General features: G+C 33.0%; 2 protein-coding genes and 1 long non-coding RNA gene across 3 annotated transcripts; all 3 read right to left on the bottom strand.

Annotated features, from left to right (window-relative positions):
* Positions 1-8,673: 8,673 nt before the first annotated feature.
* LOC126736081 (ATP-dependent RNA helicase Ddx1) lies at positions 8,674-53,955 on the bottom strand. Its single transcript, XM_050440290.1, has 11 exons — positions 53,817-53,955; positions 45,906-45,957; positions 43,787-43,968; positions 23,600-23,822; positions 23,329-23,539; positions 23,128-23,275; positions 22,899-23,072; positions 14,777-15,435; positions 14,542-14,721; positions 9,047-9,148; positions 8,674-8,979 (listed from the first exon to the last, which is right to left on the bottom strand). The coding sequence occupies exons 1-11, from the start codon at positions 53,830-53,832 to the stop codon at positions 8,734-8,736; spliced, it is 2,193 nt and encodes a 730-aa protein (XP_050296247.1). The 5' UTR covers positions 53,833-53,955; the 3' UTR covers positions 8,674-8,733.
* On the bottom strand, positions 36,508-39,891 carry LOC126736092 (uncharacterized). The gene is made up of 3 exons (XR_007660608.1): positions 37,093-39,891; positions 36,899-37,034; positions 36,508-36,647 (listed from the first exon to the last, which is right to left on the bottom strand). It is a non-coding gene; the product is annotated as an uncharacterized LOC126736092 (long non-coding RNA).
* A 40,427-nt stretch (positions 53,956-94,382) lies between the features above and the next one.
* On the bottom strand, positions 94,383-108,520 carry LOC126736363 (uncharacterized). Its single transcript, XM_050440681.1, has 4 exons — positions 108,289-108,520; positions 108,078-108,234; positions 96,377-96,519; positions 94,383-94,569 (listed from the first exon to the last, which is right to left on the bottom strand). The coding sequence occupies exons 1-4, from the start codon at positions 108,427-108,429 to the stop codon at positions 94,477-94,479; spliced, it is 534 nt and encodes a 177-aa protein (XP_050296638.1). The 5' UTR covers positions 108,430-108,520; the 3' UTR covers positions 94,383-94,476.
* Positions 108,521-114,749: the final 6,229 nt, after the last annotated feature.

Genomic DNA, 114,749 nt, shown 5'->3' with positions numbered 1-114,749 from the left:
TCCATGCAGTTTCTAGGCGGTAGTTTCGCTTTCTACCACCATCTATACAGTGCATCGTAAAAGTTATGTCTAAATTCATTTAAAATTCAGAGGTGTGTTCGAAAAAAAAAAGCTCGGACCCGTCAATTTTTATTTCAAGTTGCGCATTTTTGTACGTGAAGTTTGTATATACAGGGTTGCTCAAAAATAAATTACGACCATCAACTTAATTTTTTCAAATGAAAGTACCTTTTTTTATTTCATTTTTGAATTTCGGGTGGAATTCTACGTATGTTTCATGCATCATGTCCTATATCTAAAGTCAACAGTTATCGAAAAAAAGACGATTCATGTAACAAATAAAAAAAGAACAAAAATTAAGTTAAATGGTCAAAATGTTTGCCATTCACGGCTTGACAATATTCAAGGCGATCAATAAAGTCTCGTTGCACATTTTCAATCATTTTCGGAGTTATGGCGCGCACTTCTCTGCGAATTCTCTGTTTCAAGTCGTCTAGATTATTTGGCCTATTAACAAATACCTTCGACTTGAGGTATCCCCACAAAAAAAAGTCCATTGGTGTTAGGTCAGGCGACCTAGCAGGCCATTCGATGGGTCCTTTCCTTCCTATCCACCGATTGAGAAAGGTTTCATCCAAAAATGTACGCATAGTGCGGAGGAGCGCCATCTTGTTGGAAAATTAGTTCTTCGTCAAGATAGTCTGAGTCCAATGGATTTGGAAATAAAGCTAGTAATGCTGGAACTAATTCAAATTGGAGAAAATCGAGATACACTTGTCCCGTTAAAGTCTGTTCAAAGAAAAAGAGACCTATTACTCTTCCGCGCACTATTCCACAACACACATTTAGTTTTTGAGGGTACTGGGTGTTTACCTCCATCATCCAATGCGGATTTTCTGTTGCCCAATATCGACAATTTTGTCTGTTCACACTACCATTCAAACAGAACGTGGCTTCATCAGAAAAAATAATATTTGTTACTAAATTATTATTTAGATTGCACATGTTTTGTAAGCGTTCACAAAACACTTCACACTTGCTCGTACACTTCACACTTGACAATATCTGTTTGGCGCACAACTGTCATACAGTTTCTATGAAAATACACGGTCACCAGCCAACAATAAAAGAACACGAATGAATGGAATTTTGCTCTTAATAAAAATTCTCAGAGATAAGGTGACTCGTAAGGTGAAATTTTGGTCATCTTTTTTTCGATAACTGTTGACTTTAGGTATAGGACATGATGCATGAAACATACGTAGAATTCCACGCGAAATTCAAAAATGAAATAAAAAAAGGTGCTTTCATTTGAAAAAATTGTTGATGGTCGTAATTTATTTTTGAGCAACTCTGTATATACAAACTTTTTTTTTCGAACACACCCCTGAATTTTAAATGAATTTAGACATAACTTTTGGGATGCACTGTATGTTTTCAGTGTTCTCTCGATCCAACTCGTTTAACCAATCAAATTTGAAAGAAAGTGTAATCTAATCTGGCGTCAAATTTGAATTCAATTTAACGCGGGAAATTCGAATTCTAAGACGTCCGCGTCGAACTTGAAAAAACTACTAAATGTCACAGCAAATGGATACTCCACTCGATCAACACAGATTAGTGTTACCAATACTAATTGTTTCTAACACTTTCATATTTTTTAAATTACAAAAAATATAGAGAATTTGCACAAAAAAAACAAACTTTCCTTACACAAATCTGTTTTAACCAAGCGCACAAGAACACTGGTCGACTGTGCAATTTGATGTAGTTTCCTAAAAAAGTCAAACATGTATAGAATGAAAACTGTAAATTTAACTTTTGGAACCAAAAAAATTTAAAAAACCTTTCAACCACCTAAGGTTTGACACTTTTTCTATTTCAGAAAATGGCCATAGGTAATATTGATATGTATATGTCCTTGGCAAAAAAAAATCCTTTTTTGAAATCCTTTTTTGGAATTTTGATTATATGCCGCAGTCCTCATGCCCCGAAACATAACCGACCAACAAAACCCCATAAGCAACACCACACAAACGTCCAAATTATAAACAAACTTTGTTATTTGTACATTATATATGTTCCTCAAATTTAGAATAAGAATAACAACTACGACTGCTGTTACCTTAAATAAGCTTATATTCGGCAGATGATTTTAAATCATTAATAAAGCCTATACAATATAAATAATGTACAGTGAAAGCTCCCATCAGCGGACACTCACGGTTCCCTAACTTTTGTCCGCTTATGGGAGGTGTCCGTTTAAAAGAGAGTATGTGAGTATAGAGTATAAATAACGGGGTATATAATCAGGAGGAAATGAGGTAATACATAATCATGAGGAAAATGAAACAAAAACTCGCCACATTTTTAAAGTATGTATTTATGGTATATATCTATATGAAGAGCCAGGGGAAATAAGGATGAAAGTCCATGAAACATAAAATCGAAATATCGATAAAATTAAGTTTGAAACCATTCTATATTTAGCGTAAAAACTATTCAATGAATAAATATGTAGTTTTGGGTAGTTCAACGGCGTTACTACCCGAAAAGAAAAATTGTAAGGCTCTAGAACAATAAAAAACAAAAAATTCTAGCAGAGATCGCAAAAAACTTAGAAAGAAAGATGAGGGTCCAGTGACTTTCATCGATATTTCCTCTTATTATCAAGAACTTATACGGTTTTTCAATAAAAGCTCAATTTTACAAAATAAATCTTTATTGTTTGGTGACAAAATGGAGGCTACGAAATAACATAGAAATTCTCAATTGTGTGGTAGGCTGCAAATGTACTCCTGTGTCGATTCTCCACAAAATCTTGCAAGCTTAGTTAGATCTTTGAACTTAGCACCTGATAAAGGAAGTAGATCTGAAACAAGACAAACTGGATAAGGTAAAATCTCATCGGAAAATGCATACAAATTTATACCTTCGTAAGAAATTCCAGGTAATTCAAACTCCCCCCTATTGTTTGGCACCAATGGTTTTCCGAGGATATCAGCTGACTGCCACTCACCGTTGAATGTTGTCCGGAAATACATAAGCCTTGGATTTTCCTTTGAAAATTTTATTTCCCTAATAACTCTAGTTGTAAAATGTATTTAGAAGCACTTCCCATTGCCTGAAAAAGTGTTGTTGAACATTTTCAGTTTTAAAGGGCGATGGTTTATTCCAACTTGACTCGAAAGCCTCTATCCAGTCTTGCGGTATTTCTGCTCTATGCTTTTGATTCACTGCGGCGAAGTCCTTGTCGCACTCCATATATGAATGGCGTCGAATCGGAAATGTCATTTGAATAAAGTCCAAACGTTTCTGGAAATGTATAACATAATGCAAGTATCTAAACATAGTCCAGTTTTTATTTTGTCCTGGGCATGAGTCACAGAAAATGTTTAGTTTCCTCGTTTGCTGATTTAGATGATTGTACAGAATATGATGCAATAACGAACAAACATCCGAGCTTTCATTTTTGCGTATTACTTCTGGATAAGTATAGAAAATAGCTTGATTATCCGATAAAATGTGAATAATAAATGTGTAAATTGACAATCGACGGCAATAATACACGTCATTTGTGGAAATGTTTGGAACTGGCAAGTTCTTGGCATAATCGATGCATATTGATTCCATTGTCTTTCTACTCTCATTCTTCGCAGCTGTTTTCCTTTTGTAAAAGGTATCTGCTTTCCTCAAATGAATATCTTTATCCAGTTGCAGTTTCTTCAGTTCTCTGAGAATTTCAGCAGTACTTTTTTCCGTCTTTGAGAGTTTTGATTGAAGATTTTGTATTTTGACGTTTATCTCGTCACAGAAAGAACAGGTATCTAAACGAGGGTACCCAAAACTAATGTTAAAGTTCTTGTTAAAAAATTTCTCGATAGCCGTCGTAAGACAATTTCATATCATGATGTTTTTGTTTAAATAGTTTATGCATTTTTGCAACATTTAAGTCCTCCGATAGATACGTTTTCTTGGACTTACTTAAGCTGTAATGGCTGCTACGGGAATACTGCTATTTGAAAGACGAGATGTGCTGCTTTACACACGCAATTGTTTCCTTGGACAGAGCATGCCTTCTATTTCTGTGCTTACCTCTGTTGTCAACTGGAGAAACACCTGTCATTTTTAATGACCTTTGAATTGTTTGGACACGCCGCTTTATTCCGTGAATTGACAGGAACGCTTTGAAGCATATCTGAACGTCAGAAGTGACACCGTCTTGCCCCAAGACTCTAACTCTATATTTGTATGATGACTGATTAAACTTAGTGACTTCATTTTGCGGTTTACGGGGTCGTCGTCGCTGAATGGGCACTACGGATATTAATCCGGCAAGATACGAGTTCTGCTCATTGTATGATGATAAAGAATTATTGAATTCACGCAAAATTATACGACGCGTTTCTTCGTTTACAACAGAAAAACATTTCAAATTCTTACACTTACAATCACTGCCAGTCTCATTAGGTTTTAAGCGAAGTTTCTTTGTAGAATCACAAATACGTCCATCTTTCCTTCGTTTTTTCGTCAGAGTGCTAGGCAAACTATTCTCCATAACATCAAAAATGCACGTGTTTACAATATTTATCAGTTATCACTCACAACGACACAGTCGCACTGATTTAAAAGTGATATTTTTATAATATGAAGTAATATTTTTAAAGGCGCCATTCAATCCATATGGGACTCTCAGCGTTTTTTCCGCTGACGCATGGACTTTTATCGTTCTTTCCTAGTACATCTTATTTTATTCCGATTATAACTTTGGACTGTCATCTTTGTTTCTTCTTATACTGTAACCCGACAAAATAGAGGCTATAAGCATCGTTTTGCTTGCTTGCTTGCAAATGCTTCAATACATGGTACAAGAATTAAAAAAAAAAAAAACATTATTCTTTAGCTTTTTGAAAAAAGTTTAAAATGTTTGTCTGACGAAATTTCACCATCTTTTGCTGAAGGAGACAATTTTCGTAATAACTTTCTAAATTTTTTAAATGTTGAAAAGCAGTGAAATCATCTTTAGCAAATTTTTTCAATATAGAAATATGATTTAGAGCTTCCCCATATGAATTTATAGTTTTTGAACCTCTTAGTGCGTCCACTAGTTCCACTTCTTCTTCTGCGTCGTTTGGACTACCATATTCAAGTTGGCCTGGCCGTTCTACATCCAAATTCGAAAAGTTGTCAATGGCATTTTCTTCTGTTGTTATGTTATTGTCTAAGGCCAGGAAATCATCTACTTTCTGGGGGTCTGCTACTCCTAAATGTTTGGCATGTCGCAGTAACTGAGCAAGTGTCGCTAAGGGCAGATCGTCTTCAGCATCGCAATAATTTTGCTCAGCAAATTCTGAGCTACATCCACTATTTCTGAATCCAGCTTTGCCAAAACAGTTCTTAATTGTAGAGGAATTTACTTTATCCCATGCTGTTTTTATAAAATACAAAGCTCCTAACACATTAATAGACTTTGTAAGCTCAGATAAGCTTTGGACATCATCAATTCTTGTTAAAATATGTTTTAAAATCAAATGCCGATAATAAATTTTAAAGTTCTGTATAATACCTTGATCCAAGGGCTGACAAACTGTGTTTGGCGGTAAAAATATAATTTTCACATTTTTCATTTTCAGATCACGAGGATGAGAGCATGCATTGTCTAAAAATAAAAGAACTTGCGTTTTTTGGATTCCCATTTTCCGGTCAAATTCCAGTAACCACTCAGACATGATTTCTCGGGTCATCCATGCCTTTTTGTTGGATTTCCAAGTCGCTGGTAGATACTTAATAACAACGCTTTTTAAAGCACTGGGACGAGCCGCTTTCCCGATCATAATCAAATCGCATTTTTCACCGGCCATATTTGCACAGAATAAAATGGTTAGACAACTTTCCACCCACACGCATGTTTCTCCTTTAGGGGACAGAGTTTTGTCGGGAAATGCGCGAAAAAAAAGTCCACTTTCATCTGCGTTGTACACGTCTTCTGGTTTGTAGCCAAGCAACATGGACAGAAGTTTCTCCAAAAATTGTGACACATCAACTTGATTTACTGCAGCAGCTTCGCCAGATATGCATTTGAAACTCACACTATGTCTCTTGCGCCACTTTTGCAGCCACTCGTCGGACGCATTGAAATTATTATAGCCCAAAGTAATGGAGATTTCTTTAGCTTTCATTTTTACTAACGGCCCTGAGATTGGAATGTTCTGACTTCTAGCTTTCACAAACCACTTAAAACATGTTTTGTCTATAGCAAAACCTTCTTTTTTAAAAAAATCCTTCTTTTGATTTATATTAGTTCCTGATTGCCATTTACTCCTGATATCTTCCTAATTTTTGGCAATTTCAGCTGCTTGCGTTTTCCCAATATTAAACCTCTTTGCCAAATGACGATCTGAAACACTTTCTCTGTCTAATACGTTAACTTCCATCTTTTCCTTTAACGAGAGCATCCTTTTTTTTGGTGCCATTTTACAGTTACAATAATAAAATATCTCAATCAACTACGAATTTGCCTGAACTGAAGATAAACCACAAGATTACATACTGGCTAGCCAACGAAATGCGTAAATGGGGAATCACCTAATATAAATCAGGGAATTACCGAATTTTATGTATGTAGACATGTGCATTGCAATAAGCGGAACTAAAAATCGTCCGGGTATTAGAGTTTCGCGTCCGCTTATGGGAGATTTTTTGATCACATACAGAAAAATCTAGTGTCCGCGTCCGTTTATAAGAGCGTCCGCTTATCGGAATGCATATAACATTGAAAATGATATGCTGAAATTCGGTTCCAGGAACTTTGTCCGGTTAAAAGAGATGTCCGCTTATAGGAGCTGTCCGCAAGGAGAGCTTTCACTGTATATAGTACATTGGTTCTTTGCGATATGCTTTAGACACTATTTCTAAAATTAGGCAGAAATTTGACAAAATGTTAATAAAAATAATATCAATTTAATATTAAGATAAATACGCCAATTAGTTAATCCCATATAATAGGTTGTAATAAACTTAAAAGTAATATCTCACTATATTCACAGTTATTTTTCGAAAAAATCTCCATAAAGCCAAAAAAAATTATTCGAGAAAATTTAAAATATTCTTAATTAATTAATAAAAAATTAGAAAAGACTAAGTTTCAATTTATAAACATCTTTCCTAAGCATTTTTTTTAATTAGATAAGTCTCCAATCATTCCCTCTAAAACATCGGAGCTTTTCTTTTCAGCTTTGCTGTATTTCTTGGTTCTCATCTTGAAGCTGTCTATTAGGAAAGAGCTCTGTAATAGCATCAGATTGATCGTTAGTGGGTTGCGACATGATGGCCTCCTACCAGCAACAGTTGATAGTGTTGATAGAAGAGAGGCTGACGGAGTATCGCACGAGCCACACTTCCATGCTCTTTTTATATATATGTGATTAATTCCTGTTATCTCACTTATTCTATGGCATTTTACTTATTCTATTGCATGGCCCTCCCCTATATCCAAGTTGTAAGGAATTTTGGTTAACAAACAACCTGCCAGATAGCACTGGGTTTCTAAGGACTTCACCGGAAAGATATATAGCAAAAAAAAATGTTAAATTAAGTTCATTTAAAAACTCATTTTAATAAAATGTAAGAAACCGCAACTCCAAAGGTACATATATCGTACTGAACCGAAATTTAAAAAAAAAACGACTACCTTATAATTTTATTCTTATTTAGAATAAAATTATAACTGCGAATAAATTAAATATAAATAATATATTGATAAAAATAAGTTGCTTGGCTTTTTGTTTCCGCAAGTTAGCTAAAATAAAAATCACGACATTTATCGCATTCTCTTCATCTTAGATAAAATAATAACAAATTTTTAAAGAGATATAGCAGAGCAACCAGGAAGATCTAACATCTGTTAAATGTCTAAGATGTATAATTTTTTATGGAAAAAACATTATTGGCGTAAATATTAGGTTTTAGTTTTAGCAGAACCTTAAGAAAATTTCTTAAGGTCTTAAAAAAGAGAATCTGGCTCTTGATCGGGTTATGCATAACTACGTCCGATTGTTAATAATAGTTGAGCAGTGAAATAAAAAATTAAATATCAAAAAAAAATATAAAGCAATAACAATTAATTATGTAAATAGAGAAATGGACTTACCTTTAAGTACTATTTCGAGAGCACAAATAATACAATAATCATTTATGAAACTGTAGTTTGTGCCTGATACCTTTGACATGCAGTGTCTGGCAATTATTAAGCTAAACACGGCAACGTCTAAAATTTCTGTTCGTATTTCTTTCATACGCACAGATAGGATTACCAGACTGTACCAGGGATATTAGCATAATAAAAAGATATGATCTTAAAAAGATATGCTAATATCTTGATAGATATACCCATATCTTCAAAAGAATTCATAAAAAAAATACATTTATGGGACTGAGACCACGATGAAGTGCGAATATCGATTTTGAAGATTTGGCAACATCGATCAAAGGTAAGAATAAAATTTTGCGTTTAAAAGCTGATACATAACCATACATTTTTCTAACGCCAAACTTGTGGATATTACGACGATAATTCACTAAATATAATGAATAAGGCCATTGAGCGCCTTGTGAAAATCAGTAAAAATTCATTTTCAAGACGATTTTAATATGCTATTAAACAAACAATCCGAATGTTGATACATTATTTTTTAATACAATAACAATTACACTGTTTAGATGTATTTCTTAATCTCAAGCCACCCTAGCCATTTTAGTGAGATGCCGTTTCAAATACAAAATTTGTGCCTGACTTTCCAATTGCGTCAGATCCTTAACTATGGGTGCCATTTGCGAGGTGTGATTTTGGTAACTCGAACCACTATTTTGACGTTTTTGCCCATACACCACTTTACCATCAAACTCGTCATGAGGAACTTTTAAGTCTGCATCAATTTGTTGAATAGTTACGTTTAAGTGTTCTTCAATATCTGCCAAATACTAAAAAAAATATCATGTTTAATCGGGCGAGCGGTAAAAGTGAGAAGGTAAAAGCCTGGTTACTTACCTGTGGTTCATTGTACCAGATGCAACAGCCTCCTTGGGTTGTTAGGTTTGTATTCCAGCAGTTTTTTCCACGACTTTTACACCATTCTCCATGGTACCACACCTAAAACAAAATCGAATCATCAAATTAAAAACTTAATTTAATAAAAAATAGGTTTGTCTATGTGATGATATTTTATATGACTTAGCCATTCCTATCTGAAATACCAAAAAAACCATATCGTAAGCATCAGCTGGACGCATGCCAATAATTCTGAAACGCACCTACATTAAAATTAAGTAAAATTACTTGAAGTAAAATTAAGAGTTCATTAATTTTTTCAATAATCCATTTTAAAACTAAGCTTTAGTTTTTTTCCATATAGTTGTAGACAAATTAGATATAAGAACATTTATTACAGTCGAAATCCAAATATCGAATAACATTTTAAAATTATGTTAAAAAAGTTCAAAAAAGTCCTATGGTTGGCACTCGAATCACAAAACAATGTTATCTTCTTTTTTTTCCCTAACGATTAGCATCTGCGTTAAAAAAGTAGTTATTTCTTGCACCATTCCACTGGACATAGACATTGTTGCTCAAATAGGACTTAAAATGGAATAACCTTAAACCATGTGGTATCGCCCTACAAATGGTGATAATTTTTTCTTTTCCTTTTTTATTTTGAAGATTCAAAAGAAGTCTTGTGCTACAATTTTTAGACTTTCTTTTCCAATCATTTAATTGAAGAGGTAATAAAATAAATTTATTTACTTTTTTATGTTTCAGATAATCTAAACAAATTTGACCCTCTACTTAAAGTAACTTAATAATAATTCTAAATATTTATACCCCTCCCTTTTTTAACTTTCTCAGTTTCAATGATTTTTGATAGTATTTCCTGGATAAGGTCACTGAATTTTAGGTCCTAGTTCAGCAACGTCTATAGACTCCCATTTTGGTAATACTCACTTAATTATTAGTACTTATAAACTTAGTCAAATATATCACAACTCATGAATTTCTATACTATGTAACTTCTAGAGCAAACATATAGTTTGTAATTGTATTTGTGAGCGGACGAAGACTGAAAATTATCAAAATATTTTAAATGAAAGCATTTTATTGCACTCTTGATATTTTAATACATTTTATAATAATATACAGGATCTGAAAAATGATTTTTAATATTGTTTCCTTTTATATTCATAAAAAAAATCCTAACGTTTGTTATAGGTGTCTTAGATTTTGAAGTAAGGTTAAAAGAGTTGTAAGAAAAAAACTATACACGAATATAAAGATGTAAATAATATATCGAAAAATGGATCTGGATGCATAGAAACTGCGTACCAATTTTCAGAATAATGTCTACAGGGGAATCGAAAAAAAAAAGTTATTTACTTACAATTTACCATCTTGTAATTCAAAACATAAGACGTTTAGAACATAAGTTTCACACACTTTTTTGCTTGATTTTTGAAAGACCGCATGATTTCTCGAAAATCTCGAACGAGCATATAGCATACCAGCATAAAAAAATTTATAATATATTTTACATAATAAACATTTTCCGACTGCACAACGTTAAAAATCAGCTCAAAATCTATAAGTATAACTTTAAAATTAAAAATTAGATATTTTTGATACTTTGGTCCACACAATCCACGTGTGGATTTCTTCGTGCGACGTCACATATAATAAATAAATTAACCAGATTGACATCCACTTCCGGTATAACCGTAAATGTAAAAACAATCAAAAATTTAGTTGTGTGCCTTCAATAATTGTAACTTTGTGAAATGTTAAACATTTGCAAACCTGTAATAAAGTGGATGTTTTGATCAAGCGACTTAGCCACAAACCTCTTGTGTATTTGTTGCGACTTCTTGGAAAATAAACTACTATTTTTACTCCAAACAAATAGAGATGGGTGGTGTTCGTATGATTCTTAACAATAATACGAATCTCATTTACTTGTCGAGTCATATGAATCGTAAAAACCTTTTGATATTTTTTTAAAGATGAAAATTGACTTATACAATGTGCCCAAGATAACAAGGGCCAGTTCAGGGATCTCGGTAACCATGAGAGATAGGAAGTAGGTTAAATGGAAAGAATTTAGCAGCTTTGGGTGCGCAATAACATGGCGCTTTGAAATCTAAAAAAATTTCTGCTGAGTTGTAGTTTAATCATGTTTAGGCCTTTTAAAAGCCTTTTAATTATTAAATATTTTCGATGCCTTACAAGAAAGTGGGCTTTAAAAACAAAATGGTAGTCATAGAGATGCTTGAGGTTTGACATTGGCTTTGAATTATTTCAGTGTACACTTTATTTAGTAGAGTACATTTTATTTAGTAAAGTACACTTTATTTAGTAAAAATGTTTTCGAATGAAGAAAAATTCGATATGCTTGCTTGTTACATTTTAAGTTATCGAAATTGTTATAACGCGGAGCAGATTTATTTCAATAAAGACATCCCGAAAGACAGCAGCGAAACAGAAGAACCTTCAGTAAGTTAAAACGCAATCTGAAAGAATACGGTGCGTTTTGAAAAACCTGTGCATTCCCGACAAAAACAAAGTAACGAAGACAAAGTGACGAATATATTATTAGCTGTGACCGAAAACCCTGGTTACAACTTCAATAGAGTGGACTGTATTGGATTTAAAAAATCCAATACAGTCCACTCTATCTCGTCTCCCGCTGTCGCGGTGGTGCCGTATGTTCTTTTATTCTCTCGCAGAATAGTTCGACCAAACCCTGCTATTTCAACACGGAAAATTGAAAATAACGTAGGCGTGACCAAATCCACGGCTCAATTCATTTTCAAAAATTACAAGTTTCATCCGAATAAATACAGGCTTTGTCAAGGACTTAGACCAGGTGATGCAGAGGGGCGTCGGACATTTTTTAAGTGGTACACGAGAAAATGTCAAGATAATGAAGATTTTCCTAACCAGATCATCTGGTCTGATGAGAACATGGTAACGAAAAATGGTATTTTCAATAGAAGAAATCAGCATTATTGGGCCACAGAAAATCCTCGTTTGGTGAAAGAAGTACGACACCAGGAGGTGCGTTTTGGATTCAATATGTGGGCTGGTATTGTGAGAAGCAGTTATGAGCTTTACCTTGCACTACTGCAAAATGATTTAGACAAAGCTTTATATAATTTGCCTCTTGCGAAACCATTGGTTTCAACAAGATGGAGCACCTGCCCATAATGCCATAGTACTTAGGGAATATCTATCAACTAGATTTTCAAGAAGACATCAGCACATATTCCAGAACACCATCACCAGCACGTTCCCCCGACATTAGTCCCTTAGATTTCTTTCTTTGGGGGTATGTTAAAAATTACGTTTACAAGAACAATTTTGAAACCAAAGAACTTTGAGAATTGGTGTTCGAGACTTTGTAGAGTATAACACCAAGGATGCTCAATAATGTATTGGAATCCATGATAAGAAGATGCTATTTATGCTTAGGAAATGAAGGACATCTTTTTGAACATCTACTACCGACGTAGATTTTTTGTTTTGTACTTTTTCACTAGTTTTTTATTGGTTATTTATTGTTATTATTTGTACTCATGTTATGTATTATTATTGTTTGTTAATGTCGTTGAATTGATTTATTAGCCAGCATTAAATTAGTTGTATTGAGTAGAGCTTAGATTGTTTTTTTTTTCCAATAATATTATTATTCTAAATATTTTAGGAACGAAAACATGAAAAAGCATGTGTCTATAATGACCATTTTTTTTCCACAACATACTTTCTTCTGAGGCATCGAAGATATTTCATATTGCTTGAAAATATTTAGTAATGCTTAAAAAAGGTCTAAAACATGATTGAACCGAAACTTGTGATACACCGTTTAATTCGGAATTTAAAGCCCTTTTAATATCTGATTTTGAAAAACCAGGTTCATGATTGAAAAAAAAGAGTTGATGATGGTGGCCCGAAGACGAAACGTCGGATCTAAAATTTAATATCGGCACTTTAAAGAGGAAGAAAAGTGGCTATGAGAAAGTGTCATTTATTTTCAAAAATCTTTTGTAATAAGCTCAGCAGATGATTTTGTAGATTTTAAAGCGGCATATTATTGAGCACCCAAAGCCGCTAAATTCTTTCCATTTAACCAACTTTCAAACTCTCATGGTTACGGAGATCCCTGTACTGACCCTCCTTATCTTGGGCACGTTGTATATACCGGACGACACAGGAAAAATAAAACATTTAATAACTTTTTTTCTTTTCAACACAAACTAGAATGGTTATAAGAGTATCTTTTGATGCATTCCTTTGTTTTCTGTCACTTCCGGTTTAAACGGAAGTTCTAGATATTGTGTTTAAAATATTTAATTTAAATATTCTCCAATAATGTACGTTTTGATAACTTCTGCCCAAACATTGATTCCGAACCATTCTTGAAACTGCCTAAGCCGAACAAGTCTTTGATTTTCTTAAGTTCAATATTTTTTATTCTGTCGATTAAACTTAAAGCATTATTTGAAAATCGGGACCTTTCAGTATCATGACAAAATAAATTAAATAAAGTTATTATTTTCATTTGCTATTTGTTTAAAAGCCAAGCGCAGATATTTAGTCTTCTTTCAATAAGATGTTAATAAAGGTTTTACTTTAAAAATCGATACCTGTGTTTTTTATTACTCTTCGTACAAACTTTCTACTGGCATTTAATTCCATTCCCAGTTCTCTTACGGAAACTGTGGGGTTTATATTAACGTAAAGTAAAACATCAATTTCAGCAATTTATTTACAAGAAAGTTGTTTCATCGGCGCTGTTCTCAATTTCGCGATTCTTTAAAGTACGATATCCAAAATACATAGGCGTGGGAATATAACGTCCCAAGTAGCGAGGTACATATAATTCCCGAGTTTTGCGCAAATTTCTTCCACATTCCCCGTACCTAATATAAATTAAAAAGATCTTGAAAAGGATAAATTCTAAATATCCCCGTATATGGTACGTAAACTAATACCTATGTATAATATCACGTTTTAAAATGAAGTAAAAAATTACCATATGAAAATATTATTGATTAAGAAAAGAATTATTTCTCAAATATTATAACAATTTAAATTAAAATTGAAAATTATAGCTATAAAACTTTGAAAGCACTCGACCTTGCCGATATATCGGCTTACTTCAACAATACTTACTGCTGTATTGTTTTATTTTAGAGATAAATTAGTGTTTTTTTAATGGTATTTACTATTTTCTTCCATATATTTTCTTTAGGGTAATTTTTGAATTCGTCAGATAATTTTTTAGAAATACTCAAACTCGAACTTTGTTCTGAATGTATTGTATCATAAAATATTTAGCTTTTTAGTAAGATACGGTCTTCAAATACGGTTCTTCAGATACGGGTCTTTACCTATACGGTCGTTCAAGCTTTCAATATACTTGTAGTAAATTGATTACTTTAATAAAAAAATAAATAATAGAGCTGACAATCTTTTTGACATTAAATTAAATTGTTTACCTTTTCTGGCACTGTTGAAACCAAACTAATAGCCAACCCCATCCTTTCGGCTCTTCCTACTCTACCAATTCTGTGAACATAGTTGGATTTCTCATCTGGTAAAGTAACGTTAATCATAAATGGTAAACCTGTTATGTCTATCCCTCTAGCAGCAACATCGGTGCAAATTAAAAATTTTACCTATAAAAAACACTGAGTAAATTATGATACAAATAAAGTTATCTTTAATTCCCACCTCATTTCTCTTAAACGTATCTAAATTGCTCTTTCTCTCATTCGGTTTGCGGTCTCCATGCAAACAAACACACGAATAATGTCTCCTGTCGATTTGCTTCATATATTTCTCCAGATTGTCGCAGTCCAATTTAGTACGGCAAAATATGATTGCTCTATCCATCTCGTGCACATCTATGGCACGAATCACGTATTCCCCTTTAAGAATTTTTACCGCTTCACTCAGGGTTTCCGGACTGTTATTCCCTGGTCTTACATTATCTTGCTGATGCACTCCATCGGTCAAAATGTGACGTTTTAAATTCTGCCAAGTCCTATCGTTTTGTGGATCAACATTAACCACAACATGATGCACGGTTTCCGGAACCGCATCTTCCCCTTTTAAATCTACCCAAGTGGGGAAATGCATGAGTTTTTCAGCCAATTTTTTCACCTCGAAGGCGTGTAAAGTAGCACTACAAACAATCATTTGCAATCTTTTTCCATCAGCTGTAACTTTAGGCATCTGTCTGTGTAGTCTTTCGATTAAATCGGTGTATCCTTGTTTTAATAAGCCGTCAGCCTCATCTAATACAAAGAATCGGCAATTGGATAATGACAAATAACCTCCCTGAATTAAATCTTCTAAACGGCCAGGGGTACCGACAATAATATCAGCTCCTGAAAAAGACCATAAAATTAATATAAAAAAATTGATAAAAACAATAGCAAGTATTTTTTATGGAACACAATATATTTTTAATTCTCGTTAACAAGCAAAAATTTGGTATAAGAACAAGTTTGAAACAAGTGAAGAAATCAAGAATAGAAGTTAATATTTGAAAAACCTATATTAACTGAAGTATTTCAAAACTAATTCAAAAATAAATCAGAGACATTTAGTGGAAGTTTAGTTTTTTCGAATAACGCTCAGACCCTGGGCGGGGATGCACCTCCCCTAAAACCTTAAATGGAAAGGGAGGTCGAGGGATACCATATTTTAAAGGACGTTTTTCCCTTCATAATGGTGGAACATTCATGTACTTTAATTCAGTAGTTTTGGAGTTTTATTGATTTAAAGCTTGAAATAAAACTAATACATCATCATTAGTGGAGATCAATACATTTGGCAGGAAAGTAGTTAAAAGATGAAGAATGAACTGACCAGTCAGGTAAGTAAATGAAATGAAATGACCATCATGACTCACCATGCAGTAATAAAGATTTTTCTCAAAACATTGCCGCACATTTTGCAATATTTGAGGAGTAATTTGAAGGCACTCATTCACAATTCTTTGCCGCAAATGTTCTAACAAGTGGCTGAGCAGTATATATTTTGCTTTTTAAGTGTCCCCACAAAAATAAATGTGATAAATTTGGCGATCTTGTGGGCCATCCCTCTCCAACACGTAATGTGTAATGTGGTGGGGCACCATCCTGTTCTTACATCAACCTATTCGCAATGTACCGCTGATCATTCTGATTTTCAATTATGGCAGTTAATGCAGGATCTCTCACGTCTTCCAGTAATTTCAAATACATTTCATTGATCAAATTTCCGGGTAAGAAAAAGGAACCAACTAAATGATCGCCAAAAATATTACCCCAAACATGTATTTTTTGCAGCTGCTATGTGTGTATCTCGTTATAAATTCTGGGATTAGAATCGGACTAATATTGCCAGTTACGACGATTTACTACGACGTTTATAAAAATTAGAATATTCGTCGGAAAAGCAAGTGTTGAATAGAAAATGTCCATCGTTTATAATTCGTTCACTTGTATCTTCACAAAATTGTATTCGCCGATCAAAATCGTCTTCATTAAGTTCTTGTCCAATATAAATTTTAAACGGATGAAAACTATGGGACTTTAGAATCCGTTTGATACTACGTCAACTAACACCACATACAGTATCCAATTTGCGGGTACTTAACATCTACATAAACTTACCCTAAAATTCTCACTTCTATTGCTTCATTTCTTATGGAATTCTCATAGTTGTGTTTTTTATTGACTGATCCAGTTTCCCCAAATTTAGCTATAAGTTTTAGAGCATATTTTCTATGCGCGTTAATGTTTTCATGCCGTTCATTAAATATTTGTGCTGTTCTATTCACGCACTGAGTATTTCCGAAAAATATTTCGATAATGTCAACCCTTTCTGCTGTGGAATATACCATGGTTAATTTATGTATAAAGTGTTAAAAGTTATTTTAGCAACAAAGTCCGGTCGAATCAATCACAAACTATGTACTAAATTCATATTTAAAAGAAGTACAAGATATTTCATTATCTTTGTTTAATAAACAACTTTTTTTGTCACAAAAAAGCTCCAATCACTATTTTCAATAACAAAATGACAATCCAACCATGGGCGTAGTGAAGCAAAGCAATTACTTATTAAGTAAATTTTTAACTTTTACTAAATTTGTTTCTGAAAGTAGTACAAAGTAATCTAATATACCTATTAGAGTCTACTTTAAGCTTTACATTAATGAATCTCCAAAAGTACTAAATTGAAGAATTTTTTTTTTGTCTCTGGGATACATTGGCTTTACAATCTAAGTGTTTTAGCCACGAAAGAATTTCGCCTATATAATAAATCGAACACACCCCAACGACCATGCCATAGCTGGAATTCGAACCCAAAACCTCACGACAGGCTACCAACCCGCCATTTACCATTTAAGACTTTAGGGGTGGTGTCACCCTCGCCCATGGTGCTGCACGTGTTAATGTGATTTTTCACCAAACTTGTGTCCCCCTCGAAAACAAAATCGACGGATCTGAGCGTTTTTCCCAAAAAAAACCGAACTGCTTCTGTTTGGTTTTCGATGCGCCACCCTGTATAACAAACATTATCTAATTCGAAAAATGAAATTTATTGGCCATACAGAAACCTCATTTTTGACGATTTACCTCACCATTTAACATAAACGTTGATTTATCGGAAAATACGAGGTTTTATATTTGTAACAGAACATTCCTGTCTAGTAGATGCATCATATTTGCAAAACTGAAGTCTTCTCTTCGGATCATCTTCGGTAAGTACCTGGAAGACACGTAGAAGAAGTAAACTAAAGACTAGCTAATTTCGAGTACCCTAGCTATCTGCCTGGTGACATTTTCTTCGAGAGAAAGAGAACATTAATTTTGACCTCTTCACTAAGCGCACTCCGACGATGATTTTTTTGTTTGTTTTAAATGCCCATTTTTTCTGTTCCAACTGTTTTTCGATCTTGCTTACGGTACTTTGCGATATGGGTGGTAAATCAAGATACTTCTCTTTGAATAAATGGATAACTTTATTTTGTGTTCTTGTCCTATCTCCGTAGCCAATCATCATTAAAATTTCAATCTTGTGTGTTTTAGTAAGTACGGCATTTTACAAACGGCGAACAGCAAACTGTGAAACAACTAGAAGTTTCATCGCACAAATATGATTCGAATGGAATATGCTAGTCCCTTACTTGTTTTTATAACTTATTTATTATCACAATGATATCTGTCATTCCAAGCATTTATTAAAAAAAGACTATTAAATTGAATTCATTTCTCGAATAAGATAATGTTTGTTGTAAAATTAAAAGACAAGGAGAAAAAAATTGAAATTTTCGAAAAGAAGATTTATTACATTTTCACAGTATGTTCTTCCTGTGAGCAATTTACATGATGCATCATGTAAATTGCCTCATGGGAAAAGAGGTGCAATGGAATGGGCGGCGAGATCACCAGATCTAACACTTTTTGACTTTTTCCTATGGGGTCACTTAAAAAGTGTGGTGTTAAAAACACAACCAGCTTTACTCGATGATCTTCGGCAACGGATTATTACAGAATGTGCATCTATTCCAAAAGAAGTGTTTCAAAATGTGAGAAATGAGTTTAAAAATAGATACTAGAATACTTTTATTTCGCCCAGAATGGAATGCATTCTGAGCATGTAATTAAATAAAATAACACTTCATAAAAACAGAGTTTATTTTATATAACTTCTACATTTCTTTAACCCTGTATAAGATTAAGGAAAAATTCTTATGCATGTGAATACTACTCCAAATGATCATTCAACTTTTGATTTAGTGAATTTATTTAAGTTATTAAGTAAGAGAGCTGTATATAGGTTATATTACCAAAAAATGTTATATACAGGTTGGGGAGTTGAGGATTACGCACATTCTACGCTGATATATCTAAAGCCTGCATCAGAAAAATATTTTAGAAATGCCTGAACTTTCGCATATTTTTCGAAATTTTATTGCTAGTAATACATTTATCATCAGCAAGGTCAAACGCTTACTAAGGTCGTAGTTCGTATTGAAAGACAACGAGGTAGCGGGCGACTAGCAGAGCGCACAAAATACATGCGTTCGCTTTGTCATATTTTGCATTTAAGCACCTCTCTATGCATTACGATCCATTCCCCAACCTGTATTCTATATATGTATGCATAGAATAAATTGATATATGTATGTATAGGATAATTTGATAATTTAATTTTTCAGCATTATATTAGTTAAAGTAAAACCTTTATATCATTGTATGTTAAAATTTATAAGCCAAACGATTAAATGTAAGTATTTTTTTAAAATAACAAACATAATTTAATTTTCTGTTCAAAAAATATTATAATATCTGGGACATTTCTCCAAGCGGATATAATTTTGTACCTAGGATATTTAAACATCAACTTTTTTTATTTATCTTATCCTATAATGGATGCTTTCGAGTCTTATGGTCTGCAACAGCCTATAAATAAGCCTATTAGAGTGACGGAGACCTCAAGCATCCTTACTATATATACTAAGTATCCTTACTTAAATATAGGATCATTTATTAATAATTCTGACATAGTAAAACAATGTGGAATGATAACTACAGACTAAACTAACAGTTCTTATCAAAATAAATTTAAGGTAACTTTTGAAGTCTAAAACAAATAGATAAAGATTTTTTAAAATATCATAATGCCGTTTTTACATTAATTGCATTAGACTCTACTAAAGTATAGAAAGAAAATGTAATCGCGAGTAATTGTTTAAAAATATTTCAAACAACTCGCGACGAAAGAAATTCACACTCTGTACTACGAAATTTTTTTATCTTCCTAATGAAGACTCTCAACTATTACAGTTTCACCTAAATATAATAGCACTATTTATCCCATAAATGATAATTTTTTCCAAAAATTCAATTAATTCATTTTACAGGCGATCCCAATTTTTTTTTCTACCTTTCAGGAAACTTTAATTCAAATAGACATTTTTTTTAATCATATAAAAATTCAATTACCTTCTGTCAGCCTTAACAAAATGGATACCAGAAAAGTCAGATGCAATCTAATCGTAATCAAGCAACTCAGCATTATTCTTCTAAAACAACAACTAAATTTTTGGTGAATACAAATCGCAATAACTCTTCAACAAATTATAATAAATGCTCTTTATGCAAAAATAAATATATAATTTATAGATGTTCACAATTTTAAAAAGATTCCTCGATAACGATTCTCTTTTGGAGATTGGTTGCGCTGTTCTCTTAATTGTTAACATTTTTTTATGATAGCTTTCAAGAAAAAATTACCTATAAAAATATATTTGCATTTACGTACAGTCAAGTCACTAAAATTGTTTTGCTCTAAAATGCGACGTTGCCTAGTTATTAACAATTTAAAGAAATTTTCACGAAAATCAATGTTTTACTTAAATATTAATATTTACCACCCACCTTGTTCATCTTTTTGAAAAATCTATGTAGAGTCCTCGGCTAAGTTCATTTTATCTTATGAAATTCGAAAATTTATTTATTTTTATACAGGGTGATCAAAATCGTTACTCAAATAATGATATTTTCAATTAAATTTTGCGCTATTTTTTTAAATAGAACACCCTATATCTAGTAACGCATTTTAATAGAGCATTATTTTATCTTCAATTTGATACCAACAAGTTTGCGTTTATCTCTAACCATTTTCTCAAAATTTGTTCTTAAAGGAAGGGTAAATTTAGTTTGTAGAGAACGAATAAGTAAGAACTTAGAAATATCGAAATCGTCCGTGGGAAAATATCCCAAGAAAAACAAATATGATCCCTATCATGCACAGCTACATCAACGCACAAAATAAAGCCGCAGATTTTTTTTTAAATGTGTGCCCTTCACTAATGAATGTAAGTTCCACAGAAATGATATTGTGAATCTCCATCGACTTTTTATGAATAATTTTCAACAATGATGGAGCATTAATGTTTGGGGGTGCAATATTACATGATTTTGTTATTGTTCCATCCTTTTTAAAAAATCGTTTAACAGGAAGTTTTTCTAATTTTCTTAAGAGAGAATTTTCCGCACTTCCCGACTTTGTAAGGCATCAGTTGAAGGGTGCACAAGCTCACATTTGTACTGATGTCATGGAACATATCACACATCACTTGGGTAATAGATGGATTGGAAGGCTAGGTTAGCTATTCAAATTAATTTTTGTATACATATTTATTAAACTTTATACTGGATAGGCCCCACTGAATGGCCTCCTATGTTACCGGAATTAACGCTTCTGAATTTCTTCTTATGGGGAAGTCTGTAAATCTAGTGAAGATATGGTGGATCGTATACAGGATTCTTTTAGACGCCTACTACGCTTCATGCAGTTAAACAAATTTTCGCACGCAAGGCTGATTCGTGTTTAGAGCAAAACGGTAAACATTTTGAGCAATTTTTGTGAAAGAACTTATTTATCATGTTTTTAATTAATGCTGTTAATGTTTTTGATGAATCCTTGTTGTAACTGAAATTAATGGGGGTGATATTAATTTTTCTTGTGGCATTTTCCAACGGACCTATTTGTAAGTCATTTTTTCTATTACTGTAATTTTCGGATTTTTTCCAACCGACTTGGTGAATGTCAATTTGATTTCTTCATTTAAAACTGTTTTTGTTCTAGTTTGTTTTTTGTACTCTACGCTTACAGTATACTTTAATAATTCTCAAGTAAAATTAAACGTTGTAATGCCTATGAAAAATAAGTGTCACTCTTCCTTTAAGAAGAAATTTTGAGAAAACGGTTAGAGATAAACGCAAACTTGTTGGTATCAAATTGAAGATAAAAGAATGCTCTATCAAAATGCGTTACTAGATATAGGGTGTTCCATTTAAAAAAATAGCGCAAAATTTAATTGAAAATATCATTATTTGAGTAACGATTTTGATTACCCTGTATAAAAATAAATAAATTTTGGAATTTCATAAGATAAAATGAACTTAGTCAAGGACTCTACATAGATTTTTCAAAAAGATAAACAACGTCGGTGGTAAACATTAATATTTAAGTGAAACATTGATTTTCGTGAAAATTTCTTTCAACTGTTAATAACTAGGCAACGTCGCATTTTAGGGTAAAACAATTTTAGGGTTAAAGAGAGAGTCAAATGAGCCTCCCATTTCAGGAAAAAAAAATATAGGTAGTTCCATTAAAAAAAAAAAAGTATGTATCACGCTTTTTTGGGACACCCTGTATCAACCAAACTATTTTAAAAAAGTAGTCCCTCTAACTCAATTAACATTCCCACTATTAAAGTTTTTTCTGTTTCAAGGTTTAGCCGCAATCGAGCACCGCGATATTAAATGGACATCATGTTGTCCCCAAGATGTTTGATGATGATATCAACACCCTGTATATCATCATCAAATGAATTTGAGGCATTTATAGTTTTGGTCATTTCAACCGAATTTGATAAACTATTAAAAAAAAAACAATTATTTTCAAAGAACCGCGACCAAACATGTCAGAGATTACAGAAAACATGTTTGATAACACTTTTGATAATTCGTTATTATCGTATTTCATTATTTTTTTATTCTCTATTAATTTTATCAACTTTAATTTTAGGGCCGGCATAATTAATTCTTATTAATTGTTTTGGGTTACCCTAAACTTTAATCAGGACAAATCAATTGTTTCATGCATATTAAATAATCTCTTTAAATGTTTATTATTGGGCTAATTAGACATGTAAACTCCATGCTCTACAAATTCAAGAACCAGTTTTATTTTTCTTGTATGTTTTAAAATTGTAATTTTTTAAAAGCTGTCTAATAACTATTTTGCATTTTTAATACTTATTAACTTGTTAACTGTAACTTACCTTGATTCTGTAAAACAGATATTTGTTCCTTGATATTAATACCTCCAATCACTAACAACTCCCGGATTGCTGGATTTTCCAAGTATTTCTTAAAGAGCTTGATCTGATTGCTTGTCTGCTCTGCTAACTCTCTTGAAGGTTCAATTATGACTGCTTGTGGAGCATTATTAGATACTGGAAATTATTTAGTTAATGGGAATTCCTAGCAAAAATCGATAATAAATATTACTTTTAACTACACCTTCACCGCTGGAGCAGCCTTGTGCATTGGTGTTCATGGCAACTGTGTCTTTCGCAGCAGATATTAAAGGCAAAAACTTATCTGGCAGACTATGTTTAAAAGGTTTCTCACCAAAATTAAAAGCCATTTCAGCATTCTATAAGTTACAATATATAAAGTAACCAAACAACTCGAAAATTATATGAATACCTTTAAAACTACTGCAGGAAAAATTGGTTCCTTAGGATTAACATTTGTAAATGCCACTCCAAAGTCAACTCCATTCTTCATAAACTTAATCTCTCCCTTATCAAAATCTACTAAGCAAGTTATCACGTCATTCTTCCCAAAAGCCTCTCCATAGTCAGTAAATTGTTTATTATGTGACTTTTTTCCTGTACCACCAAATCCCCATCCAAACCTGCGTAAAAATATTTATTTTTTAATTACATAGAGTCATTGATATAATGTTCATGCAGACCTGTCAGTTCCCAAATCCAACGAAGCTTTTAGTGTTGACCATCCAACTCTGCAGAGCCCCTCATCAGTAACAAGGGCTTCAAAGCCCCATTTACCAGAAGAGATTCCTCTGGTGCACCTAACACCATGCCATTCTTTCTGCTCACGACTTTGCACTCTTAAGCCATCTGGAGCCACTGCCAAAGCCGCGCCACGATCATGAGTTGACATTGTCCATGGCGGAGCTACAATATTATTAAGATTTAGAGCTTTTGCTTCGTCTACTTAACCTTAATTATGAAACGGATAGTTAAATAAAGTATAATTCATTTAGGTTTAAGGTAAATTGTATGTGCGTGGTAATACACATTGGTAGAATGCTAATTTTAACTTTTTGGAACTTTCCCATACTTATTGCGTTGACGCAGGCTTTGGTATTTCAAATACCATTTTTTGTGCTCTCGCCCAGCTTCGATGGAACGGGAAGAAGTGGTAGCCTTTTTCAAATGCTATCGGTAAGGTAAATAGTCCCATTTAAAATTGTTAGTAACTTTGTTGACTTAATTACGGTTTTTCCAAGTTGGTTGGATTTTGCCTTATAGTAATATAGAAGTCCAGACTTACCAGAGAGTTGAACTATAAAGGTTAGATAAGGTCTGTTCTCCCCACAATAAAATGCAAAACATCTTTAAACCAACGTATTATACATTTATGCATTTCGGCTATAAAACACACCAAGTGATGATGGCTAGTACAATAGCTATAAAAGTTTAGTTTCAAAGGTATCGAAGGTCTTGCTATCTATACAGGGTGAGTTTTTCAAAGCGCGGAGTAGTATTATGCATTGATGATATTATTTATCGATGACGTGCTCCTGGACTATTATTTGGTTAAGCATTCTTCACATTTTAAAAATATTTTGGACTATACAGAGTGCTCCGAAAAAGCAGGGCACTACAAAAGTTAATTTTTTTAAATGGAACACCCTGTATTGCAAAACATTTTTGAATTCTTTGCGTAATTACCAATCTTTTTTGATAATGGTTTAATATGCCAAAAATTAATAGTTTAGGAGATAAATCAAATTTTGTTAAAAATTTAGAATTTGCACGCGTCTCTTTAATATTAAAATTTAGCACCTAAATTTTGAATACAGACTTAATTTTTATCATCAGAAGTAAAATAAAGTTACTTTGATATGCGTGCTATGTAAAATTATTCATTTTGTTATACAGGGTGTTTTTTTTGAAAGGCCAAACTTGCCCAACTTTAAATATAAAAATCTCTCTTATTTTAAATGAAACACCCTGTATATTTTCATGTCATCTAATAGCTTACTTAAGAGCCTATAAATTTTATTAATAATGTCCTATCTCTATATCTAACAGTTTTTGAGATATCATGGATTTTTCTGTTTTTCTCCTGTAAAAACTGACAATGCCGACTTAAAGTTTTGAAGCACCTCGTATTTTTTATGTATCCATCAAGGCGCCGTGGAAACAAATGAAAAAAATCTCAATAACAAAAAGACAGTTACTAATTATTAATTATTCAAGAAATGAATTTATTGATATGATTTTTGTTTTGGGTGAAGCAAATAAAAATTGTCTGCTAGCTCAAAGGCTATATAGAGAAAAATATCCTCAACGGCGCACACCCGATTCCCGCAGTTTTCGCGTTGTTATGGACCGATTTATGACGACTGGTAGCGTGGATCTGCCAAAACGTAATGTTGCTAATAGGGTGGCAAATGAAGGTAAAGAACTTGAAATTCTTTTGCAAATTGAGGAGGATCCCCACATTGGTAGCCGTAGGTTAGCCTTACTTTCTGATGTTTCGCAGACAACGGTAAACCGGACAACACGGAAATATAAATACCACCCATATCACATTAAGTTGCATCAAGAACTTCACAATCAAGATTTTCAGCTACGTGTAACTTTTTGTGAATGGTTACTTCGCAAAATTGAAATTAATCCAAATTTTGTTAACTATATTATGTATTCCGACGAGGCGACATTTAAAAGCAATGGTGCTGTCAATAGGCATAATATGCACTATTATGCAACAGAGAACCCTCATTGGGTACGTGAGGTTCAGCACCAGAATCATTGGTCCCTTAATGTATGGTGCGGCATCCATAATAACCGTATAATTGGACCATATTTTTTTAATGAACCTTTGAATGGGCATTCATATCGAGTATTTTTACAGCAGCAATTGCCTGAATTATTAGAAGAAGTCAATCTCCAGGAACGGCAAAGTATGTGGTTTCAACAAGATGGTGCGCCTCCCCATTTTCATCGTGCAGTAAGGGAATATTTGGATCAAGAATATCCTCAAAGATGGATTGGTCGCGGAGGATTTGTTGCATGGCCGCCAAGGTCTTGCGATCTTACGCCGCTAGATTTCTTTCTGTGGGGTTATCTCAAAGATAAAGTCTATGCAACAAAACCAACTACAAGGGAGGATATGATTATTAGAATTAGGGATGCCTGTCAAACCGTAACACCAGGAATATTATACCATGTTCGACAAAATAAAATTAAAAGAATTAATATTTGTATCGAACAAGGAGGACATATCTTTGAACATTTGTTGAACAGAAATTAACTTTTATTATATAAAAATAAGTGAATTTAATAAAAAGAAACGTCCATAAATTTGTTTCATTTTATAAGAAAAAAATAACACGAAATGAAGAAATATAAGTATATTTCAAAAACTATTAGAGATAGGGATAGAATATTATTAATAAAATTTATAGGCTCTTAAGTAAGCTATTAGATGACATGAAAATATACAGGGTGTTTCATTTAAAATAAGAGAGATTTTTATATTTAAAGTTGGGCAAGTTTGGCCTTTCAAAAAAAACACCCTGTATAACAAAATGAATAATTTTACATAGCACGCATATCAAAGTAACTTTATTTTACTTCTGATGATAAAAATTAAGTCTGTATTCAAAATTTAGGTGCTAAATTTTAATATTAAAGAGATGCGTGCAAATTCTAAATTTTTAACAAAATTTGAATTATCTCCTAAACTATTAGTTTTTGGCATATTAAACCATTATCAAAAAAGATTGGTAATTACGCAAAGAATTCAAAAATGTTTTGCAATACAGGGTGTTCCATTTAAAAAAATTAACTTTTGTAGTGCCCTGCTTTTTCGGAGCATTCTGTATAGTCCAAAATATTTTTAAAATGTGAAGAATGCTTAACCAAATAATAGTCCAGGAGCACGTCATCGATAAATAATATCATCAATGCATAATACTACTCCGCGCTTTGAAAAACTCACCCTGTACAATCTCGAAATATAAGACAGGTACACTTATATTTATCGCAAACCAAAATTATATCATCAGTAATATGTGTGCATTTTCTTTAATAAGAGCGAGCACTGCAAATTATTTTATGTATTTAAGACGTCACGTAATAAATTTGTAAGAAATCAATCAAACGCTGTATCATCTCAACCTGCTCGTAAGAGCATAAACTTGGAGCCAATCAATATCTTTAAAAGTTTTTTTCTGGTCTTTAAAAGAATTGATTGTTTTGTCTTGTGTAATTTTTTTTATCACATTTTGATTACTTGCATACCTTGGAAACAATTAAACTCGTGTATTTACAGGGTAAGTGTGTTCCCGAGTTTCAGAGCTTTCGTATATAAATAAGTTTCGATATTTATTACAATATTTGGATAGTAAGTTCTTGGCTTTATCTCGCTCTCTAACCCTTCCTGAGGATACCTATAGTATAGCATACAATGATTTGATTAAAAGATATAAAAAATACCTCCGTTATTCTATTCAGTGGTATTTCATTATTTTTTACCTGCATTTATATAAAATTGATAGTAAAGTATTTCCTCCCTATGTAAAGAGTAGCTGTCAATGATTTTATCTAATAAATTTTCTTTCGAAAAGTTCACATTCCAGATATGGCTTTGGTAAATCTCAGCGGCTTTGTTTGGTTTGTAATGTAAGGGAATGTTCTACTTCACAGGAGCTGTGGCAATCGGAATAATACTTTATTGCACTTTTCCAAAAATCAATCCATCTTCAATTTAGGCGCAACTCAAAATATAGCTATCACTACTCTGGTTGATATTATTTCCATAGATACTACTTTAGCACAATCCATAACGTCCCCTTCCAACAGTTACTAGTAGTGAAGGATTCTAGGGGCAGGATTTTACCTATGAGGCCCTTGATTAATTCAGGAGCAGCTGCTTGTTTTATTTCTGACGAGAGTTTCCATCACCTTGGGTTGACTATCCAGAAACATATATATTTTGATTTGAAAATTTTGCTTGAAGTACTTCAAAGTGTGTCATAGATTGTATAATAAAACCTCATTTTTCGCCAGAACCAAGATTCCCGATAAAAGTGCGGAAATTTTCTCGGAATTGCCCCATGAGCTGTTAGACAGATCACAATTTGATGATTTTGAACTTGCTGATTTGAACCTGCTGCAATTTTGGAAACCCAGCTGCAGAGATTTGCTCATGGGTGCCGAAATATTTCCATTTATCGAAAAGTCAGGTAAAATGATAGCTCTGTTTACTATAGATCTTGGGAAATAACGCCTTTCAACAATTTATCAGGTTAGAAAGGTTCGGCTTACCTGCCAATTTACCGTCGATTGAGTCATTGGATGATAATTTAAAATAGACTTGGGAACCGGAAGCAAACTTTTGTAACGATTCAGGGTATATGATCTTGATTGCTTTCACCCAGCACAAAAACGGTTGCTATATGCCACATCATTGCGTAAGGGAGGAGGAGTATATCGTCTCACTAGACAACTTGCAGTCGTCAACCCCAGCGTAAAATCGATATTGTTGTGACGAATTCATAATTATTTACTTATTTTATTGGGTATTACGTCACCATTTGAATAAAAATCAATTAATAAAAAATTATCTCATACGCTCAATTATTGAAAAGAAGAAGAAAATAGACTTGTTCACGTATTTAGAAGAAATATGAACCTAAATCTTTAACCACATCCTTCGTTATATTATCGTTAAGTTCGTATTGTTATAAATCTTAAATACAATCATTTACTGAAGATATAATAGATTTTTTTATATACTCAGGAGCTTTTCTCTATCGAGCTCTGACCTCGTTTCTTCTGTTTAATATCCTACTTAACTTTTTTTTTCACTGAAATTGAAAATAACAAAAAACCTATTTATTGAATAAAAAATTTTATACATAATTTTAACCAACGTTTCGGTAGTTAAATTTACTACCGTTATGAAGGTAAACTAAATGAAATTAACTATATATTAATTTACTTATCTTTTTTTACTTCTTTGCTGCTTTTTATGACAACTTATCAAATATTTTTTTAATTTGACCTTTCTTAGACTTTAATAAACTATTTTAAAAGGTAACTAAAGAAAATACAAAGGTTACTTTTTTAAATTTAATTAAAGAGTATGATCCTAATATTATTTAATAATAGAAAACATGTTTTTAAATTATCAATTAATTTTAAGAATGTACGGTTCTACCTCTCTTTTTTTCAAGCGTGCGATCCCGGGCAACATAAAATAATGTCCTATGACCTAAATATACCGGGTGGCACAAGAAAAAGGGAACACTTAATAATGATTTTACTCTTCAAGGTAAAGAGATGAAATTTGTATATGGATGAAATTGTTACAAGAGCACCATTTGTCAGATTCAGTTGTTTTCCGTCATTTTCTGTTTAACCGAAAGTGACACTTTCTTATTTTTAATGGGACACTTGGTATATTACTACTTAGTTGGATAGAGAATTATATTCTGAGAACAATGATACTGCATTTGCTACTTTATGTTTTATACTCATAGAAATATTTTTTTTAGATTTTAAAATAGGGTACCATAAATGCGTTAAAAGTTTTATGAGTCGCTGAATTTTTTTTTTTTTGAAGTTATCCGAAAGATCCCAGATTGTTAACAGTTTATCTGATGTCGTAAGCCTAATTAAGGGATTTACGCAAGGATCCATTCTCGGACCGCTGATTTTTGTTATATACGAGGGCGGTTGAGATGTGATGGACAAATGATGTAGATGGCGCGCATGTATCTTTTGAAGCTCGTGACTCGAGTATGTGATAGCTGGGTTCTTTACAAACAGCGTGGCATAGTTTTAATCAGGAGCACATGTTTCACACGCGTGCTAACGATTATGAGTAAACATCAAGTTTCGATCGCTGTTGCGCAACATATTGTTATTCGTTTATTAGTGTGGAAAGTGGTTTAAAACACGAACATTTTTCTCGTTTATGCGAAATCAGTTCGGTAACGAGTGTCTGAGTAGGGCTGATGTGTTTAAATGGACCAAAGCATTCAAGAATGGCCGCAAAACCGTCGAGAATGAGTCACATGACCGTCGACCGCGAACCATCACACCAGACAACATTAAATGCCGTGCACAACTTCCTGCGCATCCAACATTCCATCAATGCTACATATTACTCTACTTCTCTGCATACTAACCTTCTGAAAACACACGTGAAACCCGCTTATTGCTCGAAACGGAGGTGCATTCCAACACGAAGTGCGATTCTTCTCAAGGATAACGCGCTCTCACGCTCGATACAATATCGAAATTGGGGTAGAAGGTACTGAAACACGACCTTTCAGTCCGGATTTGTCACCTAGCGTCTAACACATGTTTGAATCACTGAAAGAAACCCACGGAGGTCAAAAATTCAACACCGAAGACAAGGTAGAGGAATTTGTGCGCACATGGCTGTCTGAGTTGCCTAAGAAATCCATCCTCGTATATATGCGACATGGATACTATTATCACGACTGCTAGTATACTGATGATACTCAGCTTTATGCCAGTTTTTCAAAAGTAAATGCTAACGGTATTATTAATCAAGTGAACAGCTGTCTCCTCCATACGTCTCGTTTATTAGATCTTTTATAATCTTAGGGCGCGAGACCACTGCGAGTATAAACTTTCAGAGCTCGGTTGTCTCAATATTCAAGATCGCCAAACCCTACATTTCACTTGTTTTGTATACTGTCTGGTAAAAACCAGTTTGCCTGCCGATCTGAATAACAGACTCTCTTTTCGATATACCACACACAACCGGCCCACTAGATTTAGCAACTTATCTGGGACCCAAGTGTACAATAACTTAATTTGGAATAAGCTCAACCAGCTCTCTCACCAAATGCTTAAGAGAAAGCTAAAAGATGTTTGCTTGGCAAATATTTAGAATATTAATGATGAAATTCTACTACTGTTAATTTTACTTCTTTTTTCTTATACATATATTCTTTTCTTTTTTTACACATCTATATAGGCTTTTTTCCGCATTGTATACAGAGTATATTGATAATCTTGGATTTTTAAAGTATTGTAGTGGGATATTTGCACTGATATTATTTATACACTGAAACTAATAGTAGTAGTAGTAGTAAGGGTGGGGGAGCTAGAGCTCGGCAAGTAGGCCTGAGCAGTCCCTTTTCGCCAACCCCAGAATCACCCATCCCTACGCCTCCCCTCCACTCCCAATGCACGGTCTCCACTGAGTCGACTCGTCCTTTTAATAAAGGCTTGCACGTTGTGCCAGTCCAGATCTTTAAGATCTTCCCGCTGGAGTGTCGTTGCGCATCCTCCCGTTACCTTCCAATGCCTCTCGTTTGTTCGCTACTTCGAGTATAGCAAACACCTCCGCTTGGAAAACTGTGGTGTGTTTTCCTAGCGGGAAGGATTCCCCTGTGTTCGTTTCCATCCTGTACACTCCGGCTCCGACTGAATTGGTGCTTTTCATCCATGATCCATCTGTGTACCAGGCCTGGAAATCACTTGGCTTTTTAATTTGGTTCGCCGACCATTCTTTCCTTGTCGGGATTTCGACTTGAAACCCCTTCTTTAACCTTAGTTTGCCACTTTCTGTAGTGCATCTGGATATCAGTATGAGACTAATATATCTAATATTTATTTTATTGATTTGACTGAGAATATTGATAATAGTGATATGACTGCTCTCTTTACATAACACAAACGTTCAAATTATCTTATTCGATATAAATATCGCCCATATTTATCTTGATTTCTTTTTGTGGGGATATCTGAAATCGGTCGGATCGATTTACGGAACTGCATCATTCATGAATTACATTTTTAACATTTAATAAGATAATGCGATTGAATAAAATAATTAATCAATAAAATTAAATTAGATTTCTCTGGAACCTCAGCTCAGACTTAAAAAACAAAGCGCTACTGTAAGGAAAATTGAATGCCCTTTCCAAAGATGTATCACAACACACCCCTTCCTATTTAAAAAATAAGGGTGAATGTCGCCCCCGCTAAGAGGTTGAAGTTGAGGGGTTAAAAATTTAAACAAAAAATCGTTTTTCTAAAATCGAAAAGTGCAAGCGTTTTTGTTTTGTAAATCAAGAATCTCTAAAAATTAGCGCTAAAAGCATTAAACTATGTTATTGTTTAAAAATCTTTGACTTTGACACCTTTGACTTGACCTTTAAAATAAGCTTATCACTTGACCCCCATTCCACTGTAAGCCTTTGAGGGTGGTTGCAACCCTCATCAAGGGGTTGATGTTAAGGGGTTGAAAGTATTTAAAAAAAATGTCCCCTAAAATCAAAAATCAACGGTTCCGAACATTTTTTTACATTTTTTAAAAAAGGGCCGCAAACCTTGCTGGACTGTTTTTGATGGACCACCCTATAATTAAATTTGTGGCATAATATGATTATTTTTTGCACACTGACCCGATTTTCTAAACTCCAAAAATATAATTTAGGTTTTTTTGTGACTTGTAATCTTTCTTAGTTATATCATCAACCAGAAATGCGAAAAACTCAAATCTTAGTGTTGAGAACTTTAAAATCAAATTCGCCTAATCTCTTCCTCTTACTTCTACTAAAACCTACTTAGTGGTATAGTTATGCCCAAAAAACTGTATTCAGAAGAGTCAGTATGTTCCGTCGTTCCATAAATAATAATCCTTAAGCGTACGATCTCCTTTAATGTAAGCGCTCAGCGCGCCCTCTTTACTAATGTAGAACCTCTCTCTTTCACATTCAACTCCTTAATTGCAAAATAGTGTTTTTTTATTGAAAACCGAACCAGAATACGTGTGTGAACCCACATACACAACACAGTAAACTGTAGTTATTTTATATTTTTTCCTAAATTATACTTTTGAAGATTGATATAATCATCTCCATGACATCCAATATAAAATATCAAAATACAATGTGAAAATATCATGGAATATCCTATACAGTACATCCGTAAAGTAGCGGATAAATTCAATAAAAATTAAATGGACCCTTTCTGAAAAAATGCTTAAACCCGTCGATTTTAATATTGGGTTTAGGGTTTTTATACGTGTAAATTAAATATACAAGGTGACTCAAAAAAAAGGTGACGTCATCAATATGCTTTTTAAATGGAAACCATCATTTTTTAATGCAGAATCAGAAAGAACGCATTTTTTTAGAAAGGATGCGGTACAAATGAATGTAACCACTAAGCATTTTTAACCGAAAAATTATGATAAAATGTAAAATTAAAAAGAAATTCCTATCTAAATTAAATGTTGGTATTTTGGTTTTTTAATTGTTGTTGTTTTAAGTGTCAAAAAGTGAATGTATTTTGGTGCAACTATTTGAAGTATTTTTACATTTGCAAGTGGTTTTTATTCTTTTTGAGAGGTGAAAGCACTGTCATCCTGTGTTTTATTAGTAACTACACTTTATTACCTACTGTTATTGTATGAAATATCAGAAAATTAACCGAACGTGAAAGAATCGAAATCTTGTGCATGCAATATTAATAATGAAAAATAATGCAATATTACAAAGATAATAATAATACACTGTATACCAAAAAAAAAAAAAACAAAATTTTATGGAATAATAATAAGGCAATTTCAGCTTCCATTCTTTACACAAAGAATGGGCTATTGAAGCCTTGAATTGACAAGATTCTATAAATAACGGTATATACATTGGCACTGCTGATCAAATATTGGGACAAGAAAAGGCTATAGAAAATTTAATAATAATTTACGGAAATTACCACTATAAAAATTTATAAATAAAATAATAATCATAATTCTAAAGTACTTCTCAGGGACCAGAGAGAAGGTTTTGTTTCATATAGTTTTTAAAACACCACGCCGATCCAGTAAAATCATGTATTTTAAATTTGTTTATGGTTGATGCGATCAAATATGAATAGGACTTCTTAAAAAGTTGTTTTTTATGATTTGGCACTGTTAAAATGTACTGTAGTCGAATATTTAGATTATGAACATCCGTCCGAAATCTAATCTTTCTACGAATTCTAATCTAACAAGTAGGGCGGACTTTTAAACTATTTTATAAAATAAACGCAAAGAGTGCAAAACACATCTTTTAACCATGCTGGGTGGCTGAGCAATTCTTTTAGCTTATAAGAAACAGGTCGTCTTTATCGTAATCCATATATAAGACGTAGGTAAGCAAGATATTTGCATTTTTTCAATACTGTTTATATCAACGATATCCAAAAAAGAACCATATACCAAATCCGCAAAATTAAAATTTGATAGTATAAGAGCTTCACATAATAATGCTTTAGTCTTAGAAGTCAGTGAATGACGGTGTGCCTAAAATTAATTTTAGTTTTGAAAATGCTTTTTTTAAGCAGAGACTCACGTGTTCCTTAAATTTAAGTCGGTTATCTAAGACACCCTGGAAAGCTATGAGTTCAAGAAAACAATTATTAGCAATACAAGGTCTGGCACTTGTCTCGACAATATCTTTATTAACTTTGGGATGGATTTTTTTGTATCGAACGTTGTTGATGTTGGAATATCTGATCATCTTGGTCAGGAAATCCACCTACTCATCAGTGCCAATATCAATAGTAGGGTGAGTGTCTGTAACAGGATATGTCGACCATTAACGCGAAGAGGTATGTCTGTATTCTTTGACAGAGTCTCTTTGTGTGACTGGAATTTTGTGTCGGATATTGATGTGGATGTTGGTGAGTGTTTTAGGGAATTTATGAAAAATTTGGAGGGGCCTACATTCAGTTTTTTCCAGAAAAAACATATAAAATTAGATCTGATCAAACTTGCGGTATGGCCTGGTTTGATCCTGACCTAAGATCAATGCGGGAACATCTACATCTCTTAAGTGAGGTTTCTCGACAATATAATTCTCCAGCTGCTAACAGAGAACTTAAAAAATTCAGAATAATTTACAGATCAGCCATACAGCAAGCAAAGATCAAGGCTAACGATCACTTTATTAATTCATCTGAAAATACATCGAAAGGCAGTACTACTATATAATAGTAATACTCTGGCAGGTTATTAAATCTAATATGGGCATTTTTAAACCAAAGAAAACGTTAATTGTAACATAACTGCCGATGAATTTAAATTTTGTTTTTCAAATATTGCTCATAACACTGTCGCAAGTATTCCTATTTCACAGAGCAATCTGGTACAGGTTTTGCCATATCTGAATGCTTCAGGAAATTCATTCTCCTTCTCACCTGTATCTTTTATAGAGGTCAGTGATATAATAACAAATTTAAAAAATAAAGCAAGTCGCGATAACTTCGGCTTAAATGTTAAGCTTATAAAATCAATAAAAAATTTGATAATTTGTCCTCTGATCAAACTAATAAACCGATGTCTCCAAAATAACGCTTTTCCAGAAATTCTAAAATCAGTCAACGTAATACCTATTTTTAAAAAGAGGGACCGTAACAAACCGGAAAACTATCGGCCGATCTCAGTACTACCAATTTTTTCAAAGATTTTTGAGAACTGCATTGCTACGCAGTTAGTAAGGTTTTTTGAGGAAAATGATTCATTCACAACCTGCCAGTTTGGTTTCCGAAAAAACAGGAATACAGTTATGGCAATCCTGGACCTTGTTGCTTTTGTCATGGATTCTTTTAACAACCTATGTGAATGGGGTCATCAGCTCAAAATAATATTACCATAGGGGTTCCCCAAGGCTCAGTTTTGGGCCCCATACTTTTTTAAATTTATATAAATTACTTGCCTTTAATAGAACAGACCGGTAAGTTCACACTTTTTGCTGATGACACAACTGTAGCATGTGCAGCTGACTCGCTGGAGGGTGCGGAGCTGGGGATGGATGCTATACAGGATCAAGTGCAGGAGTCTTAGAACATTGAAAGGCTAGAAGTAGCATGCCGTGGAACTATGGGCAGGTTTGTTTGCTTGCAACATCTCTGATGCAATGATGCCAAATGTTCATAGAGAAATGGCAAAAATCACTTTATAATATCATAAAAATTTTCAATTGTTTCCGAAGGCTCAAAACAATACTACTGCTCCCCTTTAATAAAATATCAAGCATTTTTTTTAAATAAATTTGATAAGATACTCTATATCGAAGTCAATATACGTTAAATAAATAAAAATAAAGTACGAAGCAACGAGAAAACGGTAATGGCATCGCAACTCCGCTCGATCGCATTGTTGATCCCACCGACACAAGCACTCTCTACCAGTGACGTCGTCAACAAATATTTACCTGATAAATACAGTATTGCTTCAGCGGAAAGAGTTAAAACTACAAGAATGTTCAAATTGTGAAGGAGTTGCAGGTTTTTTATAGGTTATAAGATTTTTATTATTAGCCTGTACAATGGTTTTGAGACATTTAACAGTGACCTATATAATACCTAATACCAATTATTATATCATATCAATTTATACTAAAAAACAAAGCTTACCTAAGAATAAAGACTATAGATTAGATTAGATAGTTTATTAGTAGTAATATACAAACAAGTACTTTTACAAGTCAAATAATATACATATGTAGTATGTTGGGCTTTTTCGAAAATCATGTTATTATTTCTTAAGTATTTTAATAATGACTTGAGAAATCTAATTCAATTTCTTTGGCGCAAATTTGTTTGTTGCAATCTTTGAATTTTAATTTTTTGTTCTTTATTTTTTTCCATAATTTGGTGACAAGTGATTTAGCTTTTGAAACGGTGGAATCATCAGTGCTTAGGTCCTCAGGATATCATTTTGATTTTACCCTAGAATAATATACATAAAAATATAGTAATACCAAAATTGAAAAGAAAAAATTTAAAAAATGTATTATAATCCAATTGATCAATAAAATGTATGTTATTATAAAGAATCTTTGTAACATCATACATTTGATTAATTGCATTTAATTAAACAAATATAACACAATAAAATACTGTATCACTTTTAAATAAGATATATATAATAGGATGATACATGGCATAAAACTAGTAGTCTATTCTGAGTGTATTTTTACCTTTTCCTTGGCAGAGTCAGGGAATGTGTAGCAGTCAAACAAAAACGGCTTGGATGAGAAATAGTAATTGTTGACCTAGACCCCACGGTAACTATTAATCTCAGATGCAGTTATTGTTGATGATGAATGATCAGATCTGTAATTATACAAAATTTGGTGTATCAAGAATATTAATCTATTTTAGTTATCCATACTTGTCTATATTAGCTTCACTGTTTGTACTATATACCATTTTGGAAGCTAAAGAAGTTTTTGCACTCTTCAGGAAAACTACCCCTGCAGCTTTAAAGGGTAAATCACTTGGTAAATTAACTGAATTATCGGCTGCTGTGTTTTTAACTAGTGCATCAGAGATCCTGGTAAAAAAATAGTTTTACACACATACCTAATTTAATAAGTGTTAGGTATAAATAAAGCTTATATGAGTAACACTAATACTTTTTGTGACGATTTTTTTATACTAGAAAAATATATTTAAAAAAAAACTACCTTTGAGGTAGAGCTGATTTTTTTAATAAAGTCTGGCTACTGATAATATTATCTTCCTTATATGAATTGCTTATTTATGAAAGGGTATAAGTCACTACTTGACGAAAATCAAGATTACTATAAAATCTTATTTATAGCACGTATATCTACCGTTTAGTCTTGAAAGGATCTAAGTCTGTACTACCCGTAGCAAAAAAAAAGGCATCACAATATTATATTTATTTTTGAAAGGGTATGAGTCAGTGACTTAAATCATTTCATAAATTTACACGGACTGGCGGCAGTCGCGCCGCATCGGTATGCACGTGGCCATTACGAAAAGTTGTTTATTATTGTTTTGTTAGCCAACGTGTTCGGACTAAATATTTCAGTTTTTCTATTTGGTTTCTTTTTTAATATACTAAATAATATGAGTGATAGTGAGCATATTGAAAAAAAGAGAAAAAAGGGAGTTAAAAACACAGATGAATATAAAGCTGTGAGAATTAAGAAAAGTCGATTGCTGGGACAACCGTATAGAAACTATCGAGATAACATGGTTCCAGGAAAAGCTGTTGGCGAGCCATGCATGTAAGTTTAACAAAATTTTAAGTTTTTTAAGAAGTTTTTTAATGGGAATGAATTCTTGCAGGTGCAAGCTAAAATGTTTTGAAAAACTAACTCCAGCAGAACAAATTCACATAATGAATAAGTTTCGTTCTTTTTCAACCAAAAACGAACAAGATATTTACCTGCAAGGACTATTGGTGTCAAACAATATCAAGAACAGGCGGCCACGGAAAGAAGAAGCAAAACAAAGAAGTTCATCTTTTGAATATTTTGTATTGGTTAACACAGAGAGACGAAAGGTTTGCAAAAAAGCATTTTTAAGCTTGCATGGCATAAGTTCTAAGTTAGTACAACGGTTGCAACTTCTTTTGAATCTTGGAAAATCCCCGAGAGATTTAAGAGGCCTACAAAATAATCGAAAAACTGTTCCAGGTAATATTATTCAGATAGTCTGTGAACACATTTCAACATTTCCTGTTAAACATAGTCACTATGCATCCAAAGAATATCTATATCTGGATGCAAAGTTAAATGTCAAGAAGCTGCATAGCTTATTCAAAGAAAAGCATACAGAAATTGATGTGAAATATTCGACATATTACAAAATTTTTAAAGAGCATTTTGATTATAAATTTGGACGACCGCAAGTAGATACGTGTTGTCAATGCGAGGAACTTGAAATTAAATCCACAAGTTCCTCTTTAAATGAAACAGCGAAAAGAGCTGCTTTAGCTGAACTTATGGTGCACAAAAGACGTTCTAAAAAATTTAATACTAGCATACAAAATACAGAAAAAATGTGCAAAGAAAATGATAGAGTTCTCGGACTATGTTTTGATTATATGCAGAATATTTCGTTGCCGTCTATTCCCGTACAGGATATTTTTTACTTACGTCAGCTTTCTTTATTTCCTTTTGGTATTCACAATCTAAAAAATGGAAGTGCTCAGTTCGCTTTTGTCTTGCTCTTACTGACAGTGGAATGTTTGAAAAAGTTGTTCACAAATTTCCGATTCGCGGCCATTCATTTTTGCCGTGCGATCGTGACTTTGGTTTAGTCAAACGCAAACTAAATCGCATAGACAGGCTGTATACACCCATGGAAGTGTGTGAAGTAATTTGCAATGCTGCAAAGGGGCAAAAATTTACTGTCGAAATGGTCGATACTGATGATGTGTTAAATTTTAAAAACTGGTGGTCCAAGTACTATAAAAAAACTTGCTTTTCCTTGGAGAGCAGTGCTAGGTCTATTCCACGTTCAAAAAAAGAGTCATTCGCAGTTTCCACTTTTATGGAGTTTCGCTACAATCATGAAAGGAAAGGAACTGTTGAAGCCTTAAAGTATATTGATGGAGTACAAAAGAGTTCTTTTTTGTTAAAAATTCCTGATGCTGGAATTGTTCAACTGGCTAATGAAAGAGCTTATCCGGGGGAAAAAATTCCAATTAATATAAAAAAAATTAATGATATCAGGAAAGTAACTGGTTATATTCCTGAAAACTTTATGGACTTTTATGAGAAAATACTGGGCTGGCCAACCACTGATGCGGAAGCTGAGCATGAATAATAAAAGTTTTGTCTTATAGATCATTGAAATGTGATTTTTTGTTTCATCAAAAATGTTCAATATGTTTAGTTCTATATATTTGAGAATAAAGTTTATCAATGATGTTGTTTTTTATTATAAATTTAGTAATATAATTTACAAAACGAATGATTTTATTGAAGTTTTTAAATTAATTCGTGAAAGGATATAAGTCAGATCAACAATATTATAAATAAAACAATATTTGCTTTAAAAAAAAATTGTAAATAAGTAGAAATAGTACACATTATACGAATTGTAACTATGCCCCAAAAAAAATATATATATTTTTATTAAGTTAAAAATATAAACACTTTTTTTCGATTTTCTCAAAAAGTCATTTTTGTGACTTAGATCTCTTCACAAATAAGCGATTCATATAAGAAATCACTTCTAAGGATGTGATCTCTGAACAAACAAATATGTTCTTTTTAATTGTGTTGATTCCCATTAATGAAATCCATTGTTCCCTTTGGGCATATATTAGACAATCTATAATAAGTATTTGATATTTAATCAAAAAGCAAAAAAAATTACAGTAATAAATTAATATGTGGTGCCAATTACTATATGTATTATTGTAAGTTGCAATATGGTAAAACAAACAAAAAATTATCGACCAAATTTTAAGGAAAGACAAAATTAACTTTATACATAGATATCAATATCTAAATAAATTTCAAAATTCTTTAAAGGCAATAAAAAATTAGTAATTTCATCTATCTACCTAATGTCTATATTAAAAAAACATAACTATATATAGATACGTACATTTAAAAATATAAATATTTTTAGTATTTTACGCACACTTTCACATTCAAGTTTTTATTAGGTTTATATCTATAAGATTCTCTATTCTACGTTTATGATGATGGTTACCCCATGATGTGATGTTATGAAAGTATCGGTACTTACTTGTGAAAAGATCGTCTGGAATCACCTTTTTATCATGATACGGCACAAACGACACAAGTTTTTGCCATCCTAGCAATTTAAAAAAACACTAAAACGTGGCCTTTTTTCCTTTTTAAACCAAAAATTAAAGAAAATACACGATTCTCGAAAATAAACAAAGAGGCCGTTTGACAGATGACACTACGCGTATGGCTCAGGCGCTTAAGCTCCGGTGTTGTCGCTTCAAATTTTTTAGAAGCAGTTTTAGGGATAAAAATGTTAATAATTTTTTTTTTCTTAAGGATATTATATTTATTCTTAAAATAGGTTAATTGTAGTATTTATACTTTTTATTTTAAAATTTCCCATAAAATACAATACAAATAAGTTAAATTAACGTTATAATGGTTGTTAAAATATAGCTAAAAATTTCCTCCGTTGGAAATTTGCGTCGACTTGACAACAGAGAATGGGTAAATATGTTTGTAAACAAAACACCCCTCTTGCCCCTGTGCACATGTTGGACTCAAACAAAGTTGTTGTTTACTAATTCTAGCCTTTCAATGTTCTAAGGCAGGAGTGGTTTAACAGGAGCCGTCTACACTTAAACGCAGAAAGGACAAATAAGGCCATTTTCACGATGAGACAGTCGGAGATGGCCAGCACTTCAACAGTTAAATTTTTTGGAATGTTCATTTGGACCCTCTCCTTTAATGGCATGCACACATTGACAATGTTGCGGGAAAACTTCGAACTGTTGTATATGCTCTCCGCTGTCTTTCTAGCTGCTCTTCACCCACTGCTCTAAGAACAGCCTATTTTGGAACCTTCCATCTTGTTTCAACTTGTGGGTACACAAAAATAAATCACAATATAGAGTGCATGGAGAAGTCCACGGCTACGAAACGCGAAATGTGAACATACTGGTCCCCATATATTAACGCTTGACTAGGTCTCGGAATGGTGTGGGGTTTTTGGCTGTTAAGCTTTTTAATAAGCTACCTGGCAGACTTATAGAACTACCCTTTTTGCAATTTAAATCCCAATTGAGAAATATACTAATCGAAAACTCATTTTATTCAGTAGATGAATTTTTAAACTTTCATTTCGTTTAAACATGGGCCTATATAGTGTATCTGTAGTTAAGCTTTTAATTTTATGAAGAATAACATTTTGTAATTATTATTGTGTTAATTGATATTTTTAATGCAGTATTTATAATCATAAATGTATTTTTAATTTTGTTGACTTGTGGAAATACTTTGTATGTTGGCACTAATAAATGAATTTGAAGATATATAATCATCCCCTAATTTAATGCCCAGTCTATCCATGAGAATCGTGCGATAATTTACAGGACAAAATAATATAGCCACGCTTTTGCTGGGATTTATTTTAAGTAAATGATCAAATAAGTTATTAATTTGTTTAAATCATAATTGATATCAGCATTTGCATTTATAGAGTTACTAATGGTAAAAGACTTGTATATTTGCGTGTCATCAGCGTATAGATGATACTGACAGTATTGCAGTGATTTTACGATATTTGAGCTAAAAATGCTATAAAACAAAATGTTTGCATGCAACAACATGTTTCATGGAACAACAGTTTATGGGTCAAAAATGGGATAATAAAAGGACAGCAAAGTAAAATTAACGTTATATTCGATAATCTGAATTCAAACGCTTTTGAGTTAATTTTTAGTATTATATTAGAAACCTGCTCTTCTGTAACATTGTTAAACGAAAATTGATCATAAGTTAATTTATTATTAAGAAGAAACTGAATTGTTTCTTGTTTTGGTATGAAAGCATTCTTAGAGAGTTGAGTTAAGTAATCATTAAGTTTGTTTGGTTTTTTAAAGTTATTAGGTATTTGATTAGTTTTGGAACCTAGCACATTTAATTTTTTTAACTCACTCCATTGTTCTTTAGCATTACTATTTTGAAACTTTCTATTTAAATAAATCTTTTTTTCAAATCTTATTGAGTTAGTAGTAAGATTTTTTATTTGCTTATAATAATTCCAATACTCAGCTTGTTTAGTACGTCTATATCGATTTAGTGCCAGGTTTCCAAGTTTAATCATTAGTTTGACAATGTCAGTCATCCAAGAACTATAGTTTCTGTTATTTTATTGACCTATTCTCAGTGCATGAATATTAAAAATGTTAAGAATAGATTTTGTAATGAAGTTTACTTTATCATCTATATTATCGGTCACATAGATATGATTCCAATTTATAAGTTCAAGATCCCTTTGAAAATTAATAAAATTTATTTTATCTAAAGATCTAGGGTTGAGGTGGTTCAGTTGTCTAATGCAACTCATCCTGATCGGTTGCCTATTAGCCAAAGCATGGTAAGCAAAGTTTCGTGAATTGGGGCATGTTCGTGATACTCAAAAAGCTAGTCGGTGTTCAATAACTGAAGATGAGCTTAACGTTCTGTTTACGGTCCAAAATAATCCCAAAGCCACAATCACAGACACGGCTTCTAATGTTAAATTATCGCGATCTACTGTGCATAAAGTATTGAAAAAAGCAAAGTTCCACCCTTATAAAATATTCTTACTTCAAGAGCTATCGAACTGGCACTTGGATTTTCTTCAAAATGATCTTATCCCCTCTCTGATAACTTTGCATCCGAATTTGGAAGAACCCAACATGCACCAATTTGATATTTTTTTTCAGCAAGATGGAGCCCCGCCACACTATGCTTTCTATGCTTTACCTGTTTGCAATTATCTAGATGAAGTTTTTCCAAATCGCTGGATAGGTAGACGAGGGTTCATTGAATGGCCACCCAGATCGCCAAATTTAACTCCCCTCGATTACTTTTTATGAGGATACTTAAAAAGTTAAGTTTATGTCACTAAACCAGTGAGTTTATTCATTTTTCATTTCATTTTTATTGAATTTATCCGCTACTTTACGGATGCACTGTATATTGTTTTAATAAAAGTGTAAAAGCAGCTTGAAAGCATTTAAATATATTAGTAAACCATTTTTGAACAATGGGAGTGAACCTCACAATATAACTAATATTTCACCATTTAACTGTAATGGCTCCAATTAAAAGCAGCAATTAAATATTTTTTATGGGCCCTTAATATGAAGCCGCCAAACAGAGTGGCTAGTCAAGGTTATGATATCAGGGTTTCAATATAAAATATTGTAGTGCAAAAACATAATATTTTGGTCAATAAATTGCTCTATGAAGTTGAGTTTTGGAGTTACTGCAGGGAACATCTTTTTAGTTATTGTTTTACAAAAGCTACTAGGGAGATCTTTCATAAATCACTTATAATAAGAAAGATCCTATAAGGAGCATAACATTGTATAAATTATATAAATAAATAAAACTTACAAACTTTGGAAGCAGATTTTAAGGCTTTACCACTTTGGATGTCCTTTAAAGTTTCCCACACTATTTGAATAATAGGCAAGCAAAAAGCAGCAGTTTTACCAGATCCAGTCTCAGCTGCCATTAATATATCTCCACCACCTAGAATCAGGGGGATACTTTCTGCTTGGATGTCTGTGGGTAATCTGAAATACAGATAAATTAAGATATCTGGCTTAATTTTTGCTTTTGTTGGATATAGGTAAAAAAAACTACTTCAGATGATCAAATACATATTCTGTCAACGTTTCGATTTCTATGACATCATCGTCAGGACTATACAGGGTGCCTCCGATTAAGTCGGCACTATTGGTATCTTTGTTAATATTTAAGATGCAGGGTCGGTTAAATTAGCAAACTAGTGGGTTTTTTTCTGTTGATTAAAATGGTGAAAACAGAAAAAAAATTGAACATCGCGTTTTCGAGAAAATGTGAAAAATGTACTTTTGTTAAATGGAATCCCCTGTATATTTTTACATAAATCAAAAGATAATAATTTTCTTAATAATAACCTAAAAATAACAAAGTTATAGCAATATTAATAATTTTGTCAAATTTAGGCAAGTTGGCCTTGAACTTTTTGAGAGCAAAACAAATAAATCATTGTTTGAATAATAAAATGACAGTAGCCGTAGAGATTTTATTAAATAAAGAAATGCTGACAGTTACATGTTAGCAAAGTTTGTGATTTTTGTAAATAGTATGTAGTAAGCGAGAATGTTGAAATTTCTATTTTGGCATATTTTGAAGCTCATATGGAAAACTCAACTAGAGATTTAGCAAAAGCTTACGGTGTGAGCTTAGTAACAATTTGGCGGGTCTTAAAGAAACACAAAGTTGTGCCATATAAGTATCGACCAGTACAAACATTGTTGCCTGGCGATAACGAAAGAAGACTTGCTTTTTGCAACTAGTTACATAATGCATATGAAGCTAATGATAATATTTTAAACCGTATAATTTGGAGCGACGAAGCTAATTTTTCAAACAAAGGTATGTTTAACCGTAAAAATGTACACTATTGGTCCCAAGAAAATATTTTGCTTACTGATCCCAGAAATCCTCAAAATCAATTTAGTATACACGTTTGGTGCGGCTTAATAGGAAGCCAAGTAATAGGACCTGTGTTTTATGATGGCACTTTGACTGGAAGGAGATATGTTGATCTCATATTATCTGGAGCGCTGGGAGATTATTTGGATAATTTTAACTCGGAGAGACGGCAACAAATCTATTTTCAACAGGATGGAGCACCTCTCCATCAACTAAATGATGTAAGAATATTACTTAATAGACTGTTTGACGATAAATGGATTGCGACACGTGGCCCGATTCGTTGGCCACTTAGGTCACCAGACCTAATCCCTCTAGATTTTTTTTTTTGGGGTTACATAAAAAATGAAGTGTATAAAAAAAAATATAGAACCGTTGATGAACTTCAAACACATATTAGGCAAATAATTGGATCAATAGATAGAAGATCAATCTTAAAAGCTACAAGACGTGTGCTTAAGTGTGCTCAGAAATGTATTGAACAAGATGGCGATGTTTTTGCTCATAAATGAACAATAAATTGTAAATTAGTAGTTTTACTTGATGTTATTTATTTCAAAGCCAACTTAATTAATAATTTTGTCAAATTTAAATTTGACAAAATTATTAATATCGCTATAACTTTGTTATTTTTAGGTTTAGGCTATTAGTGTAAATAAACTTTTTTATTAAGAAAATTATTATCTTTTGATTTATGTAAAAATATACAGGGGATTCCATTTAACAAAAGTACATTTTTCACATTTTCTCGAAAACGCGATGTTCAATTTTTTTTCTGTTTTCACCATTTTAATCAACAGAAAAAATCCTACTAGATTGCTAATTTAACCGACCCTGTATCTTAAAGATTAACAAAGATACTAATAGTGCCGACTTAATCGGAGGCACCCTGTATATTGTGGAGGATGATTTTTAACTATGTATATCTAAAAAAAGCTGAAATTAAGCAAACTACCAAACTAAGAATAATTAAAATATCTTATCCTGTTTAACTCTTGATACTTTTAAGCTTAATCTTTAGCATACTTACGTCCATTCCAACTCATCTATGGCCTTGGAAAGCTCAGGTAACACACCAAACTCTAAAAAAAAGTTTTTTAGTAAGTAAGTAAAGTTTTTTATTAATAATCTATTATGTATAAGGTATTAAGATTATATAATATTTATTATATTATCTTAATAACTTATTGGTCCTAAAGATAATACATTTGTTCTTCCAACCTCACAACTTCTTAATTTGATTACTTTAGGAAGATTTTCAGCTTTGGAGAATTTTTCTTCTGTTACAGTGGTATAACAATGTAAATGTGTTTAGAGTTTTAATAAAAACTTAGTATGGTTCTAAATTTCTATCCTGCACTAAGCTCTAGTTTAGTTAATTTTACAAAAAAATATTAAAAAATAGTCCCGTCACAGTAGACATACTTAAGATTATGAAAAATCCAAATAAAGCCTCTCCCAGCTTAAATTAGAAAAATAATATTGCTCCGGAGTTTTTACAAAAATCTGAGGATCAAATCAATATAGATTATAGAATAGGACTGGCACTCCTATAACAAAAATTATGCAGTACCAAGATCATACAATCGCTGACCCACAGCAAATTATTGAAGCATTTGGCAGTTTTTTCAGAGGATACACCCTCTGAAAAAACAGTGGTAAGCTTTCAGGTCACACTGGACACTACTCTGTAATTTGTGAATAATTTATTTTCTGGCAATCCCATCTGTAGTTACAGATCATGGGTAAGGGAGATATATTTATAAATAAAAAGAGGGGATTTCATTTATAAAATATAAAATGCTCATGTCCAATTTTATGTAATCATGATCATAGAACACTAAACATACGAACTTACAAATAACATACAAAAGGACACTGAACGAAAAGGAAACCCTCGCCACTAAGTACTTCGATAGTAGTCAATAGTTTTAAATACAACTAAATACTATGTGGGAGCACGTCCGCTTCTATGTTCAATTGCGAGTCGAGTTTCTTCATAACAATGAATTAGGTGCGATTTAACTGCATCGACACAGCTCTTTGGATTTCCTTTGACAGTTTAACTGATACCGCCAAGATCTTTGGAAAAATGTTAACTATAAATAAAATAAATCCAGAAGTAAGAAAATATAGTTTTTAAATGAAAAATAATTTTAAAACTAATGGTACAATCCTCAAAATATGTTTATATATTTTTTATGGTTGTACAAGATTTAATTTTAAATTAAAATAACTCTCTGTCCAGCTCAATTCCTCTTTTGCAATTGAGCTCTCGGAAAAATCGAAACTTTTTGTTTCAATTCTTTTCGTAGCCGCAGATTCGACAAACCTGCAATGAGTAGAACTGATTAAGCTTAAAAACCTACGTTCTCGACGACCGAGGATCTCGTACGGATCCGTGATATGGTGGACAGACGTATTGAAGGTCACCAACGCTCAAAAGCTGACCAGACTGCAAAGGCTGGTCTGCTTGGGAATTACTGGAACTATGAGAACAACACCTGCAGCACTACTAAATATTCTTCTTGGGCTACCGGACCTCCCAGTCTGGATTGAGAGGGAGGCCATGGCGGCGTATAAGAGGATGAAGGATAGCGGTGGGTGGCGAAATGTTCACTTAGGACAAGGCCATGTGATGATTGCTCTCAGGATGTGTAAGAACATACCAATTCTGACATCCAGATGCACTACACAAAGTGGCAAACTCGAAGTAGCAAACAAACGAGAGGCATTGGAAGGTAACGGGGGGATTTACATCTACTCCGATAGTCAAGCTGCCCTTAAGGCGATTCAGAAACTCAGGGCCAGCTCAGCGCTAGTCCAGGAGTGCAGAGACGCATTGGAAAGGCTTGCAGCACACAGGGAAGTATGTGCTGGGTGTCACTGAGGTGGGTCCCAGGACACCAAGGTATCGAGGGCAATGGGCGGGCCGACGAACTGGCAAGACACGGTTCCGTTAACCCCTTCGTAGGCCCCGAACCTTGTCTCGGTCTTAGCAAAAAACAAATCTCCCAGGCACTTAATAATTGGGCCTGGGAAAAAGCAAGGAAGAATTGGAGGACAGAAGGATGTAGACAGGCCAAGGAAATAATACCAGACCATGACGGCTCTAAAGCAAGGCGACTGTTAACAAAGACCTGACAAAGTATCAAAGACTTGGTGGGAATCCTGACGGGGACAACAGTCTAAACAGCCATCTACACCTTCTTGGTATAAGAGAAAGCCCACTCTGTCCGAATTGCGGCACTGGGGAGGAAACTCCATACCACATACTAGGTATCTGTGATAGGTGGAGTCGCCTGAGAAGGAAATTTTTCGGAGCAACGACACTCCAATCTTAAAGATCGGGACTGCGACAACGTGCAAGCCTTTATTAAAAGGACGGGCCGACTCAGTGAAGACCGCGTATTGGGAGTGGAGGCGTAGGGATGGGTGATTCTGAGGTTGGCAAAAAGGGACTGCCTACTTGCCAAGCTCTAGCTTCCCCACCCTTACTACTACTACTACTAAGCTTAAAGACAAATTGACTTCTAATTAACTTAAAGAAAAATGGGCTAATGGGCTGCCCACTTTTATAGATTATATTTGTGATTGATTGGTTTTGTATTTTTAAGATTGTATTTGTACTTTAACAAAGCCTAAAGCATATATTTTTAATCTAATTTCATTTACACCAGTGTCCTGAGAAATGGAGCAAGAATATGCTCCTTATATAAAAAGAAAGAAAGAAAGAAAGAAAGAAAGAAAGAAAGAAAGAAAGAAAGAAAGAAAATGTGCTATATTACGTAAGACAACAAAATCTTGTGTACAAGCATCCTAAAAACTAAAAAATTCCAAATTCACTTTAAATTTCAAATTTCAAACAAACATAACATCTAAAACACTTTACCATAAAATTTACACACATTACCAAAATTAATCATAACAAAACAGATTGAGAAAAAAAAGCATCTTTTTGATAAATTTCATTAAAAAATAAGTAAAGCTGTCAATAAAACAGAATTTAGAAGAAGTAAATTAAATTATTTAACAGGAAACAAAACTAAAACACTAAAACGATGTCAGAGCACAGGTTAAAAGGTATCATTAAAAAAATTGTCAAGGCTATAATATGCCCTGGATAATAAAAGTGATTTTAATTCCTTTTTGAATCTCTTAACTTCTAAAATTTGTCTGATACATAGAGGAACATGGTTGTAAATTTGTTTGCTAAGGTATATAAGTGAAATCTTGGTGAGGGAGGATGTAGGGATTGGTAAGGGAAAATCGTTAACCTGGCGAGTCATATCACCAGTGTTAGAGGGAGGTTTAGGACATTTATGAATAAGAGTAGCTGTTTCTAAGATAAAAAGAGAAAAAAGAGTTAGGATTTTTTGAGATATAAAGAGAGGTTTACAAGAATCTCTTAACCCAGCGGAACATAGGTATCTAACTGCCTTTTTTTGAATCACAAAAATTATGTTTAATAATCTCTTGTTGCTTAAACCCCAAAAAGGCAAGCCATAACGAAGGTGGGACTCAATAAGAGAAAAGTACAGTGAACGTGCAACTACCCCTCCCAGCTCATGCCCCGCCATTCTTACTGCAAAGCATCCAGAGGATAATTTGGATGCGAGATTTAGGATATGATCTTCGAAGCGAAGGCGACCATCAATGGTAATACCAAGGAACTTACAGCTTTCTTTGTTTTGCAAGGGGGAGTTTTCACTAAACATAAGGCCCTGAACGTCACACTTAAATCCCATAATAAAGGTTTTGCCCACATTAAATACAAGCCTGTTTGCAGCACACCACTCCAATAGATCCTTAAAAACCTGGGCTCTAACATTATCAGAATCTCTATGATTCCATAAAATGGTGGTATCATCAGCAAACTGAACCACTTTGTCCTGCAGTTTTAATGAACCCAAATCATTTAAGGGATCTGGAATCAGATAAACATCCAGATACTGTAACTCTTTGGGTACGATTAGACAGATAGGATTTCAGCCATTGCAATGCCACACCTCTAAAGCCATAATTATTGAGCTTAGACAGCAGTATTCCATGATCTACACAATCAAATGCCTTGGATAAATCGCAAAACACTGCCGCCGCGGACTCTCCAGAATTTAAGGACACATAGACACTCTCCAAAAAGCCGAAAACAGCGTCATGAGTCCCTTTTCCCGTTTGAAATCCAAACTGATTTGCAGATAAAATGCAATTATGTTGCAAAAAAGATAAAATTCTGATTTTTGCAAGTTTTTCAACGATCTTGGAGAGGGTAGATAATATAGAAATTGGACGGAAATTACAAGGCTCACTCACATCTCCACCCTTATAAAGAGGGATAACCACTACCTCCTTCAAACATGCTGGAAAGATGCCATTATGAAAGGAATTGTTTATGGCAGAAGCTAAGGCATTCAATGCTGAGTCAGGCAAAAGGAGTAGTAATTTTGATGATATTCCATCAGCTCCAGCTGATTTATGGTTTTTTAAGCTTTTAATTGCATCTCTAACATCAGTAAGGCTAACAGGATAAAAGAAAAAAGAATTTTGAACTGACACTTGTTGAATATAATGCAAAGGATCAATATTAGTATTCACATCCTTGAGCAATAAATGAGGAATATTACAGTAATAATCATTTAAACTATTTGGTCTTACTTCTGGTTCTGAAACTTTCTTGTGAGAATGCCTGAAGTCATTTATAATTGACCAACATTCTCTCTGCCTATTTGAGGACATATTCAAGTGGTCACTATAATATTTAACCTTAGCTGCTTTTATCGTCTTTCTATATAGACTACAATATTTTTGATGATAAAGAATAATGTTTGCATTAGTTGTAAACTTGCACAGCTTAGCCAAAAAACGGAGGTTTTTAGCTGAAGTTCTGAGGCCTGCTGTGACCCATGGTTTTCTATTTTTCATTTTAAGCCTCTTTTTAGGAAAACACTGATTGATCTTGTCACATAGCACATGAAATAACAAAGTAAACGGGTCAGGAGCCATTTCAACTGCATTCCAATTAATCAAAGCTGCAGTAGAAGAAAAAGCATTAAAATTTGCTCTGCTGAAAATTCTTCCTATATAATGAGATGAAGGAAATACAGTGTTACATGGTATCCTAGCGAGAATGGCTTCATGGTCAGAAATACCAGATGAGAGTACTCTACATGACACATCATTTAAATTTGTACACAAATAATCAATAGTAGTTGCAGATGAGGATGTTATATGTGTGGGTGAAAGAACATGCATCTTCAAGTCATAAGATTCCAATATACTTAAAAGGGATGTATGATATGATGGCAAGCTTACATCAGTGAAGTTAATATTAAAGTCACCAGCCAATATAACTATGGAGTGTAGAGACAATTGGGAAAATAGAGAATCCAGTTTGTCCAGGAACATACCAATATCTCCTGTGGGTGGTCTATAAACACAAAGAACATATAAATTAAATCACTTACAAAACCAAAGGGAGAATTCAAAAACCTTCTCCAACAGAAAGCTATCATACTTTTACAGAAAAAAGCTTCAATTGTTTAACTAAAATAGCTGTTCCTCCATGTATGGAGTGTTGCCAACAAAAAATTGATATAGGAATATAATCAGATATTAAGAAACATTCGTTAGGCTTTAAAAAGGCTAAAAGGATGCTTAACATCTTAATTGGATAGTTTCTAGGATGTCCCATTCAAAGTTTAATGCTATTTGAGCACTAGATGAAGAAAGGTCAATAGAAGTGGCATCTTGCTGCAGAACTTACGCACACTTCTTAGCATAAAAGTGTATATAGAGTAGGACTATATTTTCTTTGAAAATTAAGTTTTCAATCATTTTTTCTCTAGTATTAAATAATTATGAGGTAATAATGTAGTAATTATCAACCATAGAAGGATGTGTGCATTAAAATCGGCCAAAATTAGAAATGAGTGAGGAATTTGAGATTAGTGAGGTCTTCTTCTTAAAAAGCAAGAGGAGTAAATCTATTTATATTCCATTGTATTATAGGAGCATGCATATGTTATGATTTTCCTCATATATTTTTTATTATTATAGTTTATAGGAGAGAAACTTTTTTTAAATTTGGTTGTTTCATCTAGTTACATATCGATACCTTGATTAAATCAAATTGAATTATGCTTTTATTGTTTTTCACCAATGAGTTATAAACAAAGAGAAACAATATAATATACAGTTAAGAAGAAAATGACATGTATACAGTTAAAAAAAAATTGTTTCTCAAAAAAAACGTTTTAGTTCAACATAACAATAGCTCAAAAAATGCATTAATAAAAAATAAAATAATCTTTATTATGAACCCATCAAATCTTGTCTATAAAAGTAGAAAGTGCCATATCCATAGGTGTATTTTCATATAACTATCATGATAAAAGAAATGTATGTATATAAAAAAGAAACAAAATACTTATATTTAAAACAGTGCATATTAAAACTTAAATTTCTCAAAAATTATAAAAACAGTGTTTCTTGATCTTATTTCAAAAAACAGGTACACTTATTTTTTTAATTATTTGCAAATCAATGAAATGTTTGACAATAGGTACATGAAACATGGGGTCCGGTAAAGTTAAAGGGGCATCTAAAAACCGATTTTTTTTTTTAAATTTTTACATAGAATGTTGAGTGTGGTCAAAATATTGATAAAAAAGTGAGGATGATTGGAAAAAATACAAAACTTTGGAAATTATGAAGGTTTTTCTACATATGTTAAATATGTAATTATTGTCGGCTTGCACAAGGTTTTTTAGCTCTTGATTTTGCTATAATTAAACAATATATATATTGGGGCAATTTTGGAACTTTTTGGGGGCTATTATTGTAAATTTATAGCATTTTTATCACTTTGTACCCCTTTTAATTACATATTTTGTAATTTACACACAAGAAAAATAAAACAACAACATTATTGACAAAAATTGCAGTGGCTTCACTATGTCCCCAGTAGTATTTTTTTGTTTTGTCTGGAACACTTTTTAGTTGGATGGGTTGGCTGCGGACTCAATTTTAGATAATAAAGGCATAATAAAGTTAGATTTTACATTACATCAACAAAACACATTTATCAGGTGTTAAAAAATAGGTATTATTTATTTAAGTTATTTGATATTTTATGTAATTTAATATATAAGTATAAATTTTGAAAAAAAAAATATAATTTAAGATATTTAATTATTAATAGGTAAATAATAACGATAAGGTTTAATGTACATTAATTTATAGTTAAAAAAATAAATATCTTTAAATTCATTATAGGCATTAGGAATAGAAATAAGGCATAGGAATTATAGGCACAAACACAGGGCGGCAGCAAAAAACACAAACCAGTGTTTGTGCTTTTTGCCTTTTTGTTTGTGTTTGCTAATAATTCCCATTTTCTAACTATTATCCCATTCCCTAAGTAAGACTCAAACGACTACCTAGCCCACTATTTAGTGCAAACCCAAGGTTCCAATCCCTTTTTGCAATCCCAACTCCACATGTGCACCAACCACACAGTCCCATGTATGTGGAAATTTGTGTTTATGACCTAAAGAAGTGATGTAAATTCTTCTAAGTTACATAATTTTGTTACTTAAGGCTTTAAATTTAAATTAATAGCATACATAATGGTCAACATGATGCCTAGTCGCAAATAGTCGAGTGTAGTTAAGCCGGGTGTAATTGTGAATTATACATAAGTAGAAAATCCTTTATAATTTTTAAAATTTTGCATTTTCTTACTTCATCCTCACTTTTTTATCAATAAATGTTCAAACTTAACATTCTATGTAAAAATTTTCAAAAAAAAATCGGTTTTTAGACGTCCCGGACTTAACTTTACCGGACCCGAAACATGATTTAAAAAATTCCGTTTTGAGACTGGGTATACATAATTTAAGTAAACACAAAAAAGTAACAAAAAAATAAATAAAACATATACCTTCAAATGCAGCCATTCTGAAGAGTTTTTATATTCTGAAATATCACCAGTCACCACAGTCTATGACTCCAAAACACAATGGTATAGTAATTATACCTTTGTGGTATTAAATAAAATTTATTTTAAAAAGTTACGTTGACAATCTAACCACTTTTAATACCAAAAATCAAAACAATTTTGTCCGGTTCACAAATCACAACATATTCTTAACCCCACTCTTCTTTCTGAAAACCTTCTTAGCTTCAACCACAGAACACCACATAGGCTTCAACTACATTGCAACCAACCCTCTGTGGATGCTAGAAGTCGTGAACGCAGCATATGCCGACTTACAACGATTCATTTATTAGTCCGCGCCTGCTGTTACTGGTGTGTTAGTCATAAAATCTTACTCAATAAACTTAACTGCTATGGTTTTCGAAAGATCGCTTTATCTTGGTTAGATCGTGAATCTCATCGTTGCTAAGAAATTATTTCGAGAATCTAAGTTAGTTTATAATACAAAAAGCGAACCTCTATTGTTTATTTATAAACTAAAGTCTGTTGAAGTAAACGGCAGGAATCCGTCCACTTCAATCTTCTAAGAATTGTTACCTTTATGTATGCGTAGTGATATTTTAGAAACATGACTTTCAAACACCAGTACAATTTTTTTCATAATTTGTTGTCATGGAATAAAAAAATGTAATGACCTTTCCATACGCATCCGACAACCAGTTAACCAAAATAAGCCCGCATTCATATGTCTCTTTCTAAATTTTACATACATTAAATGTAACTTAATATGCTTTTTTTTAAATTAAATACCTCTCCTTTTTCCGCTCTATTATGTTTCAATAATCTTCGATAGAATATTTTGTATGATTCTTATCTTACGTTAAGGTTTACGTCCTAGTTGACCAACAACGACGTCGACTAGACACTAAGCCTAAACATCTTTATGTTTACTTTTATTTTATTAATTGAAACTTCCTTTTTTAAAAACAATACGTTTAATTAAAAAGAAGAATACAATTAAAGCAACTTACAAACTAACATAAAGTTTGCTTAAAGACTACCGTTTAATGACTAACTTGCGCCTGTAAAGCAACTGGTATATATATAAAATAAATGCTGAACAAGCTGGATGAAGCGAAAGAGAATGAATAAAAATATACATAGGCATAAATGGCCATATAACTCCTCCCCTCTTTAGGTCTCAGAAAACCGGGGTTGGTTTTTGAGGGATGTTAATTCTATGTCCATTTTTACATTATTCCTATGTTTCCTACAATAGTAATAATACATACATGCTACAAGAATAATTATAATAATTATAATTATCAATAATGTGATTGATAGTCCTGAATTTACAATATCGAAATCTTTCAGAGGGTGTACAGATAATCGCTGAGCGTTCTCTAAATCTTCTTTTATGTTTTCAAGATTGATTTCTGTAAGTTCCAGAGGTTCAATATTTTGTACTAATTGATCGTCAATAGTTATTGAAGGCAATTTAAGTCTTAGACTAATAGTTTCTGGTTCTTGTGAATCATAAACTTTGTCTTTAATTTTTACATTACATTCCGAAGGAATAATAAGGGATGGTTTACTAAGTGTTTCAATGCTGTGTTGATTTGGACATGTAAGGTAAATGTTTTGTTCTAGAGCTGGAATTACTATAATAGAATTATCACTTAATTGTGTAGCAGATGTATCTGTGTATTTAACAGGGATCATAGGGCAATGGCTTGTCAAGTTAATAGTTTGAATGATACAAGGTTCATTCTGACTCAATAGGTAATTTTGGCATAAAAACATGTCTTCTATTTTATAACAACTTTCTTTCACGTTGTAAAAATCATTACTTGATCTTAGTAGATAGGGGTTGTTAATTTTTACTATTTGCCTGTTAATGGGGATTGGATAAATGTGATAAAACATATAGGGATTATTAGATATTAAAGGGATCCCTACGTAAAATATGATTAGGTCATTTTTTATGGTTACATCCGCATGTGCGACTTCATAATATTTGATAATATTATCAAAAGGAATTCTGGTTTTTGGGTCAAGTTTCATAATAATGTCATTTAACTGCTGATATTTAAAAATGCTATGGTGCATGATGTTAATTTCGGCGAAGGTTATCGCGGTTTGTATATTGTTGTACGTCTCATATAATATGCGAATATTATTTTCTACATTGTCAAGTAAGAGAATAAAATAAGATGTTATGGTAGCGGATTGTGTTAGCTGTTTCAAATCATTGACCTGGGTCATTAACTTTTGTTGATTGTTTTTAATATTACTCAGCTGTAAGTCTATATCTTTGGTTAAATTTTTAACAATGGTCTGGGTTAAAGAAATATCATGGTGTAGGATATTTTGATTGTCTTGCAGGGTTTTAATATATTTATTATAACGTTCTGCATCATCATCGTCTAGGGTTCCAAACAAGAACTTTTGAGCTTTTCCAATGATATTAAATAATCCTCTTTTAAATCTCGTTTGGGGTGTGGTATAATGTTCAATAAATAATTCAATCGATTTTATTTGATCGAATAAGTTATTTGTTCTGGTTAAGAGTAATTTATATAGGGAATAATAGGGTGATGTTACGCTAATATTGCCAAGGGTCTTATTGATTTGTAATAGGGTGGATTTTGTTATATCTAGGCAATCCTTCATATTAGTTAAATTTACATGATAGTATACATGATGGTAATTGGTAACTATATAACTATTTCCTTGATAGACTGGCAGCAAGGGATTGGTTAGTTCTTCTATTTTATATTGAGCGTCTATTCCTATTAGTAGTGGAAGTAATAAGATTATTACAATCCTCATTTCCGTTCCTGAAAAATAATTACGAACGTCGTTTAATATTTTTAGGATGTCTTTGACCTTTAAATTTGGTTATTTTATATTTTGGTTGTAACTTCTGAGGTAATTTCCGCGGGGTACCTATTAGTTGATTAGTAGCTTCGGGAATTTCTGGGTCATTTTCGCGTTTCTTGTTTAATTTAGATAGAACATTTGCCTTTTTAGCATTTAATTTTGAATTAATGTTTTCATTTAATTCTCTGAAAATTTCGGCAAGTTCATATACGTAATCAGTTTGCATTTGGTTAATATCTTTTTCGAAATTTAACTGATAGTTCAAGTTTCCTTTAAGAATTTGAAACGGAGTATATTCGTGTGAAGAGTGGATGCTATTATTATAATTTAATATTGCTATATCTACTAATTCTTGTATAGTTTTACTTCTATGATCATTTCTAAGAGCAATAAGGCTTTCCTGAAGGGTTGAGTGGAATCTTTCGACAGGTGAATTCGAGTTGGGGTTATAAGGGGTGGTGAAATGTAGTTCAATTCGATAAGTTTTACATAAATCTTGAATTAGATTACTCTTAAAAGATGTTCCGTTATCTGTTGTTATTTTACAGGGCGTTCCGTGATGTGAAAAGTATTTTATTAAACTTTGACATATCTCTATAGAGGTTTCGTTTATAGGATATGCTGTTGCGAATTTAGAGAAATTATCGATTAGGGTTAAATATTTTTGTCCAGATATGGAATAAATATCCATGTAAATATGTTCAAGAGGTTTTGATCCTGTTGGTGTAGGCTTATAAATTACTTTATATGGATGTCGATCATATTTTGTCTTTTGACAAGTTTCTCATGTATTTACAAAATTAATTACATCACGCTCTAAGCTTGGCCAATAATATCGTTGTTTGATATTTTTAATATTTTCCGTAATTCCTCGATGTGAAGTTTTCGTCGTGTGGTATCTCTCGATAACTTCCTTTTGTTCATCAGGGGTTAAAATGTCTTCTAATAGGATGTTTGAAATTAATAACTTATACGCGTTATGCTTAAACGTTTCCTGAAATATTCTTATGACCACTGGCTCTAATTCTTTGTTTTGAAAAAACAAACAATAAGTATCGGGTGGTAAGTTGTCTCTGAATAGGATTTGTATTTCATTGGTTATAGGGTTGTTATTTATAAAAATTATAAATCTCTTTTTTGTTTCAAATAATCGATCTTTCTGTATGTATGGCTTTTCTTTAGTTGTCCATTTAAAAATAATTTGGTTTTTAAATGTATTTATCGATTTATTTACATATGGTGCTCCTAAGATTGGGTCTTCTTGTGACGTGTGCACCGTATCTGTTTCTGAGTTGTCTTTCTTGTATTTATCCTTTTCTAGTTGTTCTAATGTCAATTTTTCCAATGAACTAGCTGTGTCTGTTTCTGAATTATCTTTTCCTGGTATATCTACTATTTCCTTTTTACTTGTAGTAGGTTTTGGTGATTCTTGTTGTGGTAGGTTAGGTAGTTCATTAACCTTTGGTTGATCAGCTGGTCTTAATAAAACATTAGAGATTATATTTATTTTCTTTTTTTCTTTCTTTTTCTTTGGTTTTTCAAATAAGTTTTCTTGTGTATCAAAGAAATGTTTTATCTTATCGTGCCATGTATATTGGTCGTAATCTTCGTTATCTTCACAAGTTGCTGACATATGCGTGGGTGATGGTTTTCTTATTTCCATAGGATGAATTTCTCTTGGTGGTCTAGAAAGTGCATCGGCATTAACGTTGTGTTTTCCTTTTTTATATTGGATGGTATATTCGTATTCTTGGAGTTTTAATCGCCATCTTACCAATTTTGAATTTGGTTCCTTAATCGAAAATAGCCACTGCAGTGGTTTATGATCTGTCACGATGGTAAATTTTCGACCAAATAAATATGGACGGAAGTATTTTGTTGCCCATACAATTGCCAATAATTCTTTCTCTATTGTGCTATAATTACATTCTGCTGTGTTTAGCGTTCTACTTGCATAAGAGATAGGTAAATCTGATCCGATTGATCCTTGAGATAAAATTGCTCCTATTGCATATTCTGATGCGTCGGTTGTCAAGATGAAAGGTTTATTAAAATCGGGGTACTGCAATATTGGATCGTTTGTTAAAATGTTTTTGCATAATTCAAAAGATGTACGAAATGCCTTATCGTGGACTATTTTTGCGTTTTTCTTTAAGCAGTTTGTCAGTGGTTTTGTAATTTTTGCGAAGTCTTTTATGAATTTCCTATAATATCCAATGAGACCTAAGAAGGATTTGATTTCTTTTGGTGTATTTGGTATTTTAAAGTTTTTAACAGCTTCTATTTTGCGAGGGTTGGGTTTGACACCTTCCGCAGTTACTATATGTCCTAAGAATTCGACTGTTTTTTGTAGGAATTCTGACTTATCTAGTTGTATTTTCATGTTGTGCGACATAAGTCTTTCAAATACTAATTTTAAGGAATTCATATGTTCTTGTAAGCTGGTAGAGAAAATTATAATATCATCCATGTAAACTAAACATATTTTTCCTAATAAACCACGTAATATGTTGTCCATTGTACGCTGGAATGTAGCAGGTGCATTACTTAATCCAAATGGCATGCGTGTGTACTCATAATGTCCATGTTCGACATTGAATGCAGTTTTTGGGATGCTTTTAGGGTCCATTTCTATTTGATGGAAGCCGCTAGCAAGGTCTAAGGTGGTAAAGTAGTTGCATTTTCCTAATTTGTCCAATATATCAGTGATGTTAGGTATTGGATATCTGTCACTGATCGTCTTCTCATTCACTTTTCTATAGTCAATCACCATTCTCCATTTCTTTTGTCCTGTTGCATCTAATTTCTTTGGTACTATCCATACTGGTGAACTCCATGGTGAATTAGATGGTTGAATTATTCCGCTGTCTAACATTTGTTCTATTTGTTTGTTTATTTCTTCTTTATGAATAAAGGGATACCTGTAATTTTTTGTATATACTGGAATTTCATCTTTGGTGTTTATAACGTGTTTAACTTGACTAGAGAACGTTAATATGTCTCCAGGTTTATGTAAAATGCTACTATATTTGTTAATTAATTTAAAGAGTTGTTCTCGTTCCTCTTTATTTAAGTGTTCATGACGTAACAAGGTTTTTAAATCTAATGGTTCTATACATTTAGATTGACTAGAATTTTCGCCTATTTGTATATTAAAGATTTCAAAGTTGTTAAGTTCAATTGGTTCAATTGGAAATCCATTATCTAAATTTCCTTCTAAAGCTATGTATCTGTTCGAACGATTATAAATATCTACAATATAGGAACTTTCTTTAATTGTAACAAGAGTGGGTTGAATTTCAATTTCACCGTCAAAGTAATATGGAACAAACCATGTTGTATTTTCGGGTAAATTTGTCTTAATCGGGGTTTTTTGTATAGTCTCTGGTGGTATTTCGACAATAAATTTTTCAAAATCCTGTCTATACTTAAATGGAATAGTTAAATAATCATTGTATAGGGTTTGATTTTGTAGATCGATATTTAGATTTAATTTACGAAGATCTTTTATACCTAAAATTCCGTCAAAGTAATCATGAAAAGAGTATAGAATAAATTCGATGGGTTCTGAAATAGCAAAGCATGCGAATAAGGGTATAAGAGCTTTATATTTAGCTTTTTGCGAACCTGTACATGTTTGCAGGGTGCTAATATAAGGTCTTATGGTTTCTGGGAAAAACATTTCTACTATGGAGGGTCTAAGTAATGAAGCATGTGAGCCTGTATCTATTAATAAACGAATCTTAAAATCAGGGCTCTTGATTTCTATAAAGGGTAGTTTATTTACTTGAAAGCTATTTAATGTTAAGCATGGTTTTGTTTCTCCGAGGCTTGGATATGAAAATTTTCGAATTGATCTGTTAGATCTTCTTCATAAGATTGTAATTGATTATTATCGAGGTTTTCATATTCTTGCTCATAGTCACAAAAATCAGAAAAATTAGGGTTATCATGATTAATTGAGTAATCATCTTGAGGGTAAGGGAAATTTAAATCGGTATTTTCAAGATGAGCTAAATCGTGTCTTATTTGAGGTTGAGGAATTTTTCTTGGTTGAACACTCACTCCGGACATAGGTTTTGGAAATTGAGATTTATCTGAGGTATATTGTATACCTGACATTGGTTGTGGAAATTGATTTTTATTTTGTTGAGGGTTTCTTTGAGAGAAATTTTGATTTTGTGGACCTTGGGGTCTAACAAAGTTTTGATTCTGTTGTCTATAATTGGGATTAAATGGTCTATAATTACTATATTGATTCTGAGGTTTTGGAATCTGACTTGGGTAATGTTTATTTTGATTGTGGTTGTGTTGTGTTCTTTGTATATTATTTTGAGGTTGATTTAAAGGTTTTTGTGTATTTTGTTTGTGTGGGTTGTGATTTTGTAAATAGTTATTTTTAAAATGGTTCTGACTGATTAATATTTCATAATTAGTAATTATGTCAATTGCCTGATCTAAAGTTTGAGGGTTTTGCACTATCAATAATGTTCTCAATTCACTAGAGATATTAGCAAGAAGATTTTGAGTTGCTGTTAGCTCGTTTTGATTTATAAGTATAGTTCTGGCTTCTATATTATTTATTTCTGAGCAAATTTTATTATTAATTTTATTTACTAAAGCTTTTAATCTTTGAATGTAGTCATTTGTTGACTCATTCTTTCTAGTAAGGAAAATCAATTGTTGTTGTAGATTTGCTCTAGTTATAGGGTCACTAAATTTTTGTTGTAAGGCTAATTTAATTTCATCCCACGAATTCAAATCGCTTCTAGTAAGTAAAAAGTCTTCTGCTTCTCCTATGATTTTACTCTTAATAGCTAAAATAACATATTCCTGTTGCGATGGATCTACATTGTAATATCTTGTGTGAAATAAGTTAATTTGGTTAATGAAAGTATCTAACCGTGATGGCGTACCGTCAAACGTTTTCAAAAGGGTTACAGTGGATCGCAAAGCATCAGCCATATTGTTATTATCTGATTTCAAATTAAAATCTAAATTATTTACAGTGGAACTTTCTGCAAAATTTTCGTTATTTACAAGACCTAGGGTTACTAAGCTATTCGCAGAAATTTCAGCGTATTGTTGTTCTAAACCTAAATTGCTAGAATCGTTTTCAAAAATTGTAGTTTCAGTACTACGACGACTAACTCTTGGATAAGTTATATCACTTAACCGATCATTAAATTTTTTCATTTATAGAACATATGTTTCAATCTTAATTAACAAGATGTACAACTATAAGAAACAATTCTGTAAACACTTACAATTGAAAGTTTCTCAGTTTCGTTCTTGTATCAACCGTCTGCTGCTACTGCCGTAGATGGTTGTAGTGGACACTAGCATACGCCAAATTGTCCTACTGGCCTCTCACAATGGCGAACCAATAATTGAGATGATCTGCCAGGAGCCAAAAATGTAGTCTTGTTGCCTGAGATGTTCTAGATCCTTCTTTAACTGTTGAAACAGACGAGCGTTGAACTCAATCGATCGGATGCTATCACATACACTAAGTATCTAGTACTACTGACTATAAGATACTGGTAAGCACTGATAACTATCACTTAGCACTGACACTAGCACTCACGTACTCACTGAGTATTCGCGTACTCAATTTTCGTGTTACTCGAAATGGATCAACTTTCCGCTCTTAAAGGATCCTACCGACTGCGCCACTTTTATTTTATTAATTGAAACTTCCTTTTTTAAAAACAATACGTTTAATTAAAAAGAAGAATACAATTAAAGCAACTTACAAACTAACATAAAGTTTGCTTAAAGACTACCGTTTAATGACTAACTTGCGCCTGTAAAGCAACTGGTATATATATAAAATAAATGCTGAACAAGCTGGATGAAGCGAAAGAGAATGAATAAAAATATACATAGGCATAAATGGCCATATAACTGTTTTTACATGAAGACAAAGAACAATTTTGCAATTATATTTCTGTGTGGAGTGAGACTGTGCGTTTCATTTACCATTAATATTGCTAATGGCCTGTCAAAAGTCCATATGAAGTATGTTGAAGTATACTTGCATCCACGCAGTTTTACATGAGCTGGCAGCACTATTAATTATATTGAAAATGAGAGCAGGCAGACAATCTTGATTTCATTTTATAAATAATTTAAGTAAAATTCTACCAAAATGTTACAAAAATGTTAATTACAAATTATATTCACTAATCGAATTTTATTAACTACTTTATAAACATATAAAAATAAATTAAAATAAAAAAGACTTTATTAAACTTTATAAGTTACAAAAAAATAAGATTAAACTTAAAGGGCAAAATCAGCAAGCTGCTATTCTCACTCAACCCTTTTAAGCTTCATCTAAGATAAAATATTTGAATACTTAAATACGCGCTATTCTTGACATTATGTTGTTTGTATAACTATTTAGTTTACAAACTATTTAGTTACTAAAGTTTGTATTCAACAAAACAAAAATAATACCTTGTCGGTTCATTACTGACCCATGCTAGCAATAGATAATCAATCTCCGTCAGTCGCAGCAAAAGCATCGAAGGCACCCCGCGCCCACCGCAGGTCATCACCCAGCATTTCCTTGCATGTTCACACTTGTCTGTCCATTAGAAACTGTCGAGATTTAAATTTAAATTTATTTATATTAAGAATTTTAAAAATGTCAGGTATGAGATTGTATATGCTGATGGCGGTGAAAATAAAAGATCTTCGAAACATGGCTGTTTTATGTTGTGGTACAGTGTTGTTAACATTGTGAATTGCTGTGCATGATAAGAATTTGGATTTAAGAAATTGATTCTAGATGCTTATGCCTCAGTAAGCAATTTATGAACAAAATTTAGATGATGATAAAATAAGATGGTGTGTTCTTCGGTTTTCCATATCCAGCCAGTTGCATTCAGAAATCAAATGAAAGACATGGTCACATTTACGTTTTCCACACAAAACCCTACAGCATGCATTTTGTACTTTTTGAATTTTATATTTATCGCAGTTAGATAAGGCCCGCACAGACAGTCACAATAATTAAAATGCGATAAAACAAGGATATCACACAACAGTTATCGGTTGTTATAAATTAATTTAAGAGCATAAAATTCTTTTTTAATAATCTTCCGTACATGTTCATGAAATCTTAGATCCTCATCTACTATTAAGCCCAAATTTTTTGCACAAGATATAAAGGATAAACTTGTGGCGCCAATGTGTAGATTTAAGGACTTTTTTAACATGTCTTTTTTGGTTTTACTACCAAAATACAATAACTTTGTCTTTTTGGGGTTTAAGTTAAGATTATGTTCGTAAGCTAATTGATTAACTATATTAAGATCCTTAGAGGAGTTTATTTTTCCGGCAGCTTCCTGAGTATCTTTGAAAGAAACGTAGATCTGAGTATCATCAGCATAGGCATGTGTACTACAAAACAAAGGAGCAGCGATAACGTCTATTGTGTAAATAATAAATAATAGCGGGGTAAAATAGCACCCTGAGGTACACCAGATTTAATCGAAATATTATTTGATTCCGAGTCACTTAAACTGATCTTTTGCGATCTGTCTCGAAGAAATGATCCAACCAGATTAAGTGCATCGGACTCAAAGTCATAATATCTTCTATAAAAGGGCTACATATTTTTAACATTTTTAAAATGATTGAATCTAAACCTACAGCATTTGATTTAAGGGCTAGCAAAATTAAATGCATTTCCTAAGAAGTTTTTAGTGAAAAGTTAAATCTAGATTTAAAATTATAAACATTACTGTTGTAGTATTCTATCTTATCCCTACATTGTTCAGTTAATGTTTGTAAAAAAGAGGTGAAGTATTTATTTATATTTTCAGCGTTTGATAGATTTGGCGGAAGAGTACTGTTATTTTGTGTAGTAATATTTAAGTCTTGTAGGGTTTTCCAAAGCGTAGAAGGATTATTACGGTTAGAAATATTTGAAGTGATTTCTTTATTCTTTTCTAATATAAGATAATGTATTATTTCTTAAAGTCTTATAATAATTGTAATTAGTTTCCGTTTTAGTCTTTTTATATTTTTGCCACGCTTTATCTCTTAATCTCTGCAATTCACGAATATCTCTGGTAAGCCAAGGAGCCCTAGGTTTTGTACCCTCCGAAATTGGAGCATGTTTATCAAAAAGTGAGATAATAAGATCATTAAAGATATTAACATTTTTTCTATGCTTCTTTCCCAAAAAATTCTATGCCATGGTATATTTTGTAAATCATTTTTAAAAGCATTTAGATTAAAGTCTTCAAAAGTCATATATTGAAAAACACGCGGAGGAGGCTTTATAAATTTAACAGATATTTTGACGAAAACAAGGTTATGATCGCTTATTCCATTAGAGGGTAGTGTGCCGCATTTATTTACGATGTCTTTATTGTTAATAAAAATCGGGTAAATTAAGGTGCTAGAGATATTAGTAATTTGAGTAGGTTCATTAATAATTTGTTCGAGGCCATAGGTGCTAAGAGTATCCAGTACAGGGTTATGCAGATCTAAAAAGTCGACTTTAAGTCTCTGTCATAATCATAATATCAAAATAAAGAAAAAGCTTGTTTATTATATGTTCCAACTCGACCAATAAATTATTAATATTTAAGCGTGAAGGGCGATAGAATAATTTTCATGTTAGGTAGGGAAACTTTTAAGAAAATATGCTTAAGTTTAGCGGTAGTAGAATAAGTAAAATTAATAACCTCGGTGTTCAATCCCTCTTTAACATATGCTCCAACGCCACCTCCACGTCCAGCTCTATCCTTTGAATTAAATTGTATCCTGGAATACTAAGTAAATTGGCATCACAGTTTGGGTTCAACCAAGTTTCTGTTATATCATATTCATTTTCGGTTAGAATCGAAGAAAGCTATTTAAATCCTGTAAAAAGTGGCTGGACATTCAAGTGTGCAATATTCAAGTACATGTTGTTTGTTTTAAGGGTGGCATATTTTATTATGTAGATTCAGTCTAAAATCACAAACTGTCAAAAAGAAGGTAAAGGTAAAAATTGGTATTTTATAGAAATCTATAAAATTCAAAGTGACACCACGGCAAGAACAAGAAGGAGCCACTCGATGCAGCTGAAGCCCCAAATACACGCAGTCATCCGTCTATCCTCGGGGTTTTTACAACAGCCAAGAACCGGCAATAAATCGTATTAAATAATCTATATAATTAAAAAAAAATTCTATGTTTATACGAAAACAAAAAGACTCAAATCTTAAGGGGTGTTAAATTAAAAATTAACAGGGCAAAAGTTGGTTTAAACAACAAATAAAAAGTAAAATTATAAAGCCCATTTTCTTATAACCACGTATTGAATTAACAAAAAAATATATAATTAGATTTTAATAATATCAGAGCAATAATCAGAGCAAAGAGTACAAGTTTTAAATAAGGTTTTCACGGGTGCACAAACTTAACCAAATTATATTACAGAAAAAGGGAAATTATATCCAGAAAAAAATCAAATCAGATCAGAGAACTGTACCACAACAAAAAAAATCTAAACAGTTAAGAAAGAATTAAATTATATAAATTATATAAACGTGTGCTCAAAAACAAATGCTTAGAGTACATAATTTTACTAACCGTTTTGAAACCATAATTCCATGTCATTGAATTTTGTTCAGATTTACTTCTTAAAGACCCAAATCACTTTAGTTTCTAATCAGTTTTCTTTGATACAAAATTTCCGCGTACACGAGTTCATTAAATGTCCACACAGATTTTCCGTATATTTCTCTCGCCATTTTAAAAAGTTTCAGGTTTTCTATAGTTAAAGTTCCGTTATTAGCACACGCGAACCTTTAAGTAATTTTTTGTTGGCAAACACAAAGTCGCGCATCCACTTATGGCTGAACTGAATTATCAGCGGCCGTGGCTTAGGTGACCCGGAGGTTTTTTTGCCAATACGGTAACAATATGAAATATCTGTCTTATTTATATTTAGTTTTAGAAGATCGGATAGTGTTTTAGCAGAATTTTTAGCTTGGATATTTCTGTCATCTTCAATTCCGTGTAGTAAAATACAGGTCGAATTATGAGTTAGTTCCATATGTCTTCTGATATTCTGCAAGTAGCACGCCAAATTTTAACTAAAAAGGCAAAAGAATGCAATTAAAAGTTTCAGTAGCTTGGATTTAAATTTTGTTGTAGAGTTTGAGCGATATCACAGAAAAAAAGAACTTAATTCATAAGACAACAATAAATAGAGGTTAAAAAAATAAATATGAGTTAAATTATTGCTGAAAAGCTGGAGAATTACTAAATTCGCTGATGCTAAAAAGAGCATGCGTTTTTTGATGATATCTTAAGGCCTTTAGGAAGTCAGAATCTAATATATACATTTTCAGCTCAACAATAGGAAAAGCTACAATTATAAATTAATAATTCATTATAATTAAGCTCTATCAAGTTCTGAAAACAATAAAAATCTTCCATAACAGTTCGCAAACAGTTCTCGAACTGTCACAAATGGATCGAGTTTGTATTTTGTTTTTGTCCTGTTTGCTTGGTGGAAACTTGGCATTATACGACTCTGCTTGCGGTTCAAATTCAAAACTATAATTCAATAATGTCATGTGTTTCTGATTTACTAATAAATAATGTATCTTGTATCTACATGTCTTATTTGGGGTAAGTTCCGTAACTTCCATAACTATACAATTTCTGAAATTATTTGGTTTGGTTATGAAACGCGGTTCCTGAAAAATTGGTTGCAAATGTCAACCGAAACGACCGATAATTTTTTTCGGTATCTTCGGTTATTCCTTCAGATGTCATGGATTAAACGTACTTATATTCTGAGTTTAATCCACGAAATCCGGAAATCCTGGTGTTTGTAGGTTAAGACTGTGTTATGTTATGAATTTTTGGTTTGATTTTTTCGTGGTTTTTTCCTGTTTATGAAATTTGATTGTTTTATTTAATTCATTGCATTCAATACACTTGACTCCAATTCAAATTCAGGACTTAATCTTGATATAATGGAAGTATGTATTTATATATTTTTTTAAAAAGGTAGAAACTTCCATTTTTGAAAAAACACTTACACACAGGACCCATTTCTTCATCATCGCTACTACTAGACCTTTCATCACTGCTTAGGACCAGGAGCTCAAATATACCAACAACATTTGCATTTGCATTCATTATTAGTATTATAAATAATAATAGGTACCTACCTCCTACCTATAATACAAAAATGGAATTTATAACCTAATACCGTCAAACAAAAACAAGACCAAGGACCAACATGAAATCAGAGCGTTTCAGTTCAAACCGATATTTTTAGGAACCGTAAAAATACCGCCTTTAAGCGACGATTCACGAAGGTTAGGTTACGGAACTTACGCTCGAGTTGTTTCAGCCGATCGCGGCGGATGAGTAGAGTAGTTGAGCTAGTAGTAGTAGTAGCGATTGCCTTCGGCCGGTACCGCTGCAGGGCGCGCCACGCAGCAGATGAGTAATTCGGTCAGAGGAGATTGTTTACTAGTATTGCTTTTGGACTTGGACTTGCTAGTTTTAATGGCTTCTGCTACGAGGCAATCTGTCAGCACGATTTGGAGATTCGGACAAACCATCGGGTATGTACCCTGTTCCCCGAATCGATATTTTCACAATTTTTAATACTGAAATGCACGCTGGCGCTTCCCCTACGATGCATCCGGCATCATCCGGCATGGCATCCGGAGTGAATAGGTTCAGCTACCACTGGCAAAGGGCAAGGGCAGGAAAGGGTTCCAAAGTATAGGAAAGGAAAGAACGACCACGTGTTGACTGGGTGCAGGATGACGCGGGAGTGAGCTTGATACTTTCACTAAATTTACTTTTTAAAGGCACGTTATAACCAACGGCAAGGGGTAGGAAAGGGTTTAGGAAAGGAATCCGAAGAATAGGAAAGGAAAATAACGACCACCTGGTGACTGGGTGAAGGATGACGCGGAAGTGTAGTATTGCTTTTAGTACGCTTTTTAACCCAACGCTTTATTGCACACCTGTACTTTATCAGGTACTTCATCTGGATGGCTAAGCACCGGTCAAAGGCAATTAAATAGATGGAAGTATCAATGGTGGGGAGTGATCGCGCCGCGTCGAGGGAAAGTCGTAACTTCTCCTCCACAAACCTGACGGCAGAGCAGACATTTATTTTATCATTTTTGGCGTTGGTGCATTGCTTTAATGCTTTGGCAGTATTGGCAACCCTACGGATTTTTTTGTTTTGTTCTCTGAAATATGGATATAAGCCTAAAATCTACAATTTTTTTACGGTTGAGCTTAGTTTTAATTAGTTTTTATATTACATTTAAAATGGAAGCGGGGCTCTCATCACGACTAGGTAATGTGATTTACGAATTTAATTTTTTATTATTTTTAGTATTAGATAATTCTTATTATTATTCTTTGTTTATTTTATCTAAATCTGCAGCACATTACAAGAATAGTCTTACTTTATTTTAATTTCAGATAAAACAGATTCTGAATTTGATAGCGAGGAAGATAAGAGAAAGACAAAAAAAACGATATACTCAAAACTATAACACTAACTGGGAAAAAAATTGTGTGGGTAAAAAAAGTACCAAGGGCAATAATTATTTTTATTGCAGATGTTGCCACAAAGACTCTATAGGTTGAATTATCGAAATTATGCGGCACGAGCAAACTACCAAACATAATATTTCCGTCAAAAGCATTGTAAAGCAAAAGAACCTCTTTGATATAAAGGCCATAAATGCTGAAGATCGATGAGCAAAAAAAGGCGAAATTCGCCTTGCATCGTTTGTGGCCATACACAATTTGTCGTTTAATGTAGTTGATCATTTGCCGAAATTAGTCCAAGCTGTATGCCCTGAGTCACAAATCGCAAAAAAGGTTTTATTAGGACGAAATGCACAGCTGTAGTAAATAATGCAATTGGTAACAGTAATTTTAAAAAATGATTACAAATTATAAGGGAGAGTAAGTCTTTAATTGTAGATGAAAGCACAGATTTAGGTTGTACAAAACATTTGTGTTTAGCTCCAAAATTTTTATGCTTTATTCAAAAATGGAAACATTGTTTAAAACTATCTTGGATATGTTTCTTAAGCCGTAAAAATTAAACAAACAGTTACTTGGATTTGAACTTGAAAAGTTCATAATTTCATGACTTAAATTCTACCTAGAGCTACTAAACCAAATAAAAACTAGATTTTCATTCTCAAGAAACGATTTAAAAAACATGACTTTTATACCCAGTAATATAAGTAAATATGTCAATAATGCCTTTGGTTTTGCAGTTGACCAATTTAAGTACTGAAAATAACTACAATAGCATAGATAGAGAATGGCGCGTTTTGCTCAACAGTTTGAGAGACTTTGAAGAAAAGGATTTTCATCTTTTTTGGAAATATGTTTCTAATTTAAAAAACAGGGAGGGTCAAAAAATCTTTCCAATTGTTTTAAAGCTAGTGCACTATATTCAAATTTTGCCACATAGTAGCACTTGTGTCGAAAGAGAGTTTTTCGGTTATAAATTTAAATAAAACAAAAACTCGAAATAGATTGAGTGCTAATTCTTTATCATGCATTTTGCACTCAAAAAGACCATTTACCAAAACTTTGACTTGCCTTAATTAAGAAATAGGTAAAACAATGGTACATTTATTTTATATAAATATCAGCGACAGCGTCCAGAAACCGATTCTGTAAATCTAATTCTTTTATCTTCAGCCGAAGAAAAGTAAGTCTCATGTTTCTTTAGTGGTATGCGTGTGTTTTCTATGCTTATTCCTGTTATGTTATTTTTAAAATTAATAATTTTTGTCTTAATCAAAACGTCAGTTTATTAAAAATTTACTTATGTAGGGTTATATTAAAGTAGGACAAAATATATGTATAATCAACAGACATTATATATTATATTTCTTCTATTATTGTTTTATTACCGCATCGATTTTTTCTATGATTATTATGTTATTCTACTCATACTAGATAATATTTTATACAAAAATGATTTTTTTATATAATTTTTTTCCTAGGAAAGCAAGTCTACGGATTTCTACGGATATTTCGCACTGCTCCTACGTATTTCAGAATTCAAAAGTTGGCAACACTGTGCTTTGGTTTAGTCGCTCGCTACCAGCGGGGGAGTGCAGTTCGATGCCTTCTTAATCTTTTCTCCTTCTTATCGGAGAAAAAGTACGATATGCTAGCCTATGTCAAATACTCAATTTATTTTTTCATCTTTTTTGCCGCAAAGCGAAATAAAACTGGTATTCTGTTACATAAAACATTCTGCATGAGATATTTCAGAATTTATTGATGAAAAAATAAAATAAATAAAAATGTCGGCAAAAGTTTTCTATTTTAAAAGGTACTCAAAACGGCCACCTGATTGATTTGGCAAATCTACCGATAATATCCGCGTCTGAATTACCCAAGTAATACCATTTAATAATTTGTGTTTTTTTTCAACGATAGACATGTAAGTAGTAGTAATAAGTAGACATGTTTTGTTTAATTTCACGCACTAACAGCATTAACCAGTACCTAACTTACGCTCAGCTCAGTCAGCGGCTAGTTATTAGTATATTCTAGTTATTAATATATTATCTATGGTCAGCGGTCGAAAGCACAGAACACCACTTCCGCGTCATCCTTCACCCCTTATATTTGTGTTCTGTGCTTCACCCAGTCAACACGTGGTCGTTCATTTTCTTTCCTATCCTCCAGATTCCTTTCCTACTCCTTGCAGTTTTCTATAAGGTGCATTAAATTTTGTGAAAGTTATCGATTCGGGAAACCTACCCGAATCTCCAAATCGTGCTGGCAGCACAGAACACAAATATAGAGAAATGCGTGTTGCCTAATAAACAGACAGAAATTCTGTTGACAGCTTTATTGACGTTGACATTTGACATTGACATATGATCCCGACTCGACAAAGACAAAATCAAGCCGCCGCGCCTTACTTGCTTTTGACTGCCAATTCAATGAAAAGTAAATGACCACTGCTAGGCGGGCCGCCATTTTGCGTGATTGTGTCCTTTCGATGTTAGTCACTCTGACAAATTTTAATTGTGCCAACTGTAGGGAAACAAAACAATTAAAGTTTTTGAGAGGTTATGTTTACAAAAATACAAAATAGAAAGTTACATATAGGTAAGAATTTAAGATAGTTTCGTTAGATCTGTGATTTTTCTAGTACTTCTTTAAGAAGTTCGTTAATATTTATGAAAGAAAGTAATTCTCACCTAAAATGAGACAAAGTTTCAGTCAACTTGGAATAGATGCATGCACTTTAAAATTTTTGTTTTATTACTCTGATAATCTTGAATCTTATAAATCCTAATACCACGAAAATCATGATATTCATTTTAAATTTTTGCTTGTATTTACTTAACAAATTCAATTAAAAACACTTATTTTCTTTCTATTTTTACTATTACGAGTTTTACTTTCTTTCCATGTACAGTGTTTCCACATTAATAGGTACAACCATCTATAAAAATCAAAATATAGATGATTTTATGAGGGTTTGTAATTATAAAGGGTTAGTAAAAATATATTATTCTGTCAACAACCCAATATATTATTCAATTTTTTTTTTAAAAAAGGTAAAAACACAAAATCTAGAGCATCACAAATACATTTAATAAAATTACAAAGGTTACATGTTTCGCTCGATTAGAGCATCATCAGACCTAAACAATAATTAAAATGTTGTAACCCAAAAAAAGGAAAATTCAGCAAATTAATTATTGTTTAGGTCTGATGATGCTCTAGTCGAGCGAAACATGTAACCTTTGTAATTTTATTAAATGTATTTGTGATGCTGTAGATTTTGTGTTTTTACCTTTTATAAAAGTGTATGACCAGCATCTTTGTGATAATTTCGATATTATTCTATTATAAACAACACAGACGGACAATTCACAATAATTCGGTTTTGAGAAACTGAACCAAATACCTTTAAATAAAGATGGTGATACATTATTCACGTATTAAATAAAGAGAAAGATACATCGTCTGTTCCAGACGATATACCCAAGCGTCGTTTACAAATCGCCAAAAACTAGGCAATCCGCTATACTCACACGTCAAACGTCAGCATCGCCAACTTCATTACCGTTATTTAATATATTTTTTGTTGGCAACACTAAAAATTTTCAGAGCGACCAACATCAAATGGACACAACCACTATAACAATGGCGGCCCCCATGCAGTGGTCATTTTTGGGTATCGTGGCCATATGCATTAGCAGTCCAGGGCTGGGATTCTAAAATCACGACTCGACACGATTACTCGATATGACTGATTCTAAATAAAATTTTCAATCGTGAGTGTCTTGCGGATTGCCTATTTTTTAACGATTTGTCGACGACACGCTTGGGTATTACGTATACACCAGACGATATAGCTTCTTCCTTTTTTAATACGTGCATAATGTAACAGCATCCTTTTTTAAACGTATTTGTTTCATTTAATGTTTACCAATAGTCATACCAGGCATATTATCTATGATACCAGCTTTTCATTAGTATATCAAGAAGCTTTCTTAAACACAACAACTAATAAATTTAATTCGAACCTATTTTCCACAACCTTCTGTTAATAATAGAGGCAGTTTGTGTACATTCAGTTTTTGTACATTCATTAATTTTTCAAATATAAGAGATTAGTGAAATTATTAAATTAACATTTATAGAGAGATCCAATTTCCCTGGTGTTCTAGGTCCTATTGATTGCACACATGTTGCCATATTAAAACCAAAAGTGGATGAACACAACAAGTTTTTGTGATTTTCCATGAATTCAATTATGATTTTCCAATGGATAGTAGTGGTTTTAAACGACAATTTTTTTATTTTAAAGAAATGATATGGCATATATTTAAACAAAAACACACGGAGGCGAAAAAAATTAACAAAATAAATATAAATTCTTAGTGTTTACCAATAGAAAAGACAATTGACGTTTCCATCTGTCAAATATTAGGGAAAATAACAAATATATACCAAGAAACCTAAATCAAATCGAATAAAACGAGTTTAGCCGACGATTGAAATTTAGAATCACCCTTGTCGTCACGACCGAGTCGCGATCGAATTCGAAGTCGAGTCGTGATTTTAGAATCCCAGCCCAGGTATATTTATAAGTTCGTGGTTTTGTCGCACCAATCAGAGTCGTTCGTGCGCCATAGTTAAGTGAGAGGCGCAACTACATGCAAATCCTATGACCGGTCGTTGCTAAGACATACCTGTATAATTTGTCTGTTAATTGGGTTTGGTCATACATTTACGAGGCCTCTATATACCCTTTCATACGACTAGAATATCATAATGTTAGAAAATATGAAGGTTACGAACTTCTTCATAAGGGATGAATTCATCAGCGCTGGGTATTAGCTTGCGTACAAATAGTGAAATCCGTTAATTTTTTTAATGTTAAAACCTTGCTATCATTTTGGCAGATAGATATAGATGTCTTCCGTGTTTTCTCTTCTTATAGATATAGAATACACTTTTTCGACATGTTTGTATCTTATTACTTACGTTGAGCTTTAGCTTTATAATTATATTTATTATAGAAAATATACACAATTTGGCAACTGCGAGTTGATACGTCACAAGTTTGACAATGTAATTATCAATGGAAACGAGTTTCGATAATCAAATAGACTAGAGTAGACTCTTATTTTAGCATATTTGAAAGAAATTAAATATTATTTTTGAACATCGGGTGTAAATAGAAATAGTAAATAGAATCGGGTGTATTTCTAGTGCAATTTTTTTTCTCTTAATATATTCTCGATATTTTGAAATTTCAAAATATTGCGAAATTAGAGATACGTAAAGTCAAAAAAAAAAAACAAATGAAAATTGGCATTGCTCAATGTGGAATTTAATTAATGTGGGATTCAAAGTGCGTTGGGGTTTAAGTGAGCGCCCTTATAGGTATATTTCAATTAAATAGTTATCCAAATTTTAAACAAATATAACCTGCATAGCTTCAAACCCTTTTTCCGATATACAAATAATTTCGAGTATTTTGCTTATTTGTATGTCGATTTGGCAACATTTGCATAGGTCAGTGAATAAACAGTAAACAAAAACATTTGTTTACTGTTTATCCTTAAACAAGTTTCATTTGTTGTGGAATTTTTGCATTGTATGTTTTAAAAAAAATTGGATGAATGATTTTGTTTGTTAGGGTTTTCTTACCTTTAATGTGTTCAAGAACACCCTGTAGCTACTTTTTTGTATATTAGATATATAATTAGATGCTGTTTCACCCTATTTCATAGTTAATTTACCCCACCCAGCACTCCTATTCACTCCGAAAGCTTCTAGGGTAATCGAGGCTTCTAGGATAATCGAGTCCCGAAAGCTTCTAGGGTAAAAAAAACACTATGTTTCAAATAAAAATAAATAAATACGACCTCTAATTTAAAGACGTCGTTTTAAATTTTAGGTTATGTTAAAATGTTAACCTAAAACTGAAATCAATGCGTTCTGCAGAATCTCCGCATCGATACTCTAAACTCTAAAGTCACCCAGCACCCAGTAGATTGGCGCTAAGGATGGTCGGCAAAATCTATTGTGGAAAAAATGTCGCACGAGTGCGGAACCAGGGAAAAATTTGAGTGCACCCAGTTTCGCACGAACTCTGCTGTTTGCGACTCTAGTTCCTATCCCGTAAGTAGAGAACATGGCGGTTATTATTTAGAGAATTTAGTAAATAATTAATTGCATGTAAGCAAAACTAAATTTTAAGGGAAGGTAACGTAAAACATACGTAAAACCCCATGTTTTACGCTATTTTTTATTTTTCTTTCGAAAATTTCCATTTTTAGAAAGAAAATAATATCAAAAATATTGACCGCGGACTAAAATCCAAGCATTTTACAAAACAATTTAAACACTCCCAGCGCTCAGAGAGTTCTCACCTCTCTTTAGCCAGTCTATTAAACAAAGATAAAACACCTGCGTTCTGGCGATTCGTACTTTAGGCTGTGCAAGTCATTGTGTATCTCTCCATATCCCGCTGATTTTGAGGATTACGGGGCCGTACCCAGATAAATTTTTTGGTTGTTTTTCTATTACATTCCTCGTGTTTTTAAAGAGAACTTTAAGAATGGGTCTATCACCTTTAATAGTCGGGAGAAGAGTCATGTGAGGTTATTATCTTAGAACATTGAATACAAAATGGCATTCAATGTTCTAAGATTATTATTATTTAATGGGTTTTGATTTTTACACGTTTATGAAAGAAATAAGGAAAATAAGTATCCAATATTTGATAAAAAAAATATAAATTTGATTAAGGAGGAAGTTATAAATTTAGGAGAGGAAGAGTGGAGAAAATCTGAGGGAAAAATTATAAGATATGAAGAGGAATATCATAATTTGCATCAGATTATTTCGAATGGAGGGATGGCTAAACTAGATTGTTCCATATGGTAAGAAAACCCTATTTTTATTAATTAAATAAGTTTAAAGTTTTATTTTTTTCAATGTCTGCCCCTCTTTCTCGGTCAGCGACACAATAAAGTCTTCCTCCATTCTCTGGGAAAAAAATATATTTTTTTGCTATGGTAAGAAAAACACTGTTTTTATTAAGAAAATAAGTTTAATATTTTGTTTTTTTTTTACAGTTTTTTGTCCATGATTTATCTTACAGAGACACTATAAAACCAGTTTAATTTTTTTTTACAGTTACTGCCACACTTGTTCTGCCCCAGAGAGGCAAGACTACTTCTTTCATAATTCACTGGAAGAAAAAAGGCTATTTTACACCTGAGTTGTAATTATTTTTAAAAAAATTACTGTTAATTTATTATTAATAATTAAATTTAAGAATTATGTCCGCTACACGTGTACACTTTTTAAATCTGTTTTACTATCCATATGCTTCAGTGCCAGATGAAGTTGGAATCCATAGCGGCAACAGAAAAACTGTTTCCTTCTCTAATGGAAGAAAGTGCTAAAGAAAAAAGGCAAAAAAAACAGAGTTTAAAAAGTTATGTTATAAATATTATCCCGGCAAGACTATCCGGTTTACAGGGGCTATTTCTAGGGACTTGAGTTTGTTCGACAGTCTTGGTTTAAGAGTTCTAAACAACAAGAACAACTCCCTAGATCTGATAGGTTCCAGAAACCCTGTTAAATTTAAAAGATGGAACAAAAAAAAAAGAACCTATCAGGCCGGCTTCGTGGGTTCTCTGTATGGTCAGTTGCCTCAGTCACACTCACTCACTCAGTAGTAAAACACCTTAATTTAATTTAAATAGGGTGTTTATTAAAGTCTTCATACTCAATAGCTTAATTTATCAGAAACAAGGAGTTAAATCTACATGGTAAGTAAATATAAGTAAATATACAAGATGGTCTTAAAAAGGTAAACAAAAATAAATAAAAGATATATATATATATATATATATATATATATACAAGTTTATAACCCAAAGGTAGATACCTGAATTCGTCAGTGATCACTTCGGAAGCATTACATAATAAGGCGTAACATTGAATTGTTTTAATTTAGATAATTATACCATAAATATAGTTACTTAAGTTTTAAATATTAAAATGAGAAAGTGATAAAAAATTCATGTTAAATCATACAAAAAAAATCAAAAGAAGAATATGGTTAAGATTAAAAGAATGTGCTTACGGGTCAAGTTCCATGGTGTTCTTCTTTCGGGGGCGAGAGCCCGCGATGGGCAATTTTTCACCACATAGGGCTTACGGCATGATGTGTGTTGACGGGGCTAAGGGCGGCGAAATTATTTTTCAGGCTTCAGGGCGAAATCCTCATCACTGCTGGGTCACGGCTGGCGGTTTACACTGTCATATTTAAGGAGCCCTAAGAGAGATTTCTCAATGGAAACACGGAACACCAAATAAAATGTCACCAACGGTGAAAACTACTTACGAAGTTTCGAGAGGCATCAAACTACTAAAACCCATCCTGCTTCAAAAATATTTCGTTGAAACTGAAGAAACACTAATGCATTTTAGTTTTAGATGTTATTTTAACAAAAAAGGTGCTGGCGGAGAGAGATGATAATAGATTTATTTCAAACCTCTCTCCGTCACAGCGGGCAGCACGGTTCACTCTTGACGGACGCAGGAGCTGGAAAGACCCCCAGATGCGTCGCGGAACTGCTTAAGTAGTAGTCCAAAAGACGTCTGGGCGCAAGACCGGAGATTGAGGAACTTCACTCGTTACTTTATGGGTTTAGCCGCTATGGGCCCAACCAAAACCCATACATAGGTCACTAATAAGCAAACCATAGAGTGCCTAGTGGAAAGTACAATTACGGGCCAAATCGTAATAATTCGACACGCGGCGCCACTGGCGTCCGCTTTAGTAAACCGGTTGACCAATTCAATTGCCGTGAAATCTTCTCCATGCACAGCATATTGTAAACAATAACAAAGAATTAAAATGGTGATAATATTGATAGTGGTTTAATGAAAAATATTGGCGAATTCCATTAAGAGTCGAAGGCAATTGTAATTATGGTGGGTGTCTCAGTTTTGAAAGAAAAATTTAGAATAAAGTCATTTTTAAATATTTTAACCAAATGAATAAAAGTTAGGATTCTCCAGATCCCGTCTAAAGCGTAATTAATCCTGCAACAACTCCCCCTCTTCCCCCAAGAGAATTACCAGAAAAGTAATTCTCATTCGAAGAGAAGTAAGCATCCAACTGGGAAGGGAAGTAAAGAATGTGCGAACAATCTAATTATTTAAAAATGCTATTCAAGCTTTAAAATAAGTCAGAAAAATTAAAACTTCAAATTGATTGACTCATGAAATAATAATACTATAATAACCAACGAAATACCAAATAACACAATATTTCTAGTAATTTCTGATAGAATTCCTAATCGGAAATCTAAAATGCTTCAAGTGGTAGGCCTTCACCACAAGAAACTTCACTAGAAAGAGAAAAACAAACAAGGTAGCTACTATCCAATAACCGCAAAAACATCAAAATACCCAGTCCGCACAGCTTTGAGGAAAGAAACTGGAGAAAAAGAAATTATATTAGAATTGAAAAATCAAAAGAACTAATAAGTAAAACACAAAAAAAAAACATACGTCCCGACCAGTAAGCAAAATCGATAAAGTCTAATCGGAATCGGAATCAACGAGTAGCTCTTCTTTTGGGATCTTTTTCAAATCTTTAACATGCCAAGCACCCTTAAACTTGCGCTTTTCGTCAATCAGTTCATAGACTACCGGAGATAACTTCTTCGTTATTGTAAAGGGGCCCAAAAATTTTGGTGCGAGTTTGGCGGTAAAGTTTTTACTAGCATCAGAAAGATCGTAATTTTTGCGATAAACTCGCTCACCGATCTCAAAACTAATTGGTCTTCGTCGAAGATTATAACGATTCTTTGATCTCTGATGCGCCGCTTTCAGTCTTTCCTCAACGTCCCTATATACTTTACTTAATTCACGTGAACGTGCCATAAAGTCGCCAACCGTGATACTGGGAACATCCCTATTATTGTGTTGGTCGCCCGAGGGCATATATTCTCTGGAAAAATTCATAAAATAGGGAGTGAGCCCGGTGGCTTCATGCACCGAAGATCTTATGGCAGAACCAACCTTAGGTAGAAGTCGATCCCAATTCTTATGATTATCCTCAATATAACAACTTAACATGGTTTTAAGGACTTGATTCACACGCTCCACGGGGTTGGCCTGGGGATGATAAGCCGGAGTATATCGGATATTGACCTTATACTGCTCACACAGTTTGGAAAAAAGTTCACCTCGAAATTGAGCACCATTATCGCAAATAAGAAATTGGGGAACACCAAAAATGAGAAAAACTTGTTCCTCTATAAGACGACAAATCATAGGGGCCTTAGCTGAGCAAAGAGGAAAGAACAAAGGAAATTTAGTGAAGGTATCCAAGACGACCAATACGTATTTGTATCCCTGAGTAGAACGAGGCAAGGGCCCAAAAAGATCGACGCTAATCGTGTTCCATGGCTTCAAAACTTGAGTTTGTTGTCCCATTAATCCGTGTCGCTCCCGGAGGGGCTTTTGCGAAATACATTTGGCGCAATGCCTAACATATCGGAGGACATCAGCTCTCATTTTTGGCCAATAATAACGACGCTTCAATCGTTCGTATGTCTTCATGACACCACCATGACCAGCCAAAGGATGATCATGATTTTCTTCCAAAATCATACGTCTTCGATCCTTGGGTACTACTTCCTTCCAGAAATCTTCATCATCTCGAATACATTTCACATACTTGTAAAGTAAATTTCCTTCAATTCGCCATTGGGGATAATTAATAGGATTCTCTACGACCTGATTGAAAACTCTTCGATACCACTTATCTGCAACTTCTGGTTCCTGGTATACACTCAATTTAGCAATCTCTGGCACAGCTCTACTAAGAACATCCGGCACAACATGATCTTGGCCCTTGCTATGAATAACCTCAAAATCGAATTGTTGCAACCGCAAAACCCATCTGGCAAGCCGTCCTGTTGGTTCCTTCAGACTATGAATCCATTTCAGACTATGATGATCTGTTATCACTTTAAAGGAGTATCCCTCTAAGTAGGGTCGTAATTTCTCGCAAGCATAAATAATGGCCAACAGTTCTCTCTCTGTGGTGGAAAAATTCCTCTCTGCTAAAGCAGAGAGGACAGTGTCTAAAGATAGAGATCGAGATAGGTAACAGATAACATGTTCACCATCATCAAACTCTTGAGATAATACAGCACCGATCCCATATGCTGAGGCATCAGTCTGAACCAAAAAGGGTTTCGAGAAATCAGGACAAGTAAGTACAGGAGCGGAAACTAACGAATTTTTGATGTTCTGAAACGAATTTTGACATTCTGGGGTCCAGTTCCACTTTTTGTGTTTACAAAGAAGAGCGGTAAGGGGAGAAATAACGGTTGAGAACTGAGGAATAAAACGCCTGTACCAGGACGCCATACCGATGACACGTCGGACTTCGGTGGTGTTCTTTGGAGTCGGAATGTTCAATACGGCTGTCACCTTATCCGGGTCGACATGAAGTCCATCTTTATCGACAACATATCCTAAATACTTAAGTTCGGATCGACAGAATTTACACTTATCCTGAGAGAGTGTTATACCGGCTCTATGAAATCTCTGGAAAATCTCTTCCAAAACCTCTAAATGTTGCTGAAAAGTCTCAGAAATACAGATTACGTCATCTAAATAAACAAAGACATGTGGCTCCAAATCAGCTCCCAATAAGGTATCTACCAATCGCTGCCAAGTTGCAGGGGCATTCGTCAACCCAAATGGCATTCTCTTAAATCGATAAAGTCCCCGACCAGGGACAGAAAAACTAGTTTTATCACGTGAATGTTCATCAACCTCGATTTGCCAATATGCAGAGTTAACATCTAACGAAGTAAGATACTTTGCATTTCTTAATTTGTCCAAAATACTATCAATAAAAGGGATCGGATAAGCATCCTTAGCCGTAACAGAATTTAGTTTTCGATAGTCCACGCAAAATCTCCATTTACCATTACCTTTCGGTACTACTAAGGCAGGGAAAGACCAGGCAGATTGTGATGGCTCGATAATATCGAGTTGCAGCATGTTATCAACCTCCTCATCGATAATCTTTAGAGTGGCGGGTGAGTATCTATAAGGGCGCAAACGAATGGGTTGGGCATTACCAGTATTAATCTGATGCTTCACTAAATCTGTTCGACCAAGCTTACCACCCATTAAAGAAAATTATTTTGAAGTCAATTTATCCAAGGCGGATCGCTGTTCTGGGGTTAAAGTTTCCTGAGGAATAATGGCTTCAGTGATACAGATGTCCTGAGACGGCACACCAAAATACCAACAACCATTTTGCAAATCAGGAACGACACCAACAGTTTTCCAAAAATCGGTACCCAATATCAATGGACAACTCAATTTCTCCACTACCAAAACACTGCAAACCGCTACCTTATCATACAAAACAATAGGTAAGTTAATTGCGCCAATCACTTTACTAGAACTATGATTTCCAAAATTCCACTGAGAAAAAGGTGATGATAACAATTGTATGTCTGAACGTTGTAATATATTCCATATGCTTAAACCAATAGCAGTAACATTTGCTCCAGAATCCAATAAGCCAATAAATTTCATACCAAATATCGAGACTTCGAGATGAGGACGATCATCACCCTTGCACTGTGCGAAGGCGTAATCTAGAATAGGGTAGCTGGGGTTACTAGTCGAGACCTTAGGAATCGAACTGATCTCTCGACTAACTAACAGTTCGCCCTTGGGTTTCCCGACCTACTACAATTTGGACATGAACGGGTAGTCACATTTTCCCGACCGCAACGGAAACAGTGTCGACGAAAGGGTTGTGGACAAGTACTACTCAAATGGCCAGTACTACGACAATTCCAACAAACCACCGGACCACGAGAATTCTGAAGGTGCGGTGAAGAATTCATTGTATGTACACGAGGGTTTCTTGGTCGCTGATACATCAACTCAGGCTCGGCGACATTATTAGGGTTTACTGGAGGAGGTTGCATGCGTTGAGTTCGCAATTGGATGTTCTCAATCTCTTGTGCTGCAAGTTCCAGCTCTGTGATGTTGGTGAAATTGTGAAGTGCAAGTTGATTTTGCAATGAGGGGAGCAAATTTCGGCGTATAATGCGAAGCTGCATTTCCTCGGATGGAGGTTCACGTAACTTTCGAAACAAGTTTCGCATTTGTGCAATAAAGATTACCGACTTCTCCACTGGACCTTGTGTCCTATTCCTTATATCACACCAAATATCCTCCTCATATTCTGACGATAAATAGGCAGACCTAAGTTTACATTTCAATTCTTCCCATGACCTGATATCACTGCGTATAGATCTATACCAAGACAAGGCTGTGTCCGAAAATAAAATTACTGCACAATGCAGCAGCTGATTCCAAGATATTCCACAAGCAAAACCCAACTCCTCTACACGCTCAATAAAATTGGTAACACTACCAGAACCATCAAAATGTAACTGCCATTTTGAAATTGTTGAAAAGCTCTTAGCCAGATCATCGGAACCTAACGGAATCGTGACATCATTAGCATTAGCAGAAGTAAACACGGGTACATTCCGCTTCAAGGTGGAATTAGATTGTGGAGGAAAGGAATAGTTCCTCGATGGGGAATAATAAGAACACGTTATTGGGTTAACTGGATCCTGTGAAATAACGTTCGTAGAAGGAATGGTGTGAAGTGACTGAACTAAATGTGTCGAAGTGTGGTCACAAAAAGTTGGTGCTGTTCGAGTAAACGGAATTGAAGCAGGCCGAAACGAACAAGAGGGACCTGGATTTACAGATACCGTCGAAGGAATCACATTGGGTGAAAGATGCTGTGAGACTTCTGTCTGAGCTTGAGAAACAGGAAGAGGATGATCCAGAAGGGAGTCCTCTCCAGGGGAAGCCTCAATAGTAACCGGCACCTGCAAAATTTCCTCTACACTCATTGTCAAGGTTCTCTTAGCCATTTCTAACCTATCAATAATAGAATTTAGCTGAGTAGACAAACTCATTACTTCTTCAGAAAAATCAGGATGAAATTCTAATAACTTCTTGAAACGACCCTGGATATGTAAGGCCTTAGACCGCAACCTACTATACTCTTTATTAATATTTAATTCACTAAGACCTGAGATAGCACTTTCCAATAAATTACACTTTCCTGTACAAATATCAACTTCGTTATCAGGGTCCAATTCTATTACCTCAAACATCGGCAAGCTATTAAGTTTCTCTAATTTCAAATATAACCTTAAACGTTGACGCTTTTCAATAAGAGTACCAGCCGTGATAGCACCTCGAGATGATAGCTCATACTCAAGCTCGTCCAGCTCCAATTTATTTATATCCATTTTCCCCAAAAATATCTCCGCCAATAACACAAACAAAAAAAATTAAAAAAAATAATAAATTTTTTTCTTTTCTTTCCTTTTTTTTTTTTTTTATAGTCCCCTGTATGTATTGTGTATTGTGATGTAACTTGAGCAACTAAGCCGCTAACAAGGTACGGTGCACACAGTGCAACCCACCCCGTTCCAAAAAAAATTAAAAAAAAAAAAATCTGAAGTCCCGGGTTTGTACTGCCCCTAACCTACGTTAAAATCCCAATGACAGTATAAACGCTTTACTGAGTTGCAACACTAATCACTGTTAGTAAAACACCTCAGTAAGATTCCCCCCAACCTAGAATAATTATACCTAATAACATATCTATAATAACAATATCTAATATAAAATACCTATCTAAATTTTATTTCTATAAGCTCTAAATATCTTTATACCTAAATCACTCTTAAAAAATCTCCAAATTCAGAAAAACAATTCGAAAACAATTTATATTTTCACAGTATTACAGTAAGCATGACCCAGCAGTGCCGATTTTCCCCTAGCCCAGCAAAAGAATTTCGCCCAAAAAAATTTAATTCGCCTCAAAGATTTACTATAAGTAATTTATTTAATTAGCCCTGCCTAGCTGAAACGTTACATTAAAAGAAAATCTTAACAAGTTATAATCCTAATTAGAAAATGAAATGTAAGTAGATAAGTAATCTTCAAACTTTCAAACACCCTATAATATATTAAATCTACCAAAAGGAAATTAAATTAAAAAAAAAAACTTTCAAAAGAAAAGTACTATATAAAAAAAATGAAAATCCAATCTCCCCTTCCTTCCTTAATTTCCATAAATTTTTTTAAAAATATTTTTGTTGAGCCTTAGTATGGGTATGTTCTAATGGAAGACACCCCATACTGGTAAAAGAGCACTAAGTGGAATTTTACCACCACCAGCTAACTGTACAAAGTTAGTCTACCCATTGACTGAGTTGGACAACTCCGATGTTTCGCGCCACTGAGTCATCCAACTTCCGCCAAACGCCCACTTTGTAGAGCGGTTTTTTTTTTTTTTTAAGCATCTAGTATATAAAATTAAAAAAAAAAAGTATATGGAAAGCAAAAGGAAAAGAAAAAAAAACTCCCTATAATATAAGACAAGTTACTTGGAACCACTAATTGTTTCACCCTGTAGTACCAAAATAAGAAAAAAAAAATATTTACTTCAAGTATCTTTTATACTACTTATGTACACCACCCTGTATAATTCTATAATAAAATTAAATTAATTTAAAAAAAAAATTCAGGGATTAAAGTCCACCCTGTATACCAACAAAATTCAATGAAGATTTATTAAATTGATTAAACAATAAAAGTTGACCCTGACCTTCCTATCAGTAAAACAAAATCCTATTTAAAAAAATTATTTAAAACAACCCTTATTAATAAGTATGTACTTGTATATGAAAACCACTAATAAGTCATATTCCTGCCTAAAATTAAATTATCAAGGTTTATAGAAAAATTCTCAGAATTATTTCTTGTAAGATACCAAAAAAAAAACTAATTATTGTCAATAACAGGAAAGCTATATATAGTAAGGAATGCTATTCAATGTTATAGTCCCTACATATTTTATCTCTATACTGTCCATGCTCATATACCCAAGTCACAATAATCACAATATCACCATCACTATCTACTAAATCACCCCCCTGAAAGTTAAGACAATTCATGCTATCAGCCGGAGATAAAGAATGGAGAAAAAAAAATATGTCAGTCATAAATTTAGAAAAATGAATTATAAAATATGTGAATATTTAACAAAAAAATGAAATGTTGCATTACACCACCTGTATGTTATGCACTGAAATGTCGATATTTAAAATAAAATACTGTTACATAACTTGCCATGAACATTAGCCACCGCCAAATTCAAAATTTACAATACATTACAAAATAAATAAAAGTATCAGAAACTTAGTTATCTTAACCTTTAAAAAATCATCACACCCAAAAGAATTTATCACAATTCCATGAAACTTCACCCCCAATTATCATCATATACCCAGCTATGAGAATTTTAAAACAACCCTAGAGAAGATGCAGCAATACCCAATGTACAATGTATATATATTAAAATTGCTGAAATAAATTTAAATTTTTGTTTTATTAAAAGTGTCTTACCCCAAGATAAGTGAGGATGACCAATGACAACTTTTGACCAGAAAACTTTTTAAAATTTGGGCGCCATCTTGTTATGTTATAAATATTATCCCGGCAAGACTATCCGGTTTACAGGGGCTATTTCTAGGGAGTTGAGTTTGTTCGACAGTCTTGGTTTAAGAGTTCTAAACAACAAGAACAACTCCCTAGATCTGATAGGTTCCAGAAACCCTGTTAAATTTAAAAGATGGAACAAAAAAAAAAAGAACCTATCAGGCCGGCTTCGTGGATTCTCTGTATGGTCAGTTGCCTCAGTCACACTCACTCACTCAGTAGTAAAACACCTTAATTTAATTTAAATAGGGTGTTTATTAAAGTCTTCATACTCAATAGCTTAATTTATCAGAAACAAGAAGTTAAATCTACATGGTAAGTAAATATAAGTAAATATACAAGATGGTCTTAAAAAGGTAAACAAAAATAAATAAAAGATATATATATATATATATATATATATACAAGTTTATAACCCAAAGATACCTGAATTCGTCAGTGATCACTTCGGAAGCATTACATAATAAGGCGTAACATTGAATTGTTTTAATTTAGATAATTATACCATAAATATAGTTACTTAAGTTTTAAATATTAAAATGAGAAAGTGATAAAAAATTCATGTTAAATCATACAAAAAAAATCAAAAGAAGAATATGGTTAAGATTAAAAGAATGTGCTTACGGGTCAAGTTCCATGGTGTTCTTCTTTCGAGGGCGAGAGCCCGCGATGGGCAATTTTTCACCACATAGGGCTTACGGCATGATGTGTGTTGACGGGGCTAAGGGCGGCGAAATTATTTTTCAGGCTTCAGGGCGAAATCCTCATCACTGCTGGGTCACGGCTGGCGGTTTACACTGTCATATTTAAGGAGCCCTAAGAGAGATTTCTCAATGGAAACACGGAACACCAAATAAAATGTCACCAACGGTGAAAACTACTTACGAAGTTTCGAGAGGCATCAAACTACTAAAACCCATCCTGCTTCAAAAATATTTCGTTGAAACTGAAGAAACACTAATGCATTTTAGTTTTAGATGTTATTTTAACAAAAAAGGTGCTGGCGGAGAGAGATGATAATAGATTTATTTCAAACCTCTCTCCGTCACAGCGGGCAGCACGGTTCACTCTTGACGGACGCAGGAGCTGGAAAGACCCCCAGATGCGTCGCGGAACTGCTTAAGTAGTAGTCCAAAAGACGTCTGGGCGCAAGACCGGAGATTGAGGAACTTCACTCGTTACTTTATGGGTTTAGCCGCTATGGGCCCAACCAAAACCCATACATAGGTCACTAATAAGCAAACCATAGAGTGCCTAGTGGAAAGTACAATTACGGGCCAAATCGTAATAATTCGACACGCGGCGCCACTGGCGTCCGCTTTAGTAAACCGGTTGACCAATTCAATTGCCGTGAAATCTTCTCCATGCACAGCATATTGTAAACAATAACAAAGAATTAAAATGGTGATAATATTGATAGTGGTTTAATGAAAAATATTGGCGAATTCCATTAAGAGTCGAAGGCAATTGTAATTATGGTGGGTGTCTCAGTTTTGAAAGAAAAATTTAGAATAAAGTCATTTTTAAATATTTTAACCAAATGAATAAAAGTTAGGATTCTCCAGATCCCGTCTAAAGCGTAATTAATCCTGCAACAAATTGTATTAACTTTTTGTGCCAGATTTAAATGAGTGGTTAAATTTACAAAAGTATTTAGTATCCTCACTGTAATTTTAGGATCAGTATACTTAAAATGTAGTATTTTGTATAAGATTTTTAGTTTTTAGTATAAGCATTTATTCTTGTTAATTTTCATCTAATCTCTCCTATTATGTACAATAACTAAATATGAGGCAAGCAAATTAATAAATATTAGATTTAGGATGCAAAGTATGTTTTTTTATAAATAAAACTTATGTCTTGTACACCCAAAAGATATAGACAGCTATATGGTTTTGAATGTAAAAGTTTATTTAAAAAAATATACTTCCACTTTTCTGACTATATAATTACTTTTTATCAAAAGATGTTGATACTAAATATACGGATGGGGTTTTCATGAGCCAAAACCCCCGTTAATAACCACCAAATAAAAATAAATGTCCATACCCAAAAAAAAGGAAATATAATAAAATTTTAGGACAAACCAAAACATTTTACCCTTATGTGTCAAAAAGTAAATCTTCAATGCCTTAATCCACAGAATAAATGGGCCTAAGTAATTTGTACCACCTATTCTCTCATCACTTATTATAAACACCCCACTGATGTCGCTAAAAACTAATGATTAAACTGATTTGACGTACTTAAATCTTATCTTCAAATTAAATATTATATTGCTATTAACTATCCTGAATTTCTAACTTTATAAAACTAAACCCAAAAATCCCGAATAATAAAATTTTAAATACAAATAAATTTTAAAGCCGGACCTGTGCAACTTTTCAGGCACGCAAAGTGGCTGTGACTGAGGTCAGACGTTTAACAAAATAGTACGTGGGCGTATGTACTCAAATTTTACGTATCAAATAAACAAATGAAAAAAAATATTAAAACATTTATTTATTTAATGGAATGATTAAATATCGCTTAGAATATTACTTTATGACTCTTTCCATATAAAATTTTGCGATTTAAACATGCATGCCATGTGACAATGTAAGCAACACCGCCACATGGACTATACGCGGCACATCAAAGATTCTAATAGATCTCTGAACTGGACTTTACCTATTGTATTTTTTGTCCTACTGCCCATAGAGAAAGTAAAAGAAAAATGCATACTGAAACCGAGTCGATAAAACAGATCAGACCTTACCGATTAAAAAAGGCGGATCATTTAAATCGTTTAGGTATTTAAAATTATATGCAGCTTTCTTAGAATGTATATTACTATTTATGGGAGTCAGATAAAACTAGCCATCTTAGCTGCTTGACCCCTTAAAATACTCTGATATAGGGCGGCAAAAATGGCAAAAAAAACTTTATAGTATCATAAAAATCTTACCAACTTATTTTGACAGGCACAAAACAATACTACTTTTCCCCTTTAATAAAATATGAAGCGTTTTTTTTAAATAAAATATGATCACACTTTAGGAAGAAGTCAATATTATTCAAAGTTAGATGAACGTAGATTTTCGCGTTTTTCAGAAGAGTTGAGGTACCTAGGACACTTTAACACTTTGGATGTTGACTTTTTTTATTTTTAGTTTTGGGAGCGCGTCGCCTCGTCGATCAAGAAAAATTCAGGTTGTCTATTTACCGTAATTTCTAGTTTCAAGTTTTATTAATAAGTTAATTATTCCTTAGGTCACCATCAATACTACCAGGATTTGCTCCAATATCTCAACAAATTTTATTCATAAATATTCATTTCTCTTTGAGAATAGGAAAGACATTCTTACTAATGCTGGTCTTTCAAAAGGTAGCAATATATAAGCAATATATAAGCGATATAAGCGATATACAGTGTGGTGACTTTAACTGGAATAAATTCAGTTAAAACTAATCAAATTTTATCTCGCAAAATTCCTGAGACCCGTCGATTTTTGTTTTTTTTTCACATTTCAAGATATATCAATTTAATTTTATTTAATTAAATTGAAGATAATTTAATAAATTTTTTAATTGTGGAAAAGCCAACGAGAGGCCAGACATTTTGTAATATGTATTTATAATAATCAAATTAAAAATTAAATATTTGAAAGGTGAAACATGTCGATTGAAACCAAGTGAATTTGATTTTATTACAGACTAAAAATTGACAATACAAAAAAACAACAGTAATAAATAAAATCGCGTTTTCTTACCGAACACCTGGAATTGCTTCAAATCAATTCAAACATTACTCCTTATATTGAAAAAGAACTTTTTAGGAAAAAAGTTATTAATTTAAAAGAGCATCCTTAAAATAACCTAACTCACGCAACGCTCCAGCATACCTTAAAATGAAAAACAAACTCAAATGATAGGACAATTGACAAATGATGTTCTATCAGTCAATGTCAACAAGGTAATTTCTGTCAGCTCCTGTCAATTTTGCAAAGCAAGATGGCCGACATACGATTCCGATTTTCACCATACAAGCTTCGTACATGTGCATTATAGGGTATAAAGTTTCTTCCTACATGATTTTCTTACTCTATGTTTATTACAGGATTTTAAAGTTTAGATTCCAGAGAATGAAACTTTTTAATAGCATTTTGTTTTGAATCTCTAAGGTACTCAGGCGATTTTTTTAAAAGAATATGTACAATAAATCTGCCTTCCTCATTATGAGTTGTAGTTTGACTAAATATTTCCTCACATCACTTTTCCTCTCCAGAAAGAAGGGGTTTTGAAGTTTGAAGTTTTTCTTAAAACTTTGTAATCTGCTCTTGAAGATCCAAGTTGGTTGTCAAATTACATTGATACCTTGGCACAGAGAGATGAGATTAAAATTCACCCCCTAATATCCAACATAGCTGGATTTTCTGCAATGTTGGCATGTTTTTACCTAAATACACTTGGCCTACGCATACTAGGTTCAGATAGACACCCACACCGATTAGAAGATCAATTTCACCTGGCGTGTTGAACTCTGGATGTGCTAAACATACATTTATTTATTTACGGAATCCATTCACAAAAGTGTTACATAGCATACCCATACAAACATATATATTCAGATACAAAACTATCTATAAATCAATGAAAGGTGTAGATAAGTTAATTAATTAAAGCCCCTATGAAATAATATTCTTTAACTGCCCCTTAAAAGATGTTATCCTCAGTGGCGAAGCGTGAACTTTTTTTTCGGGTAGACAAACAATAAAAATCGTTAATTAGAAAAAAATTTGTATTCAATATTATTCACTTTAATGAAATAGAGAATGAAAGCGCATGAAATATTAGCTCAAAGAGAAAAATTATGTAGTGATATAAAAAAGAAAAAAATAATTACCACTAGCATAAAAAGTTAGATAGATTAAAATAAATACTACTTACAAAAAAAACACAACTAAAATACAATTGCCGATAGCGAACAGTCGTTCATAAATAACCACTAAAATTTCTACTAAAAAAACCTTTTCTATACACCCAAAAATTAAAATACTAATTATTAAATTACAAATGCAGATTCATTAAAAAACAAACTGAAGATGTATTGCGGCCAACCAGATCAAGCGTGTCCATAAACAATAACCCCTAACAGCATAATAAAATAGCTGGTCGACTTCGATAGACAAAAGCTCGAATGTCTTTCCTGCGAGTAAATTTTGCATACGTAATAGGCTCAATAATGATGCAGTCGGACCTCTGTCGCCTGCATGATGCGTATTTGGTTCGATTAGATGCTCCGAATTTCGGAAGACAAATATCAATGTGTCTTCCTGGGGCTCGTATACATTAATTGGGTATCAGCCTTGTATTTTTATCTTAATCGGTGCGGCAGGCGGGGCGCGCCTTCGGATTAATGATGTTTAGATACTATTTAATAATAGTAAGGATAGCGACTACGTTCTGTGTTAATTTTTTTTTAATTTTAATTCAACAATTACATGAAATAATTACGTGATAAATTAAAAAACAAATAACTGGATAATTTTGGGTAGACAGTGTCTACCTTGTCTACTCGTACGCTTCGCCACTGGTTATCCTAGAGTCAAAAAAGTTTATCTGTCCTGACAGACCATTAGCACTTCGAGCCATTCGTGTAATTGGCTCATTAATGCCATAATTGTTATGGTGGAATGGGACTGAAAATATTTCTGATTGTCTATTCAATCTGGAAGGCATCCTAAGTTTAAAAAGAGAAAATAACTCGGAACAATCTATAGTAGCATTTAAAACCTTATGCATAAAACATAAGTCGAGTAATGTTCTTCGTGACTCTAATGTGGGTAAGTTCAGGTTATCCCTGACCCACTGATAGTAATACTCCTGTCTCCTGTAACCACATCTAAAAGCCGCCACCCTTAAAAATTTATTTTGAGTTTTTTCAATCTGCTCAATGTAGCAGTTATATGACGGGGACCACACAATTGAGCCATACTCCAAGATGGGCCTAACAAGAGAGCAATAATGTAATCTAAAAGTAAACAAAGACAAATCAGTTGTAGACCGTTGGATAAAACCCAGCATTTTCATTGCCCCACCAGTCACCTGATTGATGTGACTTTTAAAAGACAACCTGGAGTCAATAAATATTCTTAAGTCAGAAACCTCTGTTTTGACACCAATTGCTACATTATTTATTTTATAAAGAAAAGCAATAGGGTTTCTTTGCTTAGAAAAAGTAATCTTATGGCACTTATTGATATTAGGGGACATTCTATTCAAGTGGCACCAATCAAAGAACAAATTGAGGTCTTTTTGCAGGAGCACAGCATCAGAAAGGGATGTGATAAGCCTAAATAGCTTCACATCATCAGCAAACATAAGCACACGATAATTTTCAAGTTTCCAAACTGAATCAATCAAAAAGAGGCAAAACAAAACAGGGCCCGAGTGACAGCCCTGTGAGATCCACTGAAGAAGAGGCCCCACAATACCTAAAGCCCTAAGCTTCTGCAAGAGTACCCCATGGTTAACCCGATCAAAAGCTTTGGAAAAATCTGTATATATTGAGTCAACCTGAAGTCGCTTCTCCAACCAGCGGTAGAGGTAGTTGACATACAGCACCAAATTAGCATCAGAATATTCCAAGAAGATGCCATTAACCCAATACTTCTGTATCAGTTAACTGACGGAATGATTTTAAATCGGAGCAAATCACTTTCCTTTCTTCCCACTCACGCTTTGTCCTTTTGTGCAATTTAGAAATAAGAATAAAAATTAACTTTGAATGCGTTTTGATACTGCGTCAACCATTTTTTGTAACTCAAAACATGACTCTTTAGAATTTATTATCTTTAGAAGAATTTAAATTGGGTATATTAAGTAAGGACTTTATGTGATTTTGCACTAAAATACTTTCATTATTGTACCTACTGCACAACATATCCCCTGCTATCTGATAATTACTTTCAGTAGTCTCAACCCCACAAATCACCTGAGCCGCCCCATCCTCTAGGGATGCTCGAAGGTAGTAAAATTTTTGGCACATTGTTTAATGACTCATTCGAATTAAATAATGACTCAAACAGATCTCGAAATTCAAGCCAATTTTTATAATCACCTGAAAACTTATTAAGATTTATTGCTGGAAGTTTCAAACCCATTGAATCTATTTGGGCACTCTGTACATAATTACCTGGAGAACCTACTCATCCGCTTGCAAAATATCTTTTAAATATCTTAATTCCATACACTAATAATACTGATTCTTACATTACAAATTCTCAACACTTTTTAGAAAAACTTACTACTTACTCTACAATTTATTTTAACCCTCATGATCTATTAGTAAGTTTTGATGTTGTAAGTCTTTTTACTAATGTTCCTGTTGACAAAACTTTAAATATTGTTAAAAATAAATTAGAGAATGATAATAATTTAGCTGAACGTACCACACTAAGCGTTATTACAATTTTAGAACTTTTAACCTATTGTGTAAAAAGTACTTATTTCCAATACAATAATGAATTTTATCAACAAAACTTTGGTATGGCTATGGGTTCTCATCTTTCACCAATTTTAAGTAATATATTTATGGGAAATTTTGAATTGGAAATTATTAATACATTTGAAAAAAACCTAAAATATGGTGGCGATATTATATTGTTATTTGTTTGTATTATATTTTGTATTTGTTGTTGTATTATATTTTTTCAATATATCACCATAACGAAATAGAACTTACAATTTTTTTAAATTACATTATCTCCAAAGAATCTACTATAAAATTTACTCTTGAAAAGGAGGCTGATGGTCAGCATCCTTTTCTTGATATTAAATTAAAAAAGATTTACACAGTTTTGAAACTGGAATTTACCGTAAACTAACTCATACTAATAGATATCTTCATTTTAATTCTAGTCATCCAATAATGGTAAAAAGATGAGTGGTAAAAAGTTTATATGATCTGATCGTGCAAACATTATTTGTAATAATCAATATTTAGCAACTGAAAAAGATTTTATTAAAAATATCTTAATACAAAATAATTATCCCAAAGAATTTTTGGAAAATTGCTTTAAAGAATTTGATAATCCACGTATAAAATTAAATCAACCAATTTTTACGACAAATCTTATTTTACCATTTGTTTCAGGTTTTTCTGATAAGATAAAAAGAATTGCTAAAAAATTTAATATAAGAACTTTTTTTAAATCACAAAACACATTACGATACTTATTAACAAAAACTAAACCTTTCAATGAAAATTCTCATTGCTCGTCACGCACGCCCCTTCATACTGGAACTTGGTTTAATAGCTTCTACAATGGGACGTATATTTAACTCACTCTAAACTCCTTCTTCAGGATGGAGTTTGTGATGCTTGTGATAGGATTTACTTGTATTTAGTTGTTCTTTAAATAAATGCTGTTTAGTGCTTGGTACCTGACAACTTATGCTTTATGCATTACTGACTTTACTATAAGTGGCGTAAAATATTTAATAATTGCATGTTGCTAATAAAATAAATAATTAAAACTTAACGCACATTTATTTGAAAACAAATAGGTATAATTATTATTGTTTATATTTGACATTAAATTCTACATAATTCATAAATATTAATTCATTCTGATGACTCACAGGTAGTCCAGTTCTTCGGTCTTTCTGCTGTTAAAGAATAATCTCCCAAACAAGTAAAAGCTCCTCCCTTTCGCATCTAAAAAGTTAAAAGTTAAAATGCAATTTAAAGACATTTAAGTAAGAGTATTATGCTTTGAAGTAAATTAGAAAAAAAAAATTTACAAAAAACAAGAGTAGAGCCAAGTAAAATGAAAATCCTGCAGTCAGAAAATCCTCCCTCCACTTATTTATTAAACATTCAGTTATTTAATTCTAAAATTTTAGGCAAGAAAACATGAAAAACCATGTCTCTATGACGACTATTTTGTTTCCAGAGCTTACTTTGTTCTGAGGTATCGAAGATATTTAATAACGCTTAAAAAAGATCTAAAACATGATTAAACCACAACTTGTGATACACCGTTAAATTCGGAATTAAAAGCACTTTTATTATTTGATATCAAAAATCTAGGTCCGTATTTGAAAAAAAAAGTTGATGATGGTGGCCCGACGGCATCTTAAAGAGAGGAAAAAGTGGCTATAAGAAACTGTAATTTCTTTTTAAAAATCTTTTGTAATAAATTGGGCAAGAAAAATGTTTTTTTCGGAAATTCGGTTTTTTTCGGATATCTCCGGAACTACTCGGAATTTTTTAGATTTCAAAGCCGCATGTTATTGAGCACCCAAAGCCGCTAAATTCTTCCCATTTAACCAACTTTCTAGCTCTCATGGTTACGGATATCCCTGTACTGACCCTCCTTATCTTGGGCACGTTGTATAGTACCGACATTTTTCACAAAAAATGGACTTTTTTCGAATTCGACCTACTATACCAGCGGCTTCTCCCCATCACCTACACCACGAAAACACCAGGTTATAACGGGATTCGACCAGAAGTAATGGGATGAGAGCATTTTGAAAATTCAGAAAAAGTAATTTTTAGACCTCGTTTTGAGCGCCTGCCAATAAAAGCATTAATAAAACGATCACGCGAAAAGCTCATCTTTTGCATACTCTTATTTATATGTTTAAACCGAAATCACCATACATACTTGTAATTCCAGAATTGAGCAATATAAAATATACAGCAATTCAATAATAAACATATCATAAGTTTCATGAACTTCTGATAAAAAAGCCCAGCATTTAATAACGTCTGATTATAATATCTTCAAATTATCGAAAATTATATTTAAAAAAATCCTTATAGACTACATCAACTTGCAAATTATGATCTAGATAGCACCAACTTACAAAAAAACAATTCTAATTCATATATCCATATACCATAATATAAAATTCAAGACAGTCATATGTTGCTAAAGTTAAACACTACTGTACAGAAGGAAACATGTGAGTTAAGACAATATTAGATATAAATCATATTTATATTAAACGAAAGTTGCTACCTAATTATTAGATTATGCCGTCGAAGTACACCTTAGTTAAAAGACAAATTACAATCACACCATACATTTTCAAAGTAAGTTTTGAAAAATAAGAATGTTAATGAACAAATGTTTTGATATTCATTCTCAGCGAATGTCGTGTAAATTCTTAGTATTTTTTGTTTACTACTCTTACCGTTTATCTTTAAATTTGCGTTATTGTATGGTTTTAAATTAAAAAAAAAGTTCAATAATGTGAAGTAACTGTCTTATTGTGCAATTTTTATATGGGTGAGTTTTGGTGTATTAACTTCTTTTGATGAGTTCTACAAGATGTTAAAATAAATGAATCAACTTTGAAAACATCTTGTATATTGTAATTCATGTGTTACTGGTCTACCTATACAACGCGAAGAGGGCAACCTTGCCTCACATCTATAGAGACTTGTAATTTACTGAACAGGCAAAGAAAAAATAGAAAAACTTACTAAATTTAAGTATTCAAAATCTACCTACTTTTGTATGTGATGGCATAACTTCCCATCCATTCCTTTTAGTTTCTTTGATGGCAAAGGCTATAATTCCACCAGCCATTCCCATATTAAAACCAGTTATCGCTCTCCTTTTGAGCATTCCAATACAACTGCCCGCAATAAAACCTAAAAAAAATATTATAAATAAATAATTGATTTAATAAGATTGACACTGACAATAACATTTATATTATTTCTTAAACACTCAATTTCACTTTGAAGAAAAAAAAAACAATTTATTTATAAAAAAGATTATAACTATTAATTAAAAAATCAAACTTTAAATGGAAATAAGATTAATTATGCAACTTAAACTAGTCTCTGGAGGAAGGATCAATAATAAAGTTTTGTATTTCAACATAAAATAGCTCCTTCAATTGGCTAAAAACTGATATCTTGCAGCAACTTCTTAAGCTGAAATTAACTTTGTAGTTTCTCCAAAGTACTGAGAACGATGCTGCTAAATCTAAAGCTTTGGAATTTGCGCTTGTGTATTCTCCAAGTTGGTTGGAACTCATCTGCTGGTGTAGATCCGGGATATGACTTCTAGTAGTAGTTGGGCATCCTGTTTTAAGAGTTGCGCTTCAAAGATTGCGATCTCTATGGATTGGATAAGGTATGTCCAGACACAATTTCTGATTTTGTCCTAGAGTTTTACAGCGTCTTTTGCAAAATACGTATCTTTGCAAAAGACGGCATCGAATCACTATAAATATATTTTTATATTGTTGAAATTATGTGAAAACCGGCTCTACTAGCTGATATAGGGAAAGGATAAACATGAAACAGAGTATAAATTTCTGGTTCTACCAAAGGAATTTTGGAATTGAAAACTATTTTTGTTTCGGATTGGTATGCTTCTAGTTAGATGAGTCGACTGGTAGAGGTAGATTATTTTTATTATTGCTTGAGAGATTTGCTTAAGACAGCTTTTGAAATCAATTAATGTAATAATGAAAAATTTTAAGTCGGGTAAAAGTGATGGAATTTATCATTTAAAAATGATTATTTGGGGAGTTTTCATTTTCACAAGTGTTTCAAGTTGTCACAAGTGTCGAAAAGAGAGTCTTTCATAGTTATGGCGTTTTTGAACTTTTGTAATGTTAAATTGAAAGAAAACGAAAAAGAGTATTAACTATGGTGTAAGCCGTTTTATCTCCAAGAGGGTACACTTGGTTGATTCATATTGCGGAGTAGTGCCAGAAAAATGATCTTTGTTTAAAAACCAATTTCATTGTTTTCACTCTGATTCAAGCTATTCAGGACCGGAGCTTACTCCTTAGAGAGGAGTCAAGTAGCATCATCCAACAACACTCTGCCAAGTTCTTGGGAATTGTAATTGATAGACATCTATCGTGGGATCCTCAGGTGGAATCTGTGTGCAGTAGATTGTCCAGCAGCAATTATGCCATCTTGCAGCTTCGAGACTATGTGGATGCATATATACTTAAAAGCTTTTGTTATGCCTCAGTGCATTCCACTCTATCCTATGCCTTATTAGCTTGGGGTAATTCCTCCAGTATTGGGAGAGTGCTTGTTAGGTTCCACCCTATTTAATTAGGGATTACGTCGGGTGTTCGACTTGTAGACAGAAAAAGAAAGTCGTGTAATTGGTTACGAGAAATTAATTTATTCTCCTAAACTTTAACTGGTTAATCGCGGCAATCTCTGATTTTACACTTTACTTTATATACAACTATTTATATTTTATGGATTTTTAGAAAAGAGCGCGGAGCCCGGTACATGTCTAATATGCAACCACCTGATCTAACATATCGCAAAGACTACTCTCCAACGACTGTTTTAAAGGCGAAAACCGAAATTCAGACTCGTTACAACTATTATTTTTTGCATGCCCTACTTCTTTTTTATTACAGGCGGCTCGAACTTATCGCGGGAACCGATCCTTTGACGGCGCGTATTTTTCAGCGCTTTCCGGGTACAAAGCCATAAATCACGAGCACTTCTGCCGAATTAGGGGAATGTCGAGTGATACAAAATGGTATGAGGTATTTAAAACCGTGGGTATGGCGAGCTAACTATTAAAATATAAAAAATCTCCTAACATACCGCCGCCCTTGAAAGTATCCAGGAGATATCTTTCAAAATAATCAGAAAATGAAGATGAGATGCTTACCTAAATCAGAGACTGCAAAATTAAGACTAAGATTTACATAAGCAGTTAGGTACTTAAATTAACATATATACACCAGCAAAAACATTTGTGCTTTAAATTACATTACCAAATCACGCTTAAAAATAGACGCATCATTGCTTTTTCAAAAAACAAATAGGTAATCTTAAACTAAAAGGATTATATTCCTAGTACAAATAGGATGAGAAGTGGACTGTATTATTAAAAATTAGCATGAACATTTCGTAAAATAAATACAAATGATTATTCCACTGGAAGAACAAAGCATAACTAAAAGCTAGCTTAAAATATAGATTTCATATAATACTAAATTAAGCAAGATAAACACATTTTACAGCGTCAATAAGGGGATAGCCCTTTTTTATTCACTTTCGCGAATGTCACGGGGGGATTCGATGGGCAAGGGACAAATCTTTGTTATAGAGCGCTTCACAACACCACTAGAAGTTCGCACACTCACTACACGAACTGTTCCATCACTTCCAGAATGTAAGTCGACAACACGTCCTGTTCTCCATTGCAAGGAAGGCAGGTTGTCCTCCTTTAATAGGACCAGAGAACCTAATAGCTCCGATGGCTTGACCTTGGACTTCCACTTGAACCTTTGGTGCAGGGTATGCAGAAATTCATCAGACCATCTCTGCCAAAAGTGCTGAGACATCTTTTGCAGGTGCTGATACCTGGAGAGGCGGCCATCAGGAACGTCCAATAAATCCAGCTCTGGATATTTATTAAGAGGGCGACCAATAAGAAAATGCCCTGGTGTCAGCGCCTCGAGGTCATTCGGGTCATCACTGAGAGGAGTGAGCGGTCGGGAGTTCAGTATGGCCTCGATTTGTACAAGCAGGGTATAGAATTCCTCATAGTGTAGAGGAGTATTATTTAAAACACGCTTAAGATGCTGTTTGGTGGACTTTACCGAAGCTTCCCAAAGACCACCAAAGTGTGGCGAGTGAGAAGGAATAAAACTCCATTGAATTTTATTATCCCTTAGCGCAGTTTGAAACCTTTCATCTCTTAAAATAGTATTAATTTTGTCAAACTCATTCTTAGCCCCAACAAAATTAGAACCGTTATCAGAATGTAGATTTTTGCATAGACCTCTTCTAGATACAAAGCGCAAAAAGGCAGAAATAAAAGATTGAGTGGTAAGCTCTGTAGCTAGTTCAAGGTGTATTGCCTTGGTTGTCAAACACACGAACAAACAAATATAGCACTTAAGAAGCCTCCTATTTTTAAATTTGGAGTCCTTTAGAACAAAAGGTCCGGCATAATCTACACCGGTATTGTAAAAAGCATAGGAGGGAGTAACCCGGACACTGGGTAGAGCTGCCATTTGGGCTTTTAATGATCGAGGATTGGACTTGAAACAAATTATGCACTTCCGAATCACTGATTTAACCAGTTGCTTGCCATTTGTTGGCCAAAATTGCTGCCTCACAAATGACAGCGTAGCTTGCGTTCCTGGATGTAGATTGCGGATATGCTCATGGGTGACAACAAGCTTAGAAAAGGGATGATTATAAGGTATCAGTATAGGATGTTTTTGGGTAAACGTCAGCTTAGAATGGTTTAATCGACCACCTACTCGTAGGAGGAGATCACTGTCAAGAAAAGGGTTGAGAGTACTAAGCTTACTACTAGGCCTTATCGTCTTATTATTTTTTAGGCTGAATAGGTCTTCAGGAAACGCGGTACTCTGAATTAACCTTACAAGGCAATTGACACTTTGTATTACCTCAGTTTGGGATAAGGCGCCAGTAATTCTTTTGTCTTTATATTTTAAGTTAAAATGAAATCGCAAACAATAAGCGACTACATTAATGAGCTTTGAATAAGAGGAATATTTCGAGCATAGGCTCATAACAAAATTATTGCTCTCCTTTGCAAAGAGTATTAAGGATTTAGAATTAATGTCGATTATTTTAGATTTCTCGGTATTTTGTCGAGCGTAATTCGACACATGATTATTTGAAGGCCAAAAACTTTTATGTTTCAATAAAAAGGAGGGTCCGTGCCACCAAAGATTATTACTCTCCAAATCAACTGGGCTCATACCTCTAGAGATGATATCTGCAGGATTTTGTGACGAAATCACGTGATACCAATGGTCAACCATTAGAATATCGTTTAGAGAAATGCCAGTTGTTGTTTTAGATGAGGCGTCGAACACTACCCTTAACTTGGTAGTAGTGCTGTCCAATTTTTCAATGGCATGGTGGGGCATGTAATAGATGGGGTCTGACGTTTTTTCTTGCGAATTAAATTTTGACATATGTCCTAATTTTTCATATTCCTGAATAAATTGCGTGTAAGAGAATTTAAGTTCAGGGTTCCTTGTAAGTTTTCTTTCAATAGCCAAAAATCTTTTCATGGCAATTTCTTGGGAATCACCTAGTTTGGATACCGTGCCCTTTAAGGGCAAACTAACTTCAAATCTACCCGAAGAAGTTCGAGTAAAGGTACTCTTAAAATGGGATTCACACTCCATTTCCTCTGGGGTAAACTTACAGGGTTCATGGAAGGGTTCTTCAATGTGCCAAAACTTCTCAAGTGATTGTTTTAGCTCAAACTCATTATTCAAGGAAAAAGCCGATATGGATTTCAGGGGTGTAAAACCCTTGGAAACATGCATAGGTCCAGAAATTACCCAACCAAGTTTGGTGTTCTGCAAGATAGGATTCCTTGTTCCAAGTTTCATTTGACCTGAAATAAGCAGGTCATAAAATAGACTAGCTCCTATAAGGAGATCAATTTCAGAGGATTCAAAGAAAGTGGGGTCTGCCAGAGTAATTTCTTTGGGAATAATGAAATTAGATGCATTTAGCGTCTGCTGAGGACATTTATCGGTAATTTTATCGATTACTAAGGCAGTCAGATTAAAATGATGACTCTTACTTAAGTCCTTAATCGTTAATAAGGTTTTCTTATTAATATAGGTTGTTCCCTGATTTATACCACAAACAGGGATGTGCACTTTCTCATACTTGAGGTTTAGGATATCAAACAAGGTCTTTGATATAAGATTAGACTGTGACCCGCTATCAAGTAAGGCTCTACAGGGTATGGGTCTCGAACAGCTGTCATAAACATAAACTAAAGCAGTAGATAGGAGCACAAAAGTATTTGGTACAGAATTAGCACAAGCAAAACTGTAATCAATAGGCAAATCAGGCTGAAGATTATTCTCTTGTTGAGGATTACAAACATTTTGATCTACTACCACTTGGTGTGAAGTAGCGTGGGGTAATTGATTCGATGGCAAGAAACTCGGGGTTTCACAAAGATGAGGATTTATGTTACCTCTTTGAGGATTGGGCAACTGTGTTGGGTTAATACCATCATGGTTATTGCTTGAGGTTGCCCTTATTTGGGCGCAAAGCGTTTTTTGAGAGGGTTGTTTAGTAATACTTGGATTTACATTTGAGGTTATGTGCCTGGAATCTTTCTCAAAGTTATTTGTGGGGTAATGTAGCAATGAATGATGCCTTTGCTGGCAAGCTCTACAAGAATGTTTGGATGTGCAAACAGATGCAAAATGACCTGGACGTAGGCAATTTGTACATAATTTTAGACGTTTCGCCTCATTGTACTTTTCGCTCACAGGAAGTTTGAGGAATTTCTCACATGCATAGACAAAATGGCTATCTTTACAAACAGGACATTTATTTTCAAAAACGGCATTGGTGAATGTCTTAGGTGTACCATAACTCTTTTGAGGATTTGGATCATGTTTATTTTGCACTTTAAAATCAATTGACTCTAAGAGGTGGCAACGCTCTGTGAGGAATGTAGTGAGGTTAAGGATTGAAGGGCTATCAAAATTCTTGGAATAGATTTCCCATTCCCTACGTGTAAGTTGGCCAAATTTTGAGGTAAGTAGATATATTAAGGGTGTGTCCCAGTTATCCACATTTTCACCTAGATTTTTTAAACATCGATAATGTTTTTGAAAGTTATCTAAGAATTTGCGTAACTGGATATGGTTATTTTCTTTGAGGGATGGCAAGCTGAAAATTGCTTTCATATGAGCATGAATTATAGCCCTCTTATTCTCATAGCGCTCTTTGAGTAAATTCCATGCAACAGCATAGTTGCCATCGGTGGCTGTAAGGGAGCTAATTATCTGGGCAGCATCTCCTTTAAGGGCAGACTGGAGATAGTAAAATTTTTGCACCTTGGGTAACGAGGGATTTTTATCAATAAGAGCCTCGAAGGTTTCATGAAACTGGGTCCATGATTCGTAAGAACCAGAAAACTCTGGTATGGATAATGAAGGTAATTTAGTGGATAAAATACTAGCCATATTATTTATAGGGTTGTTGCTGAGCTCAGGGTGAGTCTCAACGGTTAAACTAGGATTGTTGCTAGCATTTTTGAGATTGGTGGCTTGTAATATAAGTTTTGCCTTAGAAATTATTGAGAAGTATTTTTCCTCGAAGTCTGATCTGACCTCAGTCTGATCTTGAGCATCAGGCAGTTTGTGCACTAAACAAATGTCTTCGATACCCAATTGAATTTGTTCAAATTCCTGCAAAAGGGAATCAGCAGCTTTAAACCTGGTCTCAATTTGGACGAGGTCTGAAGGAGTTAAAAGCTCGAGTTGGGGTAAGGCATTTAAAAATGTTTGGAAACGAGTTAGAGAGGCTTTCATGTGACCTCTTTTGTTAATGAGGAATTTTATTTCTACCTTAGCTTTATCTAAAATTTGTTCTGAACTAAGATCTTCCGTCATTTTGATGGTAACTGAGAAAACAATAAAAAGTTTTGCACTTATTTACTTATGCCAAAAAGGAAAAATTAAAGGTTAAAAATCTTAAAACAACAATTTAAAAATTAATGGGTTAAACCACCAAGGCTAAACCAAATTTTACAAAACCTGAAAGACATTAAAAAACACACCAAATAAAATTTAAATTAAATTATTAAATTTTATCATCAATAGTTTAGTAGGCTGGATACAAATATTTTGTTTTTAAGGCTATATATGCAAAAATCTATTTAAAATGCATAACTCAATTCTTAGAAGGGTGAATATGAGAATTTTAATCTTAAAAACATTAAAAACATGTAAGTTTAAATCAAAAAAAAATAAGGTTTAGAGCTAAAAATGTAGTTTATAATATGTCAAATAGGTTTTTAGGGTTGAAAGATTTAGTTTATTAAGGGTTATATAAACTCTACATTAAATTATGGTTGCATTTATTGAACTAGGTTAAAATATAAATATAGGTTTCAAGTAAAAATCCACAAAACAGCTTAATTACTGTAGGTTACGAAGGTTAAAATGTAAATAGAAAATAAAAACCAAACTATATAGGTGTAATTAAAACCAACTTGCACAAATCTTAGCTTAATTTGAACAAAACAGCTCATCAAAAACGTTAAGGTAACGTTTTGGAAGTCAGGATGACCCTAGGTTTACTGCTGGCTTTAATTACTTGGGTTATAATTGACTAACCTTTAATTATTGACTTGTTTTCCTGCTACTAGGAACACTGGTTGCTGGAACATCGACGAAAATACACTAAATATGGGTCGCACTACCATATTTTCCACATCAGGCACGAAGGATCAAAATTTTATGTTAGGTTCCACCCTATTTAATTAGGGATTACGTCGGGTGTTCGACTTGTAGACAGAAAAAGAAAGTCGTGTAATTGGTTACGAGAAATTAATTTATTCTCCTAAACTTTAACTGGTTAATCGCGGCAATCTCTGATTTTACACTTTACTTTATATACAACTATTTATATTTTATGGATTTTTAGAAAAGAGCGCGGAGCCCGGTACATGTCTAATATGCAACCACCTGATCTAACATATCGCAAAGACTACTCTCCAACGACTGTTTTAAAGGCGAAAACCGAAATTCAGACTCGTTACAACTATTATTTTTTGCATGCCCTACTTCTTTTTTATTACAGGCGGCTCGAACTTATCGCGGGAACCGATCCTTTGACGGCGCGTATTTTTCAGCGCTTTCCGGGTACAAAGCCATAAATCACGAGCACTTCTGCCGAATTAGGGGAATGTCGAGTGATACAAAATGGTATGAGGTATTTAAAACCGTGGGTATGGCGAGCTAACTATTAAAATATAAAAAATCTCCTAACAGTGCTAATAAATCAAAAGCGCATTGTACGTACGATGTTTAGACTTTCCTTCAGAGAAACTTACTGTGGTACTTTTAAAAAAGAAAAAATCCTAACTATAATTAAACTCTATATCTTGGAGGGTGCATGTCAAGTACATAAAAATCCTTCCAACATAAGATTTGGATATCTTAATTTTTATAAAACTCGAAATGCAGATAAATTATACATCCCTTTTACCCGGTTGTCGCAGGTACAGGATGGTCCGGAAATTACAACTCTCACAAAATTTTTAATCATATCTCACATAGAATAAAGGGAGCTAAGACTTTTCCAACTTTTAAGAAAGCTCTTCGAACCATGTTAGTTGACTGTCCTTTTTACTCATTGACAGAGTTTTTTAACTGTAGATTTATTGACTAAATTTAGTTAAATGTGTTTCCTTTCATATCTTGTAATTTTATACTATTTTTATTAGCACTAGTATAGCAATATAATAGTAGTTTTTTATTGACAATTCTTATACTTTGTTATGATGTCGATGAAAATAGATGATTTGAATCGAGGTGGAGGTGTATTAATTTCCATTATAGACTTTGCCAAAAAACATAGATTACAGTACGATTCAGTTGAGCAATTGTTTGTACCTTGTAATGTGGGCGGGATGAATTTTGTAATTAGAGGGGTGTATATCCAACCTGGGTCCAATATGCATTCTTATGAAGGGCATTGTCAGTCAGTTGATATTCTCAGGCAACAATTTTCAAACTCTGACTTTATTATTTTTGGTGATTTTAACGTTCTGGATGCTCTTTGTGAAAATGATAAGTTTGGTGGTGGATTAATAGGGTAGTTTTATTCTTACCTTAACTTTTTTCAAAGGAATTTTATGCCAAATGATAGAAATACTTTTCTTGATCTTACTTTTACAAATAGGAATGATCTAGCTGTGAGTGAAGCTGTTGATTGTATTTTTGATAAATCTGTCTATCATAAGCCTTATCATTTTGAATTAACTTTCAACAATCGTGAAGAAAAAACTTAAAAATTTTGAACAGTACTTTTATGACTTTAGAAATGCACATTATTTGGGTGTTAATAGTTATTTGTGTGAAGTTAACTGAGACCTTGTTTTGAATGTAATTAATATTAATGATGCAGTCTTAGATATCTATCGTATACTGAATATGGCTATAGCTTTGTTTTTGCCTCTTAAGAGATTTAAAACCTTGTCTTTTCACAGTTGGTTTTCAGGGAAGTTAAAGTACTTTAGCCAACAAAAGAAAATTTCACATAAGAAATATCAGTCTAGTCATACTGTTGCAGACTATGAAGTCTTATCAGATCTTAGAGCTAGGTGCAAAACTCTAATGGAGACTTGTTACCAGAACTTTATTTCAAATTTGGACCAATTACTTTATACAAATCCCAACAGTTTTTGGTATAAGTTTAATAACAGGAGAGCAACAAATAGGTTTCCTGACTTAATGACTAATAATAATGGGGAGTTTGCAGGTTGTGAACAAATTGCAGAGAGATTTGCCCAATTTTTTTCTACTATCTATAATGGAGATAATAATGTCTTACCTTCTCAGCAGGCTGGTGTAAATATGACTATTCCAAATCCTAAATTATCTGTTGGATTAATTTTTTAAATGATCCTTGGATTACCCCTTAAATCTAGTGCTGACCCTTCTGGACAGTCTTATTTATGACCAAATTAATTTTCATTGCAAAGAACTTCTGTTAAGTGAACAGCATGGCTTCAGTCGTGGCAAGTCTGCTATTACAAACTTGTTGTTGTATCAGGATGCTCTGTTGAATGCTTTGGCGAGTGGTGGACAAGTGGATGTAATGTATACAGACTTTTCGAAGGCATTTGTCAGTGTCAATCATAGATATTACTAGAAAAATTGAGACTTTTTGGCTTTTCAGATTGTTTGGTGACCTGGTTTGCGAGTTTTCTTTCTGACAGATTTCAGCAGGTACAAATTGGTGATGCTAGGTCATGCCTTATCAGTGTGACCTCTGCGGTTCCACAGGGTGGTCATTGTTCTCCTCTGGTGTTCAATATTTTCATTAATGATATTTTGGTTTGTTTTGAAAATAGTAATTTTCTGTTGTTTGGCGATAATTTATAGGTATATAGGGTGATCAGTTCAGAACAAGACATGGTTCTCTTGCAAGATGATCTGAATAGATTGTGTGAATGGTGTGTTGGTAATAGTATGGCTTTGAATGTGGGTAAATGCAGTTACATTAGTTTCTACAAAAGAACAGGTAATTTCCTCCTATTGATAAAGTTAATCTTAGGTACACTGAAGTAGTAGAGGACCATGGTATATTTTTTGATGAACAATTGAATTTTAATACCCATGTGAATACTATAATAACTAAAGCCTCTAAGGTCCTTGCTTTTATCCTGCACAATTGTAAAGACCTGTTGGTTAAAACTTGCAAAAGGTTGTACATATCACTTGTCTCTTTGTTGGAGGATGAATCAATAATTTGGCCTCCTCTTTACATGAATAATTGTATGGCACTGGAGAGAGTTCAAAATAAATGTTTACAATTCTGCCTTTAAAAACTTCACATTCCAGTTCCTAAGGACCATTGTTATGATGAAACAATGAATTTGCTGAATATGCAAAGTTATACTTAAGAGACACATGATTAATAATTTGAAGTACATTTGATAATTGTCATTGATAATAATATATTTTGTTTTTTCTTAGCTAATTTTGCATTGTTAATTGTTCAGATTTTGAGAGATTATTATTGCTGCTTGTAAAACAGTTTAATTATCCTTGTTATTAATATTAAGTCTGATAATTATTGTTCATTAATGATTAGTGGTTAGGTAGTCTATAGGTTTTATTTCTTTTTTAGAAATTTTATTTATTTTTTGTAAAGGGGTTGATCCCATGTATTCATTAAATAAATAAATAGAAGTTAATTAATATGAAGACCCGAATAGAGTTGCCTATAGATTGGATAACTGTGTTGCCAAATGCAAGAAACCAGAGCTCGAAAATTAATTGTTTACAATAGTTGCTCAAAATGCTGGCCATTTGCTTCTTTATTTTGTTTGATTCATAAATTGATGATGTTTTTTACCCTTTGCATCAATGTTCTTAAATGTAGAGATTTTAATATGCAGATCACATGTAAGAAGTTCAAGATGAAATTTAACTGTATTGTGATCTTTATTTTTAAATTACATTTCTTGTTACTTAAAAGTTTTTGTGTTAATTGTGTTATATAAAATGTTCTTTTTTATTTAGATATTAAAAATATGATGACATGATTGTATATGGATATATATTGCATAAACTAAACTAGGTTTTTATGTTGGCCTTCCCTTGAGACCGATATGGGCACACTGTATATTATATATTAAAATAAAACTCATTAGCTGCATTTGTAATACTCACCACCAAGGAACCAGTTTTTTCTTTCATCCTTTTTCCTGATACTTGCGATGGTGTTGGTTGCCAAAACAAAAGTGCCAGCAATACCAACTATTGGCAAGCTTACAGCTGCAAAGCGTAGAGCAGTCGCAGTGTACCCTTTGGGGTGACTCCATAAAAGCTAGATAGTAAAAGAATTTCATAAAAAAACGATGGCACTCAAAAAGGTACTTACAATATCACACATCCCAATTGCAGAGGCAGCCATAATGGTGGGCCTCATAACACACCATAATTTTTGAGGCAAATCCTCGCCATCCGGAGTATCGAAATAATGATACCGTTTGGCGTCGGGATCGTAGCGAGTGATAAGCATTTTGGGTCCCTTTTATAATTTTTTTATTTAAAATTATGTAAGGGTTTGTAATTGTGTTGACAGCTGATCGTAACGAGGTTAGGTTTGTAAGGTTTGTTTGTCTAGGTAGTGACTTCCGCCCGTTACACGTACGGAAAGTCAAACTTAACTTAGTGACGTTTTTTTAAAGGAATTTTTTTTTCAACATGTTCAAGACTTTTTGTAATTGAGAAAACTTCACGAGAAGGGTCCGGTAAAGTTAAAGGGACGTCTAAAAACCAATTTTTTTTTGAAAATTTTTACATAGAATGTTGTGCGTGGTGTGTGGTCAAAATATTGATAAAAAAGTGAGGATGATTAGAAAAAATACAAAACTTTGGAAATTATGAAGGTTTTTCTATATACGTTAAATACGTAATTATTGCCGGCTTGCACAAGGTTTTTTAGCTCTTGATTTTGCTATAATTAAAAAATATATATCTTGGGGCAATTTTGGAACTTTTTGGGGGCTATTATTGTAAATTTATAGCATTTTTTATCGCTTTGTACCCCTTTTAATTACGTATTTTGTAATTTACACACAAGAAAAATAAAACAACAACCTTATTGACAAAAATGGTAGTGGCTTCACTAATCACTATGTCCCCAGTAGTATTTTTTGGTTTTGTCTGGAACACTTTTTAGTTAGATGGGTTGGCTGTGGACTCAATTTTAGATAATAAATAATATAGTTAGATTTTACATTACATGAACAAAACACATTTATCAGGTGTTTAAAATTAGGTATTATTTATTTAAATTATTTGATATTTTATGTCTATATATAATAATAAAATATCTAAAATATTTACTATAAGTATAAATTTAAAAAAAAACATAATTTAAGATATTTAATTATTAATAGGTAAATAATAACGATGAGGTTTAATGTACATTAAATAACACAAGTGTTTGTGCCTATAATTCTCATTCGCTAAGTAGGGCTCAAACGACTACCTAACCCACTATTTAGCGCCAACCCAAGGTTCCAATCCCTTTTTGCAATCCCAACTCCACATGTCAACCACACCGCCCGATGTGCACCCGCCTTGTATGCGCACACGAGGCGGTATTTATGAGGTATGGCGGCACATTTTATGATTATATGAATAAACAAATATTTACCTATAATGAGACCGGACAGAAAATTACGATAATCGTACTAGTATAGTAGCCACTCCCAATAAATAATATTTGTTGACGTAAGTGACATTTGACAGTCTTTTTTATTTATGAATAAATCCGTATCTACATATTTGAACTGGCGACTACATACAGGGTTGGGATTCTAAAATAACGATTCGACACGATTACTCGATATGACTGATTCTAAATATAATTTTCAGTCGTGAATGTCTTGCGGATTGCCTAGTTTTTAACGATTTGACCAGACGATATAGCTTCTTCCTTTTTTAATACATGCATAATGTAACAGCATCCTTTTTTAAACATATTTGTTTCATTTATTGTTTACCAAAGGTTTTCATTAGTATATCAAGAAGCTTTCTTAAACACAACAACTAATAGATTTAATTCGACCTAGAGGCGGAGGAAGTAGAGTTACCATTGAATGGCCAATATTAGTATGTTAAGATTTTATGCCACAGATTGTTACCAAAGAAGCATTCGACAAAATTTTAAATTTGGAATTAGCGAAACTACTACAAGTCATTGGATCCATCAAATTACCTTGCTAACCAATTCATTAATTTTTCAAATATAAGAGATGAGAGACAAATTAATAAATTAACATTTATAGAAAGATCCAATTTCTCTTGTGTTATAGGTCCTACTGATTGCACCCATGTTGCCATATTAAAACCAAAAGTGGATGAACACAACTGGTTTTTGTGATTTTCTAGGAATTCAATTATTATTTTCCTATGTCCATATTATTTTAAAGAAATAATATGGACATATATTTTAATAAAAACACACGGAGCCCAAACAAATTAACAAAATTAATATATATTCTTAGTGTTTACCAATAAAAAAGACAATTGACGTTTCCATCTGTCAAATATTAGGGAAAATAACAAATATATACCAAGAAACCTAAATCAAATCGAATAAAACGAGTTTAGCCGACGATTGATATTTAGAATCACCCGTCTCGTCGCGATCGAATTCGAAGTCGTGATCGTATCGAGATCGAGCTTAGAACATTGAAAGGCTAGAATTAGTAAACAACAACTTTGTTTGAGTTCAACATGTGCACAGGGGCAAGAGGGGTGTTTTGTTTACAAACATATTTGCCGATTCTCTGTTGTCAAGTCGACGCAAATTTCCAACGGAGGAAATTTTTAGCTATATTTTAACAACCATTATAACGTTAATTTAACTTATTTGTGTTGTATTTTATAGGAAAATTTAAAATAAAAAGTATAAATACTACAATTAACCTATTTTAAGAATAAATATAATATCCTTAAGCCAAAAAAAAACAAAATTATTAACATTATTATCCCTAAAATTGCTTCTAAAAAATTTGAAGCGACAACACCGAAGTTTAAGCGCCTGAGCCATACGCGTAGTGTTATCTGTCAAACGGCTTTTTGTTTATTTTCGGGATTCGTGTATTTTCTTTAATTTTCGGTTTCAAAAGGAAAAAGGCCACATTTTAGTGTTTTTTTAAATTGCTAGGATGGGAAAAACTTGTGTCGTTTGTGCCGCATCATGATAAAAACGTGATTCAAGCCGATCTTTATACAAGTAAGTACCGATACTTTCATAACATCACATCATGGGGTAACCATCATCATAAACGTAGAATAGGGGATCTTATAGATAAACCTAATAAAAACTTGAATGTGAAAGTGTGCGTAAAATACCAAAATATTTATATTTTTAAATCTAAATATTTTTTTGAACATATTCATCTATCAATAGGCTATAAAAAATATAAAACTAGAATTTTGTCCCTGGTTTTATTACAGGATTTTATGTTTTTTTTTTGTTGTTTTGGTAGAAAGAAGGCATACCTAATACCCATGTACCTATCTATGTATAGTTATGTTTTTTTAATATAGACATTAGGTAAATAGATGAAATTATTAATTTCTTATTGCCTTTAAAGAATTTTGAAATTTATTTAGATATTGATATCTATGTATAAAGTTAATTTTGTCTTTCCCTAAAATTTGGTCGATAATTTTTTTTTGTTTTATCACATTGCAACTTACAATAATATATATAGTAATTTTCACCACATATTAATTCATTACTGTAATTTTTTTTGCTTTTTGATTAAATATCAAATACTTATCATAGATTGCCTAATATATGCCCAAAGGGAACAATGGATTTTATTAATGGAAATCAACACAATTAAACAGAACATATTTGTTTGTTCAGATCACATCCTTAGAAGTGATTTCTTATATAAGGAAGATAATATTATCAGTAGCCAGACTTTATTAAAAAAATCAGCTCTACCTCAAAGGTAATTTTTTTTAAATATATTTTTCTAGTATAAAAAAATCGTCAAAAAAAGGATTAGTGTTACTCATATAAGCTTTATTTATACCTAATACTTATTAAATTAGGTATGTATGTAAAACTATTTTTTTACTAGGATTTCTGATGCACTGGTTAAAAACACAGCAGCCGATAATTCAGTTAATTTACCAAGTGATTTATCCTTCAAAGCTGCAGGGGTAGCTTTCCTGAAGAGTGCAAAAACTTCTTTAGCTTCCAAAATGGTATATAGTATAGTACAAACAGTGAAGCTAATATAAACAAGTATGGATAATTAAAATAGATTAATATTCTTGATACACCAAATTTTGTATAATTACAGATCTGATCATTCATCATCAACAATAACTGCATCTGAGATTAATAGTTCTACAGTAACCGTGGGGTCTAGGTCAACAATTACTATTTCTCATCCAAGCCGTTTTTGTTTAACTGCTACACATTCCCTGACTCTGCCAAGGAAAAGGTAAAAATACACTCAAAATAGACTACTAGTTTTATGCCATGTATCATCCTATTCTATATATCTTATTTAAAAGTGATATAGTATTTTATTGTGTTATATTTGTTTAATTAAATGCAATTAATCAAATGTCTGATATTACAAAGATTCTTTATAATAACATACATTTTATTGATCAATTGGACTATTATAATACATTTTTTTAATTTTTTCTTTTTAATTTTGGTAATACTATATTTTTATGTATATTATTCTAGGGTAAAATCAAAATGATATCCTGAGGACCTAAGCACTGATGATTCCACCGTTTCAAAAGCTAAATCACTTGTTATCAAATTATGGAAAAAAAATAAAGAACAAAAAATTAAAATTCGAAGATTGCAATAAACCAATTTGCCCCGAAGAAATTGAATTAGATGTCTCAGTTCATTTAAATACTTAAGAAATAATAACATGATTTTCGAAAAAGTCCAACATACTACATATTTTATTTGACTTGTAAAAGTACTTGTTTGTATATTACTACTAATAAACTAATCTAATCTATTGTACATAGTCTTTATTCTTAGTTAAGCTTTGTTTTTTAGTATAAATTAATATGATATAATATTTGGTATTAGGTATTATATAAATCACTGTTAAATGTCTCAAAACCATTGTACAGGCTAAATACTCATAATAAAAATCTTATAACCTATAAAAAACCTGCAACTCGTTCACAATTTGAACATCCTTGTAGTTTTAACTCTTCCGCTGAATCAATACTGTCCCTTTGAAAAAGTCAGCACCATAGTATATATTATGTGTATAAGTATATATTATGTGATATAAAGTAAGTGATGAAAAACTGAGTTTTGTCCAATATAATAATAACAATAAAATTTTGCAAAATGTTAATAATTTGTGTCTTAAAACATGATTTATTAAGAAATCTATAATATTAATAAAATATTTAATTTCCATAAAAATGCTTTGACAAAAATGGTGCCTTTTATTAGGACCTTCCTCTAACGAAGTCCGTTAAAAAAACACATAAATAGCTCATAAATGGTAATATTACTTATACTCAAACTCTATAATAATTAATAAAAATTTATCAGGTAAATATTTGTTGACGACGTCACTTGTAGAGAGTGCTTGTATCAGTAGCAACAACAATGTGATCGAGCGGCGTTGCGGTGCCATTACCGTTTTCTCGTTTTTTCGTACTTTATTTTCATTTATTTAAAGTTAATATTGACTTCGATATAGAGTATTTTATCAAATTTATTTTAAAAAAAATGCTTGATATTTTATTAAAGGCGAGCAGTAGTATTGTTTTGAGACTTCGGAAACAATTGAAAATTTTTATGATATTATAAAGTGATTTTTGCCATTTATCTATAAGCATTTGGCATCATTGCATCAGAGATGTTGCAAGCCACAGCATAAAGAAACCAGCAGTCGCACTCCGCTCGAAAATGTAAGCGAACTAATAGCATCCTTAGCCATACCGCAGCCATATTCTCCGGATGCCGAGCTCACTGTTTATCGAACTGTGTTCATAGGTGTATCGCCTAGTTCAGCGCCGTACTTAGTGACTATTTTGATAGCGTTTTTACAAAGCGTAGCGTTTTTTATAAAAACTTTTCTGATTTTAATTAAAATTACTCAAAGAATGGTCTCTTAAATTTATGGTACATACCTAATTAACTTCCTGCACGTATTCTTCTATATCGTCGTTGTTAGATGTAGAAATGCTATGTTTATTTTTGTTTAAATATTTTGTTAATGTATGAACTTTAATAATATTAAAAAATAAATATTTGTACTATGTAGGTATTTTTATTTTACAAGATAATAATATCTAAAAAAATGTTTAAGTCCGGCTCTAGCCAAGGCAAAAGCCGCGTGGACTGTAGCGAGTGTCAGCGGCATCCCTACTCTAAGCAAATATGCCGCGCCTGCATTAGTACACATGCACCGAACTCGCTTATTCAAGCCAATGTATTTTTATTGAAGTGCGACTGCTGGTTTCTTTATGCTGTGTTGCAAGCAAACAAACCTGTCCATAGTTCCACGGCATGCTACTTCTAGCCTTTCAATGTTCTAAGAGATCGAGTCGTGATTTTACAATCCCAGCCCAGGATTCGGCTTCTGTTTCTGCGCATGTGCGTCAGCTGTCAACTATTTGGTTGTAAAAGGTTAAGGGAGATGAATATATTTATTTTCATAATGTTTGTTATGTTTATGTATACGATTTTGTTCTGTTTTTGTTGAGTAAAAAGTCTTAGGAAATTAAAAATTTCTTGGTAAAATATTAACAAAGACAATTGTCGCTTTTAACGTGTACTGATGCATTTTCTGATAAAGTGTTGTAAAG

Source organism: Anthonomus grandis, chromosome 5, assembly GCF_022605725.1.
Source record: "Anthonomus grandis grandis chromosome 5, icAntGran1.3, whole genome shotgun sequence".
Classification (NCBI taxonomy): domain Eukaryota; kingdom Metazoa; phylum Arthropoda; class Insecta; order Coleoptera; family Curculionidae; genus Anthonomus; species Anthonomus grandis.
Note: the sequence above shows the minus strand (reverse complement) of the source record. Positions and strands in the feature narration are given on the sequence as shown.

What these genes read in the sequence shown, in the direction of transcription:
- LOC126736081 (XM_050440290.1), bottom strand. An exon ending in AAAATCTGCTTCCAAAGTTT is followed by an intron (nt 23,823 to 43,786) that starts GTAAGTTTTATT and finishes ATAATATTGTAG; the next exon opens with CTCCGCCATGGACAATGTCA. An exon ending in TTCCTGCAGTAGTTTTAAAG is followed by an intron (nt 23,276 to 23,328) that starts GTATTCATATAA and finishes TGTAACTTATAG; the next exon opens with AATGCTGAAATGGCTTTTAA.
- LOC126736363 (XM_050440681.1), bottom strand. Translation starts at nt 108,429, where the DNA reads ATGCTTATCACTCGCTACGATCCCGACGCCAAACGGTATCATTATTTC. An exon ending in CAATTGGGATGTGTGATATT is followed by an intron (nt 108,235 to 108,288) that starts GTAAGTACCTTT and finishes TTTACTATCTAG; the next exon opens with CTTTTATGGAGTCACCCCAA. An exon ending in TTATGCCATCACATACAAAA is followed by an intron (nt 94,570 to 96,376) that starts GTAGGTAGATTT and finishes TTAACTTTTTAG; the next exon opens with ATGCGAAAGGGAGGAGCTTT.